General features: G+C 50.1%; 8 protein-coding genes across 11 annotated transcripts; 5 read left to right on the top strand and 3 right to left on the bottom strand.

Moving 5' to 3' along the window:
• Positions 1–48,447: 48,447 nt before the first annotated feature.
• On the top strand, positions 48,448–49,497 carry SCGB1C1 (secretoglobin family 1C member 1; the record flags this gene model as incomplete). The annotated part of the gene is made up of 3 exons (XM_080719261.1): positions 48,448–48,502; positions 48,949–49,148; positions 49,465–49,497. 3 exons carry the CDS (start codon positions 48,448–48,450, stop codon positions 49,495–49,497), a joined length of 288 nt encoding a protein of 95 aa, XP_080575387.1.
• A 1,733-nt stretch (positions 49,498–51,230) lies between these two features.
• On the top strand, positions 51,231–53,675 carry CIMAP1A (ciliary microtubule associated protein 1A; the record flags this gene model as incomplete). 2 transcript variants are annotated; one of them, XM_080693399.1, is made up of 6 exons in its annotated part: positions 51,231–51,339; positions 51,488–51,688; positions 52,340–52,441; positions 52,566–52,687; positions 53,131–53,271; positions 53,586–53,675. In XM_080693399.1, the coding sequence occupies 6 exons, from the start codon at positions 51,231–51,233 to the stop codon at positions 53,673–53,675; spliced, it is 765 nt and encodes a 254-aa protein (XP_080549525.1). The 2 variants fall into 2 exon arrangements, with proteins under 2 accessions (XP_080549525.1, XP_080549526.1); XM_080693400.1 differs by lacking the exon at positions 53,131–53,271.
• Positions 53,676–57,563: 3,888 nt separating this feature from the next.
• Positions 57,564–59,346, bottom strand: BET1L (Bet1 golgi vesicular membrane trafficking protein like; the record flags this gene model as incomplete). Its single annotated transcript, XM_080716992.1, has 4 exons — positions 57,564–57,731; positions 57,871–57,927; positions 58,206–58,297; positions 59,328–59,346. The coding sequence occupies 4 exons, from the start codon at positions 59,344–59,346 to the stop codon at positions 57,564–57,566; spliced, it is 336 nt and encodes a 111-aa protein (XP_080573118.1).
• A 1,521-nt stretch (positions 59,347–60,867) lies between these two features.
• Positions 60,868–65,484, top strand: RIC8A (RIC8 guanine nucleotide exchange factor A; the record flags this gene model as incomplete). Of its 3 annotated transcripts, none has more annotated exons than XM_080700964.1 (10): positions 60,868–60,951; positions 61,243–61,290; positions 61,377–61,967; positions 62,332–62,423; positions 62,927–63,077; positions 63,861–63,956; positions 64,044–64,188; positions 64,265–64,409; positions 64,705–64,824; positions 65,364–65,484. In XM_080700964.1, the coding sequence occupies 10 exons, from the start codon at positions 60,868–60,870 to the stop codon at positions 65,482–65,484; spliced, it is 1,593 nt and encodes a 530-aa protein (XP_080557090.1). The 3 variants fall into 3 exon arrangements, with proteins under 3 accessions (XP_080557090.1, XP_080557091.1, XP_080557089.1); XM_080700965.1 differs by having other exon boundaries at positions 63,861–63,960; positions 64,033–64,188; XM_080700963.1 differs by having other exon boundaries at positions 61,231–61,290.
• Positions 65,485–68,652: 3,168 nt separating this feature from the next.
• On the bottom strand, positions 68,653–82,514 carry SIRT3 (sirtuin 3; the record flags this gene model as incomplete). The annotated part of the gene is made up of 5 exons (XM_080694079.1): positions 82,336–82,514; positions 82,018–82,250; positions 80,146–80,246; positions 72,331–72,492; positions 68,653–68,898 (listed from the first exon to the last, which is right to left on the bottom strand). Exons 1-5 carry the CDS (start codon positions 82,380–82,382, stop codon positions 68,653–68,655), a joined length of 789 nt encoding a protein of 262 aa, XP_080550205.1. The 5' UTR covers positions 82,383–82,514.
• Positions 82,515–87,823: 5,309 nt separating this feature from the next.
• Positions 87,824–103,786, top strand: PSMD13 (proteasome 26S subunit, non-ATPase 13; the record flags this gene model as incomplete). Its single annotated transcript, XM_080719717.1, has 13 exons — positions 87,824–87,918; positions 89,993–90,071; positions 94,759–94,793; positions 94,876–94,931; positions 95,290–95,333; positions 95,491–95,577; positions 97,379–97,550; positions 98,673–98,752; positions 98,832–98,957; positions 101,942–102,004; positions 102,810–102,890; positions 103,022–103,138; positions 103,659–103,786. 13 exons carry the CDS (start codon positions 87,824–87,826, stop codon positions 103,752–103,754), a joined length of 1,131 nt encoding a protein of 376 aa, XP_080575843.1. The 3' UTR covers positions 103,755–103,786.
• Positions 103,787–120,832: 17,046 nt separating this feature from the next.
• PGGHG (protein-glucosylgalactosylhydroxylysine glucosidase) lies at positions 120,833–127,054 on the top strand (the record flags this gene model as incomplete). The annotated part of the gene is given in 16 exon segments (XM_080694066.1): positions 120,833–121,091; positions 121,443–121,653; positions 121,727–122,162; positions 122,895–123,014; positions 123,219–123,350; positions 123,486–123,597; positions 123,683–123,755; positions 123,852–123,988; positions 124,076–124,209; positions 124,294–124,389; positions 124,515–124,612; positions 124,679–124,890; positions 124,970–125,020; positions 125,023–125,045; positions 125,048–125,072; positions 126,927–127,054. Coding segments are annotated over 16 exon segments (2,247 nt in total).
• Positions 127,055–129,978: 2,924 nt separating this feature from the next.
• Positions 129,979–131,299, bottom strand: IFITM5 (interferon induced transmembrane protein 5; the record flags this gene model as incomplete). The annotated part of the gene is made up of 2 exons (XM_080698875.1): positions 129,979–130,191; positions 131,108–131,299. 2 exons carry the CDS (start codon positions 131,297–131,299, stop codon positions 129,979–129,981), a joined length of 405 nt encoding a protein of 134 aa, XP_080555001.1.
• Positions 131,300–141,070: the final 9,771 nt, after the last annotated feature.

Here is a 141,070-nt window from a genome sequence, read left to right as displayed (position 1 = left end):
GCCACCATGCAGGGCTCCCTGTCGTTAGCATTTAAAATGTAAATCCAACAGGGTGTGGTGGCACAAGCTTGTAATCCCAGTACTTGGGAGGCAGAGATGGGAGGATTGCAGGTTTATAGCCAGTCTCACCTACTTGTGAGGCCCTCTGCAACTTAGTGAGACCCTGTTTCAAAATAAAGAATCCAAACCTCACCTCGGGCTTGGTCTCCTTGGAACTATTTGTGTGTGTGTGTGTGGTATTGGAATTGGAACCAAGGGGCTTTCTACATCCTAGCTAAACCTAAAGCCCTATTTTTTGTTCTTTATTTTCAAAAAGGGTATCACGAAGTTGCAGAGGTCCTCACTTAGTAGTAGCTGAGGCTGGCCACAGTCAATAAGATCCTCCTGTCTCAGACTCCCAAGTACTGTCAATAAATAAAAGCGTGTGCCACAATATCTGGCTTCCCCAGACATTCTTATTTTTGTAGTATGAGACTGTTTCCCAGGCTTGTCTTGAACCTGCTATCTTCCTGTTTCAACCTCTCTACTAGGTGGAATTGCAGGCATATGACACCACTACTTTTGTTTGAGGAGGGCCTTGCTCACTTGAGGCTGGCTTTGAACTATAATCATACTATTTTAGTCTCCAATTTGCTGGCATTTGGGAGACTGAAACAGGAGAATTGCATTTCATAGCCAGCCTCAGCTAGTTAGTGAGTTCTTTTGCAATTCAGTAAGACCTGTTTCAAAATAGAAAATAAAAAATAGGGCTGGGGTGTGGAGCAGAGGTAGAATGACCCTACATTTTATCACCAGTAGTGCGGAAATAAATAAATGAATAAATAAATTAGGATTGGGGGGTTATTTTTGTTGTTGTTTTAGTGGTTCTTGCGGTGGAACCCAGGGGCTTTTCTACCTCTGGGCTATACTCACAGACATACTTTATATTTTAATTTGGAAATAGGGTCTCAAGTTGCTGAGAGCCTCAGTAAGTAGCTGAGGGTGGCTTCTAACCTGTGGGAACCTCCTGTCTCAGCCTCCCCAGCGCTGTGATTACAAGCATTCACCAACAAGCTTGGCTTCAAGGATTGGGGGTTTAGCTCATATTTACCATGGCACTGGGATCCATCCCCAGTACCACCAACAAAACTAATTAATCAATTAAAATGCACCTTTGCTACCTCTCCAAGTCCAGAATAAACCCCAGTCTGGTATGAAAGAGGTGCTGAGAGCCGTTGGCTGGATGGCATCCCATATTTTGCCCTTTGAGAAGGTTCTCCTCTCTTCATCAGCTGACACTCTGTTCTACCCCTCTTTGCTGGCCGTGGCTTTGAAGCCCCAATAGCTACTCCTCCTTCCTTAGTGAGCTCTGCCAGTGGGCATGGGTCATGGCCTTTGAGTCTGCGGAGCAGCCTCCTCTTTTTCCAAATTAGGGTGCCCCAGGGCGGAGCAAAAGGCTTTGCCCCCGAGAGCGACAGTGGGCAGAGGTGGGGGCCCCCCAGAGCTCTCAGGAAGGGAGTCCCCTGATTTTCAGGGTGGAGAGAAGAGGCACTGACTGCAGAGCCTCCCAGAAGCTAGGTGCCCTGTTGAGTCCTGGTTTCTCTGGCCTCATTGCACTGGAGAGAGTTGGAGGGGAGAGAAAGCAAACTTTGAGTGGAGAAAGATGGACAATTCAAAGGACATGCACAAGGCAAACCTGGTGGCACACTATGATGTCTGGGGACGTAGAAATCCTGTGTACTGTGTACCTGGAAGAGCCTGTGAAGGTCTGGGAGGGTCGCTGCTTCCTGGAGCTCATGGTACACCGGGGCTGCCACGACTGCAGAAGACCTGTTGAATAAGTTGCTAGCTCTGCTTTCCAGACACAGCTCTGGACGGGTCAGCATCTTCAGCTACCACTGCCTTTCCTCTCTGGGAAATAAGTAGTCCAGGGTCAGCATCAGTCTGCCGCTGCTAGTTGGACGTGGCCGCTTCTCGGACGCCACCTCTCATCACAGCATGCTGCTGCCGCCGCCGCCATTCCACTCACTTCTGTTCCCTCTCTATGGGTTCCGATAAGGGCATGTTGGTGCAGAACTTTGGACGCTTGGCCGGGACCCAAAAAACGGACCGGAAGTCCCGGAACCCCAGAGGTAGAACCAAAGTTCCGCGGTAATAGGGAGCCTGGCCGGGGCCCATAGTGACGGACCGGAGTCCCGGAACCCCAGAGGCGGAACAAAAGTTCCGCGGTAATAAGGCGCCTGGCCGGGGCCCAAAGGGACGGACCGGAAGTCCCGGAACCCCAGAGGTGGAACAAAACTTCCGCGGTAATAGGGCGTCTGTCCGGGGCCCATAGTGATGGACCGGAAGTCTCGGAACCCCAGAGGCGGAACAAAAGTTCCGCGGTAATAGGGCGCCAGGCCGGGGCCCAAAGGGACGAACCGGAAGTCCCGGAACCCCAAAGGCGGAACAAAAGTTCCGCGGTATTAGGGCGCCTGGCCGGGGCCCAAAAGGATGGAACGGAACGGAAGTCCCGGAACCCCAGAGGCGGAACAAAAGTTCCGCGATAATGGGGCGCCAGGCCGGGGCCCAAAGGGACAGACCGGAAGTCCCGGAACCCCAGAGGCGGAACAAAAGTTCCGCGGTAAGGGGGCGCCTGTCCGGGGCCCATAGTGACGGACCGGAAGTCTTGGAACCCCAGATGCAGAACAAAAATTCCGCGGTATTAGGGCGCCTGGCTGGGGCCCAAAGGGATGGAACGGAAGTCCCGGAACCCCAGAGGCGGAACAAAAGTTCCGCGGTAATAGGGCGCCTGGCCGGGGCCCAAAGGGATGGAACGGAAGTCCCAGAACCCCAGAGGCAGAACAAAAGTTCCGCGGTAATGGGGCACCAGGCCGGGGCCCAAAGGGACGGACCGGAAGTCCCGGAACCCCAGAGGCGGAACAAAAGTTCCGCGGTAAGGGGGCGCCTGTCCGGGGCCCATAGTGACGGACCGGAAGTCTTGGAACCCCAGATGCAGAACAAAAATTCCGCGGTATTAGGGCGCCTGGCTGGGGCCCAAAGGGATGGAACGGAAGTCCCGGAACCCCAGAGGCGGAACAAAAGTTCCGCGGTAATAGGGCGCCTGGCCGGGGCCCAAAGGGATGGAACGGAAGTCCCGGAACCCCAGAGGCAGAACAAAAGTTCCGCGGTAATGGGGCGCCAGGCCGGGGCCCAAAGGGACGGACCGGAAGTCCCGGAACCCCAGAGGCGGAACAAAAGTTCCGCGGTAAGGGGGCGCCTGTCCGGGGCCCATAGTGACGGACCGGAAGTCTTGGAACCCCAGATGCAGAACAAAAATTCCGCGGTATTAGGGCGCCTGGCTGGGGCCCAAAGGGATGGAACGGAAGTCCCGGAACCCCAGAGGCGGAATAAAAGTTCCGCGGTAATAGGGCGCCTGGCCGGGGCCCAAAGGGATGGAACGGAAGTCCCGGAACCCCGAAGGCGGAACAAAAGTTCCGCGGTATTAGGGTGCCTGGCCGGGGCCCATAGTGACGGACCGGAAGTTCCGGAACCCCAGAGGCAGAACAATAGTTCCATGATAATAGGGCACCTCTCTGGGGCCCAAAGGGACGGACCGGAAGTCCCGGAACCCCAGAGGCGGAACAAAAGTTCCGCGGTAATAGGGCACCTCTCCGGGGCCCAAAGGGACAGACCGGAAGTCTCGGAACCCCAGAGGCGGAACAAAAGTTCCGCGGTAATAGGGCGCCTGGCCGGGGCCCATAGTGACGGACCGGAAGTCCCGAAACCCCAGAGGCGGAACAAAAGTTCCGCGGTAATAGGGCGCCTGGCCGGGGCCCAAGGGACGGACCGGAAGTACCTGAAACTCTATAGGCAAAACGAATGTTTTGTGCTAATAAGGGCGCCTGCCCGGGTACCATAGGAATGGAACACATGCAGACCCAAGACAACAGCACCCCACCTGTGCCTATGGCTGAAGCCCCACCATCTTGTGCACACACCGCTAGGTACCCACCTCTCTGAGGGCCAGGGAAGGTGGGAGGCCCTGGACAGCACATCTCCCTTGCCCAGTGAAACCATCTTTTGTGTGTGTGTGTGGGTCTGGAACCTAGGGGCATTCTACCTTGGAGATACAACCCCTGACCTATTTTTATACTTTATTTTGAAACAGGGTCTCACTAAGTTGCAGGGAACCTCACTAAGTAGCTGAGGCTGTCCTCAAACCAGAATTCTTCTATCTCAGCCTCCTAAATTCTGGGATTACAAGCATGAGCTACCACGCCTGGCTGAAGCCAAATTTTGGGGAGACCTTCCCTGAGGAATAAGTTGCACTTACCAGATCCAGACGTAGATCATTCCCAAGCTGAAAAAATTTCCCATGAAGTGAACCACGTTCTGGTGAAGAGTCCCTGCTGTGCTGATCTGAAGGACCCTGCAGGACTGTGCTGATCCTATGAGCCGGCCACAAGGAAGACAATCAACAAGTTCCATTTGAGATACTTGGGTCGCTCGCTGGGAACCATCTGTCCCTGCACCCCTCCAGAGCTCTCAGGAAGGGAGTCCCCTGAGTTTCAGGGTGGGGAGAAGATGCGCTGACAGCAGAGCCTCCCAGAAGCTAGGTGCCCTGTTGAGTCCTAGTTTCTCTGGCCTCATTGCACTGGAGAGAGTTGGAGGGGAGAGAAAGCAAACTGAGTGGTGAAAGATGGACAATTCAAAGGACATGCACAAGGCAAACCTGGTGGCACAGTATGATCTCTGGGGACGCAGAAATCCTATGTACTGTGTACCTGGAAGAACCTGAGAATGTCTGGGAGGGTTGCTATTTCCTATTTCTGATAATATGTTCTGTTATTTAACTTTTGTTCTGGGTTTACTCTTCTAATCACTTCCATTCCTGTCTATCGGTTCCAATAAATCGCTCTATTATATAACTTTTGCTCCAGGCTTTTCTGTTCCACTCACTTCTGTTCCTGTCTTTTTCTTTGCAGTACTGGAGACAAATTCCAGGAGCATTCTACCTCTAAGCGACACCCCCAGCCCTAAGTGAGTGTGTGTGTGTGTGTGTGTGTGTGTGTGTGTGTGTGTGTTACTGGGGGTGGAGCCCTCAGGCTCTACTCTCAGGCCTATTTTATATTTTATTTGGAAACATGTGCCACCACACCTGGCATTGTTCTTTTTGAAACAGGTCTCACTGAGCTACAAGGGGCCTAAGTAGCTGAGGGTTCACAAGCCTGCACCACCACCCCCGCCCGGCTCCTGGGATTTCTTGGTTGTTGGGTTTTTGGGGTTTCTATCTGTGAAGTTTTATTTTGATCCAAGGATTTTCCTTCACACCAAATGTTATTATAGAAACGATAGCAAAACTGAACTTTTAGCTTGTAAATATTACTCAGGCAGCAAACTAGTTGGTCAGTAGTGTTTTTGAAAATAGATCCCCGTCCTTGGCAGGCTGAAACACGGGTTCACAGCCAGCCCCAGTAACTTAGAGAGGCCTTCACCAACTCATCGAGACCATTTCAAAATAAAAAATTAGCCAGGAGTGGTGGCACGCACTTGTAATCCCAGTACTCGGGAGGCTGAGACAGAAGGATCGCATATTCACAGCCAACCTCAGCTATTTAGTGAGGCTCTCTGCAAGTTATATTGAGTCCCTGATTCAAAATAAGAAATAGGGCTGTGGGTGTAACTTGGAGGTAGAATGTACCTAGGTTCCATCAAACACCAGTACCTAAAAAATAAATTTAATAAATAAAATAAAATCAGACTGGGTGTGTAGCTTGGAGGCAGAATGTCCCTGGGTTCAATCCCCAGTACCAAAAAAAAAAATACAAACTGGGCGTGGTGGCATACACTTGTAATCCCAGCATTTGGGAGGCTGAGACAGGAAGATAGTGGTTCATGGCCAGCCTCAACTACTTAGTGATGCCCTTTGCAACTCAGTGAGACCCTGCTTCAAAATAAAGAATAAAAACTAGCCAGGCGTGGTGGTGCACACTTGTAATCCCTGCGTTTGGGAAGCAGAGACAGGAGGATCACACAGGTTCGAAGCCAGCTACGCTGGCTTAGGAGACCCTGTTTACAAATAAAAATGTAAAATTAGGTCTGGGAGTGTAGTCCGGAGGTAGAAGGGCTTCCAGGAACCCCAGTACCACCACAAAAATAAATAAATAAGGAGTGCTGAAGGTGTAGCTCAGAAGTAGAATGTTCCTGGGTTCAATCTCCAGTACCATTAAATAAATAAACTTACAAATAAACACAAAATAAAAATTAACAAAGAGGATAGGTGCCAGAGATCTGCTCCAGCCAGGCCAGAAGTCCCTGAAGGTGGTCGAGGAGTCGGCACACGAGGGGATGAGAGATGATGTGCTTATTAGCAGGGGGAAGGTGTCCCTGCCTATGCCCTAGAATATAATTTATTTATACGAGTCTAACAGATGACAGCAAGCCACGTCACACATACTTCTTCATCTAGTTTTTCATTAACCAAAATTCCATGAAGCAAGCATACCTCGGACCAGCCTGTTTGTCCTGTTTTTGTTCATTATTAATTTGTTATGAGGTGAACTATAAAAATGTACTACTACTCTACGTCACCGATGATAAACTTTAACTGAACCTTTCCTATCCTCTGTCTTAACTACTTTGTGCTAAACATACTGTCTCTGGTTTTAAAATCAACTGCTAATCTTATCTGCCATTCTAACCACTAGGTATTCTATTAACTTATTCTGTCTCAACCACCAATACCACACAACTTATTCAATTTCTCATAATCTTACAATGTCTGCACTTAATTTCCTATAACACCTATCAGGTTGTCTACCAAGAGAACTCTTTTGTGCTTTAGTGAGCAGGCACCGAGGAGATCCCTGCCTGCCAAACCCCCTGTAGGAATGGCAGAGTCCTAATGTCAAACCACTTTCCATTAATATTAACTCTGCGCTTTCCATTCATCATACATTCCTGTACAGGAAAGTGCAGGGTCGGCTGGAGGTGGAAACGTATTCTGATGAGCGCCAGCCCCCCACGGGGGATAGCACAGTCGACCAACCACCGTTTTTCTTTTTTTGGTGGTGGTGGTACTGGGGTTCCTGGAAACCCTTCTACCTCCAGGATACATTCCCAGACCTATTTTATATCTTTATTTGGAAACAGGGTCTCTTAAGCCAGCGCGGCTGGCTTCAAACCTGTGCAATCCTCCTGTCTCTGCCTCCCAAGCACGGAGATTACAAGCGGAGATTACAAGCGTGTGCCACCATGCCCAGCGACCACCTATCTGGTAAGTGACATTCAGAAGGCCTTGCACAGTAGGTATAAATTTCCTAGAGTTAACTTTTCCTTTCATGGCTAAAACCTTATGTGAGTTAGGAGTTGTAAGCAGCTTTTTTTTTTTTTTTTTTTTTTTTTTTTGCGGGTTTAGGGATAGAACCCAGAGGCATTTGACCTCTGAGCTGCACCCCCTGCCCTATTTTTTATTCTTTATTTTGAAACCGGGTCTCACTGAGTTGCAGAGGGCCTCACTAAGTAGCTGAGGCTGTCCGCGAACTGCGATTCTCTGGTCTCAGCCTCCCAAATGCTGGGATTACAAGCGTGTGCCACCACACCCAGCAGAGCTCCTTCTATATAGGTCCTTGAAAACTTCCCAACTACACAACAAAGAGCTCTTTCTACCTCACTCCAAGAAAAATTCCAATTACAAAAATAAAAAATATGAAAAATTTATCTTCTTCGTGCTATTTCAAGCACAAATCTTAAGACATTTTCTAGTCATATTCATATCAACTTCTGGATTATTACAGAACAGCAATCTCTCCCACTCAAAGCAATTTTCAATTTCTTCCAAAGAATCATCAATATTATCATTATTATAACTGAAATCAAGAGGGATAACGGCTTCATTTTGGCCAGCGTCTTCCAGCCCTGCGGAATTTGCCTCAGCCGGGCTACACCGGCTGCTGGAGCGAGGCCTAGAGTGACCCTTTCCCAGAAGCTCTAGAGGGAGTGTGTCCCCACAGATAGTTGACCCCAGACCCTCCCTGCTGAGCAGAGGACACAGACACAGCACTCTGCCCATGGTTGGCCACCATACCAGGTGCGCCACCATCATCCTTATGGCCCCAAAGGCCACAGGTGCTGAGGGCAGCCACTTCCCAGATGACACTCTGGGAGGCCTGGTCTCCTCTCTCAAACTCCCAGGGAGAAGGAGGACCAAGATGGTGAGACCCAGCGTCACTAAACCACTGCCCAGCCATATCTGGAGGCCTGAAGGGTGAACAAACTGTACCCTGATGTCTCCAATACCACAAACACACACACCCGCATGCACACACACACACACACACACACACACACACACACACACACAAAACATCCAGTTTGGAGAGGCCAAGATAAAGCCCCTGTAAATCCCAGCCCTGATGCTGCCTCTGGAGGAACCAGAAAGGATGCTCTGTGCCTCATCATGGCATCTTGCCTGATCTGATGGGGATGGAGCCTGTGTTGATGGCTAATAAGAACAAGCTTTGCTACTTAGGCAGAAAACAATACAATCCTTTTCTGTCTCTGAGCTCTCAGCCAGAGCTGCAGCCAAGATTGACCTTGGTCAGCTCAAGGTTGTCTGTCAGCACAGCTGAACACTGAATGTTAGAAACACAGAACCTGGCCGGGCATGAAGGCACACGCGTGCCATCCCGGTACTTGGGAGGCTGAAATGAAAGGATCATGGTTCTCAGTCAGCCTCAGCTACTGAGTGAGGCCCTCCTCAACCTCGGGAGACCCTGTTTCAAAATGAAAAGAATAAAGGCAGCAGAGGCAGGGCCGTTCCTGCTGTATGACAGGGTCGCAGCTGGGAAGAGAATTCCACAGGAATAGAAGACTCTTCCATTATGACTTGGAATCCTATGAAATGGAGTCCTCCATAAGACTCCATGATGCCTCATGATTTTAGTTATAATAATGACAATATTAAAGGTTCTTTGGGGAAAACTGAAAATAACCTTGAATGGAGACTGCTGTTCTGTAATAAATTAGGAAATTGATATGAATATGAATGGAAAATGTCCTAAGATTTGTGCTGGGAATAGCACTAAGAATATGACTCATGAGGAACTTTTCAAAGAGGTACGTAGAAAAGAGCATTTTTTTTTCTCCTCTGCTTACAACACTTAGCTCACCTAAGGTTTTAGCCATAAAAAGAAAAAGTAACTTTATTATTTATTTTTTATTTTGTGTGGGTCTGGAGATGGAACCCAGGAGCATTTGACCTCCAAGCCACATCCCCTACCCTATTTTTATTCTCTATTTTGAAACAGGGTCTCACTGAGTTTCAGAGGGCATCGCTAAGTAGCTGAGGCTGTCCGAGAACTACAATCCTCCCATCTCAGCCTCCTAAATGCTGGGATTACAACCATGCACCACCATGCCTGACTGAAAAGGTAATTCTAAATAAACCGTACTTACTGTCCCAGGCCCTCGGCATGTCACCTCCAAGATAGGGGGTCTGCTGTGGTATACCCCTCAGGGGCTCGCACTCATCAGAATACTTTTTCACCTCCAGGTGATCCTCCACTTTGGAAAGCAGAGTTAATATTAGTAGAAAATGGCTTGAGGTCAAGACTCTGCTGTTCCTGCAGAGGATGGGCAGGCAGGGACCTCCTTGGTGCCTGCTCACTAAAGCACAAGAGTCCTCTTGGTAAACAACTTAATAGAAATATTAAGAAACTTAATAGAAACTTAAACAACTTTATAGAAAATTAAGGTATAGCTGGGTGTGGTGGCACACCCTCGTCATCCCAGCAGGAGAGGCTGAGACAGGAGGATCGCAGTTTGAAGACAGCCCCAGCTACTTAGTGAGACTCTGTTTTAAAATAAAAAATAAGGGCTGGTAGTGTAGCTCGGAGGTAGAATGCCCCTGGGTTCCATCCTCAGTACCACAAAAAAAAAAAAAGAAAAAAGAAAAGAAAACTAAGGTATAGACAATGTATGTTGAGACCATGAGAAATAGAATAAGTTCAGTGTAGGTTTGGTGGTTAAGATTAAGTTAACAGAATACCCCAAGGTTAAAATGGTGGATGAAAATAGCAGTTAGGCTTAGAAGTAGAAACAGTAAATCCAGCACTTACTTTTAAGATAGAGAATAAAAGTGAGTTGCAGTACATCATTTATGACATAAGGTCATAGGTTAAACATAGGTAAGTAAAAGTTTTAAAAGATTATGGATGAGAATAAGTTTTGTAGGTCACCTCCTAACAGATTTAAATGAAAAATAGAACAGAAAAAATAGATGGTTTTAAGGGTGACTGCTTCTTGAAATTTAGGTTAATGAAAATACCAAATGTAAAACAAAATATGTATGACGTGGCTTGCTGTCATCTGTTTGGATTAATGTACAAACAAAGCATATTCTAGGGCACAGGCAGAGATGCCTTCTCTCTGTACTAAACACAGGGTTTCTCATTCTTCAATTTTTCTGAACCTACATCTCCTTCCAGACCCCTGGACTGGCCGAGGCCGGACATCAGCATGAACCCGGGCATGGTGGTGCACGCTCGTCATTCCAGCATTTGTGAGCTGAGTTGGGAGGATCATGGTTCGAGGCCAGACTCAACTACTTAGTGAGGCCCTCTGCAACTCAGTGAGACCCAGTTTCAAAATAAAGACTAAATCTTCCTATGCGGCCACAACGAGAAATGCCATTTGAAATTGCTGGTTCTCCCTATAGACACAATACCCAGGTATCCTCAGTCGATGGAAACTGCACAGGTAAGCCAAAGGGGGACAGAAGTTACTAAGTGTGAAGGAAAGTATCTTTTCTTACCTGACGCTCCTTTTGCTTCCTGGGAGGAAGAAGGAAGGAGGACAAAGAAATTCCCCCATCCTATTGTGTAAACACACTTTTGTTTTTCAGAGAACTGACTGGCACTGCACATCTCGGTTGGGTAAAGTAATAAACCATGTAGTGTATGACTGTGTGTAGTACAAGCGTGCGTGTGTGCTATTTGGGACTGAACTCAGGAGTGCTCTACCTCCAAGCCATAGCCCTGGCCTGTTTATTTTTTGTTGTTTTTTTTTTTTTTCTTTTGGTGGTACTGGGGTTCCTGGAAACCCTTCTACCACTGGGCTACACTCCCAGACCTATTTTATACTTTATATTTGGAAACATGGTCTCTTAAGCCAGGGGGGCTAGCTTCGAACCTGCAGGACCCTACTGTCTCTGGTTTTACAGGTGTGGCCACCACGCCTGGCTAATGGGCACTTTATAAAGCAGGCAGTTACTGTTCCTGTCCTGTTGTTTGGAAAGTCACATTCTATCGCACAAGTAAGAGAATGTTATCCAGCCGGGCATGGTGGCGCACGCTTGTAATCCCAGCATTCAGGAGGCTGAGACGGAGGAACGCGGTTCATGATCAGCCTCAGCTTCTTATTGAGGTCCTCTGCAACTCAGTGAGACCCTGATTCAAATTAAAAATAAAGACTTCCGGGAAGATGGCGACCGAGAAAAGCGGGGCTTAAGAGTCCCGCTAACAACCAATCTCCATTACCACAAAAAGAGCGCCTTTCATAGCCAGAAAGCACCATCACCAGAAAAACAAAAAAAAACCACCAGGCTCCAGAGAGAAAGCGGACTGAGAACAGAGCTCAGGGCCACAGAGGAGACACACGCGCCCGAGGATGTGGCAGCAGCGCCATACTGCCGGCGGCAGCGGCGAACTCAACGGACAGCTACAGCAAGCCAGGTGAGCCGCTGCGGAACAGCCAGGCGGGATCTTTCGGCGCAGACAGCATTTAAAGCTCCCAGTGGCTGAGCTCAGCACATGCTGCAGGGATTCAGAGTGGAAATCAAAACCAGAGAAGAAAAAATACGCCAGCCTCATGGCCGAGGGCGTGGCAGAGGCGCCATATTGCCACCGGCGGTGGCAGCAGCAGTGAATTCACCGAGTCCAGTACAGCTACATCTGCGTACTCAAGAACAGTGAGTCAAATTGCGGGCCACAGAGGAGAAATCGCAGTATTGGGCCTCCTGGGACTTGACCCAGTGAGGGAGTGGTGGTGGCAGAGATATCACAACATAGGAGAACGTGCAACCTGGCACTCCCCACAGTTTAAAGCAGCCTCTATCGACTCCCTGGGTCGGAGACTCTGTGATACAACCCAGTAAAGGAGTAGTGGGGTCTGAGATAATACAGACTCGAGATCCAGAGCACCTTAAGTGAAGCCATAGTGACCCAAGGGAAGAACCCAGAGAAGGCACAAACCTCCGAAATCATGGGAAAGAGGAATAACACTGGAGTAATGAATGTGCACAACCCCACAACATCAGAACCTGATAAAACAGAAAATCAGAGATTTCTAGAAGATCAAATCAGGAAAATAACTGTAGAAATAATAGAGGTGCTTCGAAAAGAACTCAGAGAGAGCCAAAAAGAGATAAAGGATGCAATTAATGAAGTAAAGGCCTCAATTCAAAGCACAAACAACCTATTAGACCACATGGGGAACAGAATCTCGCTCTTAGAAGATGAGCAATCCAAAAATGAATGCATAGTTTCTAATCTAGAAAAAAATATCCAACAGCAGGAATCTGACATTGAAGAAATATGGGCCTATCTTAAGAGAGCTAACCTAAGAATAATTGGAATAGAGGAGGGAAAAGAAAGTGATACCAAAGGGATAAACAATCTCTTCAAGGAAGTAATAGCAGAAAATTTTCCAAATATAGAGCAAGAGGTTGATACACAGATCCAGGAAACTTATAGAACTCCCTTTAGACAGGATCGGAGAAGAGGATCCCCACGCCATATAATTGTCAAAATGACCAATGTGGAAGCCAAGCAGAGAATCTTAAAGGCAACAAAAACAAAGGGCCAACTGACATTCAGAGGCAAACCAATTAGAATCACTCCAGACTTCCCAAACCAAGTCATGAGAGCCAGAAGGGCTTGGAGTAACATATTCCAAACTCTGAAAGAAAACAACTTCCAGCCAAAAATTTCCTATCCAGCAAAACTTTCTATCAAATTAGATGGAGAAATAAGAAGCTTCCATGACAAACAGAAACTGAAGGAATTTATGTCTTCAAAACCAGCGCTAGAGAAAATACTCAAAGAGATTAACTACAAAGAAGAAATAGGTAACACTCACCAGAACCAGAGAAACAAGACTTTACATCCAACAGACAACTAAGATTGGTTATCTGTGGAGATTCATTATTTATGTTAGTCTTTTACCTATCTCTAAATGGTATTGTTTGCCTTTATTGTTGTTAATTTTTAGGATTTCTAGTTGGAATATTAATATACCTTCAGATATAGCATTTGGAAATATTTTATCCAATTCTATTAGTAACTTTTAACTCTGTTTACATTGTCTTTGGATATACAATATTTTCTTTTATTTTTTAGGGAGTTTGTATATTCTTCTGTTGCCTGTGCCATTGAAATCATATCCAAGAAATCACTGCCAATTTCAATGTTGTGAGGTTTTATGACCCAGATTTTCTCCTAAAAGTTTATAGTCTTAAGATTTATATTTAGGTCTTTTATCTATTTTGAGTTAATACTTGTATATGGGATTAGGTAAAGGTCCAATTTTATTCTTTTCCATGTAATTATTATTTTTTCAACAATATTCAGTTAAAAGATTATTATTTCCACCACCAAATGTTCGTGGAAACCTTGTCAAAAATAACTTGACAATATAGGGAAGAATTTAGCTCTAGGCTTGTATTTAACTCCAATGGTCTATATATCTGCCTTTAGAACAGTACTACACTGTTTCAATTATTGTAGCTTTATATGGTTTGAAATCAGAAAATATATATCTGCCAGCTTTGTTCTTTTTCAAGATCGTTTTGGGTATCTAGAATTCATATTCCATATTAGGATAGATTTTTTTTCTGAAAAATAAATATATGATAGTTTCACCTAAAAAAACAGAAAAAAATATGCTCTAGTAAGAAAGAAAGCAAAAAGAAATATTGAAATGCTATCTTTAAATCATCAAACGCTTGGTATCAGACAAATGAAACTGTTATGTGAGATTATCATTTTTAATTTTGGATAAATTGCTATAATACTAGATGTCAACCACTAAGCCAAGCATGGGAAGGAGGGATGGGGAGAGAATGGGGTGGGGATCGGGTGGGGGCTGACTGGGCGATGTGTGCATGTATGTCTACAAAAGTTTGTATCCCACTATGATGTATGAATACAGTGCACCAATAAAATAAAATTAAAAAAAAATTAAAAATAAAAAATGGTGAAGGGGGTACAGCTCGGAGGTCGAATGCCCCGGGTTCCACTGCCAGACCAGCAAAGAAAAGGGAATGTTATCCCCTTTGGCAGCGTGTCTCTAAGGTCTCTTTGCCTAAGTCGTGCTTACACCTCACTCCCAGGATTCGATAGCACTCTGCTTACTGTCTAAGTAGACCATAACCCGCTTCAGAAACACACCTGAGGGTCCTTCTTAGTGGACATATCCAGCCAGAACCTAAAGGTACTTGTGCTTGATCTAGAAAGTCGGTCAAGGCCACGGCAGCAGCCCACACCAAGGGATGCTCACTCCAAGGGAAGGTGCAGGCCTCCAGCGCTCTGATGCAGCCCTGACTGTCAGGAGCAGAGGGAAGGGGAGGGGACAGGACCCCTCCCTGGCCCTTCTGGTCATTCTAGGGATTGAACACTGAGCTGCAGCCCTTTAAACTGTTTACCTTAAAACAGGGGCTTGCTAAGTTCTAAGTCCTGTCCTTGAACTCATGACCCTCCTGTCACAGTCTCCCAGGAGCTGCCCTGCGGCCATGCTTGGCCTGGGGGGCCCTCCCTACCTAATTTACCTCAGTCACTGCACTGGCCTGGACTCCCACCATTTACAGATTTTCTCTCCCTGCCTGTGAAAGATGTTCTTTTTCTCCTTCCTGGTGTGCAAGAAGGGTGAAATGGCCTGTAACACTGGACCCTCCTGGTGACCTGGCGCAGTGGAAGGAGGCAGAGAAATCCCTTCACACAAGGCTGCCAGGAGCTCTGGAGCAGCTGCAGGCATCATCTGCAGTGTTGTGGGTCAAAAGAAACTTGTGAGGGGCAGGGTTGGTTAGGACAGGAGGTGGCCCTGAGCAAGCATTACTTAGCAAGGCTGCAGGGAGGAAGGAGGCATCCAGCTCCAGTTGGCAGAAAGAACTTATTCAAGGCATCCAAGTCCAGGGCCAAGAGGAGAGTCAAGGGACTGGCCAAGACAGTGGCCACTGTTACTCCATGATCCTGCAATGCGTGGGGTTCACTCAGAGTTCCCCTTTTCTGTGGTACTGAGGATTGAATCCCGGAGCATTCGAACTCTGAGCAGCATCGTCAGCCAATTTTTTTTTCTTGATTTTTAAAACAGGGTCTCACTAGGTTGAAGAGTTTCCCTACCTGGTGAGGCTGTCCTCAAGCCATTCATCCTCCTGTCTGAGCCTCCCAATTACTGGGATCACTAGTATGTGGCACACGCCACACACCTGACGAGTCCTCACTTGCTACAAGGAAAACCAACCTCCACACCATGTGCCTTCAGGACAGGAGACACCCAGAAATGGAGTGACAGGCACTCTGGAAGAAACTAAGTCACGCTTCATTTCTTCTTGTTGTGCATTTGTTCTGGAAGTTAGAGCAATGACTTTCTATTGCTGAGATATCTGGATGAGGTCTCCTAATGTACACTTGTAAAGACATGACTGGCAGGCACTCAGGTGACCTGGAGCTGCTTTGAAAGCACATAAATCTCCCGACCCTTGTTGCTAATGGCATCTTCCTTTGCCCTAAACACCATTCTCATCTGGCCACTAACCTCCTGAGATCAGCCTTGTTCTGCATAAAACACTCCCAAGATGTTCCTACCACGGGGCTTCTGTGCTGCTTTTGTTCTGACTGGGGTCTTCTTTACCACGATTCCTATCAAGCCTCCTTCCTCTCTTCCTCCCTGAGCTCTCCCTGAGGGCCGCTCTATGTCACTCCCTCCACACCCGCCCCACTCAGTTTTCCTCAGAGTGCCCACACTGCGCTGTGTCCTCTCCCTCACTCTGTTCTGCAGTGGAAACGAGGGGATGGATGTGGAGTGGAGTCTCCGCTCTCCTGTAACCAAGGCCTCGGATGCTGCTCAGGCAAGAAACGTTTGCCCTCCTGCCATGGATCTGTCGCATCTTCTGGCCTAGAGCTTCTCAGCCCTGCTGGAGCCCCATCCACGTTGGCATGGCATCTCCAGACAGGGTTCAGCCCAGCTGTGGCATAAGGCCTGGACATGCCTCTTCCCCCAGGAGGACCCTCACTCATCACCTTGCTGTGTAGGGGAGGCATTCACGGCCGCTCTCGCACAGAGGCTCCAGGCGTTTCTCAGCACACTCTAGTTGTGGTGACAGCGGGGTCCTCTCCAAGGTGAATTCTGAGCAAAGCAGCAGCAAAGGCCGCACATTATGCAGTGACGGCCAGTGTGCTGTGGCGAGTCTAGGTGGGACAGCTCTAACTACACAGGTAACCCGACCTTCTCAAGAATGGGAGTGTGCACATTTGGGCATGAGTCCACTAGAGCAACCTGATTATTCAGTGCTATGTTCCTAGTGTCTTCAATAAATTTGTATTATTTAATTTTGGTTTTCTGTCCTTCATCTTATTTTTTGTTTACAGGTTGGCTCATCCTAAACATCTAGGAATGGCCAGGTGTGGTGGCGCACACTTGTAATCCCTGCACCTGGGAGGCTGAGACAGGAGGATCGCACAGGTTTGAAGCCAGCCTCAGCTACTTACTGAGGCTCTCAGCAACTTAGTGATACCCTGTTTCAAAATAAAATATAAAATAGGTCTGGGAGTATCACCCGGAGGTAGAAAACCTCTGGGTTCCACCCCCAGTACCACAAAAAAATAAATAAAAATAAACATCTAGGAATGAAAACTAGCTTCTTACGACATATTATTTCTATAATACCTATGCTAATTCCTCTAAGAGCACAGCCTGAATTTTCCACGTGACACAGAAGAGGCTCTGCATTACTGCAAACTACAAAAGCAGTAAGAGCTTTTTATAAAAACGGTCCAAACGACGAGTGAGGCAGAGAAAACGTGAGCTTCCCTGGGCCGGCAAAGCTTACAGATGGAATTCCGGAGGACACAGGAATAAAGGTTCAATTTCCCTTTTTTTTAATTTAGTATTCAGGGTAGAATCCAGGGACATTCTACCTCTGAACTTCATTCTCCATTCACAGCCCAATCTTATTTTTGTTTCCCCAGCTCTGAGGATGGAACCCAGGGGCACTCTACCTCAGAGCTACACCCCCTGCCCTGTTTTTTATTCTTTATTTTGAAACAGGGTCTCACTGAGTTGCAAAAGGCCTCATTAAATAGCTGAGGTTGGCTGCAAACTGTGATCCTCCTGTCTCAGCCTCCAAAATGCTGGGATCATGAGCGTGCACCACCACGGCGGCTTCAACTCTTTTTTTTTTTTTTTTTTTTTTTTTTTTTTTGGTGGTACTGGGGTTCCTAAAAGCCCTTCTACCTCCAGGCTACACTCCCAGACCTATTTTTTATTTTTGGAAACAGGGTCTCTTAAGCCAGTGTGGCTGGCTTCGAACCTACGCGATCCTTCTGTCTCTGCCTCCCAAGCGCGGGAATCACAAGTGTGCACCACCATGCCCAGCTTCAACTCTTATTTTAAATTGTTCATCATACACCCATTTTCTCAAATAATAGGGAAAAGTAATCTAGGGATAAAATATGAGATACATCTTCATGAGGACTAACTGCATCAAAATAAAAGTCTTTAGGGAGCTGGGCGTGGTGGCGAATGACTACAATCTCAGCATTTTGGAGGCTGAGATGGGAGGATCACGGTTCATGGACAGCCTCAGCTACTACTTGGTGAGGCCCTTTGCAACCCAGTGAGACCCTGTTTCAAAATAAAGAATAAAAAATAGGGACCCCTGGGAATAATTTCCCAAAAACTCCTCAAAGAAACAAACAACAACAAAAAAAAAAAAAAAAAAAAAACCAGAAAGAGAAAAAGATAGAGAAACAGAAAAAGAGGAAAAAGATAGAAATACAGGAGATAGTTACAGCCCCATGCCAAAATGGCATGGAGGGGTGGCCCGGGCCAATTCACCACCCCTCAAGATACAACAGGTGGACTGGACTTTTTATACCCATGACCTCCATCTTGTTTATGTAATTCTGACATAGTGATGCCCCTGTAAGGTACCTCCCCCAGCTAGGTGTGGCAAGGTGTCTCCTTTCAAGAAGGTTGACCCTCCTCCCTCCTAGCTAGCTTATCTAATCATGTAGATCTGTCTTTAGATAAAGGCTTAGTAATCCTCTCCTATTGACTTGCTAATTACATTTAGCTCAGTCTACCTAAGTTTCAATAGCTCTTTGCTTCCTGACCAAAGCCAAGCCTTCTCTCTCTCCAGGTCTGCGGCCATTTTGACACAATCATTTTTGAAATATATTAATAATCAGAGCTTTCTCAAATCTTCCTAGGCCATTCCCAACACTGGTACACTTAGTGAGACCCTGTTTCCAAATAAAGTATGAAGTAGGTCTGGGAGTGCAGCCTGGAGGTAGAAAGACCCCTGCGTTCCACCCCCAGTACCACAAAAATAAATAAAATCAAAAGTTATAAAAATAAATAAAACTAACAAGTTAAACTTAATAGTCTTCAACTTAGGAAAAAGGAGATATGACAATGTCTTAATGTTACAGTGTGTCTTTAAATTCATGAGTGCAGTGTTGTGTGCCGTTTTAATAAGAGTTGATAATCAATGACAGATAATTTAGTTAATAACTAAGTAATAAGTTTTTAATGTCATATATGGATTGGTGCTTGTAAGTTTTATTTTAAAATTGACAGGCAAGCCAGGTGTGGTGGCGCACGCTTGTAATCCCAGCACTTGGGAGGCTGAGACAGGAGGATCGCACAGGTTCAAAGCCAGCCTCAGCTACTTAGTGAGGCTCTCAGCAACTTAGTGAGACCCTGTTTCCAAATAAAATATAAAATAGGGCTGGGAGTATAGCCCGGAGGTAGAAAAGCCCCTGGGTTCCACCCTTAGTGCTACCAAAAAAAAAAAAAATTGACCGGCAGAGAGCAGCTGCCCAGGCCTAGCCCACCTATGTCTTAGATAAGAAACCCCGGCTTATGCCTTATTTGAAGTTAGATGCTTTAGGAGTTGGTTTAAGTTTTATAAGTTTGCTGTGACTAAAAATTAAGATTAGTAATTGTGACAATATTATTATTATTGTATGAGATAATAAGAATCAATAGTATTGTGATCTTTAGTATTGCGCACCAATAGTTCAATAGTATTGGGTGGTAATTATAAGCCTATAGTTATAAATTTATAGCAGAAGTTTGTAATAGCTAATAATAAAAATAAGATAATAGGTGATTAGAAATGTTTTTAATTGTATAAAAGTTCCATAAGTTGTAAGCTCAAGTGGCCAATATTAACGGGCAAATTCCTAGAAAAGCTAAAAGTGTAGAGTATCTGCCCTGACTAAGAGCACCCGCCCCTACTAGGGCTGTAAACCTAGATAAGAGACCCTCTGCCCCTACCCCTGTTATGAGAATGTAAAGCGGGAAATTTAAAAAACGTCATCAATGATGTACAAATGACTTGCAATTTGATGTAAAACTATAAATTTGACCCCAAACAGAGCTCTGGGCCCATGCCATTTCTGCTGTGCCAGAGGTGCTTGGGTCCAGGTTCGAACCCGTAATAAAGTGTGGCTTGATGGACTAATAATTGGCTGTGGACAGTTATGCTCGCTACAACATTAAAGCATTTAATATTCACGTGAAGTGGACCCTTCTTGTATCATACCACAAAAATAACAACCTAGAGAAACTTTAAACTTTTTTCTTGGTGGTACTGGGGATGAAACCCTGGCTACACTTCCAGACCTATTTTATATTTTTTATTTGGAAACAGGGGCTCTTAAGCCAGGGAGGCTGGCTTGGAACCTGGGCAATCCTCCTGTCTCAGCCTCCCAAGCATGGGGATAACAAGCATGCGTGACCACGCCTGGCTAACGTAAATTTTTTTTTTTTTTTTTTTTTTTTTTTTGGTGGTACTGGGGTTCCTGGAAGCCCTACTACCTCCGGGCTACACTCCCAGACCTATTTTTTATACTTTTTTATTTGGAAACAGGGTCTCTTAAGCCAGCGCGCATGGCTGGCTTCAAACCTGCGCGATCCTCCTGTCTCCGCCTCCCAAGCGCGGGGATTACAAGCCTGGGCCACCACGCCCGGCATCTAACGTAAATTTTTTAAAGCCCTAAATACAAGGGCTTGGTGGTACACACTTGTAATCCCTCCATTTGGGAGGCTGAAATAGGAGGACGGCAGGTTTGCGGCCAGCCTCAGCTACTTAGTGAGGCCCTTTGCAACACAGTGAGACCCTGTTTCAAAATAAAGAGTAAACCGGGCGTGGTGGCTCATGCTTGAAATCCTAGCATTTAGCAGGCTGAGACAGGAGGATCACTGTTAAAGGACAGCCTAAGCTACTACTTAGTGAGGACCTTTGCAACTCAGTGAGACGCTGTTTCAAAATAAATAAAAGAATAGGGCAGGGGGTGTAGCTCAGAGGTAGAATGCCCCTGGGTTCCATGCCCAGCACTGCAAAAATATAATAAAATAAAATAAAGAGTATAAAATAGGGCTGAGGGTGTAGCTTAGAGGTCAAATATCCCTGGTTTCATCCCCAGTACTGCCAAAAAAAAAAAAAAAAAAAGGCTTTGCTAAGTTGCTGACAGACTCAGTGCTGCTGAGGCTGGTCTCGAGCCTATGGTCCTCCTATCTAAGCTTCCAACTGTCCTCTACATTCCTTTATTATCATTTGTAGCCAGTAACTGACTATGATCCTTTGCAGTTTTTGTCCTCAGTAGTGAGTCAGTACAGATCATAAATTTGAGCATCAACTTTTAAAAAAATACCGGTAAGAATCCCACCAGCGACTCCTCCATGCTCCCTGCTCGGATCCCCATGCTCCGGTCATCGGGCAGCAAAGGCAGGCAGGGCCTGGAGGGCAGTGCCCGTGGGCAGGAGCCCTCTGCAGGCATCACAGGGGAGTGGACCGCCTGCAAGGCCAAGGTCTAAGCATTTAAGACGCTTTCTCCCCACCCCCACAGCACACAGCCCTCAGTTGAGCAGAGTTCACTCGACTGCCAGCCTACAGCCACAGCCCAGCAAGCTGTTTTGTTAAGTGGTCATTTCAGTTCGTATCTAAAATTGGTTCCCACAGAAACCAGTTCAAACCGGAGGGACTTCATGTTCAGGTGTTGCTGTTTTTATCAAGCTCCCACAACTCCGCAACATCCCTGAGTGTGCTGAATAGGTTAGAGGTCACAGGAATCTTCAGAGCAGTGACTACAGAAACCCTCCCTTCCCAAGGCTCAGCCCAAGAACACAGCCTCGAGGATGGTTTTCCTTTTTGGGGGGAGGGGGGGACTGGGGATGGAACCCAGCTGGTATTGGACCTCTAAACTACACCCCAGCCCTGGCTTTTATTGTTTGTTTAGCTGAGGCTAGCCATGCCGCAAACCAAAGATCCTCCTGTCTCAGCCTCCCAAATACTGGGATTACAAGCATGCGCCACCAAGCCTGGCTTATTTTTTTTTTAACAAAGTGCAAATAAATTGCAGAATACTTCACTAAGTAGCTGAGGAGGACCGCAAACCTATGACCTTCCTGTCTCACCCTCCCAACTAATGGGATCACAGCCATGTGCCACCATGCAAGGCTTAAACAACATTTCAAAATAAAAAATGTAAAGGGCTGGAGGAGAGCCGTGTGGTGGTGCACACTTGTAATCCCAGTGCTGGGGGAAGGTGGGGGTGCTGGCAGGAGGATCACAGGTTCCAGGGCAGCCTCAAAAAGTAGTGAGAATCTAAGCTACTTATCAAGACTATTTCAAAACAAAAGCTAAAATTGAGCTCAGGTGTAGCTCGAAGGTAGCATGCCCCTGACTTCAATCTCCAGTAACAAAAAAACTAGTAAGTAAATAGATAAATAAATAAGGAAAAAGGAGGCTCCTTCATACCTCTAAACAAGAATATATTCACCAGAAATAGTATCTTTTTTTTTTTCTTTTTTTTCTTGTTTTTGGTACTGGAGATTGAACCCAGAGGCATTCTACCTCTGAGCTACACCCCCAACACTATTTTTTTTTTCTTTGCAGGTCTGGGGATGGAACCCAGGGGCATTTGACCTCCGAGCTACAGCCCTTGTCCTGTATTTTATTCTTTATTTTGAAACCGGGTCTCACTGAGCTGGCAAAGGGTCTCACTAAGTAGCTGAGGCTGTCTGCAAACCGCGATCCTCCGGTCTCAGCCTCCTAAATGCTGGGATTACAAGCGTGCGCCACCATGCCCAGCTTCTATTATATTTTTAATTCAGAAACAGGGTCTCACAGGGTCCCGAGAGTCCCACTCCTTGCTGAGGCCGTCCTCTAACATGAGACCCTCCAGTCTCTTGCTCCAAGTAGTAGGATTCTAGGTACTTTGCCTCCAGAGCCAGCTGTAAGAGACAAGGTATCTGGCACTGAAGCCCACTATGAAAAAATTCCTTGTCCAATCTACGGACTGGTGTACAACAGACCCAGTGTCCTAGAGCAGACCTCAGGGCCACAGCGGGGTCTACTTACACTCTGAGACCCACATCGATCCAACAAGTTCACACCCAAACTTACCTGAAATCCACCATGGTGTGCTGTATGTCTCAAGGAATACACTTTCCAAAGAGCAATAGGGCCAGAGGAACCTGGACGCAGCAGCACCAAGAAGCCTCTCCCTCCTGCCTGGAGGGCAGAAAGCCATGTCCTGCCCTAGGGCAGGGCTGCAGGAGCACTGGCTTTCAGACCCAAGGAGACTCAGCAGGGGCAGCTCTCCACAGCTGAGGTCAGGTCCCCAAAGGCACAGGAGAAAACGGGAAGGTGTCTGGTGAGGTAGCAGATGCAGAGCCTGCAGAGCCCTCCTGCAGGAGCCCAGCTCCCTGCTCCCTGCAAAAAGGAAGAGGGCGTGCTCCATGGGGCTTAAATGCTTAAGGCTGCTGGGGGCGTGAGTGGAGGGCAGGGAAGGGGCTGCTCAAGCTAGCCTCCGCCCTCAGAGGTGGGGCCTCAGCCCAGTGCTTCCCCCAGGCTTCTAACACTAGGAAGTCGGCCTGCTTCGTAATGGTGACATGTTAGTATCTTTTAAGCTCCATCATCCTGACCAGCTCAGTGACCAACTAGACTTCTGCTTACCAATTACATTCTGCTTGACCTTTGGGGCAGAAAAAATACAATACAGAATACTCAACACACTGCAGGTGTCTTGCATTTAAAAGAAACCAAGTCAAAAGCATTACTTAAGCTTCTCAAGAGTTTCAAGAAGACTTTCTGCACCTACTGTGACATTAAATGTATACCTAAGCGACCACTTGTGCTGTCTCACTCCAGGTGTTACTGCAGCCCACAGGACGGTGTCTAGCAAGGAAAGAGGTCACCTGGAGGGAACCGAGGAGCCGGACAGCTGGCCAGGATCGATACCAGGGCACCCTTTGATGGGAGGTGAGTCTCAGCATTCTGTCCTCATCAATTCCAAAGCCTCGTCCACAGCAACAGGGAAATCCCAACACCACAGAATAGTTCACAGAAGTAAAGTTGTTTTCTTTTACCAGGTTCACCAGAACTGTGGCCATTCTGCTGCCGTGTGGTATTATCGGCAGGACAGAGCGAGCCGGTCATTCTCATAAAGCAGAAGCAGAAAACAAGTGACTGCAGTCTTCTCATTTTCCAGATGTGCTCACAACCATCTTGGATACAACTTAACGTATAGATTCCTACCAACCATGAGCACAGCAATTTGCTTGGGCTTCCTAGGTAATCAGGTATAATAGTAATAATAAAGCTAGGTCCTTCAGATATTCTGGTTTACCAAGTGAAGTGGTACTCTCTTACAGTCCCAGTACTTGGGAGGCTGAGACAGGAGGATCACAGGTTCTAGCCTCAGTAATGTAGTGAGGCCATCTGCAACTTAGTGAAACTGTTTCAGAATAACAGAAGCCGGGAATGGTGGTGGAGGCTCGTAATCCCCACCCAGCATTTGGGAGGCTGAGACAGGAGGACTGCAGGTTGCAGACAGCCTCGGCTGCTTAGTGAGGTCCTTTGCAACTCAGTGCAACCCTGTTTCCAAATAAAGAATAAAAATTAGGGCTGGGGGTGTAGCATGGAGGTAGATGCCCCTGGGTTCAATCCCCAGTACTACCAAAAAAATTTTTTTAATCCACCTTAATTTTTAAAATTTAATTCTTAGTAAAATAGACTTTAAACTGTGTATGAGAATAAGGATTCACAGGTCCTGAAAACAAGAAGAGGAAGCCAGATTGCTTTGGCTGATACTCCACCCCACCTCCCACCCCCAGGCCTAGAGGCCTGAAGAGAGCTAACTTAGTGGAGAACAAAGTCACTGCCTCTGACCCTGAAATAGAAGCTCCTTTGCATTCCCTCCTTTTGGAACAGGGTCTTGCTGATTGCCTAGAACCTGCTCTACTCAAGTCTCAGCCCCTGGAGTAATGGGATTGTGTGTGTGCAAGCCACACCCAGCACTTTTTATCTTAAAGATCTTAGAGAATGAATAAGACTATTTCCTCGCTTTTGAGTCTCCTATTTACTGTTTGCTTGTTTGTTTGTGTGGTACTGGTGATTGAACCCAAGCATTCTACCTCAAAGCTAAACCCCAGCCCTATTTTATATTTTATTTTGAAACAGGGTCTCAATAAGTTGCAGAGGGGCTCACACGTTGCTGAGGCTGGCTGTGAACCTATCCTCCTGTCTCAGCCCGCCAAGTACTGGGTTACAGGCATGTGCCACCACGCCCGGCTTATTCTGGTTTTAATGCATCTTTTTTTTTTCCTGTGGGTCTGGGGATGGAACCCAGGAGCATTCAATCTCTGAGCTACTCCTCCTGCCCTACTTTTTACTCTTTAGCTTGAAACAGGGTCTCACTAAGTTGCAGAGGGCCTCACTAAGAAGCTGAGGCTATCTGCAAATCATGATCCTCTGGTCTCAGACTCCCAAATGCTAGGATTAAAAGTGTATGCCACCAGGCCCAGCTCACCTTAATGATAATAAAATCATTAATGCATAATAATGCAAAAATATATAAATAATTTAGGATAAGGTGTGTAGCTCAGAGGTGAAATGCCACTGAGAACCATAACCACTACCACCAACAAAATTAATTAAAATGCACCTTAGCTGCCTACATCCAGAATGAAGTCCAGTTCAGCATTAAAGAGAGACCCAGAGAGTCGTTTGCCTGGATGGCATCCCATACTTTGCCCTTTGAGAAGGTTCTCTGCCTGCTCCACCAACTGGCACTCCATTCTGCATCTCATCAATGCCCATGGCTTCGCTGCCCATGTAGCTTGGAGCAGCCCCTCCCTTAATGAGCTCTGCCAGTGGCCACGTGTCATGGCCCTTGTGTCTGCAGACCAGCCTCCTCTTTTATCAAGTTAGGGTGCCCAGGGCCAGGACCACCTGCTCTGCTCCCCTGAGAGCCACATTGGGCAGAAATGGAGGACCTCCAGAGCTCCCGAGGAAGGGATTCACCTCAGTTTCAGGGTGGGGAGAAGCAGTGCTCTTTGACATATTTACTGTTTTCATACCACTGCTGACTCCGGAAAGCCTCCCAGACGAGGTAGCCTGTTAATTCCAATTTTCTCTGGCCTCATTGGACTGGGGAAGTGGGTGTGCACAGAAGGGTGAGAAAGCAAGCCTTGAGTGGAGAAAGATGAACAATTCAAAAGGATGTGCAGAAGCCAAACCTGGTGGCGCACCATGATTCCCAGTGGCACAGTGGTCCTGTGCACATGGAAGAGCCTGAAAAGGTCTCTGTGCTTTGAGCTTATGGAGGGCCTGGCCTGCCACTACTGCAGAGGAAACTCTGTCGAATCAATTGCTAGCTCTAGCTGTCCAGTACCATGGCTCTGCACGCCTTGGGCTCATGGGAATCTGGGGGAAATGAGACTTGTGTGGGGAAAGATGGACAATTCAAAAGGACAGGCAGAAGCCAAGCCTGGGGGTGAACCATGATCTCTGCTCCACCAGAGATCCTGTGCAGGTGCAAGAGCCTGAGAAGGTCTGAGAGGGTTGCTGTGGCCAGGTGCTCCTGGTGGGCCTGGCCAACAACTACTCAGAGGCAGCACCATAGAATCTGTCCCAAGCTCCGCTTTTCAGCACAACCGCTCTGCGTGTGTCAGTATCTTCAGCCACTACTGCCTTTGCTCTCCTGCCAGTAGGAAGTTAAAACACTACATCAGCAGCAGCCACCACCGCCAGGTAGCTCTACAGCTTCTACTTGGAGGACAGAAGGTGGCTTATGTAGCCTGACAACTCTCCTGATTGGTCCTTAGATCTAGACTCTGATTGGTCCTTAGTTCTGGGCTCTGATTGATCCTTAGAGCTGGGCTCTGACTGGTCCATAGAGCTTGCCCGTATTGGTCCATTTTCGATCTCTTTTTGGAATCCCTAGTCTTTTCCTAGAGGTCAGGGGAGCTGTGACCCCGCACTGAATACTTCTCTGGCCACCCTTCAACCTTTATCAGCAACCCCCAGATTGTACTGGTATTCCTAACTGCCCATAGGGAACAGAAGCAATGGCTGCCCCAGCTGCTTCCTTCTGAGAAGGGTTGATGAGGGGGAAGGATTCAGTAGCTAGGGTTCAGTAGACAGGCAGTCAAGACTCAGAGATTCTAGAGAGCTGGGAGATGTCTCCTGGGCCATTGCTGTGGCTCTGTCTGATGCATTATTTATAATTTAATTGCCTCTACATGGGAATACATAAGCCTGAGGATCATGTTAAGCAAATATAAAGCACAGCTGGGCATGTAGCACACACTTGTTATCCTAGTATTTCAGAGGCTGAGACAGGAGGATCGGTGTTTGCAGATAGCCTAAGCTACATAGTGAAGCCCTTCACAACTCAGTGAGACCCTGTTTCTAAATAAAGAATAAAGAATCGGGCTGGGGATGTAGCAGAGAAGTAGTATGCCCCTGGGGTTCAACACAGTACAGCAATAATAAATAAATAAAGGAATAAATAAATGAGAATAGAGGCTGTAGCTTGGAGCAAGAATGCCACTGGAATTCGTCCCCATTACCAACAACAAAATTAACTGTTGTGAGTATAATGGACACACATCCTGGACATATGTCCGTAAGATGAAACAGCTGAGAAAACAAAATGACTGTCGAAGCAATGAGCCTACGTAATTAGTGACATCAATTTAGGATATAGAAGACCTAGCTGCCAAGACATCCTGCTGCCTCGGCATCTATGTGTTGAGACCCCCCACTCCACATAGTTAATCGGCAGAACGCCCCAAGAAAGAGGGTCGTCTCTGGCCAAAGTACCTCCCACTTTTAGATCCCCTTCACTATTATTCCTTTTAACTTTCTACACGAATTGCTCCAGTGATGTGAAATTAGGACTATAAATAGAAACTGAGTCTGTGGAAATAAACTCTCTAATAATTTGCCTAAATGTCCTTGGCTCTGCTCAATAACAATAAAAACTGGCCAGAATTCAGATGCTGTGATAAGCATTCCAGCTGCAGCAATTACAAAGGGTCTCTGACCCTCACTATCACTAACTTAGGTTAAGCTATTAACTCCGGTAAGGTAGTTCAGTTTAAGGAAACTTTGTTTACCCTTGAGATCCTGCCTAGAGACAGAGAAGATAAAAACCTTGTGTGTGACCTTAAAGCAATTTAGTTGATAAACAACTTAGTTGCCCAAATACAATAGACTCAAGGAAAAAGATTGGTGACTTTTACGCCCAGTGTAAATATTCCTGAAGACAGAGAGGCTGACCGCATGGTTAGAAATGAATATGACAAAATAAAGGACAGACGTTCTAAATATATATGTATGAAGGAAAGGAAATACCGTGTAAGAGTAAGAAAAGCATTTTTGCATGAAGAAGAGCTTATCATAAGAAAGTCCCAACTGGGAAAGAAAGGAATTAGAAAGTTAGAAGCAGGTTGCAGAGGGTTTGTGACAGAGAAATGGATTATTAAAGATGGTTAGACTTTTAATAGGCTTATTGTCTAAAGAAGAGTGCTCAGCAGTTAAGGAAATACATCTGACAATTAAAACCAAGAACTTTGTGGTGTTGTTTGTGGTATTTTGTCTGCAAAACTGTGTTGTGAGTTTGCTTAAGCTTTCAGATTCAGAAGGTAAAATGCCAACACCTGGAGAAACTTTATCACATCCACCTGAATCACCACATCTCCCCACACTTGCTATATGAACTGAGCCCAAAAGATGGAAAGTTCCAAGAAATCCAAAGAAGATTCCCTGAGAAACCCCCAAGCCTTGGCCATGCTTGTTTATTTTGGGAAGTGGCCCCCTGGGACTGCTTATCTGCAAAGACCTTGGAAAAGAATCAGGAGTCAGGAGTCAATCTCTCGAAGATCAACAGCCAGCTGAAGGACTAGTTTTATTACCTTTGTTTACATGTCATTCATTATTATTTCACAATGATTACACCCACCTCCCTCTCCTCTTACTATTAACTTTACTGGTGAAAGGTATAAATTTCTTGGAGTTTTTGTAATAAAGTGTCATTGGCTCAAGAAGCCTTTGTCCACCTCAGATTCTTTCCCAAGCGCCGTACCTAAAAACTTAGGGAATTCATAGAGGGGAAAGAATTGCTGCAGATAAGTTTCTGCAGAACTCCACCTGCCTTTTGCCCCATCTTTCTGAGGCTCCCGGTCGCGAGTGGACTTGCCCCCACAGGACTGAGCCCGTCGGTAACACCTAGCAAATGGCTGGATTGGTGGTCCTGAACCAATTGTCTAAGTGGCTGAAAGTTAGCCTGGAAAGAAGGAAACATTCCTCTGGCAGCTGCTGAACAATTATTCTAAATGACAGTTGTGCTCATCGCCATCTGACTCCCCGGACACGGAGCATCTGCACCTCGACCATCGATGATGGCTGTGACAGCGATCCTGAACCTCGATTACCCGCAGAGACCCATGTTGCCTCAGGTAACCAATGCTGTCTGGCCAGTGGCTTAGTTACAGAAGGATAGGAGTGTAATGAGCATTGCAAAATAAACCAAGTATTCCTGAAAGACATTCTGTGTGACCCGTTATTCTCGCCAGTGTGTCAGTAAGACTCATAGCATTAACTAATTAATCGATTAAAATGCACTTTAGCTGCCTCTTTACATCCAGAATGAAGTCCACTCCGGAATGAAAGCCCTGAGAGCTGTTGCCTGAATGGCACCCCATATTTAGCCCCTCTTTTGTGTGTGGTACTTGGGGTTAAACCCAGGTGCTTTTCTCCCTCCAGGCCATACTCTGAGAACTATTTCATATTTAATTTGGAAACAGAGTCTAAGTTCGCTCTGCTGCTCAGCCACTCCTCTGCCTGTCTGCTTCTACTTGGAGGGCAGAATGCTGGCTTATATAGCCTGCCAACTCTCCTGATTGATCCTTAGATCTGGACTCTGATTGGTCCTTAGTTCTGGGCTCTGATTGGTCCTTAGAGCTGGGCTCTGATTGGTCCATATAAGTGGGCCCTGATTGGTCCATTTTCAATCTCTTTTTGGAATCCCTAGTCTTGTCCTAGAAGCAAGGGACCCCCAGACCAGCCTGACTCCTGCTGCAGCCACCGTTCATACTTTATCAGCTGCCACCAAATTGTATTGATATTCCTAATTGTCCTTAGGGTACAGGAGCAACGGCTGCTCCAGGTGCTTCCTTCTGAGAAGGGTTGACGGGGGAAGGACAGCTAGGGTTCAGTGTTCGTGAAACACATTATGTGTGACCCATCCTTCTCACCAGTGTTTCAGTAAGACTCATAGCATTAACTAGTTAACCAATTAAAATTCACTTAAGCTGCCTCTGTACATCCAGAATGAAATCCAGTGTGGAATGAAAGCCCAGAGCACTGTTGCCTGAATGGCATCCCATATTTTGCCCCACTTTGTGTGTGGTGCTTGCGGTAGAACCCAGGTGCTTTTCTCCCTCCAGGCCATACTCCGAGACCTATTTCATATTTTATTTGAAAACTGAGTCTAAGTTCATTTGGCCACTCGGTCGCTCCGCTGTTCTGCCACTCTGCCACTCAGCCCTGCGGCCACTCTGCTGCTTGACCCCTCAGCCCCTCAAATGCTCTGCTGCTCGGCTGCTCTGCCACTACTACTTGAAGGGCAGAAGGCTGGCTTATATAGCCTGACAACTCTCATGTTTACTCCTTAGATCTGGACTCTGACTGGTCCTTAGTTCTGGGCTCTGATTGGTGCTTAGAGCTGGGCTCTGGTCCTTAGAGCTGGGCCCTGATTGGTCCATAGAACTGGGCCCTGATTGGTCCATAGAACTGAGCCCTGACTGGTCCATTTTCAATCTCTTTTTGGAATCCCTAGTCTTGTCCTAGTAGTCAGGGGAGCCCCGGTCCAGCCTGACTCCTGCTGCAGCCACCATTCATCCTTTATCAGCTGCCACCAAATTGTACTGGTATTCCTAATTGTCTGTAGGTTACAGGAGCAACAGCTGCTCCAGCTGCTTCCTTCTGAGAAGGGTTGATGGGGGAAGGATAGCTAGTGTTCAGTATTTGTGAAAGACATTGTGTGACCCGTCCTTCTCACCAGTGTATCAGTAAGACTCAGAGCATTAACTAATTAAACAATTAAAATTCACTTTAGCTGCCTCTTTACATCCAGAATGAAATCCAGCATGGAATGAAAGTCCTGAGAGCTGTTGCCTGAATGGCATCCCATATTTTGCCCCTTTTTTGTGTGTGGTACTTGGGGTGGAACTCAAGTGCTTTTCTACCTCCAGGCTATTTCATATTTTATTTGGAAACAGAGTCTAAGTTGCTGAGAGCCTCACTAAAGAGCTGAGGTTGGCTTCAAACCTGTGCAATCCTCCTGTCTCAGCCTCTTAAGCCTGGGATTAAAAGCTTGTGCTGACACGTTTAGCATATTTTGTCCTTTGAGAAGCTTCTCTACCCTCTCTACCTGCTGGCAATCCATTCTGCACCTCATCACAGTTTGGGCTTCCCTGCCCCTGTAGCCTGAAGCAGCCCCTCCCTCAGCGACATTGCCAGTGGCCATGCGTCATTGCCTGTGTCTGCAGAGCACCCTCCTCACTTGCCAAAGCAGGGTGCCCTGGGCTAGGGCCTTCTGCTCTGCCCTCTTGAGAGCCACAGTGGGCAGAGGTGGGGGACCTCCAAAGCTCTAGGGCAAGGGAGTCCCCTCAGAGTTTCTGGGTGGGGAGAAGCAGTGCTCTTTGGCATATTTATCTAAGACTGCTGAGTATGGATCGCCTCCCAGAACTTAGATACACTGTTGAGTCCTGGTTTCTCTAGCCTCATGGGAATCTGGGGGAAATGAGACTTGTGTAGGGAAAGATAGACAATTCAAAAGGACAAGCAGAAGCCGAGCCTGGTGGTGAACCATGATCTCTGCTCCACCAGAGATCCCGCGCAGGTGGAAGAGCCCGAGAAGGTGTGAGAGGGTTGCTGTGGCCAGGTGCTCCTGGTGGGCCTGGTCAACAACTATTTAAAGCCCACTGTAGTCAGGCATGGTGGTGTATGCTTGTAATCAAAGTACTTGGGAGGCTGAGACTGGAGGATTGTGGTTTGAAGCCAGTCTCAGTAACTTAGCAAGATCCTGTCTCCAAATAAGAAATAAAATTGGACTGGGAGTATAATTTGAAGGTAGAATGCCTCTGGGTTCAACCCCCAGTATCATCAAGAAAACACACACACACACACACACACACACACACACACACACACACAGTGTCATATTATAAGCCACAATGTGGACATTACATTGGCACTGGAGGCAATGGTGTGGGTATTATATTAATGTTAGAGGCCACTGTGTAGAAATAGCGCTAGCATTAAAGACCACTGTTTGGTGCCAGGCATGGTGGTGCACGCTTGTAATCACCACGCTTGGGAGGCAGAGACAGGAGAATCGCGCAGGTTAGAAGCCAGCCATGCTGGCTTAAGAGACCCTGTTTCCAAAAATAAAATAGGTCTGGGAGTGTAGCCCAGAGGTAGAAGGGCTTCCAGGAACCCCAGTAGCCCCCCACACACACACACAGAGACCACTGTTTATAACCCTTGATGTCAACATTACATTAATAATAAAGGTCACTGTGTGGATATTTTGTTTGTGTTTGATGTCTCTGTATGGATATCAGTGGACACATGTCTTGGTTACCAGTGCAAATAGTGACTAATTTGAATTTCACTGAATGGGAGGACTGGGGACTGAACCTGGAATGGGAGGGATCTACCTCTGAGTTATACCCCTGCGGCAGACTGGCTCAATCGGAATGGCCGTTGAGTCCACTCGGGATTGATTTATCTCAGAAAGACGGGCAAGGATTCGGGTGCAGTTCTGCAGCCACCTATCTGCAGCTATTCTTTCCCTTCTATGAAATAAATTCCTTTAAGTTCCTTTTTACGGTGCTTCGGGAAAGAATCTGACATAGACAAAAGCTTCTTGAGTTATTGACACTTTATTACAAGAACCCAGAAAATTTATATCCTTCACCAGTGAGATTAATAGTAGAAAAAAGAAAGGAGTGCAATCACTGCAAAACAATAGTGAATGACATGTAAACAAAGTAAAAAAAAAAAATTGTCCAGCATTCAAGATATTAGCTCCAGATCTTCTCTGGATCTTGCGGCAGATCCAGCTGCCCTTGCAGACAGGCAGCTCCAAAGGGCAAATTCCAGAAGACACAGACACGCCCAGGGCTTGGAGAATAGGCCTCTCATGGAATCTTCTTTAACTTTTTTGGAACTTTCCATCTCTAGAGATATGGTGATCCAGGGGGATGCGATAAAAGTCTCCCAGGTGTTGTTCGCATTGCCTTCTAAAGTCTGAAAGCTTAAACAAGCTCACAACACAGTTTGGCAGATAACCACCAAAAAATAACATGAAGTTTTTAGATTTAGTTGTCAAATGTACTTCCCTAGCTGCAGAGCACTTTTCCTCAAACAATAGGGTTATTAGAAGCCTATTCATCTTATAAATAATCCTTATTCCTATCACAGATCCTTTGCAATATCCTTTTCTGATTACCCTGATTCTCTCTTTCCCATTTGGGACAATCTTAGGATAAGCTCTTCTTCATACAAAAATCCTTTCTTACTCTCACCATATTTCCTTCTTTCACACTTACACATTTATTATATCTGTCCTTTGTTCTGACATATCCATTTCTTAGCCACGTGGTGCCTCCCTGTCTCGGGCAGCGCTCATACTGGGTGTAAAGGTCAAGAATCTTCCTAGTCTTCAGCTCTATTGTGTTGGGCAGTATTAGCTGCTCATCAACTAGGTTGCTTTGATGTCACACACAAAGTTTATCTTCTCTGTATCTAGGCAGGATCACAAGGAGAGGGGTAAACAGAGGCACTGGGTTGCCTCCCTTTTAGGGCTTTTATTGTAAGTTAATGATTAGAATGAAGGTCAGAGATAGAGGGGAAATCTGCGTTTTGTAATTGCTGTTGTTGGAATGTTTTCCACAGCATCTGAATTCTGACTAGATTTTTTTTACCATTTGAGCAACGCCAAGGACGTTTAGAGGCTTAGACAAATTACCAGAAAGTTTATTTTCCACAGACTCAGTTTCTCTCACAGTCCTGATCTTACATCACCGGAGCAATTCGTGTGGAAAGTTAAAAGAATCATTACCAAACGAATAATAGTTATGAAAGAATATCTAAGAGTGGGGGAGTACTTTGGCCAGAGACAACACTTCCTCTCGGGGCTTCGCTCACTTTGAGGCCCAGCCAATTAACTGCGTGGGAAATCTTCTTCACGCAGATGCCGAGGAGAAGCAAGTAATCTCGGCATACCCCTAGCCCTGTTTTCTTTTTATTTCGAGACAGGGTCTGGCTGTTAGCACACTATGGTCTTCAACTTGTGATCTTCCTGTCTGTGTCCCAAGTTCTGGGGTTAGAGATGTGCACTGCTGCACCTGGCTGAGTTGTACTTTCTATGTGAAGCCTTTCCTCTGCTGAATTCTCTGTGGACTCCCTCCCAGCAGCCAGGGTGCAGACACGGAGCTTTCCCTTACCCTTGCACAGTAGATGGGAATGCAGCAGGTGAGAGGATCCGGAGATCCTGAGCAATGAAGCTTTGTCCTCAGTGGCCGGAGGCCTCGCAGGGCTAGGAAGCAGGCGCTTGCCCCCTGGTGGCCACCAGGACGCTGCCGGTCAGTGGTGCACATGCGCCCCCTCCTGGAGTGCCTGTGTGTAGATATCAGCACTGCATTCTGATTAAAGGCTGTTATTCTGGAAATTCACACTGAAATGAAGCCCACCACCTATGTTTTCCCAAACTATGTGATAGGACAAATATTTGAATACCAAACTAAATAAAATGGATGTAGATACAAACCAAAACTTGCACCAAAAGTTACTTAAAATAATCCATTTTGATACTTGATAAATGCATGTTGGCACTGCCACTTCAAAGGCAGCTTGGCAGGGTTTTTCTCAAAGCAAAACAAGTTTAGCTTTATGACCCAACAATCTCATCCCTATCTTGGACAACTACTTTGAAAAAATGACGTCAAAGCTGGTCGTGGTAATGCATACTTGTGATCCCAACATTCAGGAGGCTGAGACGAGAATCACAGTCCATGGCCAGCCTCAGCTACTTAGTGAGGCCCTCTGCAACTCAATGAGACCCTGTTTTAAATACAGAATAAAAATAGGGCTGGGGTTGTGGCTCAGAGGTAGAATGCCTCTGGGTTTCATTCCCAGTACTGAAAAAAAAAAAAAAAGATGTTCAAACAAAAATCAGCAACGGCTCTTCCAGTACTGGTCAAAACCTGAAGTTAATCAGAGTGTCTCTCAGTGACTGACAATGCACAAGCCAACCAGGCACATTCACACAGTGGGGCAGACTCAGCAATACTGAAGAGAAAGGGGCCACAAAAATAGATCTCTGCTTCTCAGCTGCAGGACTACAGGCTCAGAGAAGGACCCCGCTGGGAGGCATCTGAGCAGGCTCACTCCATGGTTGGTGAGGGCCACAGGCCGGCAGTCTGAGGCCCCTCGTCCCCGGTGTCATCCCCGGAGCCTCATTCTCTGCTACCACTGGGCTTACACTTACACTTTAAATAAAACAACAAAGGCTGACAACTGTCTCCAGAAACTTTTGGTAAAACTGTATGAGCAGAGACATTACCTGGAGCAGGGCCATCTCTGAAAAGTTCTGAAAGGCGCTGTCTGATTTCAAAGAGCATAGACGTGAAAATGGAGGTGGGGTGAAGGTGAAGGATCCTTGGAGCAGCATCTGTGGGGCATCAGTGCCCTTCCAGCCAGTCATTCTACCCATACTCATCTCATTTTTCTGTTTCTTAATGTGCCTGTAAAAAATAAAGACTTTACAGTAAAAAGCAAACACACATTTAACTCCAGTTCCCAGAGGTCTCCATATGATCACTTGGTGTGACTTACCAGAATGTTCTCTACACATGTGAAGACATGACTCTTAGGAGGGAGACAAGATCATGTCACATACTACCTCTGCTCACACAGCTGTGTTCCTTAGAGCCCCACGCAAGGCTACACGTGTCCTTTCCAAGTACTGTAGAGTCCCACTGATTCACCTCTGCCCAGTTCCTGTCGACAGTAATGTAGACTGTAAGCAGCTCAGGTCTCTAAATCTGCTGACAAATCCAACCTCTTGGTTCTCTAAGAGGAGATACTGGCAGGCATCACCAGCCACATTGGAAAGGAGGGAGACAGGCAGAGGACAGGCAGCAACCCAGACATGTCTCTGCTCTCCTCCTCCCATGGATTCCAGCTTCAAAGCCCACAGGGAGGAAGAGGGAGCCCTGGCTAGCAGAGGACTGGGTCTCACTGGTGCCCCTCAGGGTCCTGCCCTCGGGCTGTCCATGCAGGTCTGTGGCTGGCCTGGTGGAGCCCAGTGACCTTACTGGTCCTAGGAATCCCTGAGTGCCTTTGAAGGCGATGTAGATCTGACACATGGATGGGGTGCTCTGCTCCAGGGGAGACAGGCCAATCCTATGATTAATCTTCATTCATAAATTTTCTAGTAACTGTGGCTCACAGATGAAATGCCCAACTCATGTGGCAGACAAAGCCCAGGGCCCTGTGGTGCCTTGACCAGCCCTTCAAAACTGCAAAGGCAGGAGGGGCATCAGCAAGGGACAGAGGGTCCTGTCACCACACACTGGGAGTCTCAGATACACACAGCAGCTGAGAACTTTGCCACCCAATCACATCAACAAAGGCTTAAGCTCATCTGAGTCAGCACAGACAGGAAGGAGCCCTCAGTTCTGCCGTCAGGAGAGTAACTGGAATGGGCCTGCCCCCGACATACACACCCCAGCCAGACTCAGATCAGAGACCAGACCCTCTGCCCAGCACTTCCACTTTGAGGAACTGCCCTTCTGTCGGAGCCAGCCGGCAAAAGTACCTGTTCCAAAGAGAGGAGTAAGGATGAAAGGATTCAGTTCTAAGAATTTAATTCAAAGAATTTTAATTCAAGCATGGAAGGATCGCCGGTCCACTCCCGGGTTGATCTCTCTACTGGCTGATCCCGGGTTTATCTCTTTTGTTCTATTTATACAGTTCCAGGTCAATCAATCCCTCACGCCATCACCACTTGAGCTTCTCTCAGACCTTTTACTTTGAACTTTTCATGACCCCAAACCTTACTGACTCTGGGCAAAGGACAATCAGAAGTATTCTTTTAGGGGAAACCTTAATGGCTCCCCACACCCTTCCTCAAAGAGACCACATGGTTGTGTAACTGCGGGGCCAGTGGTGGAGCTCTTGCCTAGCATGCACAAGGTTGTGCAAATCCCCAACACCATGAAAAAAATTAATTACATATAATCTAATAAAAGTGTAATTATGGCAGCCATGCTATGAGAGCAAAGGGTTAGAAACAAAGAGCCCAAGAAGAGTTAGCTAAAGAAATGATGAGACTTTTCTCTTTCTTCTGTGTGTGTGTGTGTGTGTGTGTGTGTGTGTGTGTGTGTGTGTGTTGCTAGGGACTGAACACCATAGGAGCATTCTAGCTCTGAGCTATACCCCAGCGTTTTGGTTTTGTTTTGTTTTGTTTTCTGGGTTTTTTTTTTTTTTTTTTTTTTTTTTTTGGTAGCACTGGGGTTCCTGGAAACCCTTCTACCTCTGGGCTACACTCCCAGACCTATTTTTAAAATATTTTTATTTGGAAACAGGGTCTCTTAAGCCAGCGAGGCTGGCTTCAAACCAGTGCGATCCTCCTGTCTCTGCCTCCCAAGCGTGGGGATTACAAGCGTGGGCCACCACACCCGGCTTGTTTTCTGTTTTGAAACAGTCACACTAAGTTGCGAGGCTGGCTCGGACCTGTGCTCCTCTTGAACAATCAGTCACGCAGTGGAGCACAGAGGAGGCTGCTCTCTATGTGCAACCTGAACACACTATGAGATTAAAATGCAAGCTGCTTTCATGGCACGATTCCACTCTAGTGATGCATGAAGTCCCATCTACACTAGTGCAGGCAGAAGGAAGCCTGGAAGGAGACTCTGGAACCTGTCCCCTCTGGTGAGGCCGAGCCTCAGTGGCTGGGAGACCATGCTCACTTCTATTCAAAAGGTCCCACAGCCTCTTCACAGTAAGTATGGAAGGGCTGGTGCTGCAAGCCTGCACAAGCAGAGGCAAGGAGGGCAGCTGCAGGACCGGGCCTCCTACAAGTGAGAGGCCAGCTTCTGTGGGGACAGAAGAGTCACCTCTGAGACCTCGAGCCTTCTACAAGACTTACCATGGGTTTTTGCCTCATAAAAGCTGTGTGGGCTGCCATCTCCACACCAGAGGCCAGCCACAGCCTCCTCACCCTGCTGGCCTTGATGACTCTGCCCCAGCACTCACGCCCCACCACAGGGCTCAGGTTTTTCTTGGTAACCTGCACACCTACTTCTGTGCACAGGAGAAAGATAGCAGGGAATACACCGCATTCAGGACTCACAAGCATCTGTGTAACATGGGCTACTGGAAGATGACAAAGCCAGAAGTAATTGCCAGGAAGAGTGGGCTGGAAGAGACCAGGACAGGCTGGGGTATGAGGGAGAGGAGGGCTCGTCTTCCACAGCACAGTCAAAGGAAGAAGAGTCCAGCCTCCCCATCTTTCCCTTCCTGCCCCCAGAGCTCCTAAGCCTGGCTCTGGGCTTCAGATGTGCTTTCTCCCCTGAGCCCAGAGCACATGTCACTGAGGGGAGGGGTCCAGAAGGAAACACACAGCCAGGACCTCCTGTCCTGTTCCCAAGCTTCCTCTGTACCTCGTCCACCTCAGTCCGTGCCTCCTGGAGAGTGTCTCCAGATACCTGTTGTGCACAGTTAGCTCTGCCATCTCTCCAGGGCTCTCCCTCTTCCTCTGCATGCTCCTGTGGGCACAGGTGCGGGTGCAGAAGGGGCTCAGCCTGCAGGCATGGGATGAGTGCTCCTCCAGCCACACACAGGTTCTGCCAGTCACACATGCTGAGGTGCTAAGCTTGTTTACTTTTAGTGTTTTTGCAGTCTAACTTGCTCTGAATTTTCTAGGAGTGAAGCTTCCATGCAAAAGGAGAGGCTGCACTTCCTTCAGGCTTCCAACAGCCCGTTCTCCACTGTGGAAAGCCTGCTGCCAGCATCTGACGGAGATGACACTGTCCCTCCAGCCACACTGTGGCCACACGGCGGCGCCTGCTGCCACTTTGCCTGGGCATACCTGTCACAGTGCTGCTTACGTTACTGCTCCTCATGCTACAGCTAGGGAAATGACCTGGCTGTTTTAATTTTTGTTGTTGTTTTTGTTGTTGTTTTTGTTGTTGTTCTTTGATTTTTTTTATTTTTTATTTTAATTTTTTTAATTGGTGCATTGTAATCATATATCACATTGGAGTACAAAACTTGAGAGGATATACAAGCACACATCATCCAATTAGCCCTCATCCAGCCCCCATCCCATTCCCTACCCCTCCCTCCATCCCATGCTTGTTTGGTGATTAACTTTGATACATTTGTTTATGTACCTACTGAGTTTTAAAGAGGCTCCATCCTCCCCTATTCAATACCCTCTGATTGGTCACCTTAGTTGCTTCACTATAGGGCCCTTTCTATAGCTCGACCTCTTCCTGTTGCCCCTTTCCTCCTAGTTTTTGCTGATTAGGGGAAGCATCTGATTTTTATTTTCTGCAATATTTCTCTGTGCATGCCGCATTGCAAGTACTGATCCCACTCTTGATGGCCCCAGTAGTGGCCTGGCTACCCGGTGGACTGATCCAGACCTCGCTGGCTCAAGCAGCGGCCTTGCCTCATGGGAGGTCCCGATTCTGGTCTCGCTGGCCTCAACACCAGCCTAACCCCTCAGCTGGCTCCTATCCCGGCCTCGGAGGCCCCAGCACTGGCCTTGCCTCGTGGCAGGCTCCGATGACAGCCTAGCTGGCCCCAGCCCCAGTCTAGCCCCTTGGCAGGCTCTTATCCCGGCCTCGGAGGCCCCAGCACCAGCCTTGCCTCAAGGAAGGCTCCAATGCCGGCTGCTGGTTCCGGCACAGGCCTAACCCCTCGGCTGGCTCTGATCCCAGCCTCGGAGGCCCCAGTAGCGGCCTTGCCTCACGGCAAGCTCCAATGGACCTGGCTGTTTTAAATTATAGTGTCAGAGTCCCGCTCCAGCCAAGCCAGGGGTCCTTGAAGGAGGTGTGGAGTCGGCAGAATGAAGACAAGAGAGACGAGCTTCTACAGCAAGGCAGGAGGCATCTATGCACTTGATGCCTCAAAGTTTATTTTTATACCCTTCTACACAGGTGGAACTTATTAACATTTTAGTATATCTCATTTTTTTCCAGAAAAGTACAGTTCGCACAAAACATGTTGACTGAAACATCAGGTTATTTTTTATAAAACATTATAAGACCTTAAACATTCTAACCTTTGCAAGTCTTGTGATTAAACAATCACCTCCTGAGTCTTTCTGAAGCTCTGCCTGTCTCACTGACTCTTGATCTATAAGCTACTACCAAGAAATACTAATTTTAGGTCAGATGCTAGACACTGTGTAGCCTGTTTTTGTTAACTATTAATCTTTCTATTTTTCTTCAACCTTTTCCTGGCCCCTAACCTTAACAATACGTACTGCTAAGCTATTCACTTATAATCTCCAATACAAATCCTGCAAGCTGTTTTTCTATAATAAGTATTTAACCACCTCCTAAGGCTATTTCTCTGATGAATACTCCATAAACACCAAGGGGGCCCAACTCGAGCCAACCTATCCATGAATCTTAAAGTCTGCTCCTAATCCAGTTTCCTTTTATATTTACAATCTATTGCCCCTCTGTATCAGCTCCTGTATATGGCAAAGGAGGGTCTGTAGGAGGGGGAAGGTGTAAACATTTGCTCTAGCTCCCTGAGGTGGATACCTATACAGCCACCAATTTGGAAGCTATATGAGGTGTTTTCTGAACAGTAGGAACAACCAGCCTTCCTGGAAGGAAGTTTAGGAAGTCCCTTAACTGACATTATCCTAGGCAAAACTGATAGCATAACTTGTGAAGCAAACAATTCCAGAGCCCTTAATTCTTTTATGAACTATCAGTCATGTTTTTGGCATTTGAGATTTTATAAATTTGCCTATGATGGAATGAACAGCATTCTTCACTAAATCCTTTGGAATCAGCATATATACTCAGGCTCAAAATAATAAAAAATAAAACCAGGAGCATCAGTCAGGTGTGGTGGCACATGCTTGTAATCCCAGCACTTGGGAGGCTGTGACAGGAGGATTGCACAGGTTCAAAGCCAGCCTCAGCTACTTAGTGAGGCTCTCAGCAACTTAGTGAGAACCTGTTTCCAAATAAAGTATAAAATAGGTCTGGGAGTATAGCCCGGAGTTCCATCCCCAGTACCATAAAAAAACAAACAAACAAACAAAAAAACCAGGAGCATCAGGTCCAACACAGTCATCAGCCTTTGCCTTACAGAGACATCCCTCCTGCTGGGATGAGACCTTGTCAAACAGCAGGAGTGAGATGACCTTCATCATGGGAGTAAATAAGTTATATCATTCATGGATTTCAAACAAAGGTCCCATATGGCCACTGTCTAGTACTTTTATAGAAAGGGGTATTGGGCCTGGGGGTTGGGAGCTGGGACCTGTGTCCCCCAGGCTTGGTGGCCTGTTTTAGGATGAGCAGAGTGCATCTCCTGGCCTGCCCCAGGTCAACACCTTGAGGGGTGATGAGAGCCAGGGGGTGAGTGCGATGTCGCCACAGCAGCTCCTGATGTCAGTGAAGGCCCCCTCGTGATGCTCATCAGCCCATTGAGCTGCCGCTCCTCCTCTCCTCCGTGTCCTGGATGGTAGTCTTTCTCCTGGGTCACGCTCATCCTCAGCACTTTCCTCTTCTTATCATACTTGGCTCCAGTTTCTGAGAGGCAGCAGCACACACAACAGCCAAGCATAAAATCTGGGCCAAAAGAATAGAGAGAACCTGTGAGCAGGGACCTAGAACTCCCAGCACAAGGCCAGAACAAAGTCCACCCAAACAAGCTCAGACAGAGAAAAGGACAGGGCGGTGGGGTTTCTTTGATGAAGCGCACAGGTGCCGTGTTCAGCACACAGGCTACTGCTAGCCTTCTCTACCAGTGACAGGCATAACCAATCGATGGCTGGACAGAGGCTCTCAACACTGACCACAGTGAGCACTAACCATGGCTCAGCATCCCAAGTACTAGGATTACAGGCATGTGCCACCACACCCAGCTTCAAATATTGTTTTAAAATACAATTATCTAGCCAGGCATGGTGGCACACACTTGTAATCCTAGTACTTGGGAGGCTGAGACAGGAGAATCACAGGTTCACAACCAGCCTCAGCAACTTAGTGAGGTTGTTAGCAACTTAGTGAGACCCTGTTTCAAAATAAAGTATAAAAATAGGCCTGAGGGTGTAGATCAGAGGTAGAATGCCCCTGGGTTCAGTCCCCAGTAATACAAAAAAAAAAAAATATGTATATATATATATATGTGTGTGTGTGTGTGTGTGTGTGTGTGTGTGTGTGTGTATGCAATTATCTGAAAACAATTTTAGTAAAAAAAAATGTGTTAGAGAAGTATTCTTGCCAAAGGAGTAATGAAACACCACAACACCCAGGCCAAAAGTCAAACAAATAGCCTCCTATCACGGGACTGATCCAAGACCAGCCATTCTGTGCTTCTCAGAAAAGACAAGACGCCGGGCGTGGTGGCGCACGCTTGTAATCCCCGCGCTTGGGAGGCAGAGACAGGAGGATCGCGCAGGTTCAAAGCCAGCCATGCGCGCTGGCTTATGAGACCCTGTTTCCAAATAAAAAAGTATAAAAAAATAGGTCTGGGAGTGTAGCCCGGAGGTAGAAGGGCTTCCAGGAACCCCAGTACCACCAAAAAAAAAAAGAAAAAGAAAAGACAAGATGATTCTGGAGCCGGGACCTTAGTGCCTCTGTACCTCATAGGTCTCTGCAGACTGCAGGCACCAAGTCTTGCCCAGAGTCTGCAAAGGTCCGGCTGCTCCAGGCATGAGGAAAGGTGCCCAGGAAGGCATCTCAACCAGCAGCCAACCGGAACCTGTGAGCACAAAGCCAGACACACCCTTCCTCTCCAAAATGCTCACTCAGGTCAAATGCTCCATCCCAGAACATGAGCGTGGACCAGACCCTTGGCCTCCAGACCCCTTGACCTGCAGCCTGTGGGGCTTCACCATGGTCAGTCCCTACTCTAAATCTAACCTTAGCTACTAACACACAGGCAATCCCCATCTCCAACCACTCACCCCAAACCCATAATTGCAGACCAACCCTAGCAGAACCAGCACCTAACACATGGCAACCCCTCACCCAACCCTAGCCCTTGCCACATCTCCTAAGTCCAACCTTAACAGATTCTTACCCCAACACCAACCACAGCCCAACCCCAACCCCCATCCCTGACCTGATCTAACGCTAACCCCAGCCCTAACCCTAGCTTCTGCCACCACAAAGTTAAAGGACTTCGCTGTAATTGTTATCAACAAGTGGGTCCTCTACCCACCTTGGTAAAAAGGTAAACTCTGATTCAGTCCCAATAAAAACAATCTTGATTATGGGTCTTCTGTGTACCACCACACAGGTCAAATAATGATGATTCTTTGGGAATGAGGCTTTGAAAGAGTCCCAGCTCCTCTCTGCTTCCTCCAGTGGCTAGCAGGCTTCACAAGAAATTTCTTTTGTGTGTGTGGTACTGAGAGTGAAACCCAGGGGCTTTTCTACCTCCGGGCTATACTCCCAAACCTATTTTTATGTTTTATTTGGAAACAGGGTCTCACTAAGTTGCTGAGAGCCTCACCAAGTAGCTGAAGCTGGCTTTGAACCTGTGTGATCCTCCTATCTCAGCCTCCCAAGCACTGGGATTACAAGCATACACCACCAAGCCTGACTCACAAGAAATTATTTCAAATAAAGAATATTAATTTTAAAAGTTAAACCAGAACCGGGTGTGGTGGCACACGCTTGTAATCCCCATGCTTGGGAGGCAGAGACAGGAGGATCGCGCAGGTTTGAAGCCAGTCTCACTGGCTTAAGAGACCCTCTTTATATATAAAATAGGCGTCTTGGAGTATAGCCCGGAGGTAGAAGGGTTTCCAGGAACCCCAGTACCACCAAAAAAAAAAAAAAAAAAAAGTTAAACCAGAGCCAGACATAGTGGTGTAAGCTTGCAATACCAGTACTTGAGAGGCTAAGACAGGAGGATCTCAGGTTCATGGCCAGCCTCAGCTACTTAGTAAGGCCCTCTGCAACTTAGTGAGACCCTATTTCAAGATAAAAATAAAATAAAAACATAAGGCTGGGGATGTAGCATGCCCTTTGGTTCAATTAAAAAAAAAAAAAAAAGTTGAACCAGGCATAGTAGCCCATGCCTTAAATCCTAGTACTAGGAGAACAGGAGGATCTCAGGTTTGAGGCCAGCCTCAGTAACTTAGAGAGACCCTGAGTAACTTAGTAAGACTCTGTTTCAAAATAAAAATAAACAAATAAAAAGTGCTAGGGTGTACCTCAGAGATACAATCCCCAGTAAACCTTTTTTATAAACCCCTTAGGTTCATTCGATCCCCAGTTAACCCCCTCAAAAAAATAAAGAAGTTGCTAAAAGTAGATTTTCAGTATTTCACATATACATATTAGTGTATTGTAGACTTTTGGGGTGGGTGTTGGGGATTGAACCCAGAAGCATTCTACCTCTGAACTACACCCCAGCCTGGTTTCATTTCTTATTTAAAAACAGAGTCTAGCCGGGCGTGGTGGCGCATGCTTATAATCCCCATGCTTGGGAGGCTGAGATAGGAGGATCACGCAGGTTTGAAGCCAGCCTCTGATGGCTTAAGAGACCCTGTTTCCAAATAAAAAATATATAAAATAGGCCTGGGAGTGTATCCCGGAGGTAGAAGGCCCCTGGGTTTTATCCCCAGTACCTCCAAAATACCAAAAAACTAAAAACAAAAAAATAAAAAACAGGGTCTCGCTGGCCGGGCGTGGTAGTGCACGCTTGTAATCCCAGCATTTGGGAGACTAAGACTGGAGGGTTGTGGTTTGTGACCAGCCTCAGCTACTTAGTGAGGCCCTTTGCAACTCAGTGAAATCCTGTTTCAAAATAAAGAATAGGGCTGGAGGTATAACTCGGAGGTAGTATGCCCCAGGGTTCCATCCTCAGTACCGTAAAAAAAGAAAGAGAGAGAGAGAGAGAGAGAGAGAGAGAGAGAGAGAGAGAGAGAGAGAGAGAAAGAATGAATAGGACTCACTAAGTTGCTGAGGCTGGCTTCAAACCTGTGATCCTCCTGTCTCAGCCTCCCAAGTACTAGGATTACAAGTGTGCAGCACCATACCTGGCTGCAGACATTTTATAAGGTAGCACTTTAGGGTGCTTAGCCTAAACCATCATAGCAATCACTGAGACATTCCTGAAGATTGCCTCGAAGCCTTGAAGACTCAAAGATGTTGCTTGAAAATATCAAGCAAATCTATGGCAAGAAATAGCTTAGGTACCATAATAGCACCACACATCAAGGAACTAGCTAGTGAAAGGGAAGACCAGCTCACACAACACACAAAGCCAGCAGAATATCTCCACTGAGACGTGAACTCACAGCCGCTGAGAGCATGCCGATTCTTTGAGCATGCGTGCAATTTGAATATGCTGGTGATTTGAATGAGGAAGTTTGCTGTTGGCTTCATTGCCAATGAAACTGCTGCCCTAAACTATGTAAGACTTCAGAAGCACACTGTCAGTAGTCGTGTGAAGGAGTTTGTATCACATGCTCTAACGGCACAGCTTCGGTGAGAAGAACATTCTGGAGTAGTGCACCAGTAACAGACTAAGGCAGTACACCGTTGTTTCCACAGTGTACTGTTGTGAAAAAGACGCCTGATGAGCCAAACTGTTTGCTTAGGATGGTGATTTCCAAGGAAATAAGTGTCTTATATTTGAGACAAACTGTTCAGTGCCAATAATGGGAGCAGGCCATACAAGCTGCTCGTGCATTTCTAGATACAAGGGTTATGAGAGAAGTTTTGCTATGAGTATTTAACTACAGAAGAAACTCCTAGCGTTTCTGCAAGAGGAGGAGCCAGTTTGATTCAAACTCATCAGCAACCTGAATTTATTTATTTATATTTATTTTATTTTTTTTTTTTTGGTGGTACTGGGGTTCCTGGAAGCCCTTCTACCTCCGGGCTACACTCCCAGACCTATTTTTACATTTTTATTTGGAAACAGGGTCTCCTAAGCCAGCGCGCGGGGCTAGCTTCGAACCTGCGCGATCCTCCTGTCTCTGCCTCCCAAGCGCGGGGATTACAAGCGTGCGCCACCACGCCCGGCTAGCAACCTGAATTTAGATGGTCTAACTTGCCAATTTGGCTCAGATCCTTAGTATTTTTTTTTTTTTTGTAGTACTGGGATGGAACCCGGGGACATTCTACCTCTGAGCTACACCCCCAGCCCTATTTTTTATTCTTTATTTTGAAACAGGATCTTACTGAGTTGCAAAGGACCTCACTAAGTAGCTGAGGCTGTCTGCGAACCACGATCCTCCTGTCTCAGCCTCCCAAATGCTGGGATTACAAAAGTGCACTGCCACGTCCGGCAGATCCTTAGTATTTTAATGATCTCAATATTTGCATTAAATAATGGAATACAAAGTGTTTCAGTGAGGCAGATGAGGTCAGAAGATAGAAATAAATGTTAGAAAACAAGACAAACAGAACTCATGGAGATTGTTTCAGTGTGTTCCGTAACTTAACACGTATACTTGAACATAGGCAGGTGGTAGCATATGTAGGCACAGCTGAAAAGACAAAATGCTGGTATTATAGAAAGAGGAGACAAAAAGGCCAGGCGTGGTGGCGCACACTTGTAATCCCAGCACTTGGGAGGCTGAGACCAGAAGATTGCGGTTCGTGGACAGCCTCAGCTACTTAGTGAGGCTCTTTAAGACTCAGTAAGAGCCTGTTTAAAAAAAAAAAGAAAAAATAGGGCAGGGAGTGTAGCTCAGAGGTAGAATGCCCCTGGGTTCCATCTCCAGTACCACAACAAAAAAAAAAAAAAAAGAGGAGACAAAGACCTCAGCAAGGGAGAAGAGAGTGGAGAGAAGGCTTGTTGGTGGAGGGCTGTTTGCTGATCTGCACCATGTTCGCCTTGTACATGAGGAGGCAGGCAGGGGAGGCAGTTGGTAGACTCGGAGATGGGTTTGCAACTTTCTTCTGAGTACTTCTCAGTGAAGTAATCTCCGTGAAATTAGAGCCAAGGCATAGCAAGTAAGAGGAAACAGGTGATGAGACAGGGGCCACCTCTGGGATGTGAGAAAACGCCGCACCATAGCCGAGGACGACCCAGGGCAGTGGTCTTGAAGTGAGCGGCTCACAGATTCCTCCAGAGCTGAGGCTTTCCCGGGGTGGAGGCGCTGGAAAGGCTGGTCAGGCCTGGACATGGAGATCAGAGAGCGGCATTCGAGATGAAGGTTAGTGCTGTGTGCATGTGTGTCCTATCACTTGGAACCTTGTGACGATGCATATAAGTACAAAGAAGGAGAAGGAGGAGGAGGGCATGCAGGGTCAGTGCTCTCCACACTAGAGAACAACCTTGAAGCAGTGCCTGAAGCACTTGGAGGATTTGTGTACAGGAGGCCCAAGGCCAGGGCATGAGGACAGTGGTGTCACCAAGAGCAAGGCTGGAGGACTAAGCAGAGACAGGCTGTGTGGAGGGCCCCAGAGTAGAGGCCCTGGGGGCAGCAGGGAGTGGCGTGTGCTGCAAAGGGGCCACCCAGTCAGTACCCAGTGGAGGACACTGGGGAGGAGGGATAAATGGTGGCCACAGTCTCCCGTAGAGCCAGCTCTGCGTGTTGGAATCTTTGGGCTCCCTAGGAAGCTACACCAGGTGAGGGTGGACCTTTCCAGGCAACCCCCATAGCAGTGTGGGCTGCTCTGCCTTGAGCACATCACCCATGAAGTTCTGTTACAGATGACCTCATCACACGCTTATTTCTCTTATATTTTTATTATATAAGTAGGCTATGTCATCTATGGATTTACTGCATGCTAGTAAGGGGGTTAGAGAAGATTTGTTATGAACAGGGTCTGTGTGGGCCAGAGCCACTGATATGGGTGGTGCTGGAGGGTCTACACTGGCTAAAGATGCTCAGGGCAAGGTGAGGCACGTGAAGGGTGGGGTGACAAGGGACATCACAGTGACCGGCCCAGACCAGGACATCGTGGGGTCTGCTTGATGGGGGGGAGTGGAATTACATGCTGAAAGAGGGACCTCCAGGGGCTGGGCAGGCAGTGTTCCTGCAGGGGACCATCGGCCACCAGGTGGCAGCAGGGTCAGGAGGAGAGGGGCTGGGCCTTAGTGGGCAGGCCTGGCCGGCAGTCTGCTCAGATGACTGCTCTGGGACGGTTTCCTCGGCTCCCTGGGTCCAGCACTCCTCCACTGGCTTGGCCACACCATCACATGTGGCCCTTCTTCGTCTCCTGTGACCAGGCCTGATAAGTAGCCTCTCAGAGCCTCCCAGGCCACCTTCCTGGCCCCTGGATTCTGTCACCTACTTCAGGTCTCCTGTGGCCCTGGGTCCTCACCCCAAAAGCTCCAACCCATCTTCACAGGCCAAGTCCTCTCCAGCCCACCATCTGCAGCCCCAGGCCAAGCATACTGCTGGCCTCCTCACTAACCAGCACACAGGGCCACCCACCTGCACTCACCCACTCAGGCCTCAATCCCACACCCCTCAGCTGGTCTGCCAACAGCCCTTCTGGCAGCCCCAGCTTGGTGCTGGCCTGCACCTGGTGGGGGGTGAGGACATGCCCTGCCCAGGCACTTCTGCCAGGTCCTGATGGACAAGTCTGGCCCGCCCCTGGGCCAGGTGCCACCTGCTAAGGCATAAAAGCCTGGGAGCCACCAAGGCAGCTCGGGAGACTGTCACCATGAAGAGGAGCAGCACCCTCCTGCTGGCAGCCCTTACCCTGTCCTGCGTCTACAGTGAGTCTGGGCTATACTTCCAGCACATGGAGGGGGTGAGGGGACTTGGGAAGCTAAAACCCCAGCATCGGGGCCCTCACAGTAGAGAGCCTGCCTCCATCACAGACCCCCATAGAAGTGCACAGATCCTGCCGATCCCAGGCCCCAATAGCCCCACCCAACCCCAACCAACCGCAGCCAGCCCCAGCACCACCCCCAGCCCCAATGTCACCTTCCCCAACCCAATCTAACCTGACTCTGACCCCTGGGCCCTAGCTCAGTCCAGTCTCACGTCAGGGCAGGAAATGGCCCATATCAGGGCTAGACTTGCCTTCCCTGGTGATGCCAGGAACCTGCAGTGGAGGTAGGTGTGATGGGGATCTGGGGCAGGTGGGGAGTATCCGGGGAGGGCAAGAGACAGGAGCCGGCTGGGTAGGTCATCCTGGCATCTCTCCCTTGCAACCCAGGGCTGGCCACAGGGGATGACACTGAAGACTTTTTCATGGACTTCCTGCAAACCCTGCTGGTGGGAACCCCAGAGGAGCTCTACGAGGGGCCTCTGAGCAAGTACAATGTCAACCAGGATGCCAAGGCTGCCCTGACAGAGCTCAAGTCCTGCATCGACGGCCTGGAGCCCATGCACAAGGCCGAGCTCGTCAAGCTGCTGGTATGGGACCAGAACACCCATTCTCTAGCACCCGCAGTCCTCCGAGCCCACCCCGAACTGCCTCAGGCACACCACTGGGTGTGTCAGCTGAGGCACACCCAGACCACCTTGCCCTCAGAGGAGCCCCCACTACACTTGCACATACATGCACACACTCAAGGTCACATACAACACACCTGCACACACCTCCTGGCTGCGAGGAGGGGGAGGGCAGCGCTGTGCCTGAGCCCCTCTCCCTCAGAGCTGGGCCACAGGGAGCCGTGACTCTCAGGGCATGGTCACCAGCTCTTCCAGTCCACGCACATCTCCCTTCCAGGTGCAAGTGCTGGGCAGTGAGGATGATGCTTAAATGGACCTCAGACAGACTTCCCAGCCACTGGACAGCCACATGGGTGGCCGAACCCTGCCCCACTGCTGCTCCCCACCAGTAATTCACCTCAAGCCATAAATCAATAAAACCTCCTGCAACTCAGGTGCTGGCTCCTATTTCTCCCCTCACAGATGCACAAAAAGTCATATCAGGAGTCCACTGGGGGCCCAATCACATGCACAGATGCAGATGTGCAGGGTTTTGTGCGAGAGGGGCACATACCTGAACAGGACTGCACCCAGAGGGATACTTGGGAGAGAGCGGCAGGGGCTGACACCACATAGGCAGGGTGGAGCACAGGATGCAGGAGGCAGCCATGTGCACAGGGAAGGCACCCAAGAGGGAGCTCAAAAAGAGAGTGCATCCAGGCTGGCTAGGGAAGGTCAGGTCCCAGTCCCTGCTGGCTCACTCTGTGTCCCAGCTGGTGGCTCAGGATGGCTGCCGTGTGCGCCCCCAAGTCACCTGAGCCTGGAGAAGCCCCACAAGAAAGTGTACCTGCTCCAGAGGACACCCAGGATGGGCTTGACCAGCAGGGGCACCGAAGGGCCAGGGTTTGAGGAAACCAGCCTGGAGAGCTTGTATACTGACTGGTTCCTGCCTACAACCAACCTGCAACCTGCCCTCAGCCTGGCCTGTACTCAGCTTCCCAGTGGCAAGAAACTTTCTGTACTGTTTCCCCAGCTCAGCTCAATAGGACTCCAGCGAGGGCCAGACTGAGCAGGTTCACTGGGCCACCTGCCTGCTCCTCCCCATGCACCTCCATCCCAGCCGCCAGGAGTGTCAAGCCTGGCCAGAGTGTTGCCTGGCAGGGGTGGAGTCTCTGAGAAGGGTGGTCCTTAGAGAGGGTCAGGCCTGGTGAGAATTAGGGAGCCTCTGGTGAGGGTAGGGCCCTGGCCAGGCAGGGTTCCCTGGGTAGGATGGGGCTTGTTTCAGGTGGGGTCCCTGGAAAAGATCAGGGTGGGAAGAGTGGGACTGATGGGGGTGGGGCCTCTGTGAGGGCGGGGCCCTGGCCAGGGCGGGGTTCCTGGTGAGGAGCCCTGGGCAAAGGCCATTGTCTCAATCACAAAGGCTATGATCTAGAACTCCTCATCCCACAGAGCCACAGTCCAGAGCTCAGACTGGGACCCTTCCCCAATTCTTAAAGACCCCAGGGAGAGAGGGAGGCCTTTCTCCCCATGCTTCTTTTCTGGGATTTACCTGGCACAGAGGCCAGGGGGACAGGACCACCTGTGAGGAGGGTGGGTCACAGGTTGCTCTGAGCCTGCTCCTGCAGAGAAGAGGTGAGTCCTCTGAGCAGACCCCTCCCCGTGGGGCACAGCCTGAGCCCAGAAACTGACCCCCTTGCCCAGCAGCATCGTGCTCCCGCTCCATCATGAGTCTCACTTGGAGTTCTCTGGGCAGGAGGCACCTGCCCAGCCTCCCTTGGAGCCAAGAGGGGGTCAGTCAAGGACCAGAGTGGACTGCTCCTCTGGGCCTGCACTGCAGGGCCCGACACCCCTCGTCTTGGAGCTGGTGAGGAGCCACGCTCAGTACACCAAGCAGAGAGCTCCTACTGCCCCTGACCCTTGAGACATACCATACGCAACTGCTGCCTGTAGTACTGCCCCTTCTTAGTATCAGCAGGATCGGAGACAGGAATGTGGGGGCCAAGATGAGACGGGCCAGGGCCTCCCAGCACCTAGCCACCCTCTTATCCACAGACAGAGCCAGCCATGACGGAGGAGGTGTGGGTGGGCACCTGGAGGCCCCATCGGCCCCGAGGGCCCATCATGGCCCTGTACAGCAGCCCCGGACCCAAGTACCTGATCCCACCTACCACAGGTAAGAGCCGGGATAGGGACAGAGGAGAAGCCAGGCCGAGGGTGGAGGGGGGTCTGGGTGGGCTCAGGTGGGTTCAGCTCAACCCCTGCCTCCCAGTGTGGAGAAGGGGCATGTAGCTCCAGGTTGCTCAGAAACTCTTTGCCCACAGGCTTCATGAAGCACACACCCACCAAGCTGCGTGCACCAGCTTATAGCTTCCGTGGGGCCCCCATGCTCCTGGCAGAGAACTGCTCCCCAGGGCCCCGCTACAGTGTGAACCCCAAGGTACTGAGGACTGGCAAGGACCTCGGCCCTGCCTATTCCATTCTGGGGCGCTACCACACCAAGACCATGCTGACCCCCGGCCCGGGTGAGTGACCCCCTCAGGCTCCCAGGCTGGGCAGTGGGGCCATCCCTGCTCTACTGGGAGGCCGCTGCACATCCGGTATGTCGAGGCAGGGAGGGGTGCAAGTGGGCTCTGCTGGCTCAGTTCCTTCTGATCCCACCCACCTGGGATCTTTCTGCCTAGAGCCTATGACCTCCAGTCCTGTTTTGACCTGGATGGAGAGAGAGAGAGAGAGAGAGAGAGGAGAGAGAGAGAGAGAGAGAGAGTGTGTGTGTGTGTGTGTGTGTGTGTGTGTTGCTGGGGATTGAACCCAGGGGTATTCTACTTCTGAACTACACCCTAGACCCTTTTTCTTACTTTTCTCTTAATTTTAATTTTTGTTTTGAAACAGGGTCTTGCTATGTTGCTGAGGCTGTCCTCAAACCTGTGATCCTCTGTCTCAGCCTCCCAAGTACTGGGATTAGAGGCATGCACCAACATGCTCGGCTTGACCTAGAATCTTGAGGTCAAGCCCACATCAGACCCTACATCCCCTGCTTAAAAACAGGGCCTTGTGTGCCACAAGGCCCTGAGTCAGTGTTTCCACCTGGGCACCCATGCTGGTACAGCCTCCTTGAGTGCCCAAGCTGGAGGGTATCTGCAGCCTTGTTCCTGTACCCCCTCCACTGCCCCCAGGTGACTACTTTCCAGAGAAATCTACCAAGCATGTGTTTGACTCAGCACCCAGCCACTCCATCTCTGCCCGAACCAAGACCTTCCGAGTGGACAGCACTCCAGGTATACCACAGCCTGGTGGCAAATCATCTGGCTGGCTGGAGCCGGGTTGCTGCAGGGGTGGATGAGGAGAGCCCACAGGCTGGATTTTGGGGTGCAAAGAGCCTGAGGCCCTCTCTGCCCGCAGGCCCTGCCGCATACATGCTGCCTGTGGTGATGGGGCCACACACGGTGGGCAAGGTCTCCCAGCCCTCCTTCTCCATCAAGGGCCGCAGCAAGCTGGGCAGCTTCAGTGATGACCTGCACAAGGCAAGGGTCACCCCAGCTGAGGGCAGAACATGGACCCCGTGAACTCTCTGGCCCCTCTCCTCAAACCCAGGACCCCAGTCCAACACTGCTCTGCTGAGGTCCCTCAACACCCTTTGCCCTTGGCGCCTGTGGGGCTACACTTAGTGGTGGTGAGGGCCCAGAGCCCCAACACAGGAGATGGTAACAGTGCTGAGGACAGAGAAGGGGTTGATGGAGTAGTGCCATCAAGGAAGGGGTGTGCCCAGGACTAGTACCCACCGGTAATGTCACTGCCAGTGAGACTGAAGAAATGGGAGAGGTGTTCCCTGGGGAGTGGGGTGTCATGCCTATAGCTGACAGACAGCTCAGAGCTGGCCCTGGTGACTCGGGGCCTGAAACCTTCCTCTGTACTCTGGGGCCACATGCCCTGGGCAGGCAGAGCCTGAGTCCCCCTCTCCTCCCAGACCCCAGGTCCTGCAGCATACCGCCAGACTGATGTACAGGTGACCAAGTTCAAGGCTCCACAGTACACCATGGCTGCCCGGGTGGAGCCACCAGGAGACAAGACCCTCAAGCCAGGACCCGGAGCCCACAGCCCAGAGAAGGTCCAGGATGGTCAACCTGGGGGGTTGGATGGCCTGGGGGACACAGCACGCAGTGGGCAGGGAGAGACTCTGCACATTCCAGGCACTCCTCCCAAAAGGCAATCCTTCGGGTACAAGGAATTGGAGCCCCACTCTTCTCCCCAGCTGGCTGGCTCTGCATCCCCAGACACTGTGGCAGCTAATGCTGCTGTGGGCTGTGTTGAGACTCAACAGTGTGGCCGCCAAACCTGGCCATCTCAGTCCTGGGTTCGTGAGGGATAGCAGCCTAGTCCCAGCCAGGGCCAAGCACCCACCTCCCAACCTCTTCTCCCCAGGTGACGCTGACCAAGCCCTGTGCCCCCATCGTCACCTTCGGCATCAGACACTCTGACTATATGACACCCCTAGTGGTTGACGTGGAATAGCCCCCACCCTTGCCACCCCACACCAGCCTGGGCACATCACATTCCCAGGAGAGCTTCACTGGCTCACAGTGAGCTGGAGTTCCCTCCACCTGGGCCGCGGAGGGCCTGGACCTGCAGAGCTGAGCATGTGTTTGGATAGTTGTGACAAGTTATATTTTTCTATGTTACCTTCCCATTTGCTAGTCTTATTTCCTGCTGTGTCCAAATTATTTAATAAATCATGGATTCCTTTTTTTTTTTTTTTTTTTTTTGCAGTACTGGAGATGGAACCCAGGGGCATTCTACCTCTGAGGTATACCCCCAGCCCAGTTTTTTACTCTTTATTTTGAAACAGGGTCTCACTGAGTTGCAAAGGGCCTCACTGAGTAGCTGAGGCTGTTCGCAAACTGTGATCCTCCTGTCTCAGGCTTCCAAATGCTGGGATTACAATTGTGCGCCACCACGCCCGGCTGGATTTCACTTCTTAAGGGTGTGTCTTGGGAAAGGACCAAGCTGAGCCTCACAGGGTGTCAGTGCCAACCCACATGGGGTCCCAGTCTGTGTCCCAGGCCTGGGGTCTTCACAGAAAGCCTCAGATCCCTGCTCTACTTGCGATCCCCTCCCACAAGCTCCTGACCCTCCCTCTGAGCGCCAGGGTTTGAGTCCCACCTCTTGAACCTGGACTGCCCTGAGTAATGGTGTATGGCAAATGTGATGTGGCCTGCACATCTTGGGAAGGAGCTCAACACACACAAGGCTTAGACAGCCCTGACCTCAAATGTGAAGGGCTAGGGGAGGAGAGGGGCAGATCTCTTGAGGCCAGCAGGGCAGCACAGGCAGCCACACCCTCAGCATTACCTCAGACTGTGACCAGGGTAAAACTGAGAAGTGATGAACTATTATTGTGATGATTCTGCTCTGGTCTTAGGGACTGAACCCAGGCATGATCTACCTTCAAGCTATGCCCCAGCCATTTTTATTATTTTGAAATAGGGTCTCACTAAGCTACTGAGTCTGGCCTCAAATCCGCAATCCTACCTCAGCCTCTCAGGTACTGGGATTACAGGTGTGTGGTGTCTGGTTTATCGTGATTTTAAGTGACCGAATCTCAGGACTGTTAAACATCGACCGCTAGTACAAGGCCATGGCAGGAAAGCTGGCATCTTAGCTGAGCTTCAGGAGGGGATCTGCAGAGGCTCCAGGAGCCCCAGTCCAGGCTTCAGGGAGCAGGCTCTAGACCTAACTCCAGCTTTGGGGGTCAGTGGAGGGCAGGTGGCCCCATGCCACACACCTGTGGGACCATCACTTGCACCAGCACAAGGCACAGCTCGGGTGCTAACCTCCCCTCTGCAGTGGCCACCCACACAGGCCCATGCCAGGCACTTCACGTATCCCCTCAGGCCTTAAGAGGTACTGTGGTCCATCTCCCAACAGAAGTAGCTGAAAGTCCAGCAGAAAAGGGGCACACAGCGGAAAGTGATGGGTCTGCTCTCAGGCTGGTCCTAAGCATCCAATATAAGGGGGGATATTTGGGGAAAGGTGAGGGAGAGTCTATTTCAGGGCTCACAGCTGGTCCATGGTTGAGGCAAGCTCAAAAAGATCCCCTCAAGTCAAGTATGGTAACACACCCGAGTCCCAGTACTTGGGGAGGCTGAGAGAAGCTCAAGATCAGCCTCCGCAACTTGAAAACTCACAGCAACGTACAAGACCATTTCAAAGCAAAGAAAATAACAAGGGCTGGGAGTATAGCTCAGAGGTGGAATGTCCCCGACTTCAAACTCCAATACCACCCACACACAGGGCTCTCTCAGACCTTAAGAAATGAAGACGACAAAGAATATGTGATTCCTTCTTCGTGATGCTATTTATTCTACATTTTTATTGTTGAAATGTCCTTGAGCTGCGGAAAGCCTGGCAGCTTGTCCTCAACACACTTCACATTGGGCCACTGCTTTCTTTTTTGTTGTTGTTGTTTATTGGTGCTGGAGACTGAGTCGGAGAACCCAAATGACCCCAGGGTCAGGTGCCAGCTGCATTGGGCTGAGCTGCAGGACTCAGGTTAGGCCCTCAGACACTAGTCTAACCCAGTGTTAGTAGTGCTGCTGCCTCACTTTGTGGGATTCACAGAACACAAAGAGCAGAATGAGGAACAAAAAAGCCAACTGGAAAGAACAACTCAGACCCAGAAATGGCTGGGAGGGCGGCGGAGAGCTGTGGAGAGGGAATGGAACAGCTGGCGGTCTCAAAAGCACTTCTCCTAGGGAAGGTCACTGTGAGATGCACCAGCAAGACCAGCTGGCACTGGCCTTGGCAATGTGTCCTGGGGCCTGGTTTGGCTCCCACAGCCCAGCCACGTTCTCATGAAGTAGAAGTCAGAAGCATGTGGCCCAGAAGATGGGGATGCACAGCTGGAATGTGGATGTGACTTTGGTAGTGCCTGCAGTAGCCAGATGGGGACCCAATACAGACAGCTGCTACCACCTTCAGTGACAAGCAGAGGGATGAGCCCAAGCCATGGTGCACCAAGACACTAGGAGGTGACGTGACAGCCTGGGAAAGATGCCCAAAGAGGAAGCAGAAGCTAGACCAGCACAGCTGGGAGAGCGTCAGGAAACAGCAAAGCCACAGAGAAGGGGCAGCAGAGAAGAGGGCCTGCACTGGACAGGGAGGGATCAAAGCAGAAGCCCTGCTTCCTCCAGAAGTCTCTGAGGCCCAGCCCAGTGCAATGGAAGGGCCAGGAGATAAGAAAAGGGACAGGCTGAATGTGTGTGAAGGCAGGCCTGCTAGATGAAGGGGAAGAGGAGGGTGCCCATGGCTGGAGGCAACGGACACTGGAGGCCAGGCCATCTCTGATCTGTGTCAAATCTGGAGTTCAAAGCAAGTGGTTCTGGTTAGACAGGCCTCTTAGTGTGGCACTATCAGTGGGTGAACAGGGAGCCAAGAGTCCTGGGGAAAGGAAATAACAACAAGGAGGCAGGTCGGAATGATGTCAGAAAAGGGCACAGAACTGTAGAGTACATTCCTAAAAGATATTTCTGATGTAAATGCAACAGCATCAGACTCTCAGAAGTTGCTGGCCCTGCCAGCTCCATGACTCAGTTTGTGTGAACACAGGGCTGGTCAAGTGAGCAGTACCAGGGAGGGAAAGGTACTGCAGACCAGAGGGCAGTCTACAGAGGTAGGAGGCAAGGAGAGTGGCTCAGAGCATCCCCCCATCCACCCAGTAAGGTTGTGGGAACAGGGCAGGGCATGGTGAAGGGGCAGCACACCCTCTCTCACCAGGTGGCCTGCAGCCCTACAAGGAGGGCCTTGCAGGAAGGACCTCCCCAAGGATCTCCGTGACTTGAAGGGCCACTAGGACCTGTTTCTGGATCTGCTCTGGGGATATGTCTTTGGCACTGGGGAGATGTTGAACCTAGAGGACATGCGTTTCTGATCCTGGAACCCAGGACACTAGCCCAGTTCCTCCAACCCAGGTGTGATTACTCAGCAACCACAGTCCCTGACCTTCTGCTACATCCAGGACCTAAAGGACACAGGTCTTACAACAAGGACTCTTGGCTCGTACTGGTCCATCTCTGCTCAGCAGCGTTGGCCAGAAGTAACTACTATATCCAGATTGAGGACTCTTGGTATCCAGAGGTAACTACCAGATCCAGACTCAGGACTGGCTGTCTCTAGCACCCAGGAGTGGGGACAGGGACTGGGTCTTGGTTTCCCAGAGGGAAAGGGTCCCTTTCATACCTAGGACCAGGCAACATGAGTTCACTGGGTCAGAGGCAGCCACAATCCCTAACACACAGGAAGAAGATTCCTGACCCACGATGGTGATTTCAAAGGGGTATTTTAAAAATTAAGTCCTCAGGAGCCCAGGATACCAGGTGAGGCTTGCCCTTGGCTCCCACTTGTTCACGTCCTTGCCCTCGACAAGAGGTAGGAGAGGATGAAGAAGACCATGATCAGGCCCATGGCCATACCACACAGAAGCTTCCGGTTGTCTCGCCCAGACCGTGCCATCGTGGAAAAGCGCTTCACACTCCCTGTGAGCAGGCCGGTTACACTTGTGAAATCTGAGTCCTGGGGAAGGGAGCCAGCAGGATCACACAGGGGTGGTACCTTGGCCACCCACCCGCACCAGCACTGAAGGACAGAGATCGCAGGGCCCACGATGTGGAGGCAGAGCTGACTGTGACCCGTGCATATTGCAGGCCCTTACCATGCCGTCCAGGTATCGGTTCTGGTCTTCTGCGTCCCTATCGATGTCCAGGGCCAACTGGTCAGAGCACAGAGAAGGCAGGTTCAGACCGAGTCAGACACAGAACAAGGCACTCACTCTCCCGTCAAGACCAGCAAGACCCCATCCACATCTCTGCTAGACACAGTTTCAGTAGCAGAAGGTCTAGACATCACCTCGAGTCTCAGGTGACCACAGCCACAGACAGATGGGACAAGGAGGGAACTGATGGAGACCTCTCTGAGTTCTCTACCGACCCTGAGCTCTGCCCTCCAAGGCACCAGGTAGAAATGAAAGGAGAAAGGGTTACCACTGACCGATTTAAGCCTGGTAACTTTGGAGGCCAGGCCATCAGCCATCCGTTTGTTCTCCCGGTCTAGAATCTCTTCCACAGCGCCGGGACTCTGAGCTGTAAGAAAAGAGAGAGGCTGAGGAGTTGTGTTCACCCATGAGTGTGACCCCTGATCCTTCTCATTCCAACTGAGTCTGGACTAGTCAAACATCTAGGGAGTCTGGGGTGGCTTGTATCTGCTGAGCAAGTCCCTAATCCATGTTTCAGCATGTTGTGCAGCACCTGCTAAGAGACATATGTTCTGAATGCATGACCAGGCAGGTGCCCCCAAAGTGCTCAGGCCAACCAGCCCCTCTGACATTATGACAGAATCTGGACCAAGTCCAGCAATGCTAGAAAAACAATACTTACCTGCAGGGACATCATCACCAAATAAGGAGGTAGAACCTGTTCTCAGAGAGAAAAAAAACAAAAAACAGTAAACTCTGGTAGGGACACAGAAAAGATAGGAGCCCCCACGAAGGTGGTAGGAAGGCCCTGCAGAGGTGACCTGGAATCTGGCCCAGAAGAGATGACAGTAACCATGCCAGGACATCAGGAGGGCCATCACTGTGAAGGAAATGATGGAAGCTCCCTAACCCTCCAAGGGGAACCTCAGGTGGGTCTCCCTTACATCCCGCACATGACAAGGCCTGAAGAAACCTGCCTGCGACAGGTTAGGCCAGCTGATGCAGAATTTTTAACACACTAGGTGGGTGTGTGCGGCCTCCCCTCCAACAGCACAAATTTCCACTGCCCAACGCGTGAGAAGAACCAACCTCGATATGACAAAGGGGTGAGTCCGCAGCCCTGAGACACTGGCATGCTCAGCCCACAAAAGAAAGGCCGCCGGCGTCCAGGAGACTACTTCGCATTCATTAGTCCCTTTAATGACACAACCGCCCCGGAATCAGCGTCCCCCGAGGGGCCAGCTTCTCGTGGGGGCTGGCACGGTCAGGTCTCCTCCAAGCTCCACTCCACTGCCGCCACACAAGGAGCCGGCTGCGCAGTCCAGGACGCAGCGGGCCACGCGCAGTCCTCCGGCCGAGGGAGGCCGGCGGCTGGCCCCCGGCCCTGCTAGCGCCCCATCTCGCCCTCTCGTACTTACCCCGAGTCCAGTCCGCCATCTCGACCGGCGGAGCCGGGGCAGTAGCCACAGAGACCACCGGTGCCGCGGACGTGGCTCTAGCACCCGGAAGCTGCCGCCGCCACCTCCAGACCGCCACGCCCCCTGCCTCATTTCCGGCCAGGGAGGATGCTGAGCGGAAGCGGAAATGACGTCACTCGCCCGGGTAAACAGGGGTTCCTCCCGCTCCGGGACCGCGGTGGTCTGCAGTGCCCAGCTGTGTTGGCTGCTGGCTCCCTCCGGCCACGAGCTTTCGGGCGGGAGCCGATGCCGGTGCTGCCCGGGCGGACGGGGCCTGGTGTTCTAGGGCTGACCAGCCAGGCGGAGGCCGGAGCAGGGGTGCGGGAGCTGGTGCGACCTGGGCAGAAGCCAGCCGCCCCTGTGAAGCGGAGGACTTGTATAACATGCACATGGGGGGAACTGCTGGAAAAGTGAAACGTGACGGGTGCAGGGCCGTGACGGCCTTGGGCTGCGCACTTGCGAGGGCTCGCAGAGTAGGGTTATCGAGTGTTACCGTCTGTAATCCCAGTACTCGGGAGACCAGGACAGGCAACTCGCGGTTCGAGGACAGCCTCGGAATCGTGGCAAGACTGTCAGCAACCTAGCAAGAACTTGTTTCCGAACAAAAAGTTGAAAAGTGGGTGTAGCTCGCAGGTAGACTGCCCCTAGATTCAATCCCCACTACCAAAAAAAAGTGGATGGGCATATGGGTCACCGCAGCTGTGTCGTTTAGTCATCAGGGCAACCCAGTGAGATGCGCACTTTGTGTGTTAGGGTATTCGTGATCAAACCCGGGGTGGTAGGCAGTGAAACAGAGTCTCCCTAAATTGCCAAGCTGGCCTCGAACCTGCGGTCTCCGCCGCCCAGTACCGGGGTGCCCAGCACTTTAATCATCCGTGCTTCTGAGAGGGGAAGCACGTCCAGGCCGGTGTGCTGGGTACGCCCACTGCCCGCAGCCAGGTTTCACCTTCACCCCGCTCCCCTCCGCTCCCCGCCTTCTCGCGGCCCGCAGGTCTGTCCGGAGTGGCCTCCTCCAGATCTCTCCCTGGACAGCTCCCTGCTGTCCGGCTCCTGAACTGGCCTGCTCCAGCCTTCGCAGGCAGCTCTTTTAAGCTAATCGTTATGCTGCGAGCGCCTCGCGTCGTCCTCCCTGCTTTTCTCAGCCTCCCCCTCTGGCACGTAAGCGCCGAGGCAGGGCTGCCGTCCACCCGCGACGCCCCAGACGCCTGTCCAGCCACGCGGAGGGCGCAGTCGCGGCCTCGCTCTGCCCGCGCTGCGCGGCAGCAGGGGCCGGGGCTGCGCCGACGGCCTCCTCCTCGGGGCCGGGCCTCTGCAGGGGACCGCGTCGACCCGAGCCGGCCACCTCGGCTGGCCAGCCGGTGCCGCGTCCCGGCGTGCCCCGCGCGCCCGCGTCCCGGCGTGCCCCGCGCGCCGCCGCCGAGCTTCCGGGTTGGGGTGGGGCTGAGGGGCTGGGCGTTGCGCGTCTTCCCGGCTGGAGACTTCGTGCTGGTTCCGCGGGGCCATGGAGCCCCGGGCGGTGGCGGACGCCCTGGAGACGGGGGAGGAAGACGTGACTACGGAAGCTCTCCGCGCCTACAACCGGGAGGTGAGCGGCCGCTGGGGACCGAGGCGGCGCCTAGAAGGGCCCCTGAGTGCGCCCGGGCGCGGTCGGCCGAAGTGTGGGAGCGCGGCGGGGGCTCTCAGAGTGTTGGGAGCGCAGCGCCGGGTGGGGACCGGGCCTGGGGTGCTCCCTTTGGCGCGCCAGCTTGTGGACGGCGAGTGTAGACCCGCTTTGGGGAGGGTGGCTGCTGCCCAGAGCTGGCAGCAGACAGGCTGCCCCACTCGTGGCACAGATCATACCTGCTTGGGGACGTGAGCTCACCAGGTCTCTTTGCAGCACTCGCAGAATTTCACCTTTGATGATGCCCAACAGAAGGACCGGAAGGTAGGTGCCTGCCCAAGGGGAAACCGGGCGGGGAAGGGCTGCCCAGGAAGAGGGCCCGGTGGAGCTGCTGTTCTCCCTGCCCACAGAGAGTAGCAGAGTCGTTGGCGTCCGCCCTGGAACAGGGCTTGCCACCTTCACATCGTGGCATCTGGCTGCAGACCGTCCGTATCCTGTCCCGGGACCGCAGCTGCCTGGACCCGTTCACCAGCCGCCAGAGCCTGCATGCACTGGCCTGCTATGCTGGCATCTCCGCCTCCGAGGAGGCCACCCCAGAATCCCCGGACATGGAAGTCATACTGGAGTCCCTCAAGTGCCTGTGCAACCTCGTGCTCAGCAGCCCCGCTGCGCAGATGCTGGCAGCCGAGGCACATCTGGTGGTGCGGCTTGCGGAGCGTGTGGGGCTCTACCGGAAGAGGAGCTTCCCGCACGACGTCCAATTCTTTGACTTGCGGCTCCTGTTCCTGCTCACAGCACTCCGCACCGATGTGCGACAGCAGCTGTTTCAGGAGCTGGGTGGTGTGCGTCTGCTGACTGACACGCTGGAGCTTACTTTAGGGGTGACTCCTGAAGAGAGCCCACCTGATTTCCTTCCTCCACAAGAGACTGAGCGGGCTATGGAGATCCTCAAAGTGCTATTCAACATCACCTTTGACTCCATCAAGAGGGAAGTGGATGAGGTGAGTGATAGCCCCAACCCATGAGTGGGCGTCAGCTCATTCCTGGGACATCCCAGGAGATGACTCTTCCAGCAAGGAACTCAAGGAAGGCTGCAGAGAGAGGTAGGGTCCAGCAGGAGGGCTTCATGGTACATGAAAAGTCCACAGTGTTCTACACCCTGAGGACATGTGAGGCCAAAGCACAGCATGATCTTATCCCAAAGGTGCACTAGTGTCTTAACCTGGGATGAGCACTTAGAAGCACACGCGGATGTGTTGGTGTGCAGTCAAGGAGGCCCAGTAGTCAGTGCCACACCATCCTGGAGTGCAGCAGCAGGGATGAATGGCCTCCTGTTCACAGGAACCTCTTTTTGTCTTTGGTCAGGATGACACTGCGCTTTACCGGTATCTGGGAACTCTTCTGCGGCACTGTGTGATGGTTGCTGCTGCTGGAGACCGCACAGAGGAGTTCCATGGGTGAGAGCAGGGCCTGGCCTGCTGGGAGGGCCGTGCTTGGACATCTAGATGCTGGTCCCTATCCCTGGCTGTGTACCAGAACCGCCGGGGAGCCTGACTCCACCTTAGAGTCTGACTTGCTTAGGGAGCAACTGGACATCAACATATTTCCAGAGGGTCTCAGGTGCTTCTGGTGGGGAGCTAGGACAAGAGCCATGAGTTTAGGAGCAGGGCCATAGGTAGTGGCAGTGGTTGGCATGGTATGACATTGTAGTCCCTTGTCCTGTTCTTGGTGAATTGTGCCTGGGCTGGTCTGGTTTTTCAAAGACCATGCTACTTTGTCCCAGACAGGTTGGGACAGGCAGGGTTCTTCAGGGACCACTGCTTCTCAGGAGGGACCCACACACGTACCACAGTGGGCATACCCTTGAGATGAGGCCCTGCCCTTGGCACCAGTCCCAGTGCCCAGATGCTCTGTGCTGGGTGGTTAGCCCTGTCAAGACCTGTTCTTCATCTGTCCCCAGCCATGCAGTGAACCTCCTGGGGAATTTGCCTCTCAAGTGTCTGGATGTCCTCCTCACTCTGGAGCTGCATGAAGGCTCCTTGGAGTTCATGGGCGTGAACATGGATGTTATTGGTGTCCTCCTGGCCTTCCTAGAGAAGCGTTTGCACCAGGTAGGCAGAGGACCTGCTGTGTAGTGTCCCTTGCTTTTCTGCACAGCTGTGGTCACTGCTTCTGGCAAGTGGAGGCCACTTTGGTGGTCCAGTCAGGCTGGTAGCCAGACAACCAGATCTTCCTCTCTGAGAGGCACACAGACACCCTATGTGCTTAAGGCTTCATTTCTGCTGATTTCTGTAAGGAGACAAGTTCCTCAGGGACTAGCAAAATGCTTGTTATCTTTTAGGTCTCTTTGTGGGTCCTTTCTGAGTGGTCTTGAGAAGCCCACGGTCCCTGCTTGTGACTCTCAGATTCCAGGTGTCCCTGTGCGCAATCTGCCTTGGTGACAAGCATCAGCTGTCCCTCACCATCTTCAGGAGACTTACAGAGGCCTTTAGCCTTGGGACAGCTAAACAACTAGAGCCCTAAGCTCCCACCAGAGCTTTTAGATATTCCACAAACCTACCACTATCTGTAATGAGATTCGTAGATCTCTAAGGAATTCCCATCTCCTGGGAAAGGGTGTTCCATGTATATGAGAGCAGGTTGAGCTGGTGTTGGGCCCCTGCCTATAGCCACCTGTCCCTGTGATCCTACTGTCTCAGCCTCCCAAGTACTGGGATTACAAACGTGCACCACCACGCCCAGCTTCCATCCCTTTCAAAGTTCAGATGCTAGCACCAGTTTCTGGCACTCAGCCAACTTTTTGTATGGGGCCTTATCTCAAGTCCCTGCTGCCAGGACAATGGGGCATGTGCAGCCTCCTTCCCCCACCTGCCCAGTAACCGGCTTCTCTGCAGACCCACAGGCTGAAGGAGAGCGTGGCCCCAGTGCTGAGTGTGCTGACGGAGTGTGCCCGCATGCACCGTCCAGTCAGGAAGTTCCTGAAAGCCCAGGTGCGTGGCAGAAGAGCCCATGCTCCTGGGTGGCAGGGCTGGGCCCTGGCTACTCCAAACCCCAGCTGAGGCCCAGCTGCTTCGCAGGTGCTGCCTCCTCTGCGGGATGTGAGGACTCGGCCTGAGGTGGGGGAATTACTTCGGAACAAGCTTGTCCGCCTCATGACACACCTGGACACAGACGTGAAGAGGGTGGCTGCGGAGTTCCTCTTTGTCCTGTGTTCTGAGAGCGGTGAGTAGGGGAGCTTGAGTCACAGGCCCACCCTCCCCTGCCACGTTTACACACTGACCTCTGTCCTGGCCCTCAGTGCCCCGGTTCATCAAGTACACAGGCTACGGGAACGCTGCCGGCCTCTTGGCTGCTAGGGGCCTCATGGCAGGGGGCCGGCCCGAGGGCCAGTACTCAGAAGATGAGGACACGGACACGGAAGAATACAAGGAGGCCAAGGCCAGGTGTGTGCCCCCAGTCCCCGCTCCTTGCCCACAGAGACCCCTTGGTGAGTGGTGTAGGATGAGGGACGGGGAAGACCCTCATGAGTCAGCTGCCTGTTCCACGTGGTATGTGTCCTGATACCCTGTTGAGACTCGGGGACAGGACTGGCTGTCCAGGGCAGGAGCATGGCTTTCTTGTCAGTCCAGGCTTGAGCAGGAAGATGGGGAGTCTACCCTTGGGCCCCTCTCCCATGTAGCCCCTCTTGTCCTAAAGATTCACTAACAGGGTCCCCTTTCTCCCTCCCCCGGGAAGCAGCATTAACCCAGTGACCGGGCGGGTGGAGGAGAAGCCACCCAACCCCATGGAGGGCATGACGGAAGAGCAGAAGGAGCACGAGGCCATGAAGTTGGTGAACATGTTTGACAAGCTCTCCAGGTATGTTGAGAGGAAGGGCTGCAGCTGCAGGGAAGAATAGTCCCACATCCCATATTGTGAGCCCCAGAAAGCAGGGTCAGGAGGCTTGGGACCCTGCAAGTCTGCATCACTGATGTTTAAAATACCCCAAGACAGCTGGGCATGGTGGCGCATACTTGTAATCCCAGCACTTGGGAGGCTGAGACAGGAGGATCGCACAGGTTCGAAGCCAGCTCTCAGCAACTTAATGAGACCCTGTTTCCAAATAAAATATAAAATAGGTCTGGGAGTATAGCCCGGAGATAGAAAAGCCCCTGGGTTCCACCCCCAGTACCACAAAATAAAATAACCCCCCCAAGTCAGTTAGGGAAAGATCGAATCATACCCATACAGACAGCGAAAGTTGAGGCCAAGAAAGCAGGGGGGCCGCCTGATGTCTCAAAGCCATCGGATAGCAGTTACTCCTTGGGCCAAGTAAGACAAGGCTCGCCCAGGCCTCCCGAGTATCAGCCTAGAACACCATGCCCCTTCTCCAGCCCAGCTGTACCTTTCCCCTGCAGGCACAGAGTCATCCAGCCCATGGGGATGAGTCCCCGGGGTCACCTCACATCCCTGCAAGATGCCGTGTGTGAGACCTTGGAGGGGCAGCTCTCTTCTGATGCCGACTCGGACCCCGACTGAAGATGGCCGCTTTTGCTCCCCCTTCAGAACCGGTGCTGCTTCCAGAGCCGTCCTTGGGGCCGCAGCCTGGGGAAGCCACGACCCTTGTCTAGTATGGAGACCTTTTCTCTACCCAAGTTTTGTTTGTGATTTGCCTCTGGTCCAATTTCTTGTCTTTAGGACTGCAGTGGTCTAGTCCTGTTGTAACCCTAGGAACTCAGCTTTGACTTCCACAGATGAAACCTTTCTTTGGCATGTGTCAGGAGTGTGCAGAGGCTGTGGCAGAGGGAAGGGCCCACCGGCACCTTAGAGCATGCATGAGGGAGGTTGGGGCAGAGCAGGAGCCCAGCACAGGCACATCTGAGGTTGGTGGTGTGGCCAGAGCCAGTGGGAGGCATGTGTTGCACTGCACAGGGGAGAAGTCAGCTGGAAACGTAACTGTCAGAAACACTGAGCACCAGGGTCTGCTGTGCCATCTCTATCCCCACTGAGCACAGGGCTTGTGATCTCTTCCTTCTCTTCAATCCTGGCTCAGACATGCACTGTGGTTCTCACACACCCGAGCTCTCACTGGTTATGACAACCGAATCTCAATCCTAGCTACTGGCTTAGACAATACATACTTGTGTGGAGGAGAGAACTTGTGATTCGAGGTTTCTGAGAGCCATGGAGACATCCTTGAATAGGTGTTTGGGGTAGACTATGTGAATGTATGTCAGATATCAAAGGGACATTGAGTAGAAATAGAAGCTACTTTTGTCCTGTTCTGAATTAAACACTTCTTTACATCACCACCTGTCTTTTGTTTTAAGGATCAAGGTTACTGGGACTCCTTCCATGGACTCTTGGTCAGTTAAGTTTGTCAGCTGCAGCCCAGGGCAGGTGGGAGGGACAATGAAGGAGGGGTTGCGCCATTTTCAGGATGAGTCCTGGCCTTGCCAAGAGGGGGACACCCATGTACCTTGAGGTCTGCCCTCCAGTCATGCCAACATTTGCTGTCCCTTTGAGGAAGCAAAAAAAAAAAAAAAAGGATTCTTTTTTTTATACTAAAATGTATTTCATGCAGGAAATAAACAGACTTTCTTTAATTAAAAATACCCCACCTGCAGACACCGACATGCCAAAGACTGGTTATTGGATGTACCCAGATGCCTTCCAGATGGCCTGGGCACAGCAAAAGCAGATCAGGTCTGGGCTTCCGGTTCTGTCTACAAGAGGATCGCCATCAGAAGAAAGTATTTTGCATTAAGAGGTGGATGTGGCAAACAGGCCAGGAAGCTCCTGTGCAACCCTGCCCATCAGAAGTTCTGGTGGCAGCCTCTGTCCACTCTTCCTTGAGTCATGTATCCTGGTTTGGCCAAAGCTTTAAACCTGCCCAGGCTGTCTTCAGGCATGAGGTCTAACTAGAAATGAGATGTGGGTCTTTCCTATGTAATTATTTCTCATGTGTGAGGCAACCATCTAGGCCCTTCTATCTGTCCCGTCCATCCAGCTGGAACAGAGAAGAGGGGATCAGTTAAATGTACATACCCAGGCAGGCCAGCACATCACAGGCCTGGCTCAAACATCTCTCTGAAGATGAGCAGAATACTTCCTGAGAAGCTTTTCCCCATGTGAATGAGCAGGAGATCCCAGCAGGCTAGCAGAACAGGGTGTCTACATGGAGAGACTCATCCCAGTGGGTTTTAAGTAACTAAGAGGTACGCTCTTAATCTTGATCAGAAATTTCACAATTTGGAAAAGTAACCCCTTGGGTAGCAGTTCTGTAACTAAAAGTCCTGAAATCATAGCCCATCTTACATCAGTATGAAACTAGGAATGGCACAAGTTAAGTCCTTTAAGACCACTTCCAAGAAACCTTAGGAGCTCTTAGTCTCTTCTGCATGGGAGCAAGTGTTGGAAGCAGGACCAGGCTCCCTGGTAAGGCTGCCAGGCTGGTCTGACCAAGTTCTCCACTGCCTTGCCAACCAGCCTGGGCACCTGCCTCTCACTGCATCATGCCTGTTGGCTGGATCCTGTTTCCAGGATGACGTGACCCAGCAACATGATTCTAATACTTGGTGGTCTTTATTCCTTTCTGTAGTGAAATGAGAAATGGCACCAGCCTACATCTTAGCCCTGAGAGCCAAACTCTGGAATGAAAGGCTAAAAATAACAGTGGAGAAGATCTCCAGAGTGTGTGGAAGTCTCATCCATAACAAGCCCTGTATTCTCTCTCTGGGTCAGTCTTGGTAAGAAATGTGGCTGCAACCAGAAGCTGGGGCTTGTGCCAGAGGAGGTGAGACTGTTGCCCTCCACAGAGGCATAAGGCAGGCCTGGCTTGGGGCAAGGAAAATGGGTGGGTAATGCCTAAGAGGTCTGCCTTGGACACAAGAATGTCAACTGTGACATTTTAGTGAAATCCCCCTTGGGCAGTGCCATACCTACTTGTAACCATAAAACTAGGCCTTGAGTGCTAACTCCTACAGAAAATCATCATTACCAAGGCTATGCATGTTACGTGATTCTCATTGGAAACCACTTTCTGTGGCTTTCCTTGCTTATGGGAGGTGTGAAATCAAGAAAGCATCAGGTGCTCTGACCTATTCGCAGCAGACAACTTCAACTACTTTCTTTTTTTCCTTCTTTTTTTTTTTTTTTTGCGGGTCTGGGGATGGAACCCAGAGGCATTTGACCTCCAAGCTACACCCCCAGCCCTATTTTTTTTTTTTTTTTTTTTTTTGGTGGTACTGAGTGTGGAACCCAGAGGTTTTCTACCTCCGGACTATACTCCCAGACCTATTTTCTATTTTATTTGGAAACAGAGTCTCACTAAGTTGCTGAGAGCCTCACTAAGTAGCTCAGGCTGGCTTCGAACCTGTGTGATCCTGTCTCAGCCTCCCAAGCGCGGGGATTACAAGCGTGCGCCACCACGCCCGGCTCCCCAGCCCTATTTTTTATTCTTTATTTTGAAACAGGGTCTCACTGAGTTGTAGAGGGCCTCACTAAGTAGCTGAGGCTGCCCGTGAACCACGGTCCTCCTGTCTCAGCCTCCCAAATGCTGGAATTACAAACATGCACCACCACACCTGGCTATCCCAACTACTCTCTAAAAGCATCTCTGGGCCAAGCTTCATCCCACAAAGGAAACAGAGAGCTTCAGCTTCCCAGAGTCCTCACACCTGGGATATCCCAGAATCAGCCCAGCCTCTAGGTGCTCCAGACCCAGAGCTCAGTGGTCTGTACCTTTCCGGTTTCCCGCTGGATAAGGTCCTGCATCTCTTCTGTCCAGCCCAGAAGTTCCACCAGCTTTTCCACACTGTGAACCACATCCCCTAGCTGGGCCACGTCTCTGCTGCGAGGATGCCAAGCAAAGGGTCCCACCAAGTCGCGGTTGATAAGCAGCCGGGGCACCGAGCTCCGCACAGCCTCAGACAAGCTGGCAAAGGGCTCCACCTGAAAAATGGCCCAGACACAAGGAGCACAGTGTCAACCCCACACCACAGCCTCTGAAGCCCCGAGGGGCGGAGCCAAGGGCAGACCTTGCCATGCAGAGAGCTGCTGCAGCTGCGTTGTCCTCCCAGGCCTCCCTCTCCCTGACTCCTCTGCCCCAAGTGCCTGTCTACTTCCTGCCTCCATCCTTCCTGCCAATCCCAGGCTCTGCTGTGAGCATCTTTGAGCCTGCCCTGCACACGCCCACCTTCATGTCTGGCACAGAGGAGCCAGTGTCCTGCAGGATGCTGGTGTGCCCTGGGCTGAGTCACTCCCCTGGCTCCTCGGTCTTCACCATCGGAGGCCAGGGAGACCCAGAATCCTGCCATCAGGCATCTACATCCCATTCTCAAAGTGGAAAAGATGGGTATGTTAATAAGTGGCATTAAGCCGGGTGTGGTGGCGTACGCTTGTAATCCCCACGCTTGGGAGGCGGAGACAGGAGGATCACGCAGGTTCAAAGCCAGCCGCGCTGGCTTGAGACCCTGTTTCCAAATAAAAATATAAAATAGGTCTGGGAGTGTAGCCCGGAGGTAGAAGGACTTCCAGGAACCCCAGTACCCCCCCACACACACACACACAAAAAAAAAGTGGCATTAAGACTGGCTCATTATCTGGGAGAAAAATGCTCAATTCCTGTCTTTAATTAAAAACCGTTTGGAGCCAGGCATGGTGGCGCACGCTTGTAATCCCAGCATTTGAGAGGCTGAGACAGGAGGATCACGGTTCACGGACAGCCTCAGCTACTCAGTGAGGCCCTTTGCAACTTGGTGAGACCCTGTTTCAAAATAAAGAATTAAAAAATAGGGCTGGGGGTGTAGCTTGGAGGTAAGATGCCCCTGGGTTCCATCCCCAGTACTGCAAAAACAAAAAAAACTTTTGAATAAATATTTAAATGTAAACTGGGTGTGGCGGCACACACTTATAATCCCAGTATTTAGAAGGCTGAGACAGGAAGGATCACAGGTTCATGATCAGCCTCAACTACTTAGGCCCTCTGCAACTTAGACCCTGTTTCAAATTAAAGAATAAAAAATAGGGCTTGGGCCAGGCATGGTGGCTCATGCTTGTAATCCCAGTAGTTGGGAGGCTGAGACAAGAGGGTGACAGGTTCGTGACCAGATTCTGCAACTTGTGAGGCCCTCTGCAACTCAGTGAGGTCCTGTTTTTAAATAAAGAATAAAAAATAGAGGTGTAGCTGAGAGGTAGAATGGCCCTGGGTTCAATCCCCAGTACTGAAACACACACACACACACACACACACACACACACACACACACACAAACTCACTATGTAGGAAATTTAGAAAATTTTAAAACTTCTCATCACCATAAACTGCGATATTTACAACATATGAGACAATTTGTTTCTAAGTGATAAATAATTTATAAGCAATTTGTGAACCAATTTATGTAGCTAATTTATACCTCAATGAAAAATGGGCAAGAAATCCAAATATGCAGTAGTCAGTAAACACACGAGAAGGTGAACTTCACCACTGCAGACCTGCAGTCTGTGTCTTTCACACAGTTTTTTGTTTGTTTTTGGTTTTTGCGGTACTGGGGATGGAATCCAGTGGCATTCTACCGCCAAGCTACACCCCCAGCCCTATTTTATTCTTTATTTTGAAACAGGGTCTCACCGAGTTGCAAAGAACCTCACTAAGTAGCTGAGGCTGGCTGCAAATAGTGGTCCTCTGGTCTCAGCCTCCCAAATTCTGGGATTACAAGCGTGCACCACCATGCCCAGCAGACACACCATTTCTAACCAATCCGATTGACAAAAAGTAAAAGATAATTTAGTATTGACAACAGTGTGAGAAAACAGCCCTCATGCACTACTGATGCTCTGTGATGTGACTTTTAGAACTAAGTTCTCCATATCTGTCAACAATCACCCTCAGGAATACTGGCCCGAGTGTGTAAAAATGTTCACACATGAACAACCTTCACTACAGTCATTATTTTTACAACAAAAATTATGTACTATGTACTTTATCATCCACATTATGGAATGGCTAAAATAAGTTTTGTCAGAGAGCCACAGTCCCTTTTTTTTTTTTTTTTTTTTTTTTGTGGTACTGGGGGTGGAACCCAGAGGCTTTCTACTACCTCCGGGCTACTCCCAGACCTATTTTTTATATTTTATTTGGAAACAGGGTCTCACTAAGTTGCTGAGAGCCTCACTCAGTTGCTGAGGCTGGCTTTGAACCTGTGCGATCCTCCTGTCTCAGCTTCCCAGGCGTGGGGATTACAAGCGTACACCACCACACCTGGCTGTGTGAGTCTTTTAAAAGAAGCATATGGTACTTTTATAGCCAGAAATAAAAAGCTATTTTCATTTTACTTCAAAAATAAAAGTGCTGGTGGTCCTGGTGTCTCCACCTGGTGGCTGGTGCAGTCAGCCAGGCTCAGCCCGCACACTGACCAACATGGCTCCGTGGCCACCTCAGCCCCTCTGTCCTTCCTCCATCCCAGGCCCACATCTGTCTGCACCACGGGCTCTGCTGCCCCTCACCCAGCTCCTGGGCTCCTGCCTGAGGTCCACTGGACTCCACTCTCACACCCCAGCTGCTGCTCCCCAGCTCTACTGGGCAGCTCAACCGCCTCAGCCCTGTGTGAGGAGGCCACGCTGAGCACCCCGGGCCACTCCCACACAGCAGGTGCCTGCTGCCCTCACCCCACCCCAGGCCAGTGTTTCTAGCCACCACCTGCAGGGCCTCTGCTGGGCCCATCCCCCAGGTGACTCGCTCCACAGCACCCTCTCAGCAGGACACACAGCATCCTGGCTCCTCATGGTCCTGCCAGACCTCCCTCAGCTGAGACCTCACCTCCTGCAAGGTCAACATCTGAGGAGGCCCAGCAGTAGGGACTGTGGCCCAGCCCCTCCAGCCCTCCAGCCTCACCTGCTATGTCCTATAGTGTACACATTCTTGTAACAAACCACATCACTGCACACATTTACGCCTCACAAAAGCACCATCCAAAGCACCAGGACAGGCAGGCCCAGCTTGGCGTCCTCCCTCCCCACCTGACCCCATAGACTGAACTCCGAGTCTCTCTCCCTCTCCAGGCCACAGGGTCGCCTCCTGGTTGTCCTCGGCTCTGCCTTCTTCAGGCCCAGTCTCCCTTCCCATGCACAAAGGCGCAGCTGTGTCCCAGAGCCAGTCCTTCAGTGCTGCTCACAGCACAACACCCTCCCAGGCATTCCCCCTCTCCCTCACTCTCTCTCTCACAGGCCCCCATGTCCATGCACCCCCACCTCTCCCAGGCTCCCCCACAGCTGCTGTTCCCCAGGCCAACCACCAGCTGTTTCCACCACCTTCACCCCCAGAACCACTCCTCACAGCCACCTCCCCCGTGCTCCAGCCCAAGCCCCGTGGGCCCCTCAACAAACCTCCAGAGAGGTCCCAAGGATGAGCAGCAGGTCTGCCATGGGGAAATCAACCACATTCAGCAAGAACCTCTGGGGCAGCGGCTCCCCAAAGAACACAATGTCGGGCTTCACGATGCCAGTGCAGACCTGGCAGCAGGGCACTTTGTCTGCCATCACATCGGCCTGGGGATACAGAGAGAAGCATGGCCATGGAAATGGCTTTTAGGAGGAAAAGGCAGCAACTTCTTAAGGAGACTTAGAACAGGCCAAAGGCCAAGAGTCGTGTACTAAACCCCACATGCTCGGCATCAGCGAGGACCAAGTTTGCCAATTGTTTTATATAACCCTAAAAAATGGGAAGGGGGTGTGTAAGAAAGCTAACTGATCCAGGCATGGTGACATACACCTATAACCCGAGTACTTGGAAGGCTGAGACAGGAAGATCACGGGGTTGAAACCTGCACCAGCAGCATCAGCAACTTAAGACTGCTGGCAACCTAGCAAGACCCTGTTTCAACATTAAAATTAAAATAGGCTGGGGATATAGTTCTGAGATATAATGCCCTTGGGGTCAATTCCCAGTACTAATAAATAGAGCAAGTAAGCTGGGGGTGTATCTCAGAGGTAGAACAGCCATGAGTTCAATCCCAAGTATCAAAATAAAAGCCAATCTGGACATGACAGAGTTTCACCCACAGATTCTCCCACAGGCTACAGGTCTAACCCGTTCTACACCTAATGGACTGCAGGCCTTGGACAGGCTGGTTGAGCTGAAGGGACCCAGACACTACTCAGCCCTTCAGGTCAGCTTCAAAGCTAGCTGGTGTTATCAGCAACACCTGCCTACGACTTCTTCCTCTCAGGCCAAGGGGAAGAAGATAACGATTACCAGTGTCCTAACTAGTGTCCTGGCCAGATGGATGAGGGAACATGGAGCCAGACACTGTGTTCTCAAATAATCTTTATGGCTTAGGGGACTTGCTTCTGCAGTCTGAATCTGGCAAGAAACAGTCACTCAAAGAAAGAGTCCTACCATAGCCAGGCATGGTGGCACACACTTGTAATCCCAGCATTCGGGAGGCTGAGACCAGAGGATCATGGTTCATGGACAATCTCAGCTACTTAGGCCCTCTGCAACTCAGTGAGACCCTGTTTCAAAATAAAGAATAAAAAGCAGGGCAGGGGGTGTAGCTCAGAGGTTGAATGCCCCTGGGTTCCATCCCCAGACCCACAAAAAAAAAAAAAAAAAAAAAAAAAAAAACGAGTCCTACCAAAGATTTTAGGTATCGTATACCACAGATAATAAAAACATATTGTGCTGGGCGTAGTGGCACTTGTAATCCCTGCACTTGGGAAGCTGAAACAGGAGGATCGCACAGGCTCGAAGCCAGCCTCAGCTACCGAGTGAGGCTCTCAGTAACTTAGTGAGACCCTGTTTCAAATAAAATATAAAATAGGTCTGGGAGTATAGCCCGGAGGTAGAAAGCCTCTGGGTTCTATCCCCAGTACCACTAAATACATAAATAAAGCCTAATTGTAGAAAGAAATGCATATTGTGTTTATATTAAAAGGAAAGACAAAACAAGCTTGAAATATCTATTAAGAATAGAAAATTAAGCCTGGCGTGGTGGCGCATGCTTGTAATCCCCGTATTCGGGAGACTGAGACCAGACGATTGCAGTTCGTGGACAGCCTCAGCTACTTAGTGAGGCCCTCAGTGAGACCTTGTTTCAAAATTAAGAATAAAAAATAGAGCGGGGGGTGTAGCCTGGAGGTTGAATGTCCCTAGGTTCCATTCCCCAGACCCGCAGGAAAAAAAAAAAAAGAATAGAGAATTATAAGAATAATGTGATATATTAAAAAAACAAATAAAACTTCTAGAAGTAAAAGATGAAGACAATTAATACTAGGGAGCTTCATTCTCTACAGCAAAGCGGGTATTTATTGAGCTGGAAGCAGCCAGAACACAGGGAGGGGCAGGAGCAGAGGGAAAGAAGTGGGTAGAGCAGAGAGATGGAGGCTGAGGACCACCCCGGACCTCAGTACTACACATTGTACACAAATGAAGGGGTCCACATGGAGACACCACAGAGACAAACTGCAAAACTCCACAAAAAGGAAAGTCCTTAAAATATGCAGAAACAGGTCTCAACAGATTCTAAAGTTCATGTGAAAAGGTAAGGCTCAGAACAGCCAAACACAATGTTCAGGGAGGAGGACAATCAGAGAACTCAGCCTTCCCCACGCGGAGCCCTGACGTAGAACTGCAAAGCAAGACTCTATTGGTGAAAGAGCAAACAGACCAAGAGAACACAAGAGAGCCCCAGACTGACAAGAACAACATCGGCTGACCTTTGCTTCAGCAGTCAGTCAACTTGCTGAGAAAAGACTCTTCTCAACAGATGTTGCTGGAACAACCAGATACTCCCCTGCTTGGCAATGAGCTAAGACACAGATGCAGGTGCTTCTGAAAATTAATTCAAAATGGACCCAAGACCTAAAGGAGAGGGTCACATGAGCGGACATCCAGAAACGATATAGAGAAGACCTAGATGACCTTCAGTGTAGCAATGACTTTCTAGATACAACACATAAAACACAGTGCATGAGAGAAATCACTGTGGTTGGACATTTAAAGCTTCTGCTCTGTGTGAGACACTGTCAAGAGAATGAGAAGACAAACCATGGACAGGGAAAATATCTGGAAGATTTGCTGATAAAAAAACTGTTAACTAAAACATACAAAGATCTCTTAAAGCAACAATAAGGAAAAAAAAAAATAGGGCTGGGGTGTATCTCAGAGGTAGATTGCCCTTGGGTTTAATCCCCAGTAACACACACACACACACACACACACACACACACACACACACACACTGGACTAATACTAAGATTTAAAAACAAGCCAGGCATGATGGCGTACACTTGTAATCCCAGCATTTTGGAGGCTGAAACAGGAGGATTCGTGGACAGCCTCAGCTACTTAGTGAGGCCCTTTGCAACTCAGTGAGACCCTATTTCAAAATAAAAAATAGGGCTGTGGGTGTAGCTTGGAGGTAGAATGTCTCTGGGTTTCATCCCCAGTACCACACACAAAAAAAATTAAAAACAAAAATTTTTTTGTTTTTTAAAAATAAAGTCTATATGCTTTAAATATATATATATATATATATATATATATATATATATATATATTTTTTTTTTTTTTTTTTTTTTTGGTGGTACTGGGGGTGGAACCCAGAGCCTTTCTACCTCCGGGCTATACTCCCAGACCTATTTTCTATTTTATTTGGAAACAGGGTCTCACTAAGTTGCTGAGAGCCGCTTCACTAAGTAGCTGAGGCTGGCTTCAAACCTGCGCGATCCTCCTGTCTCAGCCTCCCAAGCGCAGGGATTATAAGCATACACCACCACATTTGGCTAAAGAAAAAAATTTTAAAACTTAAAAATGACCCAGGCATGGTGTCACATGCCTGTGGTCCCTGTTCTTTGAGGCTGAGACAGGAGATGAGCAGTTTCCTCATTGTTCAAGAACAATGTCTGCAAGTACTGAGACTTTCATCAATCTAGTGAGACCACATTTCAAAATAAAAATAAGATAGGGTTGGGTGTAGCTCAGATGCAGACGGCCCCTTAGTTCAATCCCAAGTACCAAAAATACAAAATAAAATAAAACTTAAGAAAAGTAGTACATGGTGGTGTATGCCTGTAATTCCAGTACTTGGGAGACTGAGACAGGAGGATTGCAGGTTTGAGTACAGCCCCAGCAACTCAGCACGACCTTCAGCAACTTTGTGAGACCCTGTTTCCAAATTAAAAAGATAGGCCTGGGTAGCTGGAAGGTAGACTGCCCCTCGGGTCAGCCTCCAGTACCAAAAGAAAAGAAAAGACAGACTGAAAGTGGACTGTATGTCAAGCTCTGTTTTCAAGGACACATAAAGCTGACAGATCCCAAAGGAGGCAGCAAGCAGATCTCGATCCCGACACTTCCAGAGGATAGACCAGAGGGGCTGAGGGCGCGACACTGGGAGCACCTGGGATCTTCTGTGGAAGGGGAGCCGACCCTCAGGGACACCTGAGGGGACAGACACAGATGGCTACTGACAACCATACAAGCAACTGGAGGAGGCACAGAAGCCCAGGTGGACATCAAAGGGAGGAGAAGGGAACAGAAGGTCCCGGGGAGGACGAAGGCCAGTGGGCTGGGCACCTCCTGCAGGCCCCTCGAGGCCCTACCCAGGACCGTCCAAGCCTTTCTCACCTGCTTTACCTGGCGCTCCAGAGAGAAGCACACCCAGACCTGCGGAGGTCGGCACCGTGGCCTACCAGGCCCCACTCTTACTCTGTTACAGAAAGGCCTTCAAATTTGCTCAGTTTTTGAAAAGAAAGGACTTCATCCACAGCCTCCATCACCTGATCCACTAGGGTTCTCACCCACTGCCTTCCACACACACCTCCCCACAGTGCTCCCTGGGCCGGCCTGGGACTCTCCCCAGCCCTGCCTCCCAGAAGGCCTCTTCTGGCCCGATATCTCATTCTGGCCCAAGCTCTGCCCTCTCTACTCAGATTATCCGTCCCTCTGAAACTCTTGCCAAGAAAGGCAACCTGCTGCCCAAATGATCTCTCTAAAATGCAAATCCCCTCACATAATTTTCCTGCTTAAAATCCTTTGTTAACCTTCGAGATGAAGTCCAACTCCTAAAAGAGCAGGCAGGCTGCACCCCCAGGTCCAGCTACTCACCCCCAAAACCAGCGGTTCTGCCCATGGCTGCTCAGGGCTTCTTCTATCACTTGGCACTTTTTTTTTTCCAGTACTGGGAATTGAACCTAGGGATGTTCTACCTCTGAGCTACACCCCCAGACCTATTTATTTCTTATTTAGAAATAGGGTCTTGGTAGGTTGCTGAAGCTGTACTTGAACCTGTGGTCCTCCTGTCTCAGCCTCCCAAGTACTAGGATTATAGGCATGCACTACCACACCTGGCTGGCTATGTTTTTTTAAGACAAGATACCAAGTGTATGAGCAAAAAAAGAAAAAGAGATAAAGTGGACTCTATCAAAATGAAAACCTTCATGTATCAAAAGATATTACCAAGAAAGTAAAAAGCCAGGTATAGTGGTACACACCTATCATCCTAGTACTTGGAAGACTGAGACAGGAAGATCACAGGTTTGAGGCCAGCCTCAGCAACTTAGTAGACCCTCAGCAACTTAACAAAAACCTGCCTGAAAATAAAAAATACAATAAAACAGCACTGGATTCAATGTCCCTGGGTTCAATACCTAAGACTCCCCCTAAAAAAAAGCAAAAAAAAAAAAAAAAAAAAAAGACAACCAACCTGGAGGGTGGGAGAATATATTTACAAATCATGTGTATGAGAAGTATCTACTTTCCAGAATGTGTAAAGAACGCTTACAAGCCGAATGTGGTGGCACATGCCTATAATTTCAGTATTTGGGAGGCTGAGACAGGAGGATCAATGATTTAAGGATAGCCTCCGTGCAAGTAGCAAGACTGTCATAAATCTAGTGAGACCCTCTTCAAAATAAAAATTTCAAAAAATAGGGCTGGCTGGGCGTGGTGGCACACACTTGTAATCCCTGCACTTAGGAGGCAGAGACAGGAGGATCGCGCTGGTTCGAAGCCAGTACGACCAAAAAAATATAGGGCTGGGTGTGTAACTTAGAGGTAGAATGCCCCTGGGATCGATATACCCATTACCAAAAAAAAAAAAAAAAAAAAAAAAAAAACCTCTTATGACTCAAAAATAACAAACAAATTGCACAATAGAACAGCTGCTATACAAAGCAGTTTGGCTGCTCCTCAGAGATTTAGCCGGGTATCCAGGTCCATATCCAATAGAGCTGAAAGCAGCTCAGATGCATGTTGTTCGTGCACTTTAAATCACAGCTGGAAACAAAAACCAAAAGTCTCCACCATGGGTGAAGTAAACAAATCATGCACAAACTGCACGGACAATCATCAGTCATTGAAAAGAAGTGGCACATGCCTGTCATCCCAGAACTTGGGAGGCTAGGACAGGAGGATCAAAGGTTCATGGCCAGCCTTAGCAATTTAGCAAGTCCCTGTTTCAAAATAAAAAAAATAATATAGGACTGAGGGTATAGGCTTGGAAGTAGAAAACTGCTGGGTTCCATCCCCAGCATAAAAAAAAAAAAAGCTACAATGTAAATGAACCAAGGATGGTGGCCCAAGCTTGTGACCCCAGTGCTTTGGAGGCTGAGCTACAGCCTCAGCTACTTAATGAGGCCCTTTGCAACTCAGTGAGACCCAGTTTCAAAATAAAGAATAAAAAGTAGGGCAGGGGGTATAGCTCAGAGGTAGAGTGCCCTGGGTTCCATCTCAGTACCACACACATGCACACACACACAATTATACTAAGTAAAAGAAGCTAGGGAGACACAAAGGCCACATGGCTCCACTGATATAAAACACACACGGTGACAAGTCTATAGGACGGAGGCAGAGGGTGCTCCCCCAGGGCCAGTGGCATGATTACAAGGTTTCCTTTGGGGCTTTGGAAGTGGCAGCAGCAATCAGGCAACAGCTCACACAGTGAGCAGCACCTCGTTTCGTGTGATGTCAACTTTGCCTCGATCAAAACAAAGACAAGGTCCTGTGCCACCAAAGCCTTTCAGAGTGTTATCCTATCCCAAATGCACGGGGTATAATCTCAGGTATCATCGCTGCGTTGCATGTTTGTGTGTGCATGTGTGTGACGGCAAATTAAATCCAGGTGCATCTTTTTTTTTTTTTTTTTTTTTTTTTGGTGGTACTGGGGTTCCTAGAAACCCTTCTGCCTCCAGGCTATACTCCCAGACCTATTTTTTATACTTTTTTTTAAAATTTGGAAACAGGGTCTCTCAAGCCAGCGCGGCTGGCTTCAAACCTGCACGATCCTCCTGTCTCTGCTTCCCAAGCGCGGAGATTACAAGTGTGCGCCACCATGCCCGGCAATACAGGCACATCTTTTATTTTTTATTTTGAAACAGGGTCTGGCTAAGTTGCTAAGGGTCTCACTAAGATATTGAGGCTGACCTCAAACCTGTGATATTCCTATCTCAGCCTCTCAAGTACTGGGATCACAGGTGTGAGCTATCACAGCTGACCGCTGCATTATTATTCATAGTGAAAATTACAAACATCAAAAAATGTCTTTCAATATGCAAATAGATAAATGTAATACTCTATATAAAGAGACCAAAGAGGGTGGGCAGAACTGCAGATGTTGACAAATGTCCATGGGACTTTGCATAGGAAACATCAACTGTAGAATATTGAGCGTAATACGATCTCATTACTCAAGAAATCCGTGTGTAGATATAATACATGCACTATATACACACTATTCATACACATCTCTCTTTTAAAGGCCTAGAACATTACACACCAAGTTGTTAAAGATGGGCTATAGGGACTGGATGGAGGGAGATTCTTTCTGCATGTTTCTGTGCTGCTTTAGGTTTTTAGTAGCATATATTACTTTTCTATATTAAAAGTAAATTTTTGTGTGTGGATCTGGGGATGGAACCCAGGGGCATTCGACCTCTGAGCCACAGCCCCCTGCCCTATTTTTTATTTTTTATTTTGAAACAGGTCTCACGGAGTTGCAGAGGTCCTCACTAAGTAGCTGAGGCTGTCCGCGAAACACGATCCTCCGGTCTCAGCCTCCTGAATGCTGGGATCACAAGCGTGCGCCACCACGCCCGGCTTAAAAGTAAAATATTTTTATGCTGTATCATTCTGCTGTCCTTTCAACACAACACTTATAAAATACTACTTTTCCAGACTGCCCCCACCAGAGGACAACTCACCCAAAAGTCCTCCCCTGAATAGGATCTTCGGCAGACTGTGCAGGTAGCTGAGGCAAAGGTTCCATGGGCTTCAACCAGCTTGGTGGCAGGGATGCCAGACACTGAAATTCAAGCCAAACCAGAGTTTGCACCTCTGAGTAAGCATGCAAGTCCCAAAACACGCTTCTGCCTGCAGAGACCTCCGCAGAGGATCTCAGCCCCTCCGTGAAGCCTGACGACCTGGATGCATTGCCAATAGACGACTCTCCTCCAGCCAGGGTGGGCGTGAGGGCAAGGGGCTCCTGGCTGGAGCCAAATCACATTAAAACCAAGCCTTGAGGCTGGGCACGGGGCTGGGGTGTGGCAGGTGGAGTGTTTGCCTCACACACACAGGGCCGCGGGATAGATTCCCAGCATTTAAAAGGATAAAACCCTTCAGTACAAAATTCATTTGGCATCAATTCAGATAAAACCATGTTCTACAGATACCAAGTAAAAATGAGCATATGAATACTCTAAGTTTCAAAAAGTATTTATTGAGCCAGGCGTGGTGGCACATGCTTGTAATCCCCGCGCTGGGGAGGCAGAGGCAGGAGGATTGCACAGGTTCGAAGCCAGCCCGCTGGCTGAAGAGACCCTGTTTCCAAATATAAAAAAGTATAAAATAGGTCTGGGAGTGTAGCCCGGAGGTAGAAGGGCTTCCAGGAACCCCAGTACCACCAAAAAAAATATATTTATTGTTGGAAAAAGACCCAAAGTAACTTTTTTGGGTGATTCTGGGGTCCGAGCTCAGGGGTACTCTACTACTGTGCTTTTTTCCACAGCCTGTTTTACATTTTTTTCTTTTTGTGGTACTGGGGATTAAACCCAAGAGTGTTCTACCTCTGAGCCACACCCCAATCCTATTTTATTTATTTATTTATTTTATTTATTTATTTATTTATTTGGTGGTACTGGGGGTGGAACTCAGAGGCTTTCTACCTCCGGGTTATACTCCCAAACCTTTTTTATATTTTATTTGGAAACAGGGTCTCACTAAGTTGCTGAGAGCCTCACTCAGTAGCTGAGGCTGGCTTCGAACCTGTATGATCCTCCCGTCTCAGCCTCCCAAGCGCGGGGATTACAAGCATGCGCCACCATGCCCGGCTATTATTTTTTATTTTGAAACAGGGTCTCACTAAATTGCTGAGGCTGGCTGGCCTCGAAGTTACAATCCTCCCGTCTCCGCCTCCCAAGTATTGGGATTACAAGCATGCACCACCACGTCTGGCTGTTTCTAGATTTATGATGTAAGAAAACGGAGCACACAGCTGAACCAGGCCTGGCCGAGTGTTGCTGATGGAAACTCGTGAGAGGGTGAGGGCTTCTCACACACTATTCTTGATTTTTGTATACTCCATATCTACCTACTACCTTTCTTTCTTCCTTCCTTCCTCTCTTTTGTTGTGGTAACAGGGACAGAACCCAGGAACATTCTCCTTCCAAACGATAACCCTAACACTGTCTGTTTTGTTTTGAAACAGGGTCTTTCTGGGTTGCTGAGAGTCTCGTCAGCGCGCTGCTGAGGCAGCTTCCAGCCTGCCATCCTCCTGTCTCAGCCTCCTAAGCATGGGATCACAGGCCTGCCATCCTCCTGTCTCAGCCTCCTAAGCATGGGATCACAGGCCTGTGCTACCATACCCAGCTTCCGTGTATTTCTTGTAATAATGGCAAAACAGTGTCAACTTTGGTTCTGCCCCAAACTCGCAGCCCAGGAAGGATGGAAGTAAGGGGTACCAGGAAGGTCGGGACAGCGGCCCTGAACACCCAGGAAGGGCTTGCTGGGAAAAAATGCTGAGGTGTGAATGCCAAGCCAGCCCACCTAGACAGGCCATGGCGCGTGGCAGGGCTCACCTTTCTCAAGCCCATCGATGTTCTGTGTGTAGAGCCGCAGAAGCAGCCCCTTGTCATGGAGCAAGCGGAGGAAGTAGTGAGTGATGTTGGGCCTGTAGTTCCCAGGGTATAGCTCCTTGGCCAAAGTGAAAAAGGGCTTGGGGTTGTGAAAGAAAAATTCAAGTTCAAAAATGGCCTCAGGGTACGGAATGTTGTACTGCTGGAGGTTGCTGTACAGGCCACTCCCTGGAGATCTGTAGGGTGAGAAGGAAGAGGCACTGAGCCCACGGAGCCCATGGAAGATGGCAGGAAGGGGCATCAAGGTGGGGCTGCGGGTACCTGAAGTCAGGGATGCCGCTGGGCGTGCTGATGCCGGCCCCCGCCATGACCACCACCTTCTGGCAGGCTCTGGCCCGGATCAGCTCAGCTATGTCCTGCAGGGAAAGCTTCTTCTCACTGTTGCTTCCACTTCCAAAGATGCCTGCAGCACCCACAGAGAGACAGATGGACCTTCTTCCACCTGTGACACTGACAAGCAAAGGTAGAGTAGAAAGGGAGCAGGTGGCAGCCAGTCTCATGCTAGCAAGAAGCACAGCTGCCCTCTTCCCACACGGCAAACATCGGATGCGGCTATGGACTTCCCTCGCCCCCAAGAGAACCACTTTTTTCACCACAGCTAACTACTGGCTAAAACAGAAATCAATCTCAAGTCAGAAACCAAGACTTATTGGGAGCAAAAAGTTCAGGGAGGTATCACTTCACATTCCCGACGCCCAAGGACAGTGCTGAGGAGAACAGCATCCCAGGCCAAAGGTCAAGCAAAGGTCAAGCCAGGCCCAAAGCATCCTTGTGTGGGGTGTCCCCAGAGCTGCACACCCTAAGGCACCTGGGATGCGGTAGAAATACAGTGGCATTTAAAGAAAAGTTCTCAGACTTCACACCAAATATGATTTGGATAAAAGAAGGGCTCTAGAGACCACTCCAGAAAGAAGCATGCAGGTCCTGACAGCTGGGGTCCAAGCTGCTACAGACAGCTAGCCTCCACGGCTGCAGCAGGTGATCAGCTCAGGTACTCGGCAGCCACCACACAATCAGGCATGGCCATCATGTACTGCAGCTCAGGGCTCTCCCTGCAAAGTCCTAGACAGGTTCCCAGGTCACCTCCAGAAGCCAGGGGCCAAGACTAGAAGTGCAAAGTGGCCCTTTTTCAAAGGCCATCTTAGAATGCACACTGAGATTATCACCTTGGACTGGCTCAGTTTGAATACAGGATCTTTGGCTGGGTGGGATTTGTCTGCAAGCAGATCCCAAAGGACCTGGTGTGATCTTCATGGTGCAGTAATGTCTAATCCCTCCTTCCTCCAAACTTGTCACATGCCTGCCTCTCTGACCTTCTTTATTGTAACCCATGACAATTATTAGTTTCTGTGCTTGATTAACTTTTATGATGCCTTATTTAAATTTCTATAAAAATAAGGCCCTAGCTACAGAAGGTTGAGAGAATTGTCATCTATCTTCTCCCCAACCCCCCAATTATTAAATTCTCTTAAAATTATTATATCAGGCTTTGTGTCGATGTCATACAAGAAGACTACTGTCACGAAGCTACCTTGAGCAACAACCTTCTGTGGTGGGACTACGGAACAAGCAGTATCCGCTGGAGCCTGAGATAGCCTTTCATAGAGGAGACACAGACACACAGTAAACCAGGACTTTGTAAATGACTCAACACCTGGGGGAGCGAGTGAGCGACAGGAAGGAAACAGAGCAAGGCCAAATGACACAGCCCAACACCTGTGCGTGTCTGTGAGGTCTCAGGTGCGTGGCACCCTGGGAGGACTCCTGGCTGTCTGGGCACCTAACCAAGTGGCACTGTCTCTATTACCCTGGTGACCTGCCCTGAGTCAGGACTTGGACACCAGGGCACAGGCACCTTTCTCACACCCTGAGGCTGGCAGCCACCAGGTTCCTTCTCCCATGAGACAGCCCTTGATGACTCTACTTGAGACAAGAGATAGGACAAATCAAATTGACAATCAGTTGGAAGTGGTGACACATGCCTGAAATCCCAGTACTTGGGAGGCTGAGATGGGAGGATTACAGGTTCAAGGACTTAGCAAGACCCTGTTTCAAAATAAGGAAAGATAAGCCGGGCGTGGTGGCACACGCTTGTAATCCCCACGCTTGGGAGGCTGAGACAGGAGGATCACGCAGGTTTGAAGCCAGCCTCAGCTGGCTTAAGAGACCCTGTTTCTAAATAAAAGTATAAAAAATAGGTCTGGGAGTGGAGCCTGGAGGTAGAAGGCCCCTGAGTTCCACCCCCAGTATCACCAAAAAAAAATAAAATAAAATAAAATAAGGAAAGATCTAAAGGTGTATCTTGGATGCAGAATGCCTCTGGGCTCCATCTCCAGTACCAAAACAACAACAACAACAACAACAACAACAACAACAACAACAACACACCTGACAACCCTCCCCATATGAGTGATGCCTCAAAAGATAGTATAGACATAAGAGTGGCAACTGCACCGAGTGTGCTGGTGCACACCTGTGGTCCTAGTACTTGGGAGGCTGAAATGGAAAGATCAAGGACAGTCTCAGCAAGCAGTGAGGCTCATGTCAACCTAGCGAGACCCTGTTTCAAAATTTAGAAAGTAGAATGGGGCTAGGGGCATAGCTCAGAGGTGGAATTCCACTTGGTTCAATCCCCAGTACCACACACACACACACACAAAAGGGACAAGCAACTGAGAACATCTTTTTTACTCATCAGACAAGCCAGAAACATGGTGCGCAAAGACAATTCAGACATGTCAGGGAAGTTCAGAACCTTATCTTCTAGGAAGACCGTAATGCAGTTTTTGCTTTTTTGTTTTGTTTTGCTGCTCTTTAAAAACCAGCACTGCAAAATTTCTGCCATGCACTCGGCGGCCATGATTTGCTTGGAGGTCCTCTGCTCCCCACAGGATCCTAGCATCCTAAATGAGCACAGCACCCTCCAGTGACAGTTTAAACCTCCCATTGCTCTCATGTGCATCCCTTTTCCAGCCAAGCCAAAGGGCCCTGTTTTCACATATGTGCTAACTCTGATCTCCCAGGTCAAGCTCCTGGCTGAACCCCAGGGGCAGCGGCAGGCCACACCAGAAGGCAACAGTGCTGCTCCTGCTCCTGCTCCTTTTCGGGCCCCTGTCACTGCTTCCCCCACGCAGCGCAGCACAGCACACTGCGCCTCCCTTCACAGTGGTCAGTGACTGTCACTTGGGGACTTGTTTGCCGCCACAGACCAGGGGGTAGTCGACACCCATCTGTGTGGCCACCTCTCCCACCATTTCATAGGTGTGTTCCACGGCGGACACAGGAGTGCAATGCAGGGCTACGGGCACAAAAAGGAAGTCGAGTCCCCACAAGACCCTGAGCCTCAGCTGACACAGTGAAAACCCAGGGAGCCCCAGGTGACTCTGACAGTCCTGTGTTGTTCCTGATGGTGTGCTGTGGTGCTGGGAGGGAGGCAAACACTGTCTCTAAACTGTCCTGTCCCCAACTCTTACAGTTTTGTTGGGAAGAGGTACAACTGTAAACCATCCACCAGCAAACACACGAAATACACAGAGCAGGGGCACTGGAAATACAGAAGCACACAGAGCTCCTCCAGCACGCAAGGTTCCTGTGCTACAGGTGCGTGTCGAAGCACCTCTGCAGACTCCACTTCTGCCGCTACAGAAGTAGTCAAAGGAAAACTGGGCGGAAGGTCAAGGAAGAAAAGAAAAAGGGAAGTCCTGGGCCCAGATCACCACCGCCACCACACACAGCGTCAAGGATATCCATTCAGGGTCCCGGCCTGAACAACGCGTTCCAATCTCTTCCTAAGCATGAACTGATTAGAGATACGTAAACAGAACAAGAGGAAAGTGAAGCCATCGTCAGATGCCTGCCCAGCAGAGGTCCTGCGCAGCCCACTGAAGTGCATTCCCACTCATCTATGTAAGTAGGTGCGAGTCACTGAAAACATGGACAGCTTTATCCAATGTCTAGAAGACACTTCTGGGTGTAAGACTGAGAACACGCTACCTGGCATGAAAGTCTCTGGGAGCAGGGGATCCCAAGGCAGCCATGGGTACTGCCTGGGAGAGAGAGAGCACAAAGGGACACAAAGAATGAATTCACACAAGAGCCCCCAAACCTACAACTGAGGGGCAGAAGACGTTTCTAGAAGTTCCAGAAAGCCTGTGCAAATGGACTGCTACTCACAGCACCCTAGGCTCCTGTGTTAGGGTGAAAGGCTGTGAGGGTTCGGCCAATCAGTCTTGCAGATTAGCCTGATACCAGAACAGAATCCATGGAAGCAAGCCTCTGTCCTGGTTCCTAATCTACCCCCAGCACCCAGAACAGGGTCTGGCAAAGAGCTCAAATATAAAGGTACCCTGGATAAACATCTCCTTATTAGACTTTCCATTGCACATCATGTGACTGTTCCACCGGCTTAATATCCATCCACTGCGGGACATTTATTTCCTATCCATCGCAGGCCTTAAGGCTTTTCCGCGGGTACACTCCGTTCCTGGGTAAGGATTCTGGCTGGAAACCGCTTGCACAAAATGCTCCAGAAGGAGGGGGAAGAATGGGGCGAGGGTGCGGATAGTCAAAAAGAGTGCAATTGCTGTGTGACCTTTAGACCCAGCAGTCCCAATATTAGGATTTTATCCAATAAGCAAGGCGCAAACATGGTTACTCAGCACAGCGTTATTTATAATAGCTAGAGATTTGAAGATCTTTCGACAATGGAATGATGAAATAAATTATGAAGCACCCACAGAACTGACTTCCACAGATCAGTAGAAGGACCCTACTGCAATGGAAGCACCTCTGAGACCCAAGGCTACGAAGCGACCTGGCACCGACGCCCGGGAGCCTCGGGAAGGCCGAGTCGCGACTGCGGGGCCTCTGGAGCACACCTGCCCGGGTCTCGCCGGCACCGCTTTCCAGCCGCGTGCGCGCGGAAGCCGCTCAGCCCCGCACACAAAGGCCTACAGCCTCCCGGGGCCCACTGCCGGAGCGCGCCCAGTGCCCGCCGGCCGCACAGCGCCATGACGTCCTGCCACTAGGACTAGGTGCCGGGGGAGGGCAAGGGGGAGGTCCTCTGCCGGGAGCGTTCTGGCCCCGCCCCCAGAGCGCTCTGGCCCCGCCCCAAGACCTTGCCCCGCCCCGCGAGCTCTCGCCCCGCCCCCGAGCGCCCCGAGGGAGGTAGACCTCGGTGCAGAAGGCCCCCAGCCCTGGATGTTCGGGTGCCTTTCTATGCCTTCGTCTCTGCCTTCCTTCACTGGGATGGGGATGATGACTAGACTTTTTTCTTTTGCGGTACTGAGGATGGAGCACAGAGGCACTCTACCTCCGACCTACATCCCTAGTTCTGTTTTATTCTTCATGTTGAAGCAGGGTCGCACCAAGTTGCAGAGGGCCTCACAGAGGGTAACTAGACTTTCTGAGCGCTTACTGCACGCCCAGGAGATAACTCGCCATCCCCACTTGAAAGGACCTGCAGGTCTCATGGCCGAGCCCACTGGCCAGTCGGCTAACCCAAGCACCCGTCCGCTAACGCCTCAGGGGCACAGTCAGGTTGCCCGAAGCCGAGCACAACTGGAAGGAGAACTTTGCCCATGCGCGGGGACCGCGGTTACCACGACAACCTGTGGACCGCACACCCCGCTACGGCGCTCCCGGCCTGCCCCGCGCTCCCCTTGCGCCGGAAGTGAGCGAGCACTTCCGGCCGCATTCCCCGCGGCGCTGACATCTTGGTGGGTTTCGGTCCCTGGCTCTTCCTGCAATCATGAAGGACGTACCGGGCTTCTTGCAGCAGAGCCAGAGCTCCGGGCCCGGGCAGGCGGCCGTGTGGCACCGTCTGGAGGAGCTCTACACGAAGAAGTGAGCGCCAAGCCGCCGGCTGGGGCCGGGGCCAGAACGAGGCGGAGGAGCTGGGGTGGAGGAGCAGGGGTGGGCCTGGACTGCTGGGGCGCTCGGACCCGGCGGGGGGGCGCTGGCTGTGGAGGGTCTGAGCAGCCCTGAGGTCCAGGGCCCCGGAGGGAGAGGGGCGATAACGCTGGAGGACTGAACAGAGCTATAGCCAGGGTTTGGGGGGTCGAAAATTCACCTCTTGACTACGTGAGGCTCTGTGACTGAAGCTTCTGAACTCCCCTTTCTTCTGGTTTTACTAAAGGGTTCAGGTTTGGCCTGAGATTTTAGCTCAAACAAGCAAGCACACTTTAAGGGCCAGATTGTCATCCTTCTTGGGAAACAGGTCCTGGTGATTTTGTACACAGCCATGTCATGGTGTGACTGCATCCAGTTCCCTTTCTCACGGCCTGGAGCCTTAGCCAGAGCCCAGTGCAGTTTACCTGGTGATTCTACAGTTGTTTACACAGCTCCTACTCCCTCTCTTCACATGCTTTGTGTCCCTCAAGGGATATCAGAGTTTGGATTTGTTCAGAAACAGGATAAACTTCAGAACAGTTAAATTGTTGCTAATCACCAGTTTATTTATTTTGTGATACTGGGGATTGAGCTTAGAGGCAATCTACCTCCAAGCTACTCCCCTAGCCCGATTTTATTTATTTGGCAACAGGGTCATGCTAGGTTGCTGAGACCCTCGCTAAGTTGCTGCAGCTGGTTTTGAACCTGCAATTCTGTCTCGGCCTCACAAGTACTGGGATTACAGGCATGTGCTGCCACATCTGGCTGAGCCTCTTTTTAAATGAACACAGTTGCCAGGCCTAGTGGCGCACGCTTGTCATCCCAGCATTTGGAAGGCTGAGACCAGAGGATATCGGTTCGTGGACAGCCTCAGCTACTTAGTGAGGCCCTCTGCAACTCAGTGAGACCCAGTTTCAAAATAAAGAATAAAAAATAGGGCCGGGGGTGTAGCTCGGAGATAGAATGCCCCTGGGTTCCATCCCCAGATCCGCAATAAATAAATAAATAAACAAACACAATAATTTGCTAATGTAGGGCTAGAGTTGTCCCATGAGGAGACAGTCCTCCTCCAGTAACCTGTTAAGATGGAGCATTTAGCATAGAGCCTTTCACACAGCCATTTACAACATGTTTTAATGATTTTCAGCATTCTGCTATCAGTAATTTTTGAAAGAAAATTCTGGGCGTGGGGGCACGTGCTTGTAACCTCAGTACTTGGGAAACTGAGACAGGAGGATCACACGTACACAGCCAGCCTCAGCAAACTTAGTGAGCTCTGAAACTTAATGAGACCTTGTTTCAAAATAAAAAATAAAATGGGACTGGGGGTGCACCTCAGAGGTAAAACACCCCTGAGTTCAATCTCCAGTACCATAAACAAAAGAAAAAGAAAACATTCTTAGTGTTTGGCAAGTAATTGAGCAATACTGTATTCTTCAGAGCATTTTATCTGCACTATTAAACATTAGCCTCTGTTTTTGGAGGAAGTGTGCTATGTCATTGTCCTAGAGGTTTATGTATTAGTTCATTTCATTCTTCATCTCATTCATATAGCCTTCTCTGAGATACTCAGCTAAGAGAGAAACTGGCTTTCATCTTAGAACTGTCGGATTCCAGAGTTCTTAAGCAGGATGCAGTGGCGACGCTTGTAATCGTGAGGCCCTCCGCAACTTAGTGAGACCCTATTTCAAATTAAAGAATAAAAATTAGGGCAGGGGGTGTAGCTTGGAGGTCGAATGCCCCTGGGTTCCATCCCGATGCCCTCCAAAAAAGTTTTTGTTTCCAGTGGAGCCTCACAATAACCCTTTAAGTGGGCTAGACAGTTGTCTTCCATTTCATAGCTGGGAAAATGGAGCTAAAGGTGACATAACCATTGAGTAGCAGAGCCAAGAAAATAACTGTTTTATTAGCCTCTGCGTTAGCATTCTACACAGTAGGGACTGGTTAGTATTTGTTGTTTGATAAGACAAATAAGGCTGACGATATCTGTGACTGTGTGTTAGTTTATTAAAGGCCTTATGTTTTTCAGGTTGTGGCATCAACTGACACTTCAGGTGCTTGATTTTGTACAGGACCCCTGCTTTGCCCAAGGAGATGGTCTCATTAAGGTAAGTTATTTACCTTGTTATATGAATATACTCAAGGACCTTTTAAAATAAAAGATAGAGCCAGGCGTAGTGGTACACGCTTGTAATCGTAGTATTGGGGAGGCTGAGACAGGAGGATCACAGGTTCAAGGGCAATCTAAGCAAGTAGTGAGACTCCCATCAACCTAGTGAGACCCTATTTCAAAACAAAACAAAATAATAATAAGGCTAGGAGTGTAGCTAGAAGATAGAATACCCCTGGTTTCAGTCCCAGTACCAGAAACTAATAGATGAGCTTTATGGTGATGATAAGCTATATGTATCAGCAGTCTCTCTGTGTCAGGGACTGTTTTAAGCATTTCACATATTTACTCCTACTCTTCATAGTAACAATGAGAGATAAGTACTATTTTCATCATGTTATTTATGTAGAAGCAGAAGTAAGAGGTTAAGTAATTTAGCATAGGTCACAGCTCTTAAGTCAGAGAAGATATTTCAAAGAGACATTCAAGTTTCTAAAATTCAATGCTAGGGCTAGAGGTGTAGCCCACTGAGAGTGTGTACTTCATGTGCTAGGTACTTACTAGGTTCAATCCCCAGTATCACCAAAAATAATAAAGAAATGGGGCACAGTGCCACACATATATAATCCCAGCTATTCAGGAGGCTAAGGCAGGAGGATCATGAGTTTGAGGCTAGTCTGGATAACACAGCAAGTTTCTGTCTCAAAAAATTTTTTTTCTTTTTTTGCGATACTGGGGATGGAACCCAGGGGCATTCTATCTTTAAGCTACACCCTCAGCCCTATTTTTTTTTTTTTTTTCGGGTTTGGGGATGTAACTCAGGGACATTTGACCTCCCAGATACACCCCCTGCCCTATTTTTTTTTTATTCTTTATTTTGAAACCAGGTCTCACTGAGTTGCAGAGGGCCTCACTAAATAGCTGAGGCTTTCTACAAACTGCAATCCTTTGGTCTCAGCCTCCTGCATACTGGGATTATAAGTGTGCGCCAAAGCCGGGCGTGGTGGCACATGCCTGTAATCCCCGCGTTTGGGAGGCTGAAACAGGAGGATCGCACGGGTTCGAAGCCAGCCTCAGCTACTTAGTGAGGCTCTCAGCAACTTAGTGAGATCCTGTTTCCAAATAAAATATAATAAAGGTCTGGGAGTATAGCCCGGAGGTAGAAAGCCTCTGGGTTCCACCCCCAGTACCACCAAAAAATAAAAAAATAAAAAATAAGTGTGCGCCACCACGCCCAGCCTCAGCCCTATATTTAATTCTTTATTTTGAAACAGGGTCTCACTGAGTTGCAAAGGGCCTCACTAAGTAGTTGAGGCTGGTTGCAAATCACCATCCTCCTGTCTTGGCCTCCTAAATGCTGAGTTTACAAGCATGTGCCACCACGCCCAGCTCAAAAATAATTTTTATTTATTTATTTATTTATTTATTTATTTATTTATTTATTTTGCGGATCTGGGGATTGAACCCAGAGGCATTTGACCTCTGAGCTACACCCCCAGCCCTATTTTTTATTCTTTATTTTGAAACTGGGTCTCACTGAGTTGCAGAGGGCCTCACTAAGTAGCTGAGGCTGTCCGTGGACCGCAATCCTCTGGTCTCAGCCTCCCAAATGCTAGGATTACAAGCATGCGCCACCACACCCGGCTTCAAAAATAATTTTTAAAAATTAAAATTCTATTCCAGTGTGGTGGCGCATGCTTGTAATCCCAGTATGTGGGAGGCTGAGACAAAAGGATCACAGGTTTTAAACTAGCCTCAGCAATTTAGTGAGTCTCTCAGCAACTTAGACCCTGTTTCCAAATAAAATATAAAATAGGTCTGGGAGTATAGCACAGAGGTAGAAGGTCCCTGGGTTCCATCCCTAGTTCCACACACACACAAAAAAATCTAGCCTAAAATACTATCTTATGGCATGCTCTGATGTCTTATTGTTCATAGGCTTTTTGTGTGTGGTCAACTGTTGCTATAAAAACAAAAAAAAAGGAAAGTTTAGCTGGGCAAGGTAGTGTGCACTTGTAATCCCAGTACTTAGGAGGCTGAGAAAGGATGATCACAGGTTCAAGGCCAGCCTCAGCAACTTGAGGTTCTCTGCAACTTAAGGAGACACTGTTTCCAAAAAAAAAAAAGTTTGGGAGTATAGATCAGAGGCAGAATGCCCCTGGATTCAATCCCCAGCAATACCAACACACACACACACACACACACACACACACACACACACACACACACACACACGGAAAGCTTAAAACCATTAGGGATGGAGTGTAGAGGAGGGTTCGCACAGGACCTCTTAGGTGATTCCCATCACCCTGCCCTCTCCATGCGACTGCCTGTCCAGATGGTTCTTTCCTGACCAGAGTAGAAGACAGCACCCTTTGTACTTCAGGTGAGAATATAAGGCTGGAGTGGGGCCACATAGTATCATGCTGTCTGTGAGAGAGCACTTTTAGAATTTTGTCAACAGAAGGAAAAAAAAAATACATACTCTCCCAAGAATTTGTCTCTCCCCTGACAGATGCTCATGAGTTCAGAGATTTATATTAACATAGTAACTGATAACTAGCTTGTGATTATAGCTTGAGTCATTTCTTCTGAATACATTCATTTATAGTGGGCATGGAGCAGCGACCAACTTACTACCCCACCTCCTGTGTTTGTAAGGTTTTCTTGTGGTTTATACCCACTGATTTGACATTTTCTGCCCAAAGAAACTCGTAATCAGTAGTAAGCCTGAAGATTTTGCTGAGCATTTTGTCTTTTGTTTTGTTTTTTTTGTTTGTTTGTTTGTTGTTGGGGTTTTTTTTTTGGTGGTACCGGGGTTCCTGGAAGCCCTTCTACCTCCAGGCTACACTCCCACGGGCTACACTCCCAGACCTATTTTTTAACTTTTTTATTTGGAAACAGGGTCTCTTAAACCAGTGTGGCTGGCTCCGAACCAGCGCTATCCTCCTGTCTCTGCCTTCCAAGAGCGGGGATTACAAGCATGCGCCACCACGCCTGGCAGCATTTTGTCTTTTGAATTATGTGGAAAAATGATAACAAGACAGATCTTAATACTTTTTCCCCAAGCTTCTATACCATAAAAATACGTGATTTCTAATTATCACTACCCTTTGCTTTTTAATCTTTGAGTCACACACATGTCAAAGTATTTCCTTGCCCTTTTACTTCTGGGCTACATCCCCAGACCTATTTTATTTTTTATTTGGAAACGGTCTTGCTCAGTTGCTGAGAGCCTCACTAAATTTCTGATGCTGGCCTAGAACCTGCATCTCAGCCTCCCTATCTTCCTATCTCAGCCTCCCAAGTACCACCACACCTGGCTGAGTTGACTGTTTTCGTGGACAAAATAAACCATTAAAAATTGTAGAGACCCAGCCGACATAAGAATAAGATGGACAGTATTCATGAATGTACAGTTCTGAGAAGTAGATTCAGGCCTCGATCTTTAGCTAATTGTAAGAGAGATCAGAAAAATTAAAACCATTTCTCATAATGAGGAAGATAATCTTTCACATAGTTTCTTGTCATGAAAAAGCCACTTTAGTTAGGTCAATGTGTGCCAGACTTACATGTCTGCCTGTCACCTGGGCATTCCATCTTTCTCCCTTCATATGCTAGAGGAAGCTAAAGCTGTCCTTCTCCAAAGTGAAGGCCATTGGAGGTTCCTTCTCCCTGCTTTGCCCATACTGCGTTCTTTCCCCAGTCACCTAGCTATAAGTTTAGGGGCGATTATCAGCTCTCCTTTGTGACTAGCCTACTTACTGGCAAAATGTCTCCCAGGCTCTCTACCCATCCTCACCACTTGCACCCCACCTCTTATCTTGGTCCTTGTAGCCTCTGACTGACCTCTCTTGGTCTTCTCCCTTGTGACCCTCTCTGTCTTCAGTCTTTGCTCCTTTAGTTTAGCTTTGTCTTTAGGACAGAGACCAATCCTTAGTGCCTTCCATTCTGTGTCTTTCACAAGTACTTCAGAAACTGTTCAGTTGTTTCTATCTGGAACATTCTTCTCCATCTGCCCCCACTCCCACCCAAACATCCATTTCTTTAACTAGGTTCTGCATTCCTTGGAACCCAATTGTCACCACTTTGAAAATAGCCTTTTTGAGGCCTCTCATGTCTCCCCCCACAACCCCCCCCCCCCCGCTCTTAAACGCAATTGTAGTGTGTTTTATTTGCTGCAGACTGTCTTCTCCACTCGTCCAGGTGCTCCTTGAAGGCTCAAGGTTAGCCTTACACTTTGTCTGTATACAGACTAGGGTCTGAAGAAGTGTGCAAGTGTGTGCTTAGTGTTCAAGAAGCAGAGTAATGGCATAGTCTGTAGCCTTCTACAGAATAATTGTTTGGTAAGTGAACCTTTCAGATGGACAGTCTGTTGTACTTGGAGTGCCTTGGAGAAAGAATAGAGGGTTTGGTTTTGAAAGTCTTGGAGGTCTAATTCCCAAAGCTAGACAGAAGCCCTCCCTGTCTTTAGTAACCCACCGTTGAGCATCTATGTCAACTTAAACCCTGCGTGGGTCTGCTCTCGGTGTTAATGCGGCGCTTGCTATGTGTTGGACATTGTGGTTTGCAGATTCATAACGGATAACATTGATGCTGCATCTTTAACTAGAAAGGGTGTTTGGAGTCTAATTTTGCAGAATGAAAGACATCCTTTACTTATTGTTCGTATTTTGGTTCCACAGCTTTATGAAAACTTCATCAGTGAATTTGAACACAGGTAAAACCATTTTGTCAGTTTTTCACTTTGAAAATGAGTACATTGATATTCCTTGACACTCAAAAACAGGTTTTTATTTCAGGGTGAACCCTTTGTCCCTGGTAGAAATAATTCTTCATGTGGTTAGACAGATGACTGGTAAGCCTCTTTGTTTCATAAAGGAGTATCCAAATGGTAGTTAAGATAATCTTGAAACAATTAATTTAATTGGATTGTAATTTGATAGAAAGTAGCATTTTTTTTTCTTAATTTGGAACTAGATCTCACTAAGTAGCTGAGGCTGGCTTCAAACCTGCTCGATCCTCCTGTCTCAGCCTCCCAAGTACTGGGATTACAAGTGTGCGCCACTACGCCAGGGCTCAGAAAGTAGCAACTTCTGAGTTATGTTTTTATTATAGTTTATAGTCTAACCCCAAAGATTATCCTGCCTAACAGTGTCTTAGCTGGTGCAGACCCACTGTTGGTGGTTCCTCTAACTTTGTTCTTTCTCTTCTAGATCCTAATGTGGCTCTTACTTTTCTGGAAAAAACACGTGAAAAGGTGACTATGGTGTTTAAACATGACTTTCTGAAATATGTGTGATGTATAGTTTAGAAACCCTGTTCTCCAGCATGAGAGTCATGTCAGTGCCAGGTAATGGCCTCTGTGAGAGCTGGCTGCCACACTTCTAAGCTCCCCTGTTCTTTGCTGTCTTCAGGTGAAAAGCAGCGATGAGGCAGTGATCCTGTGTAAAACAGCAATTGGAGCCCTAAAATTAAACATCGGGGACCTCCAGGTTACAAAGGTAATACAAACTTGTGTCTGGCTTAAAAAATTGTGTAGGGGAGTGGTTAGCCTGGGGCCACCCTCCCCCCCCTGCTATTTTGGCATGGGGCTGTATTTCTATTTTCTGTATTTCTATCTTTCTAATAAACTTCTTTAAATCTTCAAAAAAACAAATTGTGTAAAACTGTAGAAAAAAGAACCTATTCTTCCTCTTTTGTTTGTTTGTTTATGGTACTGGGGATGGAACCTAGGGACATTCTACCTCCAAGCTGCATTTCCAGCCCTATTTTTTTCTTTTATTTTGAAACAGGGTCTCACTGAGTTGCAGATGGCCTAAGTGTCAAAGGGTGGCAAGAACGTGCAATCCTCCTGTCTCAACCTCCCAAATACTTGTATTACAAATGTGTGCCACCACACCTGGCTTATTTTAAAATACTTCTAAACTTAGAGAAAAGTTGCAAAAGTATTACAAAGAACTCTCATATCGCCGGGTGTGGTGGTGTACACTTGTAATCCCAGCATTCGGGAGGCTGAGACCAGAGGATTGCAGTTCATGGACAGCCTCAGCTACTTAGTGAGGCCCTCTGCAACTCAGTGAGACCCGGTTTCAAAATAAAGAATAAAAAATAGGGCAGGGGGTGTAGCTCAGAGGTCGAATGCCCCTGGGTTCCATCCCCAGACCCGCAAAAAAAAAAGAACTCTCATATCTCTTAACTCATTGTTTACATTTTACTTCTTTTGCCTTATCAGTCTGTATATGTGTGTATAGTTTTTCAAAACCTTTGTGTGTGTGTGGGGGGGGGTGCTGGAGATTGAACCCAGGGGCATTCTACCTTTGAGCTTTTGAGAGCTCCACCCCCAGTCCTTTATTTTTTATTTGAAAACAGGGTCTTACTATGTTGACAGCAACCTCACTACATGCTAAGGCTGGCTTCAAACTGTGAGTCTCCTATCTCAGCCTCCCAAGTACTGGGGTTACAGGTGTTCTTTGAAACCTTTTAGGCCTAAGTCGCTGATAGTGCCCTGTGTGACCACACCATGTCCATAGGTCGGGACTCCACAGGCCCGGTCTGGGCAGGCGCCCTGCACAGCGGGCCCTGTCCTGCTCCTCCATTCCTACTGCTGTAAAAGATACTTCTTGGTTGTTGCTTCCCAGTCCTACCCCATATGTATACTTTGAACATTTTGTTTTGAAGTATTTGAGACATACCAAAAGCCCTTAGACACGGCAGGAAGTATGGCAGCAGGCGCCCTCGAGCCCAGCCAGCTCGGGAGTGCAGTGCTGCCATCCACCAGACATCTGCCCAGCAGGGCGCTCAGCCCTGTTCGTTTCCCTTTCTTACTGGGTAGGTGTGCGACTAAGTCAGTCTTTACTCGCCAGGCTTGAGAGTTGATGTGCATAAGGCGTTCTTTTTCACTGCTGTCTGGTATTTCATTGCCCAAGTGTTTCACAACTTCTATAACTGGTCTACTATGAAGGGATTTGGGTTAGAAACAATGCTCATGTCATTTCTGTACCTGGTCCCTTGTACATGGCCATGTACATGGACACAATCTCAACAGGGAGTGTGTTTGGAGACTGTGGTACAGGGCTAAGACTTCTTTCTTTTTCCTGGTCAGGGTTCCTTGCAGGATTTTACATGCCATAATTATCTTTTCCTGGTATTTAGTTGGTTGTACCTTTTGCTGTGTTTTGTATAAACTTTTTAACCTACTCACATTTATTGGCCTTTGCCTTTGTAGCTTGCACTTTTTACATTAAAAACCTTTAAGTTGAAAATTTTACTTCCTGTGACTCTGGTTTTACTTGCCATGTCTAGGAAACGATTGAAGACGTTGAAGAGATGCTCAGCCACCTGCCCGGTGTCACGGCCGTTCACAGTCGCTTCTACGACCTCTCCAGTAAATACTATCAAACCATCGGAAACCACGCATCCTATTACAAAGATGCTCTGCGCTTCCTGGGCTGCGTCGACATCAAGGATCTACCAGGTAATGCAGGTCCAGCACAGCTTATGTCACAGAGGAGCATGTTCTCCCAGTGTCGCAGCTGGGAGGTACTGGGAGGAGTAGGTCTTCAGCTACTCACGGACTCACTCCCGTTTGAAGAACAGGTGGAAAGACTTGTGCGCTAGTTTCTACATCATCTCTGTCTCCAGCATTTAAATCAGGCCAGTTCCTCCCAACCCCTTCACTCCTCCTCTTCCAGTCCTTGTTACCCAGGCCAGAGCTCTTGTAGGAGGTACAGTGAAGTAAGTGCCTCCTGGTCCCCTGCAGGGTGAAGGGCACATCAAACCCCTGTCGCTGAGACTTCTGCTCTGAAAGTGAAGTTCAAGACCTGTGGAGATAAACTGCAGTCTTTGAAGGCTCTGAGGGTGGGAAGAAAAGCGACCAGAGAGTTTTGGGGAAAGTACAAGGTGTATACATTTTGAAAGAAAATTTCAGGATATTTTAGAAGTTTTCACAAGACAACGTTAAAGCTAAGGAAACCATTTAGAAATGTTGAGGCTTTGATTGCAGCCAGTGCAGTGGAGAAACGAAGGACATGTTGCATGGGAATAGCCAGCAGGTCAGTTCTGGTCTGCAGAAGCTAGCTGAGGTGCCTGACAGTTGGGTGGAGGTCCTGTTTCCATAGCAGTGAGGTACCTGAGGAAGCAGTACATGCAGTGATCTGACTCACTGTATTTAGGAAAAACCAATCACTGAATGCTCTTCCCACAGAACTCACATATGTGTGGTTCTTGGTATGATCCACCTTTATCTAGCTGAGGACCAAGGAATAGTGCTCAGCTCTGTACTTAATAAGTGATGGCTTCTTTACTCTTGGTGTGTGAGCTTTTTAAAGCCAAGCGTGGGCATGGTGGCACACTTGTAATCCCAGTACTTGGGAGGCTGAGACAAGAAGATCACAGGTTTGAGGACAGCCTCAGCAAGTAGGGAGACTCATCAACCCAGAGACTGTTTCAAAATAAAAAACAAAAATAGGGCAGGGAGGGTAGCTCAGAGATAGGACCTCTGAGCTCAGTCCCCAGTACTGCTAAATACATCAGTAAAGCCAGGCAGGACTGGTGGTAGTGACTGAGGTGTGACCGACTGGGTGTGTCATTGCTGTAGTGTCAGAACAGCAGGAGAGAGCCTTCACGCTGGGACTGGCAGGACTTCTCGGTGAGGGAGTTTTTAACTTTGGAGAACTGGTAAGTTGGTCCCGTCACAGACCCCTTAATGGTGTGGGGACACTGGCTTCCTGCCAGCTGACCATCTCCATCACCACAGCTCATGCACCCTGTGCTGGAGTCACTGAGAAGCACTGACCGGCAGTGGCTGATCGACACGCTCTACGCCTTCAACAGTGGGGATGTAGACAGGTTCCAGACTATGAAGACGGCCTGGGGCCAGCAGGTGGGTCCCATGTGCCCCGGTCCTTGCTGGTCCTCTCGTTCTTCCATCTCCCAGCAGGTGTTCTTGAGCATCTTTCCTACACACTCCAGGCCCCCGGGAGGTCCTAGGCGGGCGGGGTGGTGGTGATGGCAGGTAGGCCTCTTCAGAACAGGGCACCAGATGGTCAGGTAGCTGTGGCACTGCTCAGCCGTGCAGGGAGAGGAGAGGGCGAGTGTGAGGGACTGCACGTGTGCTGGGCGGGGGTGCACCACTGGCGCTCTCTGTGGTCTTGAGGAGAAGAGAGACAAGGAAGCACTCGGCATGCTTGCTGAGCTGAGTGAGCAGGTGCAGGCTGGGGTGGGCCCAGAGGGTGGGGAGTGGGGAGGCCTGAGTGGAGGATCCTCTGTGGGTGGAGGGAGCGAGAGGTGCTCAGGAGAGCAGGTACTCTTTGGCTTAATGAAATTACGAGAAGCAAATGTTACTAAAATGAAAACTGGTAGGAATTATGGTTGTGATCTTGTTTTTGTGCTTTTCTGAGACATTTTATTCTTTTTTTTTATGTTTTTGCGGTTCTGGGAATGGAATCCAGGGCCATGCTACACCCCAGCCCTAGTATTATTCTTTTTTTTTTTTTTTTTTGCGGTACTAGGGATGGAACCCAGGGGCATTCAAACTCCAAGCTACACCCCCTGCCCTATTTTTTTATTCTTTATTTTGAAACCGGGTCTCACAAGTTGCAGAGGGCCTCACTATGTAGCTGAGGCCATCCGCGAACCGTGATCCTCCGACCTCAGCCTCCCTAATTCTGGGATTACAAGTGTACGCCACCATGCCCAGCTCTTATTCTTTATTCTTCATTTTGAAACAGGATTTCACTGAGTTGCAAAGGGCCTCACTAAGTAGCTGAGGCTGTCTGTGAACCGCAGTCCTCCTGTCTCAGCCTCCCAAATGCTGGGATTACAAGCATGTGCCACCATGCCCGGCTTTTTTCTGAGATTTTCGGTTTTCTCAGAGTCTAAGGTTATAACCCTGATACATAATGGAGCAGGGTAGTCTAAATGAAGGGAACGGGTAGAGGCAGAAAGCACCAGACCTGGCTGAGGCTGGCCTCAGCAAACACAACCACTCAGAAAGGAAGCTGGAGCGGTTGGTAACCACCTGTGTGCTGAGGCCAGCCTGGGCAAAGTGATGTGACCTTGTCTCTCAAAAAAAGAAGGATGGAAGCCAGCCAACCACAACTTTTTTTTTTTTTTTTTTTTTGGTGGTACTGGTGGTGGAACCCAGGGGCTTTTCTACCTCTGGGCTATTCTCCCGGACCTTTTTTATTTGGAAACAGGGTCTCACTAAGTTGCTGAGAGCCTCACTCAGTAACTGAGGCTGGCTTTGAACTGGTGCGATCCTCCTGTCTCAGCCTCCCCAGCGTTGGGATTGCAAGCGTGTGCAAACACACCCGGCCACAACAATTTAAAAAAAAAGAAATTTCGAGGTGGATGCTAGAAGTCCTGTCCTGTTCCTGGGGCAGAAACGCCCCTGTTAGGGCTTCCTGCATCAAGGTGAGTTGCTGTCTGGTGTTAGCTCTACCCACAAGGAGATCTTGTGGAGGTCCCAAAGGATGTACTCTAGTCCTCACTGACGATGCAGTCTTTCATTATAAATTAAAGACTTGTTTTGAATCGGCACAAGCCCGAAGACCCATGGTCCTCAGTGGACTGTATGTAGTCCTGCTGTGTTCACCAAGCAGCACCCTGGAGCCATCCGGAGCTAGGACTTTGTCACAGATACTTGTGTGTGCTGAGAATCTTGAGATGCCTAATGGTATTTGTGACATCACTGTAGATCTCATCTTTACAGATTCATAGTTTGGGAAAATAGCCCATCGGTCTCTTTGGGTGTGGGAGGGTTACTAGGGAATGAAACTCGGGACTCTCTCACTGAGCTACATCCCTGGCCCTTTTATTTATTTATTTATTTATTTATTTATTTATTTATTTATTTATTTATTTATTTTAACTTTTTTTTTTTTGGTGGTGGTGGTACTGGGGGTGGAACCCAGAGCCTTTCTACCTCCGGGCTATACTCCCAGACCTATTTTATATTTTATTTGGAAACAGGGTCTCACTAAGTTGCTGAGAGGCTCACTAAGTAGCTGAGGCTGGCCTCGAACCTGCGGGATCCTCCTGTCTCAGCCTCCCAAGTGCAGGGGATTACAAGCGTGCGCCACCACGCCCAGCCAGTCATCCATCTTAATGGGGTACAAGCTGGTAGAGGCATACATGTACACTTCACTCATTTAGCCCTTCCCTAATTACCACTCCATTGCATGACCCCTGGCCCTTTTTACTTCTGTTTTGATGTAGGGTCCTGCTAAGTTGCCAAGGCTGGCCTTGAACTTGTGGCCCTCCTGTCTCAGCCTTCCATCTGCCAAGAATTACAGGTGTGTGCCCTCTGTTCAGTCTCCTCTTTTTGTATGTTACTGCTACATCCCCAGTCTTTTTTGTTTTTTGTTTTTGAAATGGTCTTGCTAGGCTGCTAAAAGTCTTGCTACTTTGTGAGGCTGGCCTTGTGCCTTTGATCCTCCTGCCTCGGCCTCTCACCGGAATTACAGTGCACACCATGCCAGCTCAGTTGTTGGTCTTCATGAGGAAAGGGCAGTGTAGGTCCTCAGAGTTGCCAGAGCACCTCAGCATTCTAAAATGTGTCCCAGGCCGGGCGTGGTGGCGCACGCTTGTAATCCCCACGCTTGGGAGGCGGAGACAGGAGGATCGCGCAGGTTCGAAGCCAGCCTCCCTGGCTTGAGACCCTGTTTCCAAATGCAAATATATAAAATAGGTCTGGGAGTGTAGGCCAGAGGTAGAAGGGTTTCCAGGAACCCCAGTACCACCAAAAAAATAAAATAAATAAAAAATAAAATGTGTCCCACCCGCTGCTGTGGAAAAGAACTTCTTAGCCCAGGGAGGTCACATGAGCACAGACATGGAGACATTGCCTGTCTTCTGACTTCACAGCCTGACTTAGCAGCCAACGAGGGCCAGCTTCTCAGGAAGATCCAGCTGCTGTGCCTCATGGAGGTAAGCAATGCCTGGAATGGCTGACTTGAGACCCTCTCCCACCTCTCCTTGAGTTGTCTCTCTCCCGCTTTACGCTTTGCCACCTGGTTTTCAGGGGTTCATATTTGTGTCGTAGCTCAGACCACCCATTCCCCTCAGGTCTTCCCCAGCAGCCTGAGTGGAAACCGCTGCCCCTTCCTCCACTGACGCCGTTGCCTCTTCCAGAAAGGCGCACCCTTCCCATCTGCGGACTCCTTTTCCACCAGAATATGAGTTGTGCGAGGACACCAGTTCCCCATGGGGTGCCCCTGACCTTAGGCGGCTCAGAAGCCTGCTCAGGAATGAGCGAGGGCTGCTGTGGGAATTTCTGAAAGTTTATTTTCACCTTTAACCATCACATCTGAGCATTGAAAGCTCGTTCTCAGTAAGATAATGTGGTTAATATTAAGAAAACATTAGTATGTGGTGTACCAAAAAAGATAGTCTCTATTTTCAGAGGGGTGTGTGTGTGTGTGTGTGTGTGTGTGTGTGTGTGTGTGTGTTACTGGAGGTGGAACCCAGGGGCTTTCTACCTCCGGGCTATACTCCCAGACCTATTTTATATTTTATTTGGAAACAGTGTCACTAAGTTGCTGAGACCCTCACTGAGTAGCTGAGGCTGGCTTCAAACCTGTGCGATCCTCCTATCTCAGCCTCCCAAGTACTGGGAGTACAAGCATGTGCCACCACGCCCAGCTTATTTTGAGTAAATATTGATAAAAATATCCTTACTAGTCAATTCTTTGACCAGATAATTTTAAATAATAAATTTATATATTTTTTTCAGATGACTTTCACACGGCCTGCCAACCACAGACAGCTTACTTTTGAAGAAATTGCCAAAAATGCTAAAATCTCCGTGAACGAGGTATGGTTCTTGGACTTGGGGTGTCATGGCAGCAGAGCTACCACCTGGAATACCAGGGCCTATGAGCACTCCCCCCACTGTGTGGGTATGGCGGGAGAGCAGCCCGTGTCTCACTTGAGCCCTCTGCACAGGTGGAGCTGCTGGTGATGAAGGCGCTCTCCGTGGGGCTGGTGAGGGGCAGCATTGATGAGGTGGACAAGCGTGTGCACATGACCTGGGTACAGCCCCGTGTGCTGGATCTGCAGCAGGTGAGGTTCACCTGAGTGGTTGGGTTGTGTCTGTCTTGGTTTCAGTGGAAGGGAGCCCTTTAGGAAGAAGGCTTTAATGGACACTGGGTTTTGGGGAATGGATCGTTGTCATGGGGCCAAGACCATTTCTGAGGACCCAACCTGGTGCAGTGCAGCTGAGGTCTGAGCCCTGCACTTAGAGGCTTACCATGACAACAGGACTGGCCGTGCTAAGGAAGCCTTCTAATCTTTAAATTGGTACTCTGATCAAATAGGTTCCTGGTTTCATGATTTGAGCTTAAATCTATCTCTTTCATATGTGCTGGAAATTTAATCCTGTGGATTTCCTCTACTCTTGCCTGTATTCTTTAACACCAGCTTTTAGAATGCCCTTGTGGTAAAAATTGGCCAGATGAACCCATTACACACCCCACCCCAGTTCCTATGTGCTCGGTGCTGCCTGGGAATGAGCTGGAGCCACACGTGAGGCCCGTGGCGCCCATGTGTCTTAATGCCCTTCGTGATCCTGGTTTGCTATCAGATCAAGGGAATGAAGGACCGCCTGGAGTTCTGGTGCACGGACGTGAAGAGCATGGAGATGCTGGTGGAGCACCAGGCCCACGACATCCTCACCTAGTCCTGCCAGTCACCTACGGCCCTGCCTCACCCAGGAAGACATGCTGTGACCCATGAAACTGGCAGCAGAGAAGATCTGCATTGGGTGGATTGGGATCCTGGGGGATGTTGCTGTAAACACAGGACTGTCAGCAGGGGGCCTGCCACAAGGGTAGGCTCTTTTGGGGGGGTCTCCAGGCCTCAGATAAGGAGGATGGGCAAGAGTACGTGGGAATGAGTGGCCCTTGAGTCTGGAGGACACACGCCAGGGTGGGTCTCCACCAAGCTCACGCCCTTCCCTGTGTGTTCAGGCATTCTGTAATAAATGTCTTGCTTTGCCCTGCCTGTGGTTCTGTTCTTGGGCGTAGCTTCCAGGAGGAGCCTGAGCTGGAACCTAGGGAGGGCGTGGTGGGAATTTGGCCTCAGCCCCTCCCACTCCATCACCTACAGGGCACCAGGCAACAGCTGGCACCCAGAGCCACTGAGGAAGCAAGTGTTCTCTTTACTGTTAGACACAGTCTGTTCACTCCTTCTCAGCCCGTCTCGCCCTCAGACCCAGGTGTCCACACCCTTGCCACCCTGCATCACTGGGCAGGATGACCTGGTGCTGGGTATCTGCAGGAGACTCCTGCAGAGCCCGGGCCGGCGCAGGAGCAAAGGAACCTGCAAGCAGTGGGTAGAAGGAGCGGTTTAATGTGATCTCAGCGGTGCACAGGTGCTGCAAGGCTTTCATGCCGCCGAGCTCTTCTTGTAGTCCTCCAGGTGAACTAGGACCCAGCCCGCAGGAACCAGGAAGCTGATGAACATGGTTGCGATCCCCACAGCTTGTTCCTGGCAATGGAAAGCATGCATGAGTCCCCTGGGCCTGGGGGCTTCAGCCCTGCCCCCTGAATCAGATGTCCTGCCTGCCTGCCCTCTGCTCCAGGCCTCCTGGCTGCAGCTGTGAGCAGTGGCTGCTGTGCTCAGGGAGGGTCTTGGGCTCAGGCCCTGGACCCACCTGGCTGACCACACCTCCAGCGAGGCAGCAGTGCACTCTCCCTTCAGCTAAACACAAAGCCGCCAGCGCCCTAGGCAGAATGGCAGGAACAACTGATGTTTAAGTTGCATGTGAACAAGGGCAGGCCTTTCTGTTCAGAAGCCCAGGTAGAACCAGCTCCCTACACTGCATGTGAATGTGACCCCTCCTGGAGTCCCTTGATCTCACTGGCTGGACTTGGGAGGGCCACGTTCTGAGAACCCAGCCAGCTCTCACCCTCAGCTCCCTCCTGAAATGGGGCCTGGGCCAGGCCTCCACCCTCTGGCCTGAAGCCGAATTGGGTGCCCGCTCGGAGACCAGTCCTCCTGTTGACTAACTCCCAGGGGTGTAAGAGCAGATTTGGCCTGGACTCCAGTCTTAGCTACATAACCTTGAGCAAATGACCGTCTAACCTCCACCTGCGGGTACTGGAGCCACTGTGCTTCCTGGAACAGTGGCTTGATGTGGTGCAGTTTTCATTTGGATCCTCACCTGCGCCGTTCCTCCACTCGACAGCCAGGCTGCCTTCAACCCAAGTGTCCTTGAGCCCTGTGTTCCCTGACCTTTGCCAGAAGGTGAGAGGCCTAGCTAGGGAAAGCCCTCCACCCCACCCCCGTCAGACACCCCGCTTGGGGAGAGTCCTGTACACTGTGACATTGGCCCCCTTTGTTGGCATTCAGACTGTCAGCCCTAGCACCAACGCCTAGCACCAGTCCTCTCCCTTTACCAGCCTGGACTTTTGTGTTGTCCCTAGTTCTCAGGATGGCCCACTGCTGCCTTACAGGCCACTTACCATGGGGGAGACGGGTGTCCTGGCTGGCTTGGCAGAGACGTGGGCCCTGGGAACTACCCAGCACCTCAGCAGGGCTTGGAGCAGCCGCGTGGCAGGGGGCAGCCTGGACATGATTCTGGGTTGAGCCTTTCCTGTGCCCAGCTAGACGCCCAAATGTCTGCTGCACGTCCTCTGCTTGCTCTGGTGTCAGGGCTTTTTATAGCTGAGCGGGCAGCTGCAGCTGACCCCTCCTGTCACAGGGCTTGGCAGGAAGGCCATCTGCCTAGGCCCGGAGAGGACTGACCTGGCACGCTGTCCCACTGACATGAAGGGCTGCGAGCTGCTCCAAGTGGGGATAGTGTGGGCCGCTCTAGAAAGGGGAGCTTGCAAGAAAGAACCTCACCCACAGGGCAGGTCCAGGGTGCTCAGGCTTGAGAACACAAGGATGAGGTGACACCAAAAGAGAACCTTGAGCCGGGTGTGGTGGCACACCCTTGTAATCCCAACATTCCGAGGCTGAGATAAGAGGACCCTGAGCGGCCTCAGCTACTTAGTGAGGCCTTCTGCAACTTAGTAAGACCTTGTTTCAAAATAAAGAACTAAAAAAAAAAAAAAAAATAGGGCTGGGAGTGTGGCTTGGAGGTAGAATCCCCTGGGTTTCATCCCCAGTACCACAACAGAAACAAAAAGAGAACCTTGAGCCTTGGGGTTGTGGGTGGCACAGAGCCCTGCAGACCTGAGGCTCCTGGCTGAGGGCCTGGCCTCCTGAGCTCAGGTGGAGCGCGGCCCGGCTGTCTGCAGCGCTGTAGCCAGGTGCTGTCTTCTCTGAATGGACGCTGCACGGCTGTCTGCTGTGGAGGAACAGAGGGGAGCAGGTGCTGTCCCGTGCCAGCTGTAGGCAGAGGCACTGTCTGACCCCGACGCTGCCCCAGTCAAGGCTGGACATGCTGGCCCTGCCTGGCCCCAGCGCATGGGACGCAATGAGTCCCAGAGTCCCCAGCCTCGCCTCTTGCTTCTGCAAATGGTAGGTTGTTCATCCCTTCCCACAACCAGCAATATCAGTCTGTTTCCCTCCCTCAGGGAGACTGTCTCACCTCTCAGTGCAAACCCATGCACCTCCTGTGGCCTGTCCATTCTGTCCCCAGGCAGCAGCCTGTGCCCTACCCAACACCACCACCACAAATGCAGAGGTCACTCCAGCACCACCTCCAGACCCTGCTCCCTGGTTGCGGTTTCCCTCCCACCTCGTCCACCCTACCGCTCCAGATCTTGTCTGGCCTGCCCCAGACAGCCTTGCCACCCCAGCCCCTCTGTTGTCAGACCTCTGGGACCTGTTAACCACTGACTTCTGTCCCCACCTCTGGTCAAGTTCCTGAGGCCCTGGAGTGTCCTCTTTGTTCCCTTCCCTCTTCAGCTACTCAGACAAGATGCCTGTGACAGTCCCTGTTCCCTCTGGAGCTCACATCCCATGTCCCACCCACCCATAGCACTGCAGCCACAGCCTGGCTCCTCAGGCTCTCCACCATGGCCCTCATGGTCAGCGCCATCTCTTCGCCCTTCCCCAGCAGGCTCCTCTCACCCCCACAGCCCCAAGGCAGTGACCTGGCCACTTGCCTTGGGCTCACAGCACATCCCACCCCTATTCGGAGGGGGGGATTGAGGAGGTAGAAGAGAAGTATGCAGGTAGGGAAGAGGCCTTGGTAAAAAAAAACTTAATTTCCTGAGGGGCAACAAATACTCTAACTTCTGAGGCTCCTAAAAAGAGACCAGCCCTTCCAAGGTTCAGAGATAAGAATGCCCAAAGCTTCACAAAACCATCTGTTTACTAATCAACAAACCCAGGAGACATCCCTGGAGCAAGTCTGACACCTCTACAGAAAGAAGGAGACCCCTCAAGGACATGCAAATACCCTATGCACATTTTAAGAACTGCCTCCCAGACTCCAAGTAACAGAGGACTTACAGAGATATATAAACCCCTAGACCAGTCACCAGGATGGTTACCCACTCTGGGAACCCCTCCCCTTTGGGGAGCTTTTCTCTCTCGCAGGTCTCATTGGCTTTGAGAGAAGGTGGGGTGCAATTGAAGGCACTTGGCCTGGGATACACTTGGGTAGTGACCTGAAGGCCTCCACTGGACATCAAGGCCGACCAGGGCCGCTATGGGTGACCTGCACTTCTTTTCTGGCAGATCGCGTGGACTTTGGGAGAAAGCAGCTTGCAACTGAAGGCATTTGGCTTGGGCTACCCTCAAGTATTGTCCTGAAGGCAGCTGCTGGACATCAGAGCCCCGACAGCCCTTAGGGGTGTTCAGCCACTTTTCCCTATTCCCTGATGCTTCCAATAAACTTCTTGCTCCCCTTCCTGCCATCTGCGGGTGTCATTCTTCGCTCCCCACAGGTAAGGAAACGCCGTGTTTCTTCTCAAGAAACCCCGTTTCACTACCCCTTGCGGGTGCCAGCACTGAACAGCCTTTCTCATGTTTTCACTTGGTTCTTGAGGTTCGTTCCGATGACAGGTCCAGTCGCACCTTGCTCCACTGTCTGCTTCCCGAGCTGGAATAGAAGCTCACTGAGGCTAGGGACTCTGTGTGTCCACCATGGAATCTTTGGGGCCTAGAGCCTCTGGTATCTGGCCTACCAAATCTTTTAGTCAATATTGGGTGATTGGGGATAGATGAGTGAGTGGATGGACAGATGAGTGGGTGGGTGGACAATGGAAAGGTTGGTATAGGATGGAGGGAGTTGTATCACACAGCAGGAACTATGCTAGATTTGGGGGACATGAAGCTGAGTCAGATGAGAGAAACCTGCAGGGAAGACACTCCACCATTGTCATGAGGTGCTGAAGACCGCAGCCCCAGTGTGCTCTGGTTGTTTTCAGACTCAAGTGCAGGATCAGACCTCAGCCTCACTGTGCCCCTGCCTGGCACCACCCTCAACAGAGACAGTCCTGCCCTTATGGGTCTATTTAGAAATGATGAGCTGATGATAATGAGCCCATCCCACTAGGAACGTGACTTTACTTTTTTCTTCCTGGGAAGCGACTTTTGCTCTAAATGTGGGACTCCCTCCCCAGGCCCTCTACCTGCCTCCTGAGGCCCAGGCCAGATAGCCTTTCAGTGAGTTTCTGGGTAGGAGGGAAGGCTCATGAATGTTATCTCCAGCAGCACTTAGCCCTGGGGGGCTCTCCTTCCCTTACTAATCCCTTCCTGAATCTTTAATTATAGCCTTGGGGTCCAGTTAGGGATAAGGCTGTTCAGAGGACACTCCCAGGTGGTATTCCTTCTTTCACAGATAAGGTCTGCTGCCTTCCACAGGCCTGCCTCTGGGGGTTGGGGGTTGCAACTTGCAGGCCTGCCTCCAGGGGCAGGGGCTCCTTCTCTGACCTCCAGGTGGTGGAGAGAAGCCCCCTCTGGCCCAACCTTGTGTGGATGAGACTCCAGGGGGCAGTGCTATAGCCTTCAGCCCCTGCCAGGCCTCCTGACCTTCCTGAGCTTTGAGAACTTTCCAAGCACAAACCGGCCCTCACTACCCCAGCTGCACAGCTCCTGGACCTTGGAGCTGAGGCAGTGAGCCTTGGGGCTCTGCCTGACCTGGCTGTTAAGGCCCTGATTTGAATCACTTGCTCAAGCCACACCTGCACACACCCTTGCTCCCTCTGCTCAGCTGGCTGCCTAACGTGGGGACCACAGCATGGGCCCTTTCCTCCTCCCCCAGACCTACCATTTATAGAAGAAAAACAATATGCCAGGTGTAGGGGAAGGTGGCCAAGTGGGCTCCAGGTGGGGTGAAGGCCCATCCTGGCTCTGATTGGATAGACTGTACTATGTCATCTAAAACTAGACAGGCATTTCCAGAAAAATTAAAAGCTCACCCCACTTAAAAGCCTCAGCCCCTTCCCTTTATATATGTCTTCTGGACAGTGTCTGCTGGACAGTGGCCCTGCTGAGGGAGCCCTGCCCTGCACCCCTCCATCGGGGCACCTCAGCATACGCCTGCCCTGAGGTGTCCTAGGAGCAGGAGGGGCCAGCCACCCTGTGCATACCCCTCACAAAGCCACAGGGAACCCTGGGAGGTGAGCAGAAACCTATAGACACAGGGCGCCACCCTGTGTCCAGCCATGTAACCACAGGAGCTCTGGAGAAAGCAGAGAGGCAGTGAGCAGGACTCTCAGGACCAGGGACCCAGAAAGAAAGCACTTGAGTCTGCATGGGGGCACACCTGCAATCCCCGTCCTTGGAGGCTGAGAAGGAGCACTTCAAGTTGGACAGCCACAGCAACATAGCAAGACTTCAACAACCTACTGAGACTCCAGTTCAAAACAAAAAATAAAGCCGGGTGTGGTGGTGCACACTTGTAATCTCACTTCAGTGCCAGTATTAGAAAATTGCTTTGTTATTAATTTCCAAAAAGTAAAAAGTAGCACAAAGCAGAGTTCCCCTCTGTCCTTCCCCTTCGTTCTAAAGATTAACCTATAGTTGATGGGTCGGGTCCTCTCCCCCCACATGACCCCGCAGCGGGGACAGGAGATGGAAGCCAGCGGAAGCCAGAGGCGAAGATATGTGAGAATTCAGGTTGCCGGGGTCCAGCCCTAGCAGGAGTCGGGGTCCGCGAGCAGTGGGGTGAGGAATCGGTAAAGTACGACGGAGAAACAGCACGCAGACGCAATGCAGAGTGAAGCTACTCTCTTTATTTTCCATTTTTGCTCTCTCTACTTTTGGTTTTGGCAAGCATTTTATACTTTCTTTTTTGGCTACATTCTACTCTTACAATTTTTTTCAGAATTAATGCATCAGTAAATATACAAAGAACTAATATATCAAGGCAAGGTGGCAGATGGCCAGTTTCTTTTTTAAGGGAACATTTTCTCTTACAAGCAACCAAGGAAAAGATCAGAAGTTTATTATTAACTATTAATGCAATATCATAATAATATCTTATAATAAGCATTAAATTGTCTGATTGATGTACATCATTGTTTTTTTAATCAATAGGCACTACTGAGGAGAGGAACGTTTTATACTTTCCCATGTTCCAGGCTGTGCCTGGTACCCATCTATTCTGTTGCTGTCCACATACCCATTGTACAACCAAGGGGGTAGGGTTACTGGGGGTCAGTAGCCATTCCACCATAGCCTTCCTCTGATTACATATGCTGGCCTCCTAGAACTCATGGTGGTGGGAACAACTTGTCTTGGCTCTGTTTTAGGTTTATTGTTAATATTTGCTTGGGAAAAGCCTGGGGAGTATCAGTTGCCTTTAACGCATATTTTGATTTTGATTGTCTGAGTTTTTATAGAATTTTTGTTAGGTTGGTCATTTGGAAATTCAAGGGCACCCCAGACATAAATGGTAAAGCTTCAGGGGGTAAATCTTGAATTATTTTAAACAATTTGGGGCCATTAACAACCTAAGTCTCAAGTACCTTTTTGGTAACAAAGCCAATTTCAAAAAATCCCAAAATACCCATGCCTAATACTATTCCCCAGAAGGAGATGCCATGCATCTGTTCCTGGGAATGTCTGCCGTGCAGCATTCCTGCTAAAATGAGCCTTGCTCAAGTTTAGACTGGGAAGAAGGTGCAGCACCAGGTGCCTCAAGACTAAACATCGCGAGACAGACTCCAGAGGTCGCAAGACTACAGATGTCACGAGAGAATCGGCATGCCTATAAAACATTGGTACTTCCGCTCCACCATGTGACTCAGCCAGCTGACCAGGACTATACACGACTCTCTCGACTTATGGCTCAACGGTCCCTTTCCCCTACAGCCGGCTGACTCCCTGAAGGTGCCGGGTTCTTGATAAAAGCCATTGCTAATAACCTGGTGGTGCTTGCCTCCTTCGTGAACTCCCTAACTCTATTTTCAGCGTTTCAATAGTAAAAGCCTTAGAATCAATTGAAGCCTTGAGCCCTAAAAATATATAGAGGCCATTGGTGCCTCTGTTCCCTCCTCTCCTCTGTGACCCCACCTGGGTATAGGACAGGTAAACTCCATGTGCTGCTTCAAAGCACCCTAGCTGATGAGCAACCAACACTGCCCAATACAATAGGGGCCAGGCCAGGTCCATTACTGACCCCTGCACTTAGTAATTCACTGTCCAAAGACAAAGAGGTATCACCTGGCTATGGAATAAGTTACCAGCCCAAAATGGTAATATTCATCTTTCACCGCAACGTCTCTTTAACTGTAACAAAAAAGGAGCCAGAGTTCCATTTTCAGGCTCTCCAGCATGCAGTCAGAATACTGCTTTTTCCTTCTCTATTTCCTACTGATTTTTAAATAAAGACTTGTTAAAGCTGCACAGAGCTGACTATTAGTTTCAATTTTTCTATTCAACAAACTTTAGTTGCATAAGAAAAAGAACCCCCAGTATTTAAACCGTAGTAATTTCTTGGAAGGCTGAGATAGGAGGATCTCAGGTTTGTAGCCAGCTTCAGCTACTTAGTGAAGCCCTCCACAACTTTGAGTCCCTGTTTCAAAATAAAGAATAAAAAAATAGGGTTGGGGGTATAGCTTGGAGATAGAATGCCCCTAAGTTTGATCCCCAGTACCATAAATAATAATAATAACAACAACAATAATAATAATATAATAATAATTATTATTATTAGGCTGGGAGTGTAGCTTGGAGGAAGAATGCCCAGTACCACACAAAAAGAAAGAAAGAAAGAAAGAAAGAAAGAAAGAAAGAAAGAAAGAAAGAAAGAAAGAAAGAAAGAGAAAGAGAGAGAGAGAGAGAAAGAAAGAAAGAAAGAAAGAAAGAAAGAAAGAAAGAAAGAAAGAAAGGAGGGTGCTGAGTGTGGCAGCGAATGCTTGTAATCCCACTACTTGGGAGACTGAGACAGGAGGATCCCAGGTTCATGGACAGCTTCAGCTACTTAGCCCTCTGCAACTTAGTGAGACTCTGTTTCAAAATAAAAAATAAAACAGGGCTGAGGGTGGAGTTCAGAAGTAGAATGCCTCTGGTTTCAATCCCCAGTACCACAAAAAAAAAAAAAAAAAGGAAGGAGGGAAGAAAGGTGGGCAGGCATATGCATGGCAACATTTGCAGGGTCTTTATTATTGCCCTGGATATCTACTGGCATCACAGAAAACAGGTTCTCAGCATCAGGTCTCTGGGAAATATCTAGAAATGAATTTGAAACTCTGGGGCGGGTCTCTCTATTAGAGGAGCTCCAGGTAATTCTGAAACTCGGTCAAGTTTGAGAGCTATTTTTATGTCACATAAAAACTGTACTATGTCATCTAAAACTAGACAGCCATTTCCAGAAAAATTAAAACCTCACCCCACTTGCAAGTCTCAGCCCTTCCCTTTATATCAGCTCTTCGAAGGTTCAGAGATAAGAAGGATCAAAGCTTCACAAAACTGTTTACTAATCAACAAACCCAGGAGACATCACTGGAGCAAGTCTGACACTCCTACTGAAATGAGACTCTTCAAAGGACATGCAAATACCCTATGCAAATTCTGAGAGCTGCTTTCCAGAATTCCCAAAACCCCAAACTCACCACAACCAACAGAGGACATGCAGACACATATAAACCCCTAGCACAGTCACTAAGATGGGTTTTTTCCCACTCTGGGAACCCCTCCCTGCTGGGGAGCTTCCCTCTCTCTCTTGCAGGTCATGTTAGCCTTGAGAGAAGACAGAGTGCAATGAAGTCATTTGGCCCGGGCTCTGCTGGACATCAAGGCCAACCAGGGCCCCTAGGGGTGACCTGCACTTCCTTTCTGGCAGGTCGCGTGGACTTTGGGAGAAAGCAGTTTGCAACTGACAGCACTTGGCTCGGGCTACACTCGGGTAGTGACCTGAAGGCAGCTACTGGACACCAGAGCCCCGACAGCCCTAGAGGTGTTCTGCCACTTTCCCTATTCCTTTCTGGCAGATCACGTGGACTCTGGGAGAAAGCAGCTTGCAACTGAAGGCATTCAGCTTGGGCTACCCTCAGGTATTGTCCTGAAGGCAGCTGCTGGACTTCAGAGTTCCAAGAGCCCCTTAGGGGCTTTCAGCCACTTTTCCCTATTCCCGCTGCTTCCAATAAACCTTTTTACTCCCCTTCCTGCGGTCTGCAGGTGTCATTCTTCGCTCGCTGCAGACAAGAATCCGGTAAGGAAACGCCGAGTTTCTTCTCAAGAAACTCCATTTTATCTTAATGAAACCTTGGGTTTCTTCTCAAGAAACCCCCCATTTCATCTTGGGGGGCTCAGAAGAAACCCCCGTTTCATTTCCAAATATTTCTTCATTTAGTAGGCTGTACTGAGACTTGGGCTCTTCAGTAGAGACCTGTGAGTGGCCATTGTCCCTCCCCTACGTGTTCCCTTCCTGGGGCTCAGCTGAGCCCCTGCCCTATTCACATGGCACAGCCCTGTTTGCCTGTGAAGAGACGCAGCATTTCACACCTCAACTGTTCTGTTGGTGTGGCGTTTCATTTTATGTGTCAACTTGGCTGGAGCATGGAGTCCAGATAATTGGTCAAACCCTATCCTGGATGTTTCTGTGGAGGTGTTTTCGGATGAGATGTGTAAATTGAGGGGTTCTAGTCAAACAAGCAACTCTCTAATGTGAGTGGGCCTCACCCAGTCAACTGAAGGCCTGGATGAAACAAAGTCCGGCCTCCCTGGAGTAAGAAGGGACCTGCCTCCTGACGCTCCAGCTCAGCTGCACCTCAGCCCTGCCCTGGGCCTCCAGCCCAGCTGCCTCCCCATCAGGATCTGGGAAGCTCACCCAACTCCAAAGTTGTGTGCACCAGTGCCCGGCTCTGTCCCAGCAGTGCTTGGGACAACGCTACCAAAAATGCCCTTGAGACTTTATTCCTGGTCTTGGAAATGTGATGGGAGAAGGCAAGCAACCCAAACTCCCCGAGTGAAACTTGGCTTGTTGGGGTGAGACCTCAGCTCAGGAACTCAGGGTCTGCAGGGTCCTTGGCTAACATGACGGAAAAGAACTTCAGCACATGCCAGTTAGAGACATGGACAGAGGTTTATTTGGGGAAAAGGGAAGGAAATACACATTCAAGAGAGAATGCTGGCCACCTCAAGATGAGGAAGGCCTATCAGAAAATTCAGGGTTCTCTTCTTATAGGGGACTTTTGAGAGGGGTGGCTAGAGACGGTATGCAAGGATGAGCTCAGTCCGGTAGTTTCAAGGCGGTTTATGGTGGGCAGGTGATCTGGCAGCCTTAGGGTGGATGAGCTCAGTCTGGTAGTCCCGAGGCGCTTCGTGATGGTCTGTGGTCTGGTCAGCCTTAGGGTGGATTGTTATGGTGAAATATGTTGTGGTGTGTGTAAGGGGAGAAATAATTCCCCCAACAAAACCACACAAAGATAAAAAGCACAGGTCCTTGTCCTGAGCTAAGGATAAGTATACATAGCTCGGACACTTGCTGAAGATTTAAAGAAGTTTATTAAAAAGATAGAAATACAGAAGACAGTTAAAGCCCCATGCCATTTGGAAATGGCAGTGGGGGGGGCGATTCAAGTGAATTCACCAACAATCCTTGCATATGAGTGCTCTTATCCTGACCAAGTCTGCAGCAGGTCCTTTGATATGTAGATATGCTGCCCTATCTCTAGCCCAGGTGCCCACTGTCTCCATTCCAGCCAGACCCACCCCCTTTGAGGCATGGGGAGGCAGCTCTGTCTCAGCACAGACCCCCACACCTTTTGTTACACTCCCAAGATGTGTGCTTCTCCAGAGTCTGGGATTTTCCCCATCTCTCTTTAGAAATGTAAAAAGGCCCTTTTCCCTGGTGCTCCTGGTTTTCTTTACTACCAAAGATATATCTTTAAAATTGGAAATCTTTCCCAATACTGGTACATTAATACATTTTGAAACCTCTTCCCAATACTGGTACATGGACGATCTTGGGTTGATTGGGGTCCTCATTAGTTGATTAGCGGATAAGCTGGGATATCCTAAATTATAGGTTTTCTTGGAAATATTGTTAACTCTAGGATCTACAGGTTTCCCAGGAATTTATGGGAGAGTCAGGCCTGGGAAAAAGAACTGGTTTGTGGACTAGAGGCTGAAGCACTTCAGCTCCAGGTTCTTATATTAAAGTTATATTTTTACTTTTCCTTCCTGTCTGTCTCCTTTCTACCTACTTATTTCTTCTATCCTACATCAGGCTCTTATATTTATTTTGTGTTTATAAGATCATGATCAAGGCATCAAGTTCTTGTTTGTCTCTAGCTAAGAAGGAGAACCTTAATGTTCTAGAAGGCAAGCTTCTGTCTGGCAGCTCTGCAAAGGCGTCAAGGTTACTTGCTGCCTTCGGCTTCCTTCTATCCTAGCAGCTGAGTCAGCGAAGATGCAGCAAGCTCACTGCCATCTGTTCCCTTGAGAAAGACAGCCTTCTGCCCAAGCCAACAAGATGGGCCTACAACCTTTAGCCAATGCTTTTTACACTTAACAACAGTTTCCCACAGGCCAGCTCCTCACAGTGTCCCTCTCCCCCGTTCACAAACACACCCTGGCTACCTGTTTCTCTGCAGACTGCCAACTGATACAGTTGCAAACTGAGCCAAGCTTTTCTTTCACCTCTGCAGTGAACAGAACTGCACTGCGCCTCTTTTCTGATGGCCGCTGTGCTAGATGAGGCCTCTGGGCCTGACAGCAATGTCTTCACTCTTTTCTACCAGAGAGAAATGGGGCTCATGGCTCTGTTGTTCCTTGGGAAGGTGCTTTCTGTCACTATGCAACAAGCCACCACAAACTCAGCAGCTCGGTTTGGCAGGTTTCCTAGGCCAGGGGCTCCTCTGCTCAAACAACGCCAGGCGCCATTAACTCAGCCCTTGCTTCCCTTTATATGTGTGTTATACCTTCATCTAACTGAGGTAGAATAGAAGAAATAAAATATTAGGCAGGAAGAAGAAAACTGGGAAGGAAAGGAAAATCTAAAAACTTCATAAAATTTAATTTCACTTTACAGAACTTGTTTGTTCTTAGACAAAAGCCCTGAATGAGTCACACTTAAATCACATTGGCCTAGCTTCACACCTGAAATTCCGGAGACAATTAGATTCCAAAAGAAAGTTACACCTCTTGTCAAAAGCCCTGTGCCCCATCTGCTGGCCTCATTTCCTGGGAGGAAGATCCCAGAGGAAGCCACACCTGGGCTCCCTGGGTTTAAAAGGCGGCCTGTGAGCAAAGGCTTGAAGGAAGAGTTAGGATAGCTGGGTGATGCCAGGAGACGCCTCGTGGGAGACAGGGAGGAGGAGCGTCACGGAACCCTCCCCAGGCCTTCATGTGTGGCTCATTCCAGGCCAAGTGGGGAGCCACGGGGATGGTGTGGAGGAGAAGGGGTGTGGGCTGGCGCTTCAGAAGCCCGCTCTGGCACTGGGCTGGGTTAGCTGGGCACCAGCAGGCCTTGGCACTGGGCTTGATTCGGCAGGTATCTGTAGGCCTTGGTGCTGAGCTGAGATTGCTCCAAATTCTGCAAGGACCACTGGAAGCATCAGTTGAGGCCGGTGTGAGCTGGGACTTGGATGAGGGCAGAGCTGTGGGATAGTGAAATGACAGATTTACTTGGCGTATAGAACCAATAGAATATGATAGAGCAGGTTTGGGGGTGGGAGAAGTTCAAGATGGCTCTGATTTGGGGCCCAAGCTAGGACTGAGCTGTCAGCATTGGCCATGGGATGCCCATGGGGTTGGGGTGGGGGGAGAAGGGCCAGGAATTCGCTTTTGGGCCTGCAGGTGGCGCCATTGTCCCGGTAGCTGCTCAGGTGAGTGGAGAGGCCTGGAAGTACGGGATTTGGAAGTCCTGGATATAGAGCGGGCCTTAGAGCCTGGAGTCTGAATGAGGTGGTCTGCGAGAGCATGTAGGGAGGGGAGGGAGAGGAGGGAGTCCAGAGGGAAAGAAGCCTGTGGGCAGGTGGGGAGTGAGGCAGAAGCAGAGCTGGGCGGCACCTGGGGCAGGTCCTCCTGGTCCTGCTGCCCTGGCCCATGTCCTTCCCCGGAGGCCCGCCCCCCTCAGCCTGCCCTCTGTGTGGCATCCCACTGTCTCAAGCGCTGTTCTGTTCTGGGTCAGCAGAAAACTGCTCCCTATCAGATGTGAGGGTCACTCCACCCGACACAGTGCCCACTACAGACCCAGAACTGTGTGACTGTGTGAGTGTGTGTGTGTGTGTGTTTCGTTTAGGTACTGGAGATTGAATAATTCTACCTCCAAACTACATCCCCAGCCCTAGTTTTTATTCTTTATTTTTGAAAGAGTCTCACTAAGTTGCAGAGGACCTCACTAAGTAGTAGCTCAAGCTGTCAATGAACCGCAATCCTCCTGTTTCAGCCTCCCAGGTATTGGGATTACAAGCATGCGCCATCATACACCTGGCTTGTTTAGAGTGGATGTGGGAGGGTACCAGAGATTGAATCTCTGAGCTATACTCCAGCTCTATTTTATTATTTTTATCTTGAAACAGGGTCTTGCTAACTTGCTGAGGGTCATGGTATATCACTAAGGCATAGTGGTGCATGCCTGCAATACTCCTCTCAGCCTCTCAAGTACTGGGATTACAGGTATGTCCCGCCATACCCAGCTTTTATTTTTAATAGCCAGCCTGGCAGGTATGAAGTGGTGCCTCATTGTGGGTTTTATTTGCACTTTCCTAATGACTGATGACAGAGGGCATTTTTTCATGTGCCCATAGGTCATTTGTGTATCTTCTTTGTAGAGGTGTCTGTTCAAGTCCTTTGCCTTTTTTTTTTTTTTTTTTTTTTGGTTGTACTGGGGGTGGAACCTGGAACCCAGGGGCTTTTCAGACTATACTCCCAGACCTATTTTATATTTTAATTGGAAACAAGGTAAGTAGCTGAGGCTGGCCTCGAACCTGCGGGATCCTCCTGTCTCCGCCTCACAAGCGCTGTGATTACAAGCGTGCACCACCACACCTGGCTCCTTTGCCCATTTTTAAATCGGGTTGTTTGGTTTCTGTTATTGACTTGTTCTTTAGGTAGACTAGATATTAATTCCTTATCAGATATTCCTCCCGCTTCATGGTTGCCTCTCCAGTCTCTTCACAGTGTCCATGATACACAAAAGGCCTTAATTCTGTGAGGTTCATTTAATCCATTTAATCTTTTTGTCCACTGTGTGTGTGTGTGTGTGTGTGTGTGTGTGTGTGTGTGTGTGTGTGGTACTGGGGGTGGAATCCAGGGGCTTTCTACCTCTGGGTTATACTCCCAAACCTTTTTTATATTTTATTTGGAAACAGGGTCTCACTAAGTTGCTGAGAGCCTCACTCAGTAGCTGAGGCTGGCTTTGAACCTGTATGATCCTCCTGTCTCAGCCTCCCAAGCTCAGGGATTACAAGCATACACCACCACGCCCGGCTTGTCCACTTTTCTTTTTGTTTTTCAGTGCTGGGGATTAAATCAAGGGGCATTCTACCTCCGAGCTACAAACCCAGCCCTATTTTTTTTTTCTTTTATTTTTGAAACAAGGTCCCACTGAGTTGCAGAGGGCCTCACTAAGTAGTAGCTGAGGCTATCTGCAAACTGCGATCCTCCTGTCTCAGCCTTCCAAATGCTGGGATTACAAGCATGCATCACCACGCAGGGCTTTATTCTTTATTATTATTATTTTAGGTTAATCATTAGAACAAAGGGCAAAGACAGAGGGGAACTCTGCACTGTAACAGCTGCAGCCCCCTGCCTGAATGCCTGCACAGTACCCAGGCCCTGACTACATTTTACATTTTGGAAATTAATAACAAAGCAATTTCCCAATACCAGCACACTCTTGGTCAGCCAGGCCTGGTGACACACACCTGTAAACCCAATACTTGGGAAGCTGAGACAGGAGGATTGCAGATCTGAGGCCCTCAGCAATTTAGTGAGATCCTGTTTCAAAATAAAAAAGGTGTAGCTCAGTGTCAAAATGTCCCTGGGTTCAACTCAGTACCACTACATAAATTATTATTATTATTATTATTATTATTATTATTATCATTATTATTTTGGTGGTGGTACTGGGGACACTTCTCCAGGGTACACTCCCAGACCTATTTTATATTTTTATTTGGAAACAGGGTCTCTTAAGCCAGCAAGGTCAAACCTGCACCATCCTCCTGTCTCCGCCTCCCAAGTGCGGGGATTACAAGTGTGTGCCTCCACGCACGGGCTCAGCCCTATTTTTTATTCTTTATTTTGAAACAGGGTCTCACTGAGTTACAAAGGGCCTCACTAAGCAGCTGAGGCTGTCCACGAACCCTGATCCTCTTGTCTCAGCCTCCCGTATGCTGGGATTACAAGCGTGCACCCCCACACCTGGCTTAATTAATTAATTAAATGTTCTTGGTGGCTGCTGCTTTGCTCAACTCCAGCAGAAGTTGGGAGCCTCTGTGCCAATCCAGGAGGTCTTGGCCTTGTGCAGCCTTGGAAGGTGCGGACCACAGGACTCCAGGGATTGGGTGCTGGTGACCAGAAACGAGTCAAGCAGGGTTGGGGGCACCCAAGCACCTGAGGAGCAGATTTCAGGATCGCTGAATCTGGGCAGGATGGGCAGATGTTCAGGCCAGACCAAGAAGCCTGCACCACAGGGACAGAAGTGTCCAGGGCTCTTGCCCTGGAGCCTGGGTCGGCGGGAAGATGGAGACCCTTGGCCTCCAGGCTGGGAGAGCCAGGAGGTGACCCGTGCAGCAGAGAGGGAGGGATCTGGTTACGGGAAAGCCCTCTCTTCTTCAGACCTCTCCTCACTGAGGTCAAGCAGCCGGCTGGAGAGGCAGGAAACTATGGGGGAGGTCACAGCCTTACCCGTGCAGGGCCCCAGGCCAGGGCTGGCTGCTGCCCACTTGCTCCGTCCCGCCCAGTGGGAGCCCCGCCCGCCTTCCCGGTCACGTGGCGGCCTTCCTCCTTCCTCCCGGGAGCTGAGGGACAGACGTAGGCACCCAGCTTGGGCGTCCAGCGAGCCAGAGGGCTGCGGTGAGTCCTGAGGTTCCTTCCGCTCCAGCCCTGGGCTCCCGGCCGTCCCGCCTCCCTTCTCTGGACGCGGGGCCTACCCAGCCTCCTCTTTCCTCCCTGGGCAGGAGCCCCTTCGCGGGTGCAGCTTGGAGAGCAGGCAGGGACACCGCGGGGTGGGACTGGCTTCTAATGCAGGACTCCCTGGAGACCAATCCGTACGTGGGTTTCAAGCATTCCTGAGAGTTGAGGCCTTGTCCTGGGCTCACCCCTAGGTGGCGCCTCAGTGCCCCCACTCTCCCTCCCTGACTAGGGAGTCAGCCAAGTTCTGAGAAGGACTGGGGTTTACAGGTGGCCTGAAGAACAAAGTCCAGCCATCTCCAGGGAACCCCACGAGGCCGCCTCCCCATGGACGGTGTCTGGGATGACCCGGATGTATTCACTGCCGGCTCTCTGCCCAGTGACCCTCGGCTCTTTGCCACTGTGACTAATGCATATCTGGGCACACGTGTGTATCATGACACCCTGCATGTGAGCGGTGTGTACAATGGCGCTGGGGGGGCCACGCACCGGGCAGTTCTGCCCAGCCCCCTCAATGTGCAGCTGGAGGCCCCTGCAGAGCCAGGAGAGCCACTGACGGAGACCTTCGCCCTGGACACCAGCACAGGTAGCTGTCCTCTGTCCAGCCATTGGTAAGGGGTGGGGACACAGCAAGTCAACCTGCACCTGCTCACTTGACGCTGGAAGTCCTGCAAAGGGAAGGAGGCCGTAAGAGGCCACCTCCTAAGCTTGCTACCTCTCAGGCCCCCTCCCCTCCCAGGGGTGCGCCTCCTGGGTCCTGTGCAGCCTTGGCTTCCAGAACAGAGCAGTGGGCTTGAGGATGGGCCCCCTCACTGTGGGAAGAAACGGCCAGCAGTCTGGGACCCCTGCCGGCCCAGGGGGCCTGTGGTGCTGTGGGTCTGTGGCCTTGGGAGCTTTGCCACCATCTTGGGCCGTCTTCCCTTCTGCCCCTCCCCAGGCTCCTTCCTGCACACCCTGGAGGGCTCGGGCTTCCAGGCCTCCCAGTGCATCTATGCCCACCGCACACTGCCCCACGTCATCGCCTTCAGGGTGCGCATTGCTCGCTTGGCTGCCGGGAGCTGGCCTGTCACGGTGGTGCTGCGTTCCGCCTTCTCCCCAGAGAGCCCCGACCTGGACCTGCATCTGGGGCCTGACTTCCAGGGAATGCGGTGAGGAGGGTTGGGTTCCAGGTGGGCTACCCAGAGAGGGAACCATCCCTAAGGCAGGGCCACCTTCTTGCAGGTACCTGTATGGACACACGCTCACCCCTGAGCAGCCTGGGGGACCGCAGCAGGAGGTGCACATGCTGTGGACACCAGTGCCCCCGGCCCTGACCCTTGGGGAAGGCGAGGAGATCAGGACCTGGGACTTCCTAACTGTGGTGGGCGGCAGCCAGGCAGAGGCTCGGGCCTGCCTCCTTGAGGCCCAAAAGCTACAGTCCACAGGCACTCTATATTCTGTCCACACCCAGGCCTGGGCCCAGCTGTGGGCAGGCTGTGGCCTGGACGTGGAGGGACCCCTGCCCCTGCGCCAGGCCCTTCGGGGGTCCCTCTACTACCTGCTCAGTGCCCTGCCTCAGCCTGGGACCCCAGGATACATCTGCCACGGCCTCAGCCCTGGAGGCCTCCCCAACGGGAGTCAGGAAGAGTGCTACTGGGGCCATGTCTTCTGGGACCAGGTAGGCGCCACTCCGTAGCACCTCTGCATGGGAGGGATCGAGGGCACTGCCTGTGTCCTGCGGGGAAGCTCAGGGACTGTGCCAGTTGGGGGCGTTTTCTGGAGGAGAGGTGTCTGGGGAGGAGGCGGAGGAGTCTGGGGGAGGAGTGAGCCAGGTGAGAGTAGGACAAGAGGTGCAGGCCCAGCTGAGGGTGCATGGCCGTGGCGGGCAGAGGTCTCCAGGTGGTAGGGGCCTCCTAGAGAGGGGGGCCAGGCCTGGAGTCAACAGCAACCAGGAATTCTCTCATCTGAGGATCGATGCCGACAGCAGTAGATTCTGGGAAGAGCCCTGGGCTCCCTGTGGGGCTGGGTGGGGGAGGGAGAAGCTGAGGGTATAGAGTAGGGGGACCTGCTGGCCACTGGGCAAGAAGGTATCAAGCTCAACTGCCCGGGGGCTGCTCCTACATCACCTCTGGAAGACAGCCCTGTGGCTTATGTTAGGGATGAGGCCCAGGGAGACAGGTCAGGCGGCCAAAGGGTGGTACCCACAGAGCTCCTCCCCTAGGCTGGAGATGGGGCTGGAGGGGGCAGGTGAGGGGTCTGGGTAGATCTGGGTGGGCCTCAGAAGAGGAACCCAGAAAGAGGAGGAGGGGCTGCCGGGAGCTGCCCTGTGGGCTGTGCCCTGGCTGGACGTCCCGGCAGGGGCACATGGGTAAAGAGCCCAGCCAGCTCCAGAAGAGGACTGTCTTCTCAGGATCTCTGGATGTTCCCGAGTATCCTGATGTTCCACCCAGAGGCTGCCAGGGCCATTCTTGAGTACCGCATCAGGACACTGGGTGGGGCTCTGGAGAACGCCCGGAAGCTGGGCTTCCAGGTAAGTGGGGCCAGGGTGCCACCTCCCGGGGTCTCACCCTGTCAGCAGAGTGAGGACTGGTCAAAAGGCAGCTGGCCCACAGTGGGGAATGCTGGGCACCAGAGCCCTGCCCTACTGCCCTCTGTCCCCTTCCACGAGGAATCAACCCCACTGTGCAAGCTGGACGGGAGCAGGTCCGGGTCTGCCCCATCCTCCCCCCCACAGGGAGCCAAGTTCGCCTGGGAGAGTGCAGGCTCAGGCCTGGAAGTCTGCCCTGAGGAAGTTTACGGGACCCAGGAGATCCATGTCAACGGGGCTGTGGTACTAGCCTTCCAGCTGTACTACCACACCACCCAGGTGAGGTGCTGTGCTGTAGCCGTACCCTACCCTTCAGCCTCCTGCTGGGAGCATCCTGGGAGCTGTGTGAGGGTGGCCCTGGGCATACACAGCGACCTTCTGGTGTCCAGCCCCCATCCCACATCCCTCCCCCAGGACCTACAGCTCTTCCGGGAGGCTGGGGGCTGGGACGTGGTCAGTGCCGTGGCTGAGTTTTGGTGCAGCCGTGTCCAGTGGAACCCTGGGGAGGAGAAGTTCCACCTGAGAGGTGAGGGCCCTGGGGAGGTTCCTGAGAACCCGGAGCTTCCAGTGGCAGGCCTGGCACTGAACACCATGTGGACCCGTGTGCCCAGGAGTCATGCCCCCCGATGAATACCACCCAGGAGTCAACAATTCCGTTTACACCAATGTGCTGGTCCAGACCAGGTCAGGCTTGAGACCCCGCCCCAGGCCTGTGCCAGCCCATCCTAGCAGGCAGTCCCAGGCAGAGGTGCTGGGGCTGAAGCCCACCTCCTCCTCCAGCCTGCGCTTTGCTGCTACTCTGGCTGAGGACCTGGGTCAGCCTGTCCCTGACCAGTGGCTGGCAGTGGCTGATAAGATCAAGGTGCCCTTTGACCCAGAGCTGAACTTCCACCCTGAGTTTGATGGGTATGAGCCTGGTGAGTTAACTCCAGAGTTCCCTTATGCACCCTCTTCCCTGCACAAGACCCCCACTGCATCTACTCTGGCGCCCCCCCACCCCCCAGGAGAGGAAGTGAAACAGGCTGACGTGGTGCTTCTGGGATACCCCGTCCCTTTCCCCCTGAGCCCTGATGTCCGCAGAAAAAACCTGGAGATTTACGAGGCTGCGACATCCCCCCAGGGCCCCGCCATGACCTGGGTGAGGAGCCTGGGGGCAGTCTAACCCTGCTGGCCCCAGTCCCCCCATGCAGTGGGCCTCACCCCACGTGTCCTCTGAACCCAGAGCATGTTTGCTGTGGGCTGGATGGAGCTGAAGGACCCGGCCAGGGCACGAGCCCTCCTGGACAGGAGCTTTGCCAACTCCATGGAGCCCTTCAAGGTCAGCCGGGCCCTCCACGGCCCCCACGCTGGCCATGCAGGGCCGCGGCCCTGGCAGCCTTGGGTTGGCAGCCTTGGGAGGGCCAGAGCTCTGGGGTCCTGCCACGGCCACCCTTGCTCCTGCAGGTGTGGACTGAGAACACAGACGGGTCGGGCGCTGTGAACTTCCTGACGGGCATGGGGGGCTTCCTTCAGGCAGTGCTCTTTGGCTGCACCGGCTTCAGGTGAGTGCCATGGTATGGTGGGTGGCCACCTACCACCTGCGGCCCACATGGCTCATCCTCTTGCAGGGTCACCAGGGCCGGCGTGACCTTTGACCCCTTGTGCCCGGCCGGGGTCTCCGGGGTGCGCGTTTCTGGCCTCTCCTACTTGGGTAACAAGCTCAACTTCGTCATCTCCGAGGACTCCGTGACAGTGGAGGTCACGGCTCAGGCAGGGCCCTGGGCTCCCCTCCTGGAGGTAGAGCTATGGCCATCCCAGGCTCAGCTGCCTCTGCTGCCAGGTACGTAAGGATAGCGGGAGATGAAGCCAGGGTGCCCCCTGTGTACCCTCACCCCCAGGATGCCTCTTTTTCCCTGCAGGACACAAGGCCTCCTTTCCCTGCTCAGCTGGCCGGATACAAAGGTCACTTCCTTGCTATCTGGAAGCTCCAGCTCCCAGAGTTTCCCAGGAGAACCTTTGAAGGTATTAGATGCCTGCGCTGCTCCAGAGCCTCTGGGACACCTTTAAGCCTTCCCGGCCCTGAGCGCCTCACCTGGAGCCTAGACCACAGACTGCAGCCTCAGAGATGCCTCCGGGGCCCTCCTGCACCCACCACCCTCCCCAGCCCAAGGCTGTCTGCCCCTAGCCCAGCCCCTCCCCAGCCTAGACCCCCCCGGGGCATGCAGCATCCCCTATTCTGCACTGGAGCTGATGCTAACACCCCCATCCCTCCACACCCCATCTTGCTGCCCCCCAGCACGTTCCCTGGCACCCCCAGCTGGAGCCCAGACCTCACTCACATCTGGTCCCTCATGCCTGGGCTCCTCTGTTTAAGGAGCTGGGTGGGGGTGGCCAGTGGCTCACCCAAGATGGCCCACCCTGGTTGGGTGTGAAGCTTCTGTGTCCGGCGTGAGGGCCAGGCAGGCTGGGTGCTGTGGGGCCTTGCTCTCCTCGCCCTGACTCAGATGGCCTCTGACACAGTAAAATGAGGTGGGCAACCTGGGAGTGCCATCACCAGAGGACAGGACAGGTGGACACCAGGGACTGGAGACACATTCATGGACCAAGGCCACAGGCCTGGGCCTGTCTGCCCTGGGCAGGCTGCCATCACTGAAAGCGCTGCCCAGCCTCTGCCCCTGGGCCTCTGCCCCAGGATAGTGTTAGAGTGTGAGAGTCGCCCCTTCTCCAAATAATGGAGAACTCACCAAAGGATGTAAATTACATGCAGAGTTTATTGCAGCGCAGCAGAAACTGGCATGCCAGGGTCGAAGCTCCTTCACAAGCCTGGCTGTCTTTAGAGGAATTGCCCAGCAGCTACCAGAAGTTTCCCCCTGGCCGAGCTAGCGTTCAACCTCACAGACAGCAAGCATGTGGTCAGAGCTCGACCCTGAGCATACTTCAGGCTCTACATTTATAGCCCCCAAAAGGGGCTTCCACGTGGGGTATAGCCAATAGGTTTACAAGATAAACAAGCACAGCCAGTGATTTTACAGAAGGCACATTACAATTTAGGTAGTAGCAAGAGGGTCAAAAGGTCAATTTCCCATGTCCCGTCTGCCACAGAGAATGCTCTCTCCCTATGTCAGGGTCATCCAGCGGCCTTGAGGCATGGCTGTCAAGACCAGATGCTCGCTTATAGATAAGGATGTGACATAGGCAGGCTTTGTACTTATTTTAAGGGAAAAAAAGGAAAACAACTTCTTTAACCTTCAAGATAAGTCCTGACTTCAAGTGACAATCCTAATAGCAACTAAGTATGGAATAAGCAAGCAAGTTTACAGAAGCCGAAACAGAAGCATGAACTTACAAGTTTCCTCTAAACTAATTTTATATTTGAACATTCTAACATCTTAATTCTATAAGGAGAGGGGCATAAGGGGAGGGGGCTGGCTCTAGGGGATACAGGTTTTAGATGAATTATCTTGGACATTACAAGGCTATCTTAAAGCAACAACAGCTGTGTGTGAGTAAAGCCAAAGGACTAGTCTTAAAACAACTTTTAGTTTTATAATTATTTGCAAAGAACTCTTGTGCTGCTTCCCGACCTTGAAGGCCATTTGGCAAGACTCATAGCTCACTGATTAGAGGAAGCATGCTCGCCTCCCAGCAATTCCAAGTTGCTTCTCAGGAACCAGAGTTGCTTTGTTAACCCTTTAAGCAGGAGCCTGCATCTCAGTACTTTCACAATGTATGATTACAATTCACCAATTAAAAGGGGAGGGGGCTGTTTCTCACAGACAGCACTCTTACAGTAGGTGACCAGAGGCTTCCAGATGCAGCCAGATGGCACATGTCCCCGCACCAAGCTGTGCTGGGGAAAGCTTTCCTCCCCTCAAGATGCCAGCACTTCTTCCTCTGCAAGTGAGGAGCCCTGTGGACAGCTGGCCTTCCCTTTCCACCTGTGGGTGCAGCCGCATGAAGCTGGGAGCCGGGAGCACGCCCTGGTGTTGGCGTTGCCTTCCTAGCTCCACACTGCCACTGTCCCCCACTCCCAGTGGAGACTTGACCACCTTCTTCACACAGCAGACGCCAGGCAGACAGCTTCACACAGGCAACGGTGGCGTCTGGGCAGCTGGAGAGCTGGGGACCCAAGCGCCCACACCCCAGGCCCTCTGCCTGCTGACGTCTTCCCTCCATCCAGCACACACGCAGCCTGAGCCGGCTGCCTCTGCACCCGCACCTGGGGGTCTTATACCATGATAGGAATCATGGAGTGCAGATGGGAGGGACCTACGGACAGCGCTTTAGTGAGCACCTGGGGGTCTTATACCATGATAGGAGTCATGGGGGTGCAGATGGAGGGACCTACAGACACCGCTTTAGGAGTCATGGGGTGCAGACGGAGGGACCTAGGACACCGTGTTAGTGAGCGTCCTCGCCACTGTGACCTGAATGCTTGACACCCAGACTTACGAGGAATTTTATTTGCTCACCATTCTGGAATTCCAGCCCATGTTGTCCTGGCTTCCAAGCAGGGCCCCAGGGCTTCATGGGAGGTAGTAGAGAGGTTGAGGGGAGAAGGGAGAGCTGCTACAACAGCCAGCAGGGTGGGGAACATGTCCCTGGCCACCCCCCAGGGACACTTGCTTAGCCAAGTTGTACCTCAGGACAGAGTGGCCTTGTCTCTCATTAGGTGTAAGGATTTTTGTTGGTGGTAGTGTTGGCTTTTTTTTTTTTTTTCCCTTTGGTGATATTGGGCATGGAACCCAGGGCCATTCTAGCTTTGAGCTACAGTCCCTTTTGCTTTTTGCTTTTGAAACAGGGTCTCCCTAGGTTGCTGAGAGTCTCAGCATTTGCCAAGGCTGTCCCTGAACCTGCTATCCTCCTGTCTTAGTCTTCCATGTTCTGAAATTACAGGCTCATGCCACTACACCCAGCAGGTCTGAGGGTTTTTAAATCTAAACCCTAACCAACACCATGACCCCACAGCCACAGAGGGGAGGGCTGAGGCCCAGTGCAGGCCAGAGCCTGGCTGGGAACCAAGGCTGCCAGCGTCGTGGGCTTTGGGCACCTCCAGGTTCTCCCTCAGCTGCCAGCCTGGAATGTACCAGCCCTGGGCAGCAAGTCAGTTTGCTGAGGAGAGGAGGTACCTCCCTGGGAAGTGGGCCAGGGACTGTCCTTGCAGGAGTGGATGCTCATCTTTGCAGCCCCAGAGCTAGGATGGGGCACCAGCATCAGGAAGGAGCGGTAGGTGGCCCTGCTCCTGCAGGACAGAAGGAACCTGACATTACTTTGTGTGCATGCACACCCATGTAGCCACTTCTGTGACTCATGCCGTGAGGCCGAGGTGAGTGGCAGCAGTGTGCCAGTACATGGCTGGCCAGTGTCCTTCAGCCTGCCAAGGTGTTCTGGGCAGAGGGCTGCTGGTGACTCTTCCCCAGGCAGCTGGACAACACTGTCTTCAGCCCCTGGGCACAAGCCAGACAACCCTGGGGTCATCATTGCTTGTGGGGCTGGTGAAAGATCCCACCTCTGGGGATACATGCCCAGCTACACTCAGCTGACCCCTGCTCCCAGCCTCTGCTCCCAGATGGGCTGACCCCATCTTGGACCAAATCTGGGGCTCAGGGTCAGCACACAGTCCATCCTGGTCCATGCAGTCCAAATGCTGCCCTTGACCTTGTTCACTGTGGGACTGGTCCTGTCTACAGCCCCAACACGGGCTAGTCCATCCCCAGGCCACAGCCCAGGTCAGCACACCCTGTTTTCAGTGGGGCTTAGCTGCACCAGCTGCTGGCTGCAGGGGTGTTACAGCATGGGGCTGTGTGGGGTCTCCAAGTAGAGAGACCCTACCTCCAACCCTGGGAGAACTGGCAGGCAAAGGGGCTTCCTGGGGGAGAAGGGGCGCTGGGGGGAGCGCTCAACCCAAGCCATTGAACCCTACAATTAGCCCACCCTGTCAGCAGGCCTCCCCCCGCCTGTGTGTGTGTGTGTGTGTGTGTGTGTGTGTGTGCGCGTGCGTGCGTGCGTGCGTGTGTGTGTGTGTGTGTGTGTGTGTGTGTGTATTTAGCTCCCTGTCCCTCAAGCGGGGCTCTGCTGGTTTAGGGGTGTGTGTGGCAGGGAAGGGTGCTTAATGTGGGTGACATGAGAACATATACTCAGCCCATAGGGGCTCAGAAAATGTCACCCCCACCATTTTCTCCCTGCCTGCCTGCCTGCCTCTCTGTACAGCTGGGGATGAAGGAGGCTGTGACTACCTGCGTATAAGACATCTGTGTGCACAGATGGTGTGTAACCAAGTGTGAATATAGGGCCCAGTTCACTCAGGGGCCCCAGATGGAAGGGAGACATTGCCACAGGAGAGCTGTGAGAACTTGAGGGGCACTCAGGGCACGGACAGACAGACCAGGGAGGCCCAAACCTCCCGCAGGAGCAGGACAGACACGCTTGCACACGCAGGCAGGATGGCCATATGTGGAAAAGGGGCACACCCACACATGTTCTGAACATAGGCTACCTAACCACAGGCAGCAGGGATCAGAGGCCTGTGTTCCCAAGTCCATTCTAAAATACTCAAGGGCCTCCACCCTGGAGCCACAGGCTGCCCCGTGGCTGAGCCAAGAGGACTGTTGGGGACAGCTGAGCAGACAGAGCCTGGGAGTGGGGTGAGTCCAGGGGCGGCTGCGGCCCCTACCGCAGCAGGAAGGGAGCCTGAGGCACTTCTGGAACTTGGCACTTTTAATCGTGGACAGTCTGGCAAGAGAGGGGAATGGACGGAGTTAGAGGTCAGACCCTCAGGGCTTGGGTGAGGTCTCTAGGGTAAGCGGGTTGGCACTGGGTGTGCAGGGTGGGCCAGGGGGCCTCGGGGTCAGACCGGGGAGGGAGCCAAAGCCCAGTGGTGAGTTGAACTGCAGAGGGGGTGTCCAGCCCTGGGTTGGGCCCCAGCCCATCAGTCATAGTCTGTGTCCTCAAACTTGGTGCTGAAAAAGGCTGCCGAGCCCCTGGCCAGCCGGGACAGGTGCAGGGCACCGGTCACCACCAGCCCCAGGAGCAGCAGCGGGGGCACCAGCGTCCACATGGCCGCCAGGATGTTGTAGCACTTGGCTCTGGAGCCATAGCGTCGCGCCGCCTCCATGTTCCCAGCCACCTTCTGGTCTCGGGCCTGCAGAGGGACAGGCCAGGTCAGCAGTGCCAAGGCTGGGGCAGCCTACCTGGGGCACCTGGGGGTCTACCTAAAATCTATATAGAGGGGGTGGCCTGCGGAGACACTGCCCTGAGTGGACAGGCTTCCCTCCCTGTCACCACAGGCCACATGGCTTGACCATCTAGGGGCTGTGGGACTGGGGTCATCAGCAGCCCAAATGGGACTACAAGGGCCGCCACTGCAGACCCAGTAGCCATCCCAGGTCAGCATCAACCCTGAAACTCCTCCACCATGAGGAGTCCTCTGAGACAGAACTGACACCCCCCTCCCCCAAGTTGATGCCACATAGGACCCACCACAGGTGAGAAGCCCCTCTGGGGAAGGGGACCTGTCTGTCCCTTAGGAAGGAATATTCCCCCCTAAAAACAGGCCCCTAAGCCCCTCCCCCAGCCCCCAGAGCTCCTCCACAGCCCCTCCCTGCAGCCCCCAGGGCCCCTTCTTGCATCCCTCTCCCCCAGAGCCTCTCTCCAGTCTCCCCCAGGGCCCTCCCCAATAATCCCCAGGGCCACTCTCCATGTGCCCCCTAATTGTCTCCAGGGCTCCTCCCTAAATCCTCCATGGCGCCTTCCCAGCAGCCCTCAAGGACCCTCCCTCACATCCTCCGGGACTCTTCCCCAAGGCCCCCAAGGGGCCCTCCCTGCAGCCCTGAAGAACCCTCTCAAAAGGTCACTACTGCGTCCTGCAGGGCCCCTCCCCAAAAGCCCTCAGAGCCCCTCTCTGTGGCCCCACAGGCCCCTTTCCACAGCCCCTCTCCAAGCCCCCCAGGGGCGCTCCCCACTGTCCCCCAAGTCCCTCTATAAGCCCCTACAGGCCCTCCCCCCAGCCCCTCAGGCCACACCTAGCCGCCCTCGCCCTCCCTGCCACCCATGCCCACCTTGACAGAGTGCGCCAGTGCCAGGAAGCCCAGGCAGCAAAGGTTCAGGTAGATCGCGCTGAAGACGGACCAGATCAAGTGATCTCGAGGTGGGGGGCTCGGTGCTCCCAGTGTGAGGGTCGTGTGGTCAACGCCGTCCACCTTGCGGGGAGTGGGGTCCCCCGGGTCCTCACGGGGGTAGGACGTGTCCATGGGTTCCAGCGCCGTCTCTTCCTTGCTGGGTCTCGGGCTTCCTGGGTGGGCATCAGGCCTGCTTATAGCCCCACGCCCTCCCTCCTGCCCTGCCAGCTCCGCAGCTAAATATAACACAAATTATAGCTTGGATCTGTGGCCATCCTTGTGCCCCAGTGTCCCCCACCCTCACCCAGGGAGACCCCATCAAAGGTTGCTGTGGAACCCACGAGGCACTGCAGACCACCCACCAGATGCTCAGGGCTGTGAGTGGCCATGATGCCCCTATGCGGGGAAGGACCAGAGCCCCTGAGGCTTGGGCTAAGCCCACTCGCTTCTCAGGACCAGAGCTACTGACAGTGCAGCCCAGGTTCCCCAGCAGCTTGCCCAGCTTGCCAGAGCCACAGGGAAGAGCCAGGCTGGTGACTGGTAAGGAAAGAGCCAGGGAAGGGAACCGGGAGGAAGCCTCCAGGCACTGGCCATGCCCTGGCAGGACCTGCAGCTGCTCTCTGCCTCCAGGGTAGGGAGGCCCTTCCCAGTCTCAAAGTGGTTATGGGTGGGTGGCCCTATTCAGGGCTCAGGGCGTGGCCTGCCATCCTCCCCCTCCCAGTCTGTGCTCCCCCTCTGGAGGGCTCTGCCACCTGGGAGCCGCAGGTGTCCCTGGAGCCCAGGGACCCACCTGCTGGACTTGTCTCTCCAGCTCCAGGCTTGCAAGCCCAAGTGCCTGCTTGCGGGAGGGACCACAGTTAACTCTAGACTAACTCTTCAGCAAGAGGCCTCCAGATCCTGCCCCACACCTTTTTATCCAGCCTTCCCCAGAGCCTGTGGGCTGCTCAGGCCCCAAAGCCTTGGCTTACCCCTGCCTGGGACTCAGGGCTGGCTCCCACTGAACTCCCAGGGAAAGCCAGGCACTGGGATGCCCAGCAAGGAGGTGCCAGGTCACTCCTGCCCTGTCCCTTGGGAACAAACTCCAAGGAGATGTGTGTTAGGACATTTACCAGGGAGGATCTGAGCATCCGGCCTGCAGAAGGAGGGGGAAGGCAGCAGGAATGGGAGCTGCCACCAGCCCCAGGGAAGACTTGAGCTGACCCCAGGAGCTCCTGCCTAAAAACAGACCTTTAAAAATGTTCAGAGTAAAGCCAGGTGTGGTGGCACACACTTGTAATCCCAACATTTGGGAGATAGAGACAGGAGGATCTCGGTTCACAGCCAGCCTCAGGTACTTAGGCCCTCTGAAACTTAGTGAGACTGTTTTAAAATAGAGAATAAAAACAGGTGTGGGGTGTGGCTCAGTCGTAGAATGCCTCTGAGTTCAATCCCCAGTACCAAAAAAAAAAAAAAAAAAAAAAAAGAAAGAAAGAAAAGAAAAGAAGGAAAGGAAAAGGGAGGCTGAGATAGGAGGATCACATGTTCTCAGCCAGTCTCAGCAATTTAGTGAGGCCCCATTTCAATATAAAAAAATAAAATAAGAGCTGGGCGTGTTGGTGCACACTTATAATCCCAGCATTCAGGAGGCTGAGACAGGAAGATCGCAGGTTCGTGGCCAGCCGCAGCTACTTAGTGAAGTCATTTGCAACTCAGTGAGACCCTGTTTCAAAATAAAGAATAAAAAATAGGGCTGGAGGTGTAGATCAGAGGTTGAATGCCCCTGGGTTCCACCCCAGTACTGCAACAAAGAAAAAAATTAAATAAATCAAAGGAGGTAGATTTTTCTTTCTTTTTTTTTCTTTTCTTTTTTTTTTTTTTTGGTGGTACTGGGGTTCCTGGAAGCCCTTATACCTCCAGGATACACTCCCACGGGCTACACTCCCAGACCTATTTTTTAACATTTTTATGTGGAAACAGAGTCTCTTAAGCCAGCGAGGCTGGCTCCGAACCAGCGCGATCCTCCTGTCTCCTCCTCCCAAGCGCGGGGATTACAAGCGTGCGCCACCACGCCCGGCAAAGGAGGTAGATTTTTCACCGAGTCCACTACAGCTCCATCAGCGTACTCAACAACAGTGAGTCAAATTGCGGACCCTAGAGGAGAAATCCCAGTACTGACTCCCAGGGACTTGACCCAGTGGGGAGTGGCGGTGGCAGAGATATCACACCATAGGAGAACACCCAGCCTAGCACCCCCCCATGGTCTAAAGCAGCCTCGACTGACTCCCTGGGTCTGAGACTCTGCGATACAACCCAGTAAAGGAGTAGTGGGGTCTGAGATACCACAGACTCGAGATCCAGAGCACCTTAAGTGAAGTCGTAGTGACCCAAGGGAAGAACCCAGAGAAGGCACAAACTTCCAAAATCATGGGAAAGAAGAATGACAATGGAGCAATGAATGCCCACAACCCCACAACATCAGAACCTGATAAAACAGAAATTCAGAGATTTCTAGAAGATCAAATCAGGAAAATAACTGTACAAATAATAGAGGTGTTTCAAAAAGAATTCAGAGAGAGCCAAAAAGAGATAAAGGATGCAATTAATAAAGTCCTCAATTTAAAGTACAAACAACCGATTAGACCACATGGAGAATAGAATCTTGCTCTTAGAAGATGATCACTCCAAAAATGAACGCATACTTTCTAATTTAGAAAAAAAAAATCCGACAGCAGGAATCTGACATTGAAGAAATATGGGCCCATTTTAAGAGAGCTAACCTAAGAATAATTGGAATAGAGGAGGGAAAAGAAGGTGAAACCAAAGGGATCAACAATCTCTTTAAGGAAGTAATAGCAGAAAATTTTCCAAACATAGAGCAAGAGGTCGATATACAGGTCCAGGAAACTTATAGGACTCCCTTTAGACAGGATCGGAGAAGAGGATCCCTTGCCATATAATTGTCAAAATGACCAATGTGGAAGCCAAGCAGAGAATCTTAAAGGCAACAAAAACAAAGGGCCAAGTGACATTCAGAGGCAAACCAATTAGAATCACTCCAGACTTCCCAAACCAAGTCATGAGAGCCAGAAGGGCTTGGAGTAACATATTCCAAACTCTGAAAGAAAACAACTTCCAGCCAAAAATTTCCTACCCAGCAAAACTTTCTATCAAATTAGATGGAGAAATAAGAAGCTTCCATGACAAACAGAAACTGAAGGAATCTATGTCTTCAAAACCAGCGCTAGAGAAAATACTCAAAGAGATTAACTACAAAGAAGAAATAGGTAACACATACCAGAACCAGAGAAACAAGATTTTCCACCCAACAGACAACTAAGATTGGTTATCTGTGGAGATTCATTATTTATGTTAGTCTTTTACCTATTGATGGAGGACATGGAAGAAACCTGAGGAACGAAAGGTTCCGAAAGAGTTAAGGCAGTTTGGCAAAAGGTCAAGCTTTCAGAGACTCTGGGTGACTTCTGGTCTTTCCGGAATTTCTCACCCCCAACCCACCAGTGAGAGCGGGAACTGGCTGCAATCATGCTCTTAATAATCTTTAACCAGGCCTCTTTGTTTCTTTTTGTTTTTTAATTTTCCCTCCATGATTGTATTCTGCAAGCATATGACGTATGTTCTATATCAATCATTCTGTATTGTGTTTGAGATTGTACTTTGATGTTTTTCTTTCCTTTGAAGTTGTGGTTTTGGTGCAGGGGAAAAAAGATATAAAAACTTAGTTCTAGAAAATAAAGTTGTCAGTGGTCCAAGAGACAACTGTCCATGTCTTCATTTCAGGTCTCTCCCTCCCAAGTCCCGGGGAAGAATCCCCATAACCTATCTCTAAATTGTATTGTTTGCTTTTATTGTTGCTAATTTTTTTGATTTCTAGTTGGAATATTAATATACCTTCAGATATAGCATTTGGAAATATTTTATCCCATTCTATCAGTAACTTTTAACTCTGTTTACATTGTCTTTGGATATACAATATTTTTTTTATTTTTTAGGGAGTTTGTTTACCCTTCTGTTGCCTGTGCCATTGAAATCATATCCAAGAAATCACTGCCAATTTCAATGTTGTGAGGTTTTATGACCCAGATTTTCTTCTAAAAGTTTATAGTCTTAAGATTTATATTTAGGTCTTTTATCTATTTTAAGTTAATATTTGTATATGGTGTTAGGTAAGGGTCCAATTTTATTCTTTTTCAAAATGTGATTATTATTTTTCAACAATATTTAGTTAAAAGATTATTATTTCCTCCACCAAATGTTCGTGGAAACCTTGTCAAAAATAACTTGACAATATATGGAAGAATTTATCTCTAGGCTTTTATTTAACTCCAATGGTTTATATATCTGCCTTTATAATAGTACTACACTGTTTCAATTATTGTAGCTTTATATGGTTTGAAATCAGAAAATATACATCTAGCTTTGTTCTTTTTCGAGATCATTTTGGTTATCTAGAGTCCATATTCCATATTAGGATAGATTTTTTCTGAAAAATAAATAAATAAATGTATGATAGTTTCACCTAAAAAAAATTCTCTGGTAAGAAAGAAAGCAAAAAGAAATATTGAAATTTATCTTTAAGTCATTAAAAGCTTGGTATCAGACAAACAAAACTGTTATGTGAGATTATCATTGTTAATTTTGGATAAATTGCTATAATACTAGATGTCAACCACTAAGCCAAGCATAGGAAGGAGGGATGGGGAGGGAACGGGGTGGGGATCGGGTAGGAGCTAACTGGGCGATATGTGCATGCATGTCTACAAAAGTATTTTTTATCCCATTATGATGTATGAATACAGTGCACCAATAAAAAAAGTTTAGAAATTATTAAAAAAAAAACAACAAGTTGTTAATCTGTACTTAAAATAATCAAGGCAAATTGAGAAAAAATACTTAGAAAATTGAGATAAGTGTTTTTATTATAACAATGTATAGCTTGAAATAAAAAGACATTGCTCATTAAAAAAAAAAAAAAAAATAGGGGCCGGGCATGGTGGCGCAGGCTTATAGTCCCCGCGCTTGGGAGGTGGAGACAGGAGGATGGTGCAGGTTCGAAGCCGGCCGCGCTGACTTAAGAAACCCTATTTCCAAATAAAAAAAGTATAAAAAGAGGTCTGGGAGTGTAGCCCGGAGGTAGAAGGGTTTCCAGGAACCCCAGTACCACCCAAAAAAAAAAAAATAGGGGAGGAGGATAGCTCAGAGGTAGAATGTCCCTGGGTTCCATCCCCAGTACCGCAAAAAAAATAAATAAATCAAAATTAAAATAAAATAGGACTGAGGATATAGTTCAGAGGTAGAATGTTCTTGGATGATTCAATCCCCAATACAGAAAAAAAGAATAGAAAAGAAATGTCAGAGCCAGTGAGGGCCAGGATCGTTCTGTGTGGATCGGCCATTGGAAACAGCTACGGCCTGGGCAGAGGACTCTGAGCAGCAGCAGCAAGGGCCACAGAGCAGGGGTGGAAGGACTAGTCTGAGCACACCAGAGACCACCTTGTAGCCAAGAGATTTATTGGAGGGGCCGGTATGAAAGGAAGAAAGAGAGAGAGAGAGATAGAGATAGAGATAGAGAGAGAGAGAGAGAGAGAGAGAGAGAGAGAGAGAGAACGCAGGAGAGAGAGAAAGAAGAATCCAGGAAGAGAGGGAGCGTGTGCTGGGGTCAGGGTTATATAGGGGCTTGGTTACAGATTGGGGGCTAATAGGCTAGGAGAAATGCCCTTTGAACTGATTGGCTAGAGTCCCATGGGAGGGGGTCCTGCAGCCAGGTAACTGGCTCAGGGTCAGCAGGGAATGTCCCTTTTACTGATTGGCCAAGGGGCACCAGGAGGGGGCAGGTGTCCCAGGTAAGTGACCAGGTGTGGTTGGAGGGGGATGGCAGCTTAACCAGTCAGACCAGGGCCTTGCAGGAAACTTAACTCATGGGGGGGGGGGGTGATTCATCTAACAAGAGGGAGGCCCCATCGGAAGGCTGAAGTGAGTATGCACCTACTGTATTCACGGGCAGGCTGCATGGTTCAGTTCAGTGTCCATGACCGCCTTGACCTGGGCTCAGCTGGCCCTGGGCTCCCAGCGAGGGGGCTGCAGCCACCCTCTGTCCTCAGCAGGGCCCACTTGGCCAGGCTGATGAAGATGGGGTGGATGGGGTAAACAGGCACCACACCGAGCCCGTCTTGGGAGCTTCTCTGACCCGCAGTTCGTGCTGGCTTTGAGAGTGGTGTGCAGCTGACTGCGTGTGCCACACACAGGCAGAGCACATGGACTTGGGAGAAAGCAGTCTGCAATTGACAGCATTTGGCTTGGGCTACTCTCAAGTAGTGTCCAGAAGGCAGCTGCCAGACACCAGGGCCCCAGTGAGGGTACAGCTTGCGATGGCTGTTGGCCCAGGAATGTATCTGCCTTTTGAACCTGTGGTGGTCCCTCACGCCTTGCCAGACCTGCCCACTCAGAGCTGGAGGGAGCAAGCTGAAGGGAAGGGGCCTCTCTCCAGCCCGTGCAGGGCAGCTGGAAGGCCCTGTCCAGAGGCAGCCTTCCATGGGCAGGGCTGACACCAAGCCCTGGCCAGTCTCTATGGGCGGAGACCGGGCTGAAGCTGCCACAGGCTTGGAGGCCTGGACCCAGTGAAGTCCTTCCAGCACGGCAAGGCCAGCAGGAACAAGACAGAATGGGATCCAGGTCCTGAGGATGCCCGCACACAAGGGCTGTGCGGTGTGAGATTAACATGAACGTTTTACTTTCAGAAATAAATCCCCTGTGCCTGGGCACAGGCTTGACTTCAGGAGTATTGTGAGCAGATGGGAACACAGCCATCGGTCATCAAGCATAAAAGCCACCACCTTTGTGTGTGTGTGTGTGTGTGTGTGTGTGTGTGTGTGTGTGTGTGTGTACTGTAGACTGAACTCAGGGATGGTCTACCTCTGAGCTACACTAACAGTGCTATTTTATTTATTTATATTTTATTTATATTTATTTTTGCAGTACTGGTGATGGGCCCTAGGGGCATTCTACCTCCGAGCTACATCCCCAGCCCTACTTTTTTTCATTCTTTATTATTTTTTTTCTTTGCAGTACTGGGGATAGAACTCAGAGGCATTCCACCTCCAAGCTATACCCCAGCCCTATTTTTTATTCTTTTTTTTTTGTGTGTGTGGTACTGGGGGTGGAACCCAGAGGCTTTCTACCTCCGGGCTATACTCCCAGACCTATTTTATATTTTATTTGGAAACAGGGTCTCACTAAGTTGCTGAGAGCCTCACTAAGTAGCTGAGGCTGGCTTTGAACCTGTGCGATCCTCCTGTCTCAGCCTCCCAAGCGCTGGGATTACAAGCGTGCGCCACCATGCCTGACTATTTTTTATTTTGAAGTAGGGTCTCATCAAGTTGCTGAGAGCCTTGCTAAGTTGCTGAGGCTGGCTTCAAACTTGCAGTCTTCTGTCTTGGCCTCCCAAGTACGAGATGGCAGGCATGTGCAGTGGGTCATCACCTTCTGACCCCCAGGTGGCAGTCACATCATGCAATGAGCCCTGTGCACCTGGGGTGTCCCAACTCTTCTTCTCCCCCAGGTTGGAAAGTCTTAGGAGGAAGCTGCCCATCTCTTTACATTCCACCCCCAGGGATACCCCACCCAGGCGAGCTGGGCTGGCCATGGTGGCAGGGGACACTACAGAGATGGCCAGGATTCCCCAGGAGCAAGCACAGCAGGCGGGGGGCGCATCCACCTTCCTGGGCTCTGTGGCCCATACAGGCCCCTGACTTCCAGTGTGCGTCTCAGTGGAAGCTCTTTGTCCTTGGGGTGCACTCAGCGTCACAGAAGCCAGACTGGGACAGGCAGAGCTTCCATGAGGAGTCAGTTGTAGGCAACAGCTGTTTGTGGGGTGCAGTCAATGCCCAAGGAAAACAGTAAATGACCAAAACGTGTGATCCTGGAGCCCCAGGGTTCTAAAAACCAGAGCTTGCGCAGTGTGGGTGCTGATGGACGCTGCAAGCAGCTCTGGGAGGTGGGCGTCCCGTAGGCCACCAGGAGGACAGAACAGGGGAACCAGGCTCACCCTACATGACCATTTCAATATACCTATATAAGATGCTGGGAGGCAGCCAGGCGTGGTGGCCTGTTCCTATAATACCAATACTTGGGAGGCTGAGACAGGAGAATCATAGGTTAGAGGCCAGCCTCAGCAATTTAGTGGGATTCTCAGCAGCTAGTGAGACCTTGTTTCAAAATCAAAAAAGAAAAGGGAGTGTAACTTGGAATAGGGTGCAACTGGTTTCAATACCCAATACTCCCATCCACACACACAGAGGATGGTGTAAAGTGGGGTTGCACAAACTGCCCTGTGGGTCCCAAGCTGCTGGCACACACCCTGGAACCATCCTGTCCCCAGCAAACTCTCCAGCCAGTGAGCTCCAGAGGCCCTTCCCTGGCCGGAAGGGACCAAGCGCCGGCAACCTTGGGCACTGGGTCCCACAGAGAGGCCAGGCTCCCTGAACCCCCAGCCAGGCTTCAGCCCCAGGAGAGGCCACAGACCTCAGCAGTGGAGGCCCGTGGCAGGTGTGGGCTTTGGGTCCTGTGGGGGACTGGCTGGGGCCCCAATGTGGACAGCTCCTGCTGGTATGGGGTAATGACCCCTGCCTAGAAAGGAAGAAGTATTCCAAGGTGGTGACCCCTCCCCAGTTCTTGCCTCCTGAGAGACGAATTTCAAATAGAAAGCACAAGCAGGGAATTTAAGAGGTTTGTTTAGAAAGTGGGGAATGTACTAGCAAAAGTGAAAAGGAGGCAAACTGCAAAGAAAGGAGAAAAGTATAGTTTTAACATTTGGAAACTTCATTATCTATCCCTGCAAGGTCTGCTCTTTCTAGAAAAAAGCCCTCAAGAGGCCCCACTTATAATCACAATAGCCCATCTGGCCTGTTCCTTCTTAGGCAAAAATACTCAATATGCCCATACTTTTAAAATCATAATGGCCTATCTACCGTCCCCCCTGAAATTCCTGTGATTTGTGGTAAAGGATTCCTCCCAAAAGTCTGACCTTCCGTGGAGTCCAGGCCTCACCCAGCACCTGACCAAAACATCAGGACCTTGCATACCAGATAAGCTAACAGTAAGTTTCTGCTTCTGTACATCTGCTCACTTATTTTAGCATAATATATGGCTCACTCCTCGTGTGATTTTCTCCCCTAGAAACCCCACCCCTGGCAAGTCGGCGCACCCCTCCAGTCAGATTTCCAGACTGAGGGCACCTCCACTGTCCAGCGATAAAGGCTTCAGTTGGCACATTCCCGTGGGCTCTCATCTCTTGGTAAACCTGCATACAACAAGGACACAGTAATAAAAGAAGGCCTGATAAAGGGAGTCACAGCCCAGAGAAAGGGTCTGGTTATGAGAGTCCAGAAAGGCCACTTCCTTGGGATGAGACATGCCTGGGACAAAAGGGGGGACACTGCAGAGGGAGGGTCTGAACCCGGTAAGTTTTCTGAAGAGGAAAATGGCATACAGCCTTTGGCAGCGGGTTTCATTCTGCCTGGAAACCTTTCTCCCTGGTGCAGGTGCGTTTGGAGAGGTCACTATCTCTTTTGGCCCCACAGTTTAGTAGGCTTTTTGCCCTAGTGGAGAGGTCCCGTGAAGTAGAAACTCTGGCAGTCTAAAACAGCAACGTGGCTCCCTATCTCTCCTCAGGTCTGGGCGGTTCTTGATCTGTGTAACACCACCCCTGCTGGCTGGTGTGGCGGGGCGTCTCCAGCCCCCACATCCCTAGGGGGAGGGGCTCAGCAGAGCAAGTCCTGACTTCCCACACAGGAAGTGCCCAGGCCCTGGGCCATTCCCCACCCCCCACTCTGCCCCGGAGTAATGTGATCCTCAGGGATTAGTCCTGCCCCCCTCAAAACTAGCCAAATTCCTGACTCAAACAGCCAG

Source organism: Muscardinus avellanarius (assembly GCF_963383645.1).
Source record: "Muscardinus avellanarius genome assembly, chromosome: 1".
NCBI classification, from domain to species: Eukaryota; Metazoa; Chordata; class Mammalia; order Rodentia; family Gliridae; genus Muscardinus; species Muscardinus avellanarius.
This window is presented reverse-complemented; position numbering and strand designations above follow the sequence as displayed.